We start from the raw sequence: 144,179 nt of genomic DNA on the forward strand, positions 1-144,179 counted from the left end.
AGCGAAAGCAAATCCATTGATGATATGCATGGAATGTCTGGAAAATGACCATTTGAAGTAAGAGTGGAATCACAAGACATATGTTGAAACATCTTTCGATGCAAGTTGGTCCAAAACTCCAGGAATTCCATGTGCTACCGCTTCCCAGTCGAGCAGGATGTCCCATCCCCCGGGTAAATATGCTGCGTTAGAGTAAAGCTAACACCATGCAGATAGGCTTAGCAGGTTATTTCTTTAACTAAATGAAAATGAACACTGGGGAGGCAGGCAGGCTGACAGGCAGGGCGGGAGGAAGGGTGTGTAGGCAGGCAGGCAGGCAGGAAGGGAGACTGGGGAGGTGGGAATGCAGACAGGCAGGGAGGGAGAGAGGGATGCTGGGGAGGCAGGCAAGGAGACAGGAAGGCAGGGAGGAAGGCTCTGGAAGGAGGGTGGGAGGGAAGATGGGGAGGCAGACAAGCAGGCAGGCATGCTAGACGGGCATGCAAGCGGGCATGCAGGAGGGCTGGCGGAGAGGCTGGGGAGGCAGGCAGGCATGTAAGGAGCGAGGCTGGGGAGGCAGGCAAGCACACTTGGAGGGAGGGAGGGAGGGAGGGAGGGAGGGAGGGTGGGAGTGAGGCTTTGGAGGCAGGCAGGCAAGCAGGCAGGAAAGCTGTGTGGGCAGGCAAGCGGGCAGGTGGGAGGGCAGGCAGACTAGATGGAGTGAGGCTGGGGAGGCAGGGAGAGTGGTAGGCTGGAGAGGCAGGCCGACAGGGAGGAAGGCTTGGGAGGCAAAGAGGCAGACAGACAGGCAGGCAGGTAATGAGGAAGGAAGGCGGGGGAGACAGGCAAGCAGGTAGGGAGGGAGGGTGATAGGGAATGAGAGAGGGAGTCTGGGGAGGCAAGCAGGCAGCGAGGGAGGGAGAGAGGGAGAAAGGCTGGGGAGGCAGGCAAGCAGGCAGGCAGACAGTCAGGGAGGGAGGGAGGTAGACTGGGGTTACATGCGGCTGGATGACCAACATGTATCCCGAGCCTCCCTCCGGAGTCTGGGTCTCATGCTGTTCATCCAGGCCGCATGTATCCCCAGCCTCCACCCGGAGCCTACATTTCAATTCTAATCCTATGGCCGTATGTATCCCCAGCCTCCCCCTGGAATCTGGGTTTCCATGTTGCTCATCCAGCTGCATGCATCCCCAGCTCTCCCGGGAGTCTGGGTCACCATTCAAATCTTCTGGCCGTATGTATCCCCAGCCTCCCCCACGAATCTGGGTCTCCATGTTGCTCATCCAGCAGCATGTATGTGCCAGCCTCCCCCAGAGTATGGGTCACGTGCTGCTTGTCTGGCTGCATGTTTCTGCAGCATCCCTCCCTCCCTCCACAGCTTCACTCCCTCCCACCCTGCCTGCCTGCCTTCCTCACTCCCTCCTGAGCATCCCTCCCTCCCTGCTTGCCTGCCTGCCTGCCTCCCCAGCCTCCCTTCCTCTCTCCCTGCCAGCCTCCCTGCCTCCTTCCATCCTCAGCCTCCCTCTCTCCCTGCTTGCCTGCCTCCCCAGCCTTCCTCCCACCATGCCTGCCCCCTCCCTCCCTCCTTGCCTGCCTTCCCAGCCTCCCTCCCTTCTTCCCTCCCTGCCCGCCTGTCTGCCTTCCCATCCTTCCTGCCTGCCTGTAGTCCTGCCTTCCTTCCTCCCCAGCTTCCCTCCCTTCCTGCCTGCCTCCCTGCCTGCCTCCCTCCCTCCCTCCTTGCCTACCTTCCTACCTCCCCAGCCTCTCTCTCTGCCTCTCCAGCCTCCCTCCCTTCCTTCCCTCCTGCCTCTCTATCCCTCCTCCCTCCCTGCCTACCTGCCTGCCTCCCTCTCTCTCTCCCTGCACGCCTGGCCATCTGCCTCCCCAGTCTCCCTCCCTCTCTCCCTCCAAACTTGCCTTCAGACTTTGTTCTCGCCTCCTGTTATAGCCATGTTGCCAGTCCCACTCCTTTTCCCCATCCTTTTCCCTCAATCTGCCCTGACTCCTGTGCCTGTCTATGGTTTAGCCCCAAGTCTCTTCCAGCATAATTAGCCTTTGCTTCATTGCTGTTCTCTCATTAGCCATTCCTTAGTGTTAAGTTTCCTTAGTTGCCTCGTTATCATCCTCACCCTGTTAAGCTGTTTAGTCTTCTGTTTCTTTCCTTCATTCTGTATTGTGTTTCTCTGGTTAGTTCATTTTTTTTTATATTAAACTTGTTATTCATTTGTTCTATCCTGTCCATCACTGTGCCCATCACTGCATCAGTGAACAGACACTGGATACACTGTGATGAAGAGGAGGAAGAAGACTACACTTTAAAACATGAAACATGAAGCTTCAATAAAGCCATTAAACTAAACCATTTGGTGGTACTAATATAATAATAATAATAATAGTAAACTTAAGTTGTATAGGACTTTTCAAAATGACAGAACAAGATAATAATACACAAAATCAAGATAAAAAACAGTACAAACAATGATAACACACGATAATAAAATCATAGGACATAAAATCTGTACAATATAAACAGTGCACAATATAAACAGTGAAATAAAATTGGTAATAAGGATAAAACTAGGCAGATTTACAATATTTAAAAAAATGTGTATGGTCCAACTATTTAGAATGAAACAGCTCAAAAGCATTTATGCATCTGTTTCATCATCATTCCACATCACTGAATAAAATCAAGCAGTCAAAGTTGTTTATGGAAAAGTAATAACATGCTATGGAAGAATCAAGTGATGAGAAATTGATAATGTGTAAACAAAAAATAGGCCTACATAATTTTGTGTTCTATGTTCATAAGTTGAAGTAGAGGAGACTGAAGAATACACATTTTGGCCATTATAGTAAAAACAAGGGAACAGTTAAATAATGAAAAGCACAAAGGTGATTATAAATGGTGTGTTAGCCCTACACATACTCAGCAGCAGTATATGTGAAGCTCGCATCACATTAAATATACCTAAATGTTGTTGTTTTTCTTAACTGACTCCCTTTATGCTTCATCAGTGCTACAACAGTCATGATTTACTAATGACTATAGTTACAGGGGGTGCATATACATGTGTGGTTTCTGCTGTTTGGAAGGAGTTATGATGCAAAAACAAATATGGAGGCTACATTACTGTGTTTGCAATAGCAATAGCACCACGACTTTTAATTTAGCCTTCTTAAATGTGACGGTGATGACAAATTGGTTGTAAGGTGAAAGGACCAGGACACACTGGTCCAATCAAAACCAAAACTGTATCGTAATTGAATCTGAGTCAATATCTAGACCAGGTGGTGGGTAGACTGATAAAAAAAAACAAAAAAAAACATAATATACAAAATAAAAACAAACTTTACATTCACTGTATATCAAAGATAAATAATATTAGATTCTATGTTGTTTACACGTAAATTGTAGTAATGATGTAAAGAGAAGAAATAAAGGGTCAGTATCACTGCCTAGACAGAACACTTATTGCATCTCAGAAAGAAAGGTCAGACTACATCTGTAATCCACCAGAGCCAAACTGTAACGTGGACATTGTCTGGTCCAGCTGTGGCCATGCAGATGATGATCATGACTAAGGTAACTACTGTCATCCACTGCTTGAGGGTCACCTAACTTATTGGCAAGCTACCATCAGACAGTATGCTCGCAAATGTAAATGCAGCAATAAGCACATTACCAACAACCTGTATAACTGATACCAACTAACTGATATGTACCACTGTAGTAATTATGCTCAAGATTCTAGGATACAGAATAGTTCAAGAGGTCAAGAGGCTTTTTATTGTCTTTCCAGCTAGAAACAACCCCAAATGTTACAAGTGTACAGTGAAATTAAATATTGCTCCTCCCGGACTGTGGTGCAACACGAGAAGAATATAAGTGTAAACAATAAATATGAAATACAGGACCAATGTTAACATATAGGTAACACCAACCAGTGCACCATACAATGGCATTTTAAGAGCTACGCTTATAGCAAACAGTGGTCACTGAGGTAACAGCCAGTACACTCATTTCAACAAAAATACAATTTTTGTTGTAAGTCTCTGGGAGTTGAGAAATCTGATGGCATGGGGGAAGAAACTTGCACAATATGGCTGAAAACACACAAATGTTTAAGTACCTCTTCAGAGACTGTAAGATAGAGAAGAGTTTGTGTGAGTGGTGTGTGGGCTCGCCTTTAACACTGGTTGCATTGTGAAAGCAGCGTGTGTTGTAAATATCCATGATGGAGGGGAGCGAGACCCTGAGGACCTTTTCGGCTGGTCTTACTATTCTCCTCAGGGTTTTGCGGTCCGAGTCAGAGCAATTCTCAAACCAGGCAATGAAGCAGCTGCTCAGGATGCTCTCTATTGTAGAACATGGTGAGGATAGTTTTAGGGGGATGAGCTAGAAGTAGGAGTTACTGCTGGGCTTTTGTTGGCTATGGAGGTGGTATTGAGAGTCCAGGTGAGGTTCTCTGCTAGGTGGACACCAAAGAACTTGGTGCTTGTAATGATTTCCACAAAGAAGCCATCGATATTGACTGGAGGATGATCACCACAAACTTTCCTAAAGTCAACCACCATCTCTTTTGTTTTTTCCCATATTCAGAGACAGGTTGTCCATTGCACTTCCACTCTGTATGCTGACTCATCATCACTGAACTTCCGCTACACATGGCGAGCCGTACCAGTGAGAGGGGAGCATTCCGTGACAATAGCATACAGCAGTCACTGAGGTATCAGCCAGTACACTCATTTCAGAACACAGTATTGTTAAACGAAATACAATATTTGTTAAATATATGTGCAGTCTTCAGAAATACACAAAAGAAGCAGTGAAAAATTAATGCCCTTGTTTGTAACCCCCCCCCTTTGTCATTGTTAGTCATCACACCTGCACCTTGTTACAAATGTCGTTTATGTATGTATCTATTTAAACCTCTGTGTTTGAGAGTTAGTTGCCAGTCATTGTTAGAGTCAATATTCATGTGCATGTTCATAGTTCATGGTATTTGATCCTGTCGTTACTTGTGAGTTTATATCACGCTGTCATGTGTGAGTGCCATTAACATATATTGTTAATTTGTGTTTCATCTTATTTGATAAATGTCTGTCTACAGTTGCCTCTGCAGGTGAGATACCAGAGTGTGATGAGATTTGGATCAATGTAACAAGCATGTCACGGTAGACTGGCCATCCAGCAAGAGAGAAATGCCCGCTTACGCTAGGGACCAACCCACTTACCAGCATTGCTCTCAATTGTCACGGAACGCTCGCCTCCCACGAGTCACGTGGTTCGGCCCGCCACGTGCAGTGGGAGGACTGTCTTGTCTGTAACCACACCTGCACACACCTGCACCTCGTTCGTCTTTATGTATATAAACCCGTGTTAAAGTGTGCAGGGTGTTGGTTATTGTCGGCATAATGTCTAAATTAAATGTTTGTCGCAGTCGGAGGAGTCTGTGCGTCCTGCCCCTCACCCTACTTCACTCGGGCCACTGCACGTTACAGAATAACCAACCGCTACAGGACGCACTCTCCCTCGACAAAGAACGGACTTCCTAGCGGGAGGTGCATAAGGCACCCCCTGCACTGCTGCCTGGATCCCAGGATATTGGGGAGAGGACCGCGACCGTTGTCTGCGTCTTCTCCGGAGGCAGAGGGGAACAACCCCAGGAATTTCTTGGGGGGGGCCTGAGGCTGTTGAGCCCGGGCCAAGGAGGACTGAGGGGCACCACAACGACCAGAAAGAGGGCGGTCGCACGGAGCCAGCAGGATCTCCTAAGACCCTTCCCCTCAGCGGACTCGCTGGAAGGGTCTGCCCAAAGCCTCAGAGGCAAACTGCCTCTGGGACGCTCTTAAAGTGGCGGGAAAGAGGAGGACCATTTAGGGAGGTGGCATGTCTGGAACCGGAGCAGATGTGCACCCCCACGTGTCCATTGAGGCCACGGACACGTCAAGGCACCTGCAGGGACGGCGGGCACCACGTCACAGCACCTTGTGTTTGTGTTGGCGCTATTGTGTTTCTGTTTGCACCTTTTGTGTTTACAGGCGCAACGTCTTGTGGAGCATACCGGACTGCCCCAAGAGAGGCAGGGAAGCTGCCTTTCTCCCTCTCGCCGCGAGGTCTCTCTTGTTGGTGGCACCTGGCCCGCCTGGTACTGGGTGGGTGCCAGGCACTGCCGTGCTCTGTTTGTGTGTACGTGTACATGGCACCTGGAGGTTCGCGTTCATTGGACGGACGTGTCGGGAGCTGTGCCCCTTGGGAGGGGGTTCTGTCACGGAACGCTCGCCTCCCGCAAGTCACGTGGTTCGGCCCGCCACGTGCAGTGGGAGGACTGTCTTGTAACTACAACTGCACACACATGCATCTCATTCGTCTTTATGTATATAAACCCGTGTTAAAGTGTGCAGGGTGTTGGTTATTGTCGGCATAATGTCTAAATGTAACGTTTTCTGTTAGATGTGTTATTGTGTCTCGTGCTTGTTTAGCGTTAACCGTTTCATATTTCTTGTCTGTGATAAGTGTGAGTGCCTTTGTGTCTTTAAATGTTAATAAATCTTTGTTCCAGTCGGAGGAGTCTGTGCGTCCTGCCCCTCGCCCTACGGCACTCGGGCCACCGCACATTACATCAATCACGTGAATATTGATTACATTCACCTGTTCCCTCAATTTACATGCTTATTTAACTTGACAGGTACATGAGGACAACGCTGCACATTAGCGGTCCACAGACCTGATGCTCTTTGAACGTTGCTACATTGTCTTTGTGCCAGAAATTGCATTCTGTGTTTTCATCAGTGCTCCTTTTCAGTTATTCTCAATAGACAATAAAGAGCACTTCCCTGCAATCCTGCCTTTCGCTTCCTCTGTTCCGCCTATGTCACGGAATGTGCAGTCCGCCTGGAAGCGAGGCGAGTAGCGCTGACTGGGTGCACCTGCTGGTGCTACAGATGGCGGCACTGGACCAGCAAAGGCAGGAAATTGGAGAGATCTGCTCTATAGTTCAGAATCTTGGGGTCTGTGTGGAGCATCTGACCTTGAATCGCGAGAGCCAAAACCCGTCTCCGGTTTTCTCGTCAGTTCCGGAAGGGGTAAGGGGTTTAATAGCTACCCCGGAGATATATGGACGAGATCTGGAGGGCTGTGAAGGGTTTGTAACCCAAGGTGAACTTTTTTTTTGGTTACAACCCCATTTGCCCAGCCATGCCAAGGTTTCTTTTGTGATCTCTAGGCTTACCGGGAAAGCCCGTACTTGGGGGACCGCGTTGGTTACTAACACATCCCCGCTTATGAATGATTATAGTGCTTTCATCCGAGAGTTGAAAGCTGTGTTGTCTCACCCCCATCAAGGGAGACTATGCAGACAAGCCTTGCTAGGCCTGAGACAGGGAGCCAGATCAGAGATTGATTACGCCATGGAATTCCGAACCCTTGTGGCAAGATCGAAATGGAACGAACCGGCTTTGTTGGATGTCTTCCTATGCAGCCAGAGGGCAGAGCTGCCGGCAGAGATAGTCTGTAAACAGGAGATGGCTACACTAAATGATGCAGTGCATTTGGCAATCATGTATTATCACCTGCTGCAGGAAAGACGTCATCACCTGGAGCGGAGGATACCCCGCCGAGAGGACAGGCAGAAACACCAGAGGAACCCATGCAAGTGGGCATGGCCGGGATCCGTCGTAACCCAAGAGAGAGGAGGAAAAATGACTGTCCGGTGAGTTACTCCCCAGCCAGGTCCATGTGTATAATCCCAGTTAGAGTGTTTCACCAGGGCCATATCCAACCAGCCACAGTGCTTGTGGACTCAGGAGCAGCAGGAAACGTGATGGACTGGGTGTTTGCAAGAAAACTGGGGATAAGAGCGTTTTCTTTGCCTGCCCCTTTAAGAGTCCAAGCGCTGGATGGAGGACCAGTGGGATCGGGTTACATAACTCATGTTATGTAAAAACAACAGAGGAACACATTGAGCATATAGCTTTTTATCTTATTTCTTCCCTTTCCCATCCACTCACGTTAGGTCTATCCTGGCTAACAGTGCATAACCCCCACATAAGATGAGAGCCATATCATCAAGTGGGTGGCTTCCTGCGAAGGAAAATGCCTTTGTCCCTGGGCAGTGCCTCTCCGGTTGTGATGGAAAATATTATTCGATCATGTATTATCATGTGATTCATATATAATCATGTTAATCCTTTCATTATATAATCCTATATGAATAGTTTAGTCTGCACACTCTGTCTCTGTATATTGTGTGAACAAAACGACTGTTGGAATGTTGCTTCGTGACCTGTGTGTGTCCTAAAAGAGGAATTAGGCTTATCTTGCAAACAGTCTGTCCTGGTGAGTGTTCTGATACTGCAGGAATGTTCATCGCGATAAGGAGCAGGAATGGGTAAACAGGATGACAGAGCACCCCCTCCCTGGGGGAGAAGTTTAGATATACGGAGCAGAGTCGGTCTACCCCTTTAGAGCTTTTGCTGTAGGCATTATCTCTCATGTAGCTACATCTTTTCTTTAATAAATTACTCTTTTAATCACGTCTGACTTGCTGTTTATTCAGATTTCCACCACACCGGTCAATGACCATCGAGAGCCCGAAGCAGACAAAAAGCTCATGGTTCCCTGGGAGTATAGTGACCTGGTGCTGGCATTTAGCCCTTAGAAGGCCTCTCAGCTCCCTCCTCACCGTGAATGGGACTGTCCCATCACGCCAAAGGAGGGAGCATTTCCTCCTATGTGTAGGATCTACCCTCTGGAAGAGGAATGGACAATGGGGCAATATATAAAGGAGGCTTTACAGCAAGGCTACATTCGTCGCTCCACCTCTCCGGCTTTGGCCAGTGTCTTCTTTGTGAAGAAGGATGGGGGACTAAGACCCTGTGTGGACTACCGGATCTTAAATGAATTGTTAATATCATACACTTACCCTCTACCCTTAGTACCCACCACACTAGAACAGTTAAGGGGAGCCTGTTACTTCATGAAATTAGATCTATGCAGTGCCTATAACTTAATAAGGATTAGGGAGGGTGACGAGTGGAAGACCTTTAGCACAACTTCAGGGCAGTACCTAGTTCTGCCATACAGAAGTCGTTCAAGGCATTCAAAACTGTTTTCTCGACTGCTCCAGTTTTGCAGTAAACTGAACATCATGGTCAACCTAATGTCCCCACCCCCAGGCAAATGGGCAAGTAGAGACAGTGAATCAAGAACTGGGTAAGTTCTTGCGCTTGTATAGCCAGCAACATCCAGAGACCTGGAGTACATGTCTCCCCTGGGCTGAGTAAGCTCAAAACTCAGTGCGTCATGCGGGCACGGGAATGACACCATTTTAATTTGTTTTAGGATATCAGCCACCGCTTTATCCCTGGAATCCACCCACGTCCAACCAACCGGCTGTGGAAGAATGGTGTCGGTGCAGTGAGCAGGTTTGGGAGGAAGCACATCAAAAACTGCGTAAAGCAATTGCCAGTTACAAGAGAAAGGCGGATAAGAGATGTGGAGAGACCCCTCAATATGAGCCGGGAGAAAAGGTGTGGGTCTCCACGAAAGACAGCCATGCAGGTACCACAGGGAAGCTTAGAGCAAAGTATGATGGCCCATACACCATAAAGGAGCGGGTGAATGATATTACTTACCGAATAGGTTTGCCTGGAAACTGGGTCCCCTCGCAGAGGAGGGTCCCCTCACGGAGGAGGGTCACGTCTCAGGTGCTCCGCCTCCACCCCTGGACATTGGTGGGGGGCCAGCTTACAGGGTGAGGGCCCTGCTCGATTCGAGAAGGAGAGGGACACGACTACAGTACCTAGTTGACTTGGAAGGGTATGGCCCAGAGGAATGGAGCTGGATACTGACCTCCCAGGTATTGGACCCCAGCCTCACCGCCTCCTTCCACAGGAAGCACCTGTTGAAGCGTGCTCTGTGACGGGCAGGGCGGTCTCGCACCAGGAGGCTGGCGGGGTCTTCAGAGGGGGGTTCTGTCATGGTAGACCATCCATCCAGTAAGCGAGAAATGCCCGCTCATGCTAGGGACCAACCCACTTACCAGCCTCGCTCTTAATCACGTGAATATTGATTGCATTCACCTGTTCCGTTAATTCACATACTTATTTAACCCCACAGGTAAACAACGCTGCACATTAACGGTCCACAGACCTGATGCTCTTTGAACATCACTATTATGTCTTCGTGCCAGAAATTGCATTATGTGGGTTTTTTTTGTTTGTTTCGTCAGTGCTCATTTTCAGTTATTCTCAATGGACAATAAAGAGCACTTCCCTGCAACCCCGCCTCTCGCTTGCTCTGTACCGCCTATGTCACACCGCAAGTCATCTGTTAAAGAAATATGTTCAGTTGTTTGTAAAAAGTTTTATATAATAACAATACTATTTATTATTTATTTAAGAACTACATGTCCACAGTCCTCCTTCCCAAATCATCTGTGTGAACACTGATGTACAGTATATATTTCTCAGTTCCTGAACACTGAACATCTGGTACTGGTACTGGTAGGGGCACCGACACCTGGGTCATACCACAGCTGTCTGCACATCACCTCTTCATGTCCTAGTGATCGTCACACACTGTTCCCTGCTGGTCATTATGGTAGATCTCCACTCCATCAGAGCAGGCATTACAGGCCATTACGGTAGATCTCCACTATACCAGAACAGACATTACTGCCCCTGATGAGTCACATGATAAGGCCACCTATCAAGAAAGAAATATAATGCACAGCTTTATTGGCTATAAGCTTCTAATAAATGCCCACCTATTTCTGTAGAAATAAGCAAAGTGTTTTCTGTGTGTACTAAACATTTCTGCAAAGGAAGAATAAACGTGCGTGTTGGTATATAGATAGAAGATACTACAGCCTTTCATTGGCATATGATTTCTTATTAAATCCATATGTTGCATTATTTACTGTTGTTTATTATAAGTATTATTGTATGTTTCAGTTACTCGTGTTCAGAGACACAGTGCTCCACATATGGACTGGGGCAGAGAATTAAATTTTCTTCTATCAAAAAGATTGAAGATAAGATTATGCAAATAGAAATGTTAGCAATTTACAGTAATTAGTCTTAGCTTTGCAAATAAATAAGCTATATCAAAAGCATACACACTTAATAAAAACATACACACTAGCACACACAAACACACAGACAAATCTATATGTTAATTTCAAATAAATATATTTTAATACACTGACATTATTTTTGTTTCCCATGCGCTTTTGTCTTTTGTCTTATCACTCAATTATTGATTTATTATTACCACGATCCTTAATATTATTTTTATTTTTGTTGTTCTAATAATAATAAATATTATTATTATTATTATTATTCTGACTGGTGTCTGTATGTCCCTCTGAGGGATGGCCCCTATTGACTCTATACAGTCGCTATACATTCACTGACAATTTTATTAGGAACACTTCACTAGTACCAGGTTGGACGCACTTTTTCCTTCAGAACCGATTTAATTCTTCATGGCATAGATTCAACAAGGTCCTGGAAACATTCCTCAGATATTTTGGTTCCAAGAAGACAGGCAGCAAAAAAAACGAGTAGTATAATTAATGGAGAGAGGAACAAATGAAAGGTGTGTTAAATGAGTACAAGGAGATTATGGAGGCAGGACAGAAACATATACTTCACTTTTTGCAAGGGCATGGAATGTACCAAAGTCTGCTTCAGATAGGCTCTGAATTTGACTCTGGTAGAAAACTCTATCTGCCAGAGGAAGATGACAAGGAGTGCAATAACTGAGAGAGCCCTGCCACTTCTAAACATTGAACCATGAGGTCTGGCTGAACAGTTGCCAGTTGTAATCAATTCCTGCATGGATATAGGCCTAGATATGGGTGCAGAAGTACAAGTTAACACCATAGATATGTAAGATGTTGACATGATCCATGAGATGGAAGATGCATATCTAAGCAGTCACAAGGAGGAAAATGAGCAGCCTTTAATGTCTGAGGTAGGTAACTTTGGGTCATTTCATGCCAAATCTCCTAAGGAGAAAAGATTCTGTTAGTGAGGTCATGGAAGATCCCCTAAGCCTTTTTTTTTTTTTTTGCAAAGATACTAATTGCAACTAAAAAGTCACAATTAGTATTTGTTTTCCTTACCAGGTCCACAAAGTTAGTGATGTTCAGGAACCTTGTTCCTATTTCAAAACAAGCGAAAGGGATCAGCATACGGGATAAACACTCCACCGACTACCTCACAAATACAGAGCATATCAACCATATTAGTACAAAGAAACCTCAAAAGGCAAAGACCTGAAAATTAAACAAAGAAAAGCAGTTATCAGCTTTTCTTTGACAGGTGAAAGCAATGAAGGGCAGAAAAATGAAACATGGAACAAAACCAGGAACTGAACAAAAACAGTGGAAAACATGGCAGATTGCTAAACGAACCATGATGCAATGGGAGGGGAATCGTGACACATGTATTTGAAATAGAAATAGAAAGTGACTATGTCCACATACTCATCGATATTATGGAATGCGTTTTTCTGTCTCTGAGTCTATCAGTTGCTTCAGAAGGGCATTGTTTGACCATGTGAACTCTTGGCTTGTTAGACTTCAGTTTCTGTGCCAACTGTTGAACAGCTGCCACAGAGACTTGAGGTGGAGTATAACCAGCATTTAAAACAACATAAAATCTCTAAACAGTAATAGTTTTCAGCTCTGGAAAACACAATCTGGAATGAGTTTTCAAGTCAATACACTTTCTTTCCTTTACATAAAACTACAGCCCACCACTTCCTTGTCGGTTTGAATCTAAAGCACAGCTCAGCTCAGTGTGGAGCAAAGCCTTCCTGATCAAAGGCAGAGTTGGGGATATCAGCATTGGCCCAGGTGTGAATGAAGCACAATGTAGAGCAAGCTGCAAAATCCCAGCAGCTTTGCAGGTATGTATGACCAACCGTTTCAATCACAGATTAATGAACAATGCAGAGAGTAATACTGGGCAAAGAAGAGTATCCTTTATTCAAGATCAACAAGTCATACATCAAGATGATACATCAAACCACTGCATATGACACAAGTATGTGTTCCATACAGTTCTTTATATCATCACCATAGAAATTAAGTCTAGATTTCCTTTGGATGTGCACAGAGAGATTAAATCACCAGATATTTAGAACCTTGGACAGCTACATCTCCCTGCCTCCACTGGACTCCACCTTTTTCAGCACTCTGGACAGTTATGTAAGAGTGAAATATGATTTTCTTTTATACTTTCATGGCATAAAGATTATATTCTAAATACCTAGTTCTTTGGTAGACTCACTGATGATGTTATGCAACATTCTGATCAAACAATCTGATTGGTTGATAAGTGTTCTACTTATGCTGTTATATTACAAATATCATCACACTTATGATTTGGTAGCAGACACCTGCCTCAGTATCACATCACCAAAAAACGTTATGCCTTTTGCTCAGATGAATATTTTCAGTGATCTTGATTCACACATGAGAGAGAGTATTGTTTTGTCTCCTCACTCTCAGGTGTAAGTGAGATGCACACGGGGATTATACAGCTTGTACATTTTTCCTGTTCCACTGATAGTAGGAAACATATAGAGTTTGTTTTCCTTGTTATGATGTTTTCAGGTGTTTTCACTCTCTGCTCTTACCTGAGAAGTGACAGTGAGAAACTGCAGCATCTTTTCCTACAGAGATTACTCTCTTTCCAAGTTACAGTAATGACCTTACTAGTTAATCACATTGATGTCTCATATTGTACATTAATACTGCACCCACAAATGTAATCCTTGATAAACTGTATGTTAACATAGCCAACACAAAGTAATTAAATGCAGTTTATTCCACTGTATTCACATTTTTCAGTAAACAGTATTTCAAGCCTGATGCAAATTTCTGCTATGCTTCCTTTGTTGTGGAAGCACACTTGCTTCCTGCCTCTGGTTGGAAGTTGTCCCTTTTCTGCTAATCTATGGGCAGCTGCTTCATTATAAACTCTGGTCTCATGTAGCCAGATACTGAGCATGTAATGAGTGAGGGCACTTGCTAACATATCAATAGATCAACAGTAAAAGTGGCCTAAGATCAATGGATCGTCGCTGCTGGTTCCTGGGACATGCATTTTTGACGGTTTTCATTAATTTGTCCACTAGATGGGGATGTATTACTGTAGATGTTTTTATAGGGCCAGAGCGTCTAAATTGAGTACAAGGGAGTGATTTATAAAAATCAGCTACTACATGTGTATATTCACAGATAATCTTTAAAAGGGTTAAACATGAGTTTATTTTTTTGTCTGAAGCCAGTATTTTAAAGTTTAGTGGGAGGGTTTTGTTGTGTGAAATAATCAGTAATAAAGACAATAAATACCATGTGTTTTGTTCCTGCGCATGGTAACAGATTTGTAGATTACTTGTGAGTTTTGTAGACTGTGCTGGATCTTAGACAGTGTCTGTATTTTATTATTCCAATTTAATATCATGTGTTATCATATTTATTTCATGTGAAAATCTATTGTACTGAAAGTTGGATAGATTGTTGAATATATTTATTAAATATTATCTCACTGTAGTAAAAAGAAAATCCTCTATATATCTTCATGCATTGTTTTACATTTACTCTGATTCAATTTTGTATGATGATCATTTTATGAGATTTGATTTAACATTTTAGAATAACTAATGTAGTTTTTAATTTTCACATTTCACTCTTTTGCCTGTGTTTTCTTAGAGTTTGTGAGACTTGAGGGTGGAGCTCTGGGAGAGTGGATGTGAAATCCCATCAGTCCTGGACCACAGTTTGTGAGACTTTGACTGGCAAGATGCAGAGGTAGTCTGTAGAGAACCTGACTGTGGGACTCAAATAACTCTACAGGAGGCACTCTTTGGAGAATGGAAACACCAATTTTGGAGCAAAGATTTCCAGTGTAATAGCACAGAGACCCTTCTCCTTAGCTGTAGTTTTTCAGCCAGATAGGAACACACCTGCACTCATGGCAGTGCTGTGGGACGCACCTGTTCAAGTAAAAATTACAGTTAAGATTCTGTGGGAGAGAAAGAAGATATTTTACAAGGTACTCATACACTATGAGATGATTTAATGAGCTTTTCTCTTGTAAATAACATTGTTTCATCAGGAAATAATTATCTGAGATTGGTTGATGAGAGCAGTCAGTGTGTTGGGCCACAGCATCACAGTCACCTGCTCCACTCTGCCACAGTACCCAGGAGGATCCTTCCAGTCACACTCCCCTGGACCAATCAGAGCTATACCCAGACAGCTGTCAATCACTCAGTCTCCTTCCTCTTTCCTGATGCAGATGATTATCACCAGGGGAAATACAGCTGTGTCTGTGAGAACCACATTAGCTTTACGGGATCACACAAACATATGAAGGTTCTGCTCACTTGTCAAAAGATTTTGTGCCACCATTGCATGATGGTATGCAAAACACCAGGGAGATAGCTCTGGTCATGTACCGGAACATATGGCTTGAGTTGTCCGTCATCCAGGTATCTTTCACGTACTGGAAAATTTATTTTCATCACATATTGTATAGAAGATAAGGAGTTAATGGACCTCATGCAGACTGATGATAATGAGGTAATGGCTTATTCTATATTCAATTTAGGTTCTTTTTATTTTTTGTAATTTTCTAAAGTTAAGAGTTACTGCTGAGTGTATTTTTATATATTTTCTGTCTCTGAGTATATTTGCCCTTCTTTCACCTCCCTGCTCTCATGATATTTGTTTCCAAATTTGCAGCTGGCCTCCAGTGCAGATTAACATGAGCATTTAGACTATTGGCTGTTACTGTTGACTCCATTTTGATTGTTTACATCTGGATAAGTGAAGCACTACATGATGCATTGTTCTTTTGCCCATGCAGGTCAATGTAGGTGCCTAATCTGTTCAGACTAATGTCAGTTATAGGTCACATTAAAAAGATATTGTGAGCAACCTAACAAAAATTGTAACTGATCAGAAAATCAGATTTGGGCCATTTGAGGTCTAAGATACCATAGAAATATAATGCTATGGCATTATATATTACATCACAGATTCTTTGCTGGATTCATCATTTAATTAACAGAATACCCTAATATTCCTCGTATCTCTCATATTGATTCTCTGTGTGTGTATGTGTGATTCAGATTCTCCATTGCCTACAGGCATCTAGAATTGTACTTGTGCTGTTTCTGATGGTGTAAATGTGCTCCTTCATCTGCCTGATCTCCAGAATGTACAGACATTTCTTCACAGGAAACTCATCAGGTGAACGACTACATTACCCACAAGGAACGGCAGCGACTAATATTATGGTTTGTTTGTTTTTTTTTCTTTCTTTTTTTCTGAAACACACAATAATGCCCTGGTGATTAATCTTCTGAAAAGTTCAGATGAGGATACATTTTCAATAGCAGTTCATCACTATTGTGCTGTGTTAAATCAGCTGTGTTAGAAAAATAGAAATACTAACTTGTGCAGTGCTGCTATACTTCAGTACAGGAACAGACAAACCCTAATTAAGAAAGTTCTTATCATTACTATGTTACTATGGTGCCTACAGGCCAGACTGGGGCAGCAGTAGCAATGCAGGGTGAGAGCGCATGAATTCCGATCAAGTCGTTCAGGCTGTGTTTGAAATAGCTTACTACACACTACTCGCATTCTTATAGGGTCCCAAATCAGTATGGCATTTACATTATACACCCAAAATGAATTTTTGCAGTAAGTGAAAGATACCCAGATGATGGACAATTTAACCCATATATTCCAGTACATGACCAGAGCTATCTTCCTGGAGTCATTGTAGCTCAGTGCTGTAAAGCAGCAGTATGGAGAAGAAAGTATTGAATTCCCAATTGTGGATTGACATTTCTTTATTTCTTAATTGGCTGCTTTACGTAGGGAAAAAAAAATGATTTGGACATTTTCACTCTATATGTCCAGCAAATATTCAGTATATATGGTTAATTCCAGCAGCTGTGAAGGTGAGACTGGATCAGAGTTTGGGCTGGGCTGCATAAGGTTAAAGGCTTAAGATGACTTTCCCTCTTCATAAACTGTGGACTACTGTATGAGGGGAGGTGTTTACCCATCACCTTGTTTGTGTTGTTTTGTGCTAGACTGTTGCAATGAAGAATAAAGACCCCTCAAACACACATGCCTCTCGCTCCCTCCTTGCTAATGTTACACTTTTACAGCACCATCACTCACCATTCTTCTCTGCAACACCATGGTGACACTCTGTATTATACTATACACTTTATATTAATAACTACACTGCCTGGCCCAAAAAAAAGGTTACACACACTAATATTTCGCTGGACCACCTTTAGCGTTGATTACGGCATGCATTCACTGTGGCGTCGTTTCCACAAGCTTCTGCAATGTCACAACATTTATTTCTGGCCAGAGTTGCATAAATCTTTCCCCACGATCTTGTATTGATGATGGGAGATTTGGACCACTGCGCAAAGTCTTCTCCAGCACATCGCAAAGATTCTCAATGGGGTTCAGGTCTGGACTCTGTGGTGGCCAATCCATGTGTGAAAATGTCGTCTCATGCTCCCTGAACCACTCTTTCACAATTTGAGCCTGATGAATCCTGGCATTGTCATCTTGAAATATGCCCGTGTCATCAGGGAAGAAAAAATCCATTGGTGGAATAACCTGGCTGTTCAGTACATTCAGGTAGTCAGCTGACCTCATTCTTTGGGCACATAATGTTGCTGAACCTAGACCTGACCAACTGCAGCAACCCCAGATCATAACATTGCCCCCACAGGCTTGTATGGTGGGCACTGCATGATGGGTGCATCACTTTGGCCGCATCTCTTCTTACCCTGATGCGCCCATCACTCTGGAACAGGGTAAATCTGGACTCATCAGACCACATGACCCTCTTCCATTGTTTCAGAGTCCAATCTTTATGCTCCCTAGCAAATTGAAGCCGTTTTTGCCGGTTAGCCTCACTGACAAGTGACTTTCTTAAGGCTACACAGCTGTTTAGTCCCAATCCCTTGACTTCCCTTCACATTGTGCGTGTGGAAATGCTCTTACTTTCACTATTAAACATATCCCTGAGTTCTACTGTTGTTTTCCTATGATTTGATTACACTACATGTTTAATTGATCGCTGAGCACGATCATTGAAGATATTTTTCTGACCACAAACATTCAAAGATGATGTTTCCCCACTGTCCTTCCACTTTTTAATAATGTGTTGGACAGTTCTTAACCCAATTTTAGTAGTTTCAGCAATCTCCTTAGATGTTTTCTCTGCTTGATGCATGCCAATAATTTGACCCTTCTGAAACAGATTAACATCTTTTCCACAACCACAGGATGTGTCTTGTTTAACAAATGAGAAGCTAATCACTCCATCAGTTAGGGTTAAATAACTTGTCGCCAGTTGAAATATAATCACCCATACAGTAATTATCCAATAGGAGGCTCTTACCTATTTGCTTAGTTAAATCCAGGTAGTGACTTTTTTTTTTTGGCCAGGCAGTGTATATTTATAATTTTATTTAGCAGTTGTAAAGATTCAGTTTAAGACAGCCCTTTACAAGGTACTAGAACTTGAAGAAAAAATACATTAAAATAATGAAAGATGACACATATAACATACTTTTATCAGGTTAAAATTATCAGCATAAAAAGAAACCCAGCACCCCATGAAGGTCAGCATCATAAGTTATATCAATAAAAGACTGATGATCAATTGCTTTTATAACTTAAAGCAGAAAAATGCTGATACAAACAAACTCACTGAAGGAAAAATTGGTGAAAGATACAACACAGTAATAAATGTGATCAAGACAAAAGCAGACAAAAACTAGAGATTAAATTTTGAAATCTCATATTTTGTGGAGTTTTTTCCTAAATTGACCTGTGAGTCCTGCTGGCTGTGCACTCATGCCATCTCTGTGTATAACATGCAGGCCACAAGATGTCTCTTTACTCACAAAGCCTACAAAGCTACCATGTGACTATCATACCAGAATCCCTTTCATGTTGACTAGGTCAGGGTTGTGCACTGCAGTCCTGGAGTGCCACAGTTTTAAATCTGGTCAGTTTTAGCACTTGTGAGTCACCTTATGAAGAACATGACAGATTTGCTAATAAACTGAAAGTGACATGCAATGGCAGAGAAAACATAAAATACCATAGTGCTGTACCCCTTCAGGAAAAGATTTGAACTAATGTCTGTTCTGTTGTTGTTTATTAATTATGCTGGTGGGTGTGTGTGGGTGTGGGGGTTTGGGGGGGGGGGTGGCAGGGTTAGGAGGAAGAAAAATAAAGCAACAGAGAGACCTTTCAATTCACAAAACCGAATGTATGTGTCTTATAACCTACATACCCCCAACATACTGTGGGTTTTGGCTTTTGTTTGCATTTGTTTCAATACGATTGTTAACTGTGTCAGCAGAGTAAAACAATGATAAATACAAGACCCTGCAGAGAACCCCGTCTCCCCGTCCCCCCAAGTAGAGTTCCCATAGCAACCGTGTCATGTGCCTTTTGTTTTGGGTTTTGTCTGCTCCATACACACCTGTTAATTCTAAAAATAAAAAAGGAACAAAGACCAGCAATTATAAGAACTGAATCAGAGGAATTTGCTGGCTAGTTGTCAAAGGTCTTTGAGACAGTGATAGGAGATGATATCTTCAAGTGCACATACTTGTTAAAGATGACAGAGACATAGGGAAACAGCAAAGTGTAAAACTCACAAATTAATATACAAAGTCTCAGGAATATTTAGATAGAAATTACATTTTTACATGAGAACACATTCAGGTCTCAGTAACTACAGAGACTTCAAAGAAAGCAGATTTAGAGATATATTTCAGAAAGCAGTGCATATTTCGTGTAAGGGCTTTCTAATGTCAACTTCCTGTCCTGAGAGCAGTGCATATATTTTACAATACCACACACATAGAGTCACTCTGGGAGCTGCAGACAGCAGTAGATACCAAACAGAATTGGATCAAGCTAAGCCTTTCTCACTGTTCCATTTAATTATTCCAGCACTGTCAACTGATTTAGAGAAGAATAACAAAGTCTATGTAAACTCTGCTGGAACCAGAATGTAAACTCTGTGTAAACTCTGGTCAGATCAACTGATTGAAGTGACAGTAATATGAATTCATTCATATGAATTTTGCACACATACTTTAAGTATAAAGACCAAATTTTGTGTACAGACAAAGAGTTCAAACTAATAACCAACCAGAAACCTTCTTTTATTTGAATACAATGAAATAAACATTGTTAGATGATGACCTAGGTGTCCATGTTGGTGATGTACAAGTTTATGTATTCAGGGCATTGCCATATACATAAGGTGACCACTACAACAGTGAAAAGCAAAGCAAAGCAAAGATTATTTATGTAGTGCTTTTTACAACAGCTGTTGTCACCAAACAGCTTTACATATGTCTGGGTCCAAGCCCCAGTAGTGCATGCCAAAGATGACAGTGGTGAGGAAAAACTCCCTGGGGCTGAGAGGAAGAAGCTTTCAAGAGGAACCAAAACTCAAAGAGGGGGGTTGAGACTGGTTCAGAGACAGGTGGCAGGGAGACTCAGCTACAGCCGGATAACAGAAGGGTAGAGAGGTTCAATCTCAGTTGGATTCCAAGATTGAAAAAGGATATTCCATACTTTGATGGATATATGCGAGATGTACATTATATATCTGGTTATTACTGTACCTCAGAAGTCATGAACAAAGGAAACAAGGAGTGAAAGGGGAAAGCTGTCATTCTAAAATTAAAAATATATGCAGAAGACTATACATCAGAAGAGCTTAGTAGATTGCAATGGCTCTGATAAACTTTATTTAAGCTGGAAGGTAAGATAAAAACACTATTGATCCTGAAGGAAATAGCAGTGTTTCTTGTTTGGGGGTAGTATATGTATAATGGTACGCTCCCCTCTTACCACATGGTATGCCTGGCCTGGCTCCCAGATGGTGTAATGAACTTCCACTTGCTGCCTGGACAACAGAGTCCCTTGCAGTCTTCAAACGCAGACTGAAGACTTATCTATTTGTGGAATACTTAAATGACCACTAACCCTGCTCCTATATTGACTAACTAAACTACTTATTGTACTAAACTATTGTAGGGTATTGTTTATTACACTGATGTTGTCTAACAACCTCTAGTACTTATTGTTTATTGCACTTATCATTGTCTAAAATAGACCTTATGTATTTTGTCTGAAACAGATTAACATCTTTTCCACAACCACAGGATGTGTCTTTCAACATGGTTGTTTAACAAATGAGAAGCTATTAACTGCATCAGTTAGGGTTAAATAACTTGTTGCCCCCTGAAACATAATCACCCATGCAGTAATTATCCAATGGGAGGCTCTTACCTATTTGCTTAGTTAAATCCAGGTGGTGACCTTTTTTTTGGCCAGGCAGTGTATTTTTAAACAGAAAGTACAGGTAGATACTTCCAGCCTATTGGAACACCAATTATGCTCAAATAACTTGTGAAAAATCTTCCAGCAAGATAATGATAATCACATTGACACCTGATGACTGTATATGTACACATACATGATAATGATAATCACACTGACACACCTATTGCCTATATATGTACACATACAGGAAGAGCAGCACAGAGCCTCACCCCCAACATAACTGTGTTGAATTACTTGGATAGAAAAAACAAAACAAAAGAAGAAGCTTGGTGTCATGGTGACTTTTTAAATAAACGCTTATTTTGCATATAAACAGCTTTAGACAATTTTCTTGGATAATTAAGCCCTTTGCAAACTAGCGTAATGTCCTGCAAATGTTCACTCACCCAGGTCAGAAAACTTTCTTTGGAGTCTGTCTCTCTCTACAGTCAGGTTGCTGTAGCTGGTCTCTCTCTGTCAACTTGACCCACACCACTGTGATGGCAGCCAGCAAGAGAACACACGCAGTGCCAGACACACTGCAGCCAGTCTGGAGCAACTGCTTCCTGCAGTGTTGATTCCTGAAACTACAAGATAAGTCATAATTTTAAGAATTAAAAAAAGCAGTGCTTCATATGCTAAACTGAGAGGACCAGTGAAGGCATCACGTGGAATTCAGACCACAAACATTGTGTATATGTGTGGGATCTGTGGAACCTAATATAACACTATACTTGTTCAAATGTTAACAAAAATATGTTAATACAAAGTTTGAGCTTATGATGTAGTAAAATATATTTGATATAAGCTTTCTGTGTAAGATTGAAAAGCTTTTTAGATTGGGATTCAGGAGAGAGTTATAGAGATGGACACACACAATCTAAACTACTCTCCAAAGATATAAATATAAAATAGAGAGAGAAAACATGATTATACTGACCTGTTTTGTACTGTAGTTCAGTATTCTATATGTAGTTCTGTATACTGCAGCAGAAGTGACATCTCCAGTTTGTTCTCTTGTATACTGTAGTTTGTGTTCTATATGTAGTTCTGTATACTGCAGCAGAAGTGACATCTCCAGTTTGTTCTTTTGTATACTGTAGTTCTGTATACTATATGTAGTTCTGTATACTCTAGCAGAAGTGACATCTCCAGTTTGTTCTCTTGTATACTGTAGTTTGTGTTCTATATGTAGTTCTGTATACTGCAGAAGAAGTGACATCTCCAGTTTGTTCTTTTGTATACTGTGGTTCTGTATACTATATGTAGTTCTGTATACTCTAGCAGAAGTGACATCTCCAGTTTGTTCTCTTGTATATTGTAGTTTGTGTTCTATATGTAGTTCTGTATACTGCAGCAGAAGTGACACCTCCAGTTTGTTCTTTTGTATACTGTAGTTCTGTATGCTCTAGCAGAAGTGACATCTCCAGTTTGATCTCTTGTATACTGTAGTTTGTGTTCTATATGTAGTTCTGTATACTTGTAGCAGCAGTGACACCTCCAGTTTGTTCTCTTGTATACTGTAGTTCTGTACACCATATATAGTTCTGTATACCTGTAGCAGCAGTTGACCAGGATAAAGTGAACAGGCACTGGCAGAGACTCTGCCAGGCTGCAAAAACATCCTGATACCCACCAGTGAGCTGCAGAAAACATCCTGATACCTTTTGGGGCTAATTTAATTGTGTCTTTTTGGCGCATAACATTACTAGTTGCCATCTGTTTTTTTCCTGCAGTACAAGGTTGAAAAAATGATTTCTTTCCATGCGATAAGGCATAGCCAACAGTACATGTTGAACAGATCTGTCCATCTGCTGTATGTCATACAGTCTCTGGTGATTCCACTCTACTCGTCCTGTTTTCACTACATACATACTTTTGTGAAGAGGTTTGCAGTCCCACGCAAGCATCAGATTTTGTTGAAATCTGGGCATTCTTCTCTTCCATGCTGATTCTTCCATGCTGATGTGCATTGCTGCAGTATTTACAAAACTCAGTTATCATTCGTAGACATACTTTGTCTATTTAAATCCTTAACTGGTCTCACTGTTCATAAAGTAGCCTATTCGGACCATGTGCATAGTTATATATCTTATTTCATCTGTGATCAGTGGTCCCCAAACACTCTTTTCCACTATTAATAAACTCCTTCAGCCTCCATCTTCTCCATCTGGAACTGTTGAACAACGTGAAGGTTTTTTTAGATTCTTTAAAGAAAAGATAACCAAAATTAACCAGTATTTTCCCTCTGCTCTCCGTACATCCGATTACAGGGACACCCTTCTCACCCCTGCTGCTGAACAATGTTCTGCCTTCTCTCTCTCAACCTTCTCTAATTTCTGAGCTCATGTGTTCTGAATGGGAGTGTGTTCTTGTTTTGCCATGGTATCAGATCAGGTATTGAGAGTAGCGGAATTTCAGTGGTAATTCTAGTACAGTGAATTACCATACACATACACATTAAATGGTTTCTTGCTAGGGTGAAAATGTGCATTGCACACCCTGTAGCTCTGATGGAGGTGATGAAAGGATATCCCCATCAAAGATGCATTTCTGAGACTCTGCACCCACCTGGCATTGTATTCATTAATTCATTCATTCATTCATTTACTCATATTTTCATTCCTCTTGTACGTTACATGAAATTTCAGTAGGCTTATTAAAATTCACAAGAACTGCTGAATGGGAGAAAAAAACTAAAGATAAATTAATTCTAAAATAGTGGAAAGTTTTTAAAGACTTTTAAAAAGAATTTGGAGTCATCCTTTAATATTCAAATAGGCATTGCAGGTATAAAAGAGAGTACATAGTTAAACCAATATAGAGGTCAGTTTTAGGTGGAAATAATTACATGATTAAATTGATTGTTATTCTAACAGTTTCTGTTAGATTAGATACTAGGTTGCTAACTTGCCTTTATAAATCTAACTTGGAACTGTGAAGTTCAAGGATCTCATTAGATTTATCTCTACGGGTCAGTGTTACAGGTAAGAATAAAGTGAACTGCGTTCATCTATAATATATGGATTCCAAACAGGAAAATGTGCAGTTAAGTAAAGACGTTACTCCAAGTTCTGTAGTAGGCCTTGTATTTTTAATATTAACAGTGTTGACTACCGATCTTGAATGCATACGTTTTGATGAACTTGAGTACTGTGGTGGAAAAATGAGAGCACATCAAACACAGACAGCCTTATGCATTGAGTAGTAAAAAGTTTGAGTTCTGTCCCCTGTATAACAGAGAAAGAGAACTGACTCGCAGTACAAGTCCCCCTCCCCTTATACACAGAGAAGAAAAGAAAAAAGAAAAAAGAAAAAACAGCTCCTACAAGGTATCTGAACTTTATGTTTTGGTTAGCCTGAGTGCAGGTGGCGTCTTCTATCTCTACGGTTAGAACAGTCTTCTTCTGTCTCTGGGTAGAACAGCACGTGAGCCGCTGATGTCCTTGCCTCTCACGCCTATCTACGGACTGTTATGCTGCGACTATAGAAGCACAAAGCAAAGTAAAGCGAAGCAAAGTAAATTTCCACAACATTTCCCCCTTTGTTTCTATATCACACACCATCACACATTTCTTCAGAGAAGAGCACTACGATGTCCTGGAGCGAGCCACCAACACCGCCCGTCTCGGGGGGCGGAACGTCCTCACAGACGTGGGGTCGGTCAGCGGCAAGATCGCTGAGAGCTGGCATGGTGAACACACTAGAGAGACGTCTAACACACAATGACAAAAAAGGAGGTAAACACAGAAGAAGAATGGGTAGCAGAATGGGCAATGCTACAGCCGCTAGGTTCGCTGCTCAACTGCCCAACCAGGCCGTCAGCCAGTCCCAGAATCCAACTGGAACTGCAGGCGGTGGAGTGAAGGCAGATCGCATATGATTCATATAATCAGTAATATTAGCGCCAAGATCTGGAATATAAAAACAGTAGGAAGTGTTGATCATTTTGCATACTCCACCTTCCTTCATGGTTAAGAGATCTAATACCATTCTATGTTGTAGCACTGCTGCCCTTATTGCTTGTTGTTCTAGCTTTAAGTCACCTATAGCTGCTAAGGTGTCATTAACTACTTGCAGTAACTGATAAGCTAAGCCACTGATCTTTTGCAGGGCTGCTACTGTGCCACCACCCAGGAAAAGGGACCAGCCAATGGTTTCACCCGGAGTGGTCCATGGGTCCCTCAGGAGTCTACCACAATAGTCTGTGCTGGTTATGTCTCTCCTCACCCTGTGCTGCTTGGCATGGGGAAGTGTATACACCTGCGTCCTTGGGCGCACTACAGCTGGATAACAACAACCAGTCCAATTATGTGCTAATTCACCGTACGCTACCAAACCACAGACCCACATCACATTCCGATATCCCTGCGGGGTTGTCATGGAGCAGTTCCACAGGGAGCTGCCGTTGGAGTTACTGCAAGTGCCATTGCTGTGCACCTGCACATAGTAGATGCACCTAGACCAACCTACAGTTACCTGCTGCTTCATCTGACATGCACATATCCTACCCTTTCCAGCTGCCACATGCAGCATCATTTTTGGTGGTGCAGGGTCAGTGGGGCTGGAACAGTGTGAGGTCTGGTTAATCACCTGGCACATAGAGAGTGTCATGTTCACTGCTCCTACGTCTGCCTTTTTCAAAGGAATTACAGTCCATGGGACGCTGGTGTTCTGGCACACCAGACAATTTTGGGTATGTACTATGGCTGACATATATGCTGTATTATGTTGGCATTTCGCTGCTAAGCATTCTGCCTCAGTGGTTATGGGGCCCTGGAACGGTAACAATGCTCCCAACAAGTCGTGAGACTCATCGTCCATATCAACATGCAGTCTACGTGTTAGCTGAATGTGATCTACTCTACGTGGCAGTGCTACGAGTGTCAGTGGCGCACAAATGTCAGCACCCACCCTTTCTATACAGCACAGATAGCTACCGTTGGGGTTAGTCATATTCCAGTTTCCTTGTAACGTTATCGGAATGGCATTGCCATCCCCGGGCGCATTGGCAATGGTTAGATTGGCTGATTGCTTAACTTCACTATTAGTTCTGATGTCCCATACATATTTTCTATTTGCAGAATAATCATAAGAATCTGATGGAACCCTGATAACGTGACACTGCTTTGTCATGTCCTCTCTCAGGTGACCTGTAATTGTCTGCTGCACTGGCTTATTGAAGGCTTGGTACCAAGGAATTCATTCCTTGTTAGTGGTACTAAAATAGCCGTTGCTTAGCCTGGTCCAATAACCGGAGGACGAGGTGTCCCAGGTTATACGTTCGGATGTACTCAAGTGAATACTATGCCAGACCCCAAGTATCACAAGCACTGACACACCCATCTTATAGGTTTCTTGACGGTTCCGAGTGTCGAAAGGGAAGGCCTTGCCTTCAACACCCTTCTCAACACAGTTCCGACCTAGTCTGTTGGGGTGCTGCTGCTTGGAGTTGGGGCTGGTGTCTGAGCCTTCTTACAGTGTGTGTGGTGTACCCAGGTTCCTCGTCCTTCTATTTTGACAGTAGTGTGGGTTGTTAGCAGGACTTGGTGTGGTCCTGTCCACCGTGCTTGGTTACACCGCTTTCGTCTGAGATTTTTCACCAATACCCAGTCGCCTGGAGCGATGTCATGCAGGTGCTTGTCTGCGGGGCTCGGCAAGACAGCTTGCACCTGTTTGCATACAATGGACAGGGCAATGACATACAGTACTGTACCATGGAATCATTTAGGAGTACGCTATCTGTCAGCGGAGGCCCTACACCCGTGTTGGGTGGTCTGCCGAAAACCGTCTCAAAGGCACTGAGCATCGTGCGCTTTTGGGGTCTGGTCCGCATCTGCCACAGGACCAATGGTAAACACTGGACCCAGTTAAGTCCTGTCTGTTGACATATTTTTGCTAATCCCGCTTTCAGAGTACCATTAGCCTGCTCCACCGCCCCTTCGCTAGCTGGGTGGTAACTGCAATGTTTCTTCATGTCAATACATAGATGTTTGGTTAGTTCTATAAGGCCTTGATGTGCAAACAGTGTGCCGTTGTCACTTGAGATGCGCTTTGGTAGGCCCCACCTAGGAATGATTTCTCTTAGGAACATCTTAGCTACCGTTTGTGCGTCTTGCTTGGTCGTGGGAAACGCTTCTACCCACTTGCTGAACATACACACACACACCAGCATGTACTTATCCTCTGCCTGGGTTAATTCAACAAAGTCAACCATTTAATGTCAAAATGGTTCGGTTGCTGGCGGGTGTCCCGCCACTGGGGTCTGCGTGGTGGTTCCCTTGGGGGAGTGCTGCACACAAACAAGACAGCTGGAACAAAAATTTTGGGGTAAGTGTTGTGATTCCTGGTGCAGACCAATACTTTGATTTGCTGTCTACGATTCCCCCTTTGCTCAGTTTTGTCTGCAGCTAGTTTGCATGCTTCCGTTAGTGCTACTGGTAACACTTCTGTTTTGGGTATTTCATGATCTGTTACTACAGTGTACGCTGCCCTATTGACCCCGGTGTTGTCCCTGCTTGCTGACCCATCCACATAGAGGCATAGGTCTGGGTTACTTATGGCTTCTTCAAAAAGATCAACCCGCGCTGTACATACCTCAGCTAAGACTGCTGTGCAGTCATGTGGGTCTCCATCCTCCTCCGTAGGAAGGAGTGTAGCTGGGTTCAGTGTTGTACACCTTTTAACAGTTATGTTAGGCATGTGTAAGAGGGTGGTGTGGTATCGCAGCCATCGCTGGGCTGATAAGTTTGATACTCTCTGGTCCTGCAGTATTCGGTGTACTGCATGTGGGACTAAAAAAGTAAGAGGGGAGTATGCCACTATATCTCTTGAGGCTAGTATGGCCTTTTTGGCAGCTGCTATTGCTCTGAGGCAAGCTGGTAGCCCTTGTGCCAACTGCACCGCATTCCCAGCTTTGGTGGGAATGATGGCTCGTAGTGGTTCCACCAGTTCTGCATAGGACGGAATAAACATGCGAAAGTAGGAACACATGCCTAAAAAAGATAACACCTGTTTCTTTGTGGTCGGTTTAGGTAGCGAAATTATAGCTTGTGCTCGGTTGTGAGACAGCCTGTGTGTATTCCCCTTAATGATATGCCCAAGAAAGTTACTTCCTCTTTACAACTCTGTAATTTTGCTCTACTAGCTTTATGCCCTTCTGCAGTTAAATGTTTCAACAGGCATAAGGTGGCTTGCTTGCACAACTCCACTGTTGGCGCCGCTAATAATAAATCATCCACGTATTGCAGCAGAGTTGTGCATGCAGGAAGGGTAAGACCTTCTAAGCTTTGTCTTAATGCTGCATTATAAATGGTTGGCGATTCACAATAGCCCTGACAGAGGCGCGTAAACGTGTAGGGTTTTCCTTCAAAGGAAAAAGCAAACCAATACTGGCTATGTGGATGTACTGATACACCAATGAAAGCATTCGCCAGGTCCACAATGGTGAACCATCGAGTGTCATGTGGTATTTGTGACAATATGGTGTGCGGATTTGGCACTTCAGGTGCCCTTGCTTGTACTGCTGCATTTACTGCTTGTAAGCCTTGTACAAATCTCCACTCATCATGCCCTGGTTTCTTCACAGAAAAATAGGGACAGGCAAGGATGGGCATGGTATTATTACACCGGCGTCTCGAAAGGATTGGAATACTGGTCTAATACCTTCTATGGCCTCCCTTTTTCAACGGGTATTGGGGTTGTTTCGGTCTGTATGCGCCCTTTGGCGTAATCTGCACTGGCTCACAACTTTTGATTAATCCCACATCCTTTTTCCCTTTAGCCCATAAAATATCGGGTACCTCGCTCAAATAATTATCATGCTCGGATTCCGATGCTATAAAGTTAGTCAAGGGTGCACTCTGATGAGGTGAGGTAAGCTCTACAGTTCTGTTAGCCGTAATTACATACGGCAGAGTCATTCGGAATGCATCTACTCCTGCATTATAGTAAATAGTGGGTTGTTCAGTGGGTTCCCATCTGTGGAGATGACTCAGTCGTCTTATCCACAGTCCCACCTCCCGCCATTGTCTAAAAGGATTATTTCTGCCTAGTGAGACATGGGGGAAGGAGTATTCAACATCATACCACCGTTTCTGTTCATCAGACAGTTCAATTTACACAGCTACAAAATCATCATCCCAACACAAATATTTAGTTCTAATGGTCTCTAGGTTTTCATGACGGAAAAAAGCTTCTGCGTACTGCTTATCTGGACCATCGGAAACATAGGCAGTCACAAGCAAACATTCTGCATCCATATAAGTAAATTTACCCTTAGTTGCCCTTCTGGCGGTTTCGACCATGTGTTCGGTTATTTTCCCTGACCCCCCTTGCAACCCCCACTCGTAGATATATCCCAGCTCCCCTTCTCCCAGCTGCACCATCTGTGCACTGGCTTCACCTTCCGTGAAGGTAACACTGAGTCCCTTTGGGGAGCTTACTAAAGTACAACTCAATTTGCACATCAAATCTCGAGCCAGCAGGTTGATTGGGCACACAGAGGAAATAAGGAATCCATGTCGAAACTCTCATTCCCCCACCTGACATTGGAGAGGCATAGACATTCTCTCATGCACCACCGTTCCATTCGCACCCATTATAGCCACCGTTCTATTAGTAATTGGTACATTAATTCCCTTTGCTTGAATTACTGAGTGCGTGGCACTGCTATCTACTAAAAACTTCATTTGTTAAAATTACTTGGGGTAATGCTAGGGGTCCCGTACTTAATAGCTGAGAATACATAGAGTAAAAATCTGGCACTTTCCTTTTGTCTGATGGGGTTGGTGGTCTCTCACAGCCGTCCCGCCTCTCCTCCGCCCATCAGTCCACCTCTTCCAGATCATTTCTCGCGGCTTGGCCATCTGGGTCTGGACAGTCTCTGGAAAAATGTCCTTCTTTTCCACAGTTGTAACATCGATTTCTCTATGACATGTCTCTTCCTCCTGGAGCATCTTGCTCCCTTTCTCGTCCTCTCCCCCTGGGAGCCACTTGGTGCATCATGGTGAACATGGCTTGATCCATGTTGTCTGCTCTGTTCTTTGAATTTGATCTTCATGATGTCTGGCATAGTCTTCAGCCAGTCTGCTGAGTCCGAACGAGGTGTCCATTTCCTGGTTAACCGCTCTGAGGGTGATGCCTTCGTTCTATGGCGTGGGCTTCATCTAAGAGACCAGTGTGTGGTCCTGCTTGAGGCAGTCCATAGGTGAGTGGACGTTCCGCTGCCACTGGATCAGGCACCACGGCTGCTGGTTTCCGTTGCGGTGGAGGGGAGTCGAGATCGGGATCGGCTCTGGAGGACACACACTGAGAAGTGGAATTAGATTCATCCTCCCTCCCAGCCCCCTTAGTTTGTTTGTTTGTTTGTTTTTTCCTGTTATCCACATTTTAAGACTTGCTATACTATTCCCATGGTGTCTATCCCATACCTTACGCTGAGCAGAATCCCATGGTCGTTTTTCCATACGTCTAAGTATATTATTAAGCAGTTTCACACTCAAGCTCCCGTTCCGAGGGAACCCATAACAATCTACCCATATGGGCAACCACTTTACGGCTCTCTCCCCATAGTCCCTTCGCATGTCTTTCTGTAAGGGCTGGTTCCACTCGGACGGGTCATATTGCATTAATTTAATATTTAGGGATCCCATTCTATTACTCTCTCCATGCATGCGCTGCTGTAATTTAGTCCCGTTAACGTATCTTATGCGCCGTTCACTCTTAGACTGATTCTCCTCCCAGGTCCGGACCTATTACGTCTCTTAGACGTCCCTAATCTCACGTCTGAGCAATAAGTGCCTCACTCTCAGCAGGCTACTGTTTCACTTTACTTTGCACCGTTGTAACAAAGCTATTTCAAGTACTTCTGAAATATTCTTATGCTAGAGGAGAACTCCCGAACGGTCGCACAGAGGGAATATAAACGTCTGTGTACTTACACAATCACTGCTCTCTCCCACTCACGGTACTTTTTGAAGATGAGGGAAAACACCTTCACTCTGGCGGTACTTTTCCCCGACTGGGTGTTCCCTCCCAGCTCAGCCTTGCCAAAGAGCGTCTTCAGTGATTTTCCCTCTTCAGCGAGGGAGCTGCTCATCCTGCTGACTACGCCAAATTGTGGTTGGAAAAATGAGAGCACATCAAACACAGACAGCCTTATGCATTGAGTAGTAAAAAGTTTATTGAGTTCCCCTGGGTAACAGAGAAAGAGAACTGCCTCGAGGTACAAGTCCCCCTCCCCTTATACACAGAGACGAAAAGAAAGAAGAAAGAAAAAACAGCTCCTACAAGGTATCTGAACTTTATGTTTTGGTTAGCCTGAGCGCAGGTGGCGTCTTCTATCTCTACGGTTAGAACAGTCTTCTTCTGTCTCTATGGGTATAACCACGTGAGCCGCTGATGTCCTTGCCTCTCACGCCTATCTAGACTTATGCTGTGACTATAGAAACACAAAGTAAAGCGAAGCAAAGTAAATTTCCCCAACAAGTACAATTAAATTTTAACAAAACAGAAACACTGAAATGATTTTTAAGGCCTATTGTTCATGGAATTGAATTTAAGACACCATGGGTAGGAATATTCACCAAAATTGATGCTTTGATGTTTGGATTGGGTAGCTTGTTATCTGGCTAGCTAACAAGTTTAGCCTAGTTTAGCCCAGCTAAGTCTTACAAACCAGCAGAGCCAAGCCATAGAAAACATATTAATTCGAATTTATATAGATATGCCACTAAATTAAATATAGTGTCTTAATTTAATTATTTCAGTAATAACTTTATCTGTAAGGCTTTATCAGTAATTACTGAGGGGAATGCTACCTCCCTGAAATGGGTTTTTGCAGGGTGGGAAGTCTGACTTTGTTTTTGATTAGTCATTAGTCCAATTAAAGCTATCTTAATTTTTTCATGATTTAAGATATCTTAAATATATATTTTTAAATATCGGAAAATAAACTACTACTAGTGCAAATTAAATTGTAGATATCGTGAACGTAAATTATGACTTGTCAAAACTGAATTAAAGATATCTTGGGTTTGATTTAGGATTAGTCTAAAGTTCTTTTTAAGATATCCTCAAAGACGTTATGGACGTCTTCAATGGATTGTTAACTAGACGGCTCTTGTATTTCAGGTATCTCTAACGATCATTCCAACTGTGTTTTTGGATATCTTGAATGATCACTCTGTTTTTTTGCTTTTCATCAAAATCCCCTTTTTGGGTTCTACCCGTTTGCATCTCGCTCTGTATACAGCATGTTACAGATGGTCATCATCTTCTCCTTCATTGCTGGTCGCATGAGGAGGTCCAGGGCTTAGCACAACCTGCTCCTTCTCCAGGAAAGGTGCATGTCAGCAGCAGTGACACCTCCACTTTGTTCTCTGTGTCACTTTGTCTCATTTTTCATCTGACTTGTTCTTTGTCTCTCAGGAACAGACAGTGCTTTTCTTAGATCTTCCCTTGTGAGGTACATGGCTGTTTTCTAATTTTTAAATTTAGACTAATACATTTAATTACTAGATTTTTATTTTTTTAATATTTGAATTTGAACACGAGTTGCCAATCTTGCAACATGGTTCTCTCTTTACCCTGTTTTTTTTAAAAAATCTACATATGTGTGTATCCTGGGGCTGCAGTAGCACACCACACACTGACCATGAGAGAGTGTACCTTTGCATATTGTTTGTGGTGTCTATATTTGACAGCCCCCAAATAGAACACATCATAGTTATTTAAAAAAGCGTGAAAATGACCCATCAGAGACAACTAGACAGCCTCAAAATACAATGGATCTGGAGAAAAGGTTTCTGTTTATTGTTCAGCACTTTTGCAAACAGACTGGTATTTTTGGAGAAAAACTACTTATTTGTCATATTTCTTAATATATTATTTTCCTGGCTTTGTTATTAAGACTTAGCTGAATGTTTTGTAGTTTTAATTGACCATATCATTCAGTTCAATAATGGAGAAAGAAAAGTAACCAGAATGACATCTAGTATTAATATTTGCAGGAAGCTATCACTATGATTGCATGCTTCTATTCTTCTTTTATCAAGAAGCAAAGGAGGAAGTATTGGAAAATAACCAAAACTTTATTAAAGAAAAATCATTGCTCTTTCATGAACCACATTGCATATCAGATATAATGCAGTACTACAGATACATAATGACATGTTGCAACAATGAGATAAAAACATCCTTCCTGATGGTAGCATTTTGTAGTATTAAGACCCAACTTGCTTCCTACTATACAGTATATGAGAAGACCAAAGTGCAATGAATTCTAACCTAGTAAAGCTCATTAAATTCCTTCTAGCTCATTAAATTCCTTGTAAAACTATTAGGCATTACTGCCTTTTAAACTACTGTGTTCAGTTTTACTTGTTACAAGTCACTGTAAAGTTTCTAGCTAAAGACCATACATAAAATTGGCCTAATGACTTTGTGTGTCCTACTCAGTCCTTGGAAGTATTATTCAGTCCTTGTGCTATCTCAGTCCTTGTAGTATTCTGTCATGCAAGCAGCAGCACTGGTGGTAGCATTACTATCTGTGTGCTCACCCTGGCCAAGGATATCCCAAGGATATTCCTGATGGAAGAGTGAATGTAGCAATTGGGGATTCAGATTATTCTGCTGGGAGTTATGATAACCTTGCACTTCCTTTTTGTCTCTCTCACTGGAAGGTGGACCACTCGGTTTCCTCTTCTGTTTAAAATGTGCAGATCTGCTGTTATTCTTGTCCGACACAAGAGGGTGCCATCTGAACAGGAACCTTGGAAAACATCAAGAAAGTGCCACCTTACCCGGCTGGACGTTAAATGAATGGTGAATGGTAATGGACAATGAACATGCACATAGTGACAAAAACGGTGACCAGCATGTTCTAGTGCAGACCAAAGCTAAGAACACCAACACAGTCAAGCAGCAGAAAATCAAACACGGCAACATGAGATTAATCCTCTAAACTAAACTTTCTTAAACACAGATCAGTGATACAGGCATGCAATTACATACACATAGTAAGCACAAATTTAGATGTAGCTTCCTCAAAAACAAGATGTAACATTAGTTAAATAATTGCTGTATTTAAGCACGCCTACAAAGTGTGCCCTAAGTACTATGTTAACATCAGCTAGAACAACACCGACTATATATCTCAACTTTATTTGTCTTAGTGGTAATCTATTATTACATGCAATTGTAGCAGCTATTATCTTAATAAGATAGTTTGGCTATATCACAGTTTACCAGACAAATAACTGAGTCAACATTATTAAAAGGGTTTATACCATTGTAGGAGGAGTAGGGGATGGAGGTAGTTTGAGCAAGTATGTGTGTGGAACAAAATCAATCTTCTGATGATGGAGTAGGTCTCCATGGAGCACTCAGACATCTTCAGTGTAATAAGGCCTAGCTACTCTCCCGGTAGCCCATCTGGCCCACTTTGTTCCACTCTTGAGCAGGTCAGTCCTACTACAGTCGTAGGTCTAAGAGGTACTTCAGAGGGCAGTTCCGATGGTCGAAGGGGAACAAGTTAATATCAGTGCATCAGCCCTCGTGTATGACATGGGGATTTTAAAACATCTTGCCCATTAAGGAACAAGTAGGCTTTGATCATATGTTACTGCAGAGACTGATCTTTACTGAAAAGGTGTTGTCATGCTGGATTCGAACTGTTGTTCACTTCTGTTACATCATTACCAGGTGATGTAATATATCTATGAGAATGTATCATGTTAAATATGTGCTTCATATAACAACTGAAAAAATTCAAGGACAGCTGGTTCAGTTCTATACAACAAATGAGTCGTCACTACCTCCATATCGTCCTGGTGCCTTCCTACCACCAAGAACACGAACTTCACAAACTATAGCGCGTGTTCAGATCTGCAGAAAAGACTGTAGTGTGTGTCTCTGTACTGTATTACTGTGATTTCCAGACCATGACAGTTCAGTAACTCACAAACGTGTCAGTAGAATGTTCATTTATCCCTTCAAACATTCAAAGACATTTATTTCATAGCAGTATGTGAGTTTTCCATTGGAATAATCAATAGGGTAGAGGAGAATCTACAGTAATGTCCAGGATCCAGTGTGACTTATTATCATTTCATTCCTTTCGGCATGGTAAAAGGAGAAAGTAGCTGCATGAAGAACAGCTATGCAGTTACTTTGAATATGAGTCATACTGTGTAACAGAGCATCAACGTCATGGTTTCAAATGGGGAAACACTTACTTCACCCACATGTTTGTAGTCATGACTCCAATCTTATGCTCCTGGCAGAAAGCATAAAGGAACAAGCCACTAGCTAATGTTTATGGTAACATTCAATAGGAAAATAATTAAATTGAGATATCTACATCACACTGGACCAGTGTGGTTAATACACCGATGGCCAATAAAATATTAAATAGCAGTGACAGTGGCAAAGAAAAGCCTTCATTGATGTAGCTCTCTGTTCCTCATGAGAATGTGTGGGTTTGTTGGTTGTCACCACATCGATGAGCTGGCCAATAGACAGGCTATAGTGCCCTGCGTCACTTACGAGGGAATGGTACAAGGTCAATTTATTATAGCCAGTAAAGAGAGTCCTCTGGAGCTTATATTCAATCTGTATAGGTGTTCTCTAAAAACAAAAGAGAGAGGGTGGGAGGGAGGGAGAGATGATAAAGCACAAGAGAAAAGGGCCTGATGGGATGACTCAAGCCTTCTATTCCTGCAGCGTGAGAGAGCTGGACTGCCGTACTGCTCAGGGGCACCAGTGGGCTCCTGTTGCTTTGTTCTTCCTCTGAGGTTTCACCATCGTTTCCCTTCTAAGAACAGTTGGTTCTTCTCAACTTGCTGAAAATTTTCATTAATCATTAAGAAGTTTAATTTGCACAAGCACTCTTTTGTCCTCTTCACCCCACCCCCCACCCCACCGTCATTATAAGTGCACGCACAGACACAAGCACACATATGGTCACATATGGCCATTAGAGAACTGCCCTAGAGAAGATGGTCTGACTTTTAACACTAAATGAAAATGCTCAGACTCCATGCAATTCATAAAGGAGTGTCCAACTCTTCCAGCAATGAATTCACGTAGTATCTGGTTCCAGATACTCCATGGAGAAGTATCTGGTTCTAGTCAAATTACAGAGGACAACCTCCAGCCACTGATAGCCTTTTGCCAGTTTCATTAACAATAGCAATTATTATTTAACTTTATGTAATTAAACTAGCACTGGAGTATTTTTACATTATATTTCATTATATGTTTTAGTGTTGCTAAGTATGGCTCCAAGCCTTCATGGGCCTGTCCTCTGTAACCTTTACACGCATTAGACCTTGATTTTACACCTTACACATTTACAGTGCTTTTCTGGCCCTCATAACATTTTTGTAATCTATTGCGGTCCACACAATAGATGCATTTGCCAGCAAATAGATATGACCAATTTAGCTCTGAGGTTTCTAGCTGTTTTCAGGGGCATGCAGTGGTCTACATTTTCACTGTACTCCAAGTCTCTCCATCACCTATTGCCTAGCCATTTGGTTAGTCAAGTGTTAGGCATTGAACATGAGATTAGAACTAGAAAACGTAACTGTGTCAGAGTTTTTAAGGACAGGATCAGGAGTCTTTGATGGTTGATGTGTAGATTCCATCATTTACTTTATTTAGCTTATAGAATATGCAATAGAAAACATTCACTATTCACTATACATTCACATAATGTGCATTAGCATTATGTTTAGCTTATCTGGTTTATTCCTCAATTGTAATGGTATTACTGCTTAGAATAAATAGGATATACATACATAAGCAATTTGCTCTCCAAGTCCATAGCCTTGGCGTTTTGCATTGATCTGGTCTTTATAAGTTAAAACTATTTAAGTTGTGAGCAATGTTTTACATGAAGCATTTGTCCTTATCTATACTTTCACAGAATCTTTCATTTGAAAAATAGTCATATAATTCCTAACCTACACAGATACAAAATCAACTGTGCGAATCCAAGATGCAGTGACACAGTTACACACTGTTAACTATAGGGTACTATATGTCATATAAAGAAACATCTAGATCACTAGATGGAATTATGATAGTTAACACGTTGAGGATGAACCTCTAAAGTGAAAGGACAAGGAGAAAAGGGCAGAGATTTAAAAAAATTAAGTGTCACGTGTCAGTATGTGTTTGTGGGTTTCTGAAAAGGATGTTACCTGTGGAACTCACACTGCAGCTGAGCATTAACTGAAACATCCATCAAATCCATTTCAGTTGCTCTCTGTGGACTGTGTGTCAAGGACATATCAATTTGTATGCTCCTTCTGCGCTTTTCGCACTAACAGAAAGCTGTGAGAAGTGTGTGCTATGATGATCACTAGCATGTTTCTACATCTACTGATAGACAGGAGTGCTTTCGAGGAAATCTGAAGTGGCTAATGTTATTACACTTGGTGATAAACCATCACTCGGTCTCTGCTTCCTTATCTACCTTAGCGTGATATGCAGAAGATGCCAACATTACAATAACACGAAGCAGCAATCAATCAGTCTAATAATACAAAGTTTATTATACAGTTTCCATGTGTCCATGGATTTCAGTAACTACACAAGAGATATGCTACATGATAATCAAAAGCTATATTTATGGCATTCAGCGGTTTAAAACATGCTGGCAAGTATTAGTGCCTTTTTTGTGGAAAACAATCATGGATCTGACAGGCGACCATCAGCACAAAGTAAACATTGCCATGATGTCTTTGAAATGGTTACATTAAACTTACAGACTTTGTGGAGGACAATGACTTCTTTTTTCTTTCCCTGTTAAAAGCTGGGATATTGTAAAATATTTTTAAAAATGTAAACACAAATCATGTAATCTCCACTTGAGACATTGGTAAAAAATAAAAACATAAGGCTTGAAGGATATATGACATATGTAAAGTATTGCTCTAGCTTGGTATGTGTCTTCTGACAGACTTGCTCCATCTTTGTATCTGACTCCTGTCTTTGTTCTGGATTTGGCAGAGATGTCCACCCATGTTCTGGAGTGCAGTGATGGTATAATCGTTCTGTTCATCACACAGCACCACTCTGCACCAGCCTTTAGCTCTTAACAAGCAATTACACAATGGCTGGCCCAATGTTTATCATGTGATGATGCAAATATGTAACAGTTTATGGATGTTTTACCAAACCTACAGCAAATCCAAATGCTTTACATTCGCTGTAAGTGTAGGTCACACCTTACATAACCAAACTGCAGTGCATCTGGGACAGTAATCGTGGGCTGTGTATGCCTGCCAGTCCAAGAGTGGAAAAAAAGCCTATTTATAAATGTAAGAGTGGCTTCTTCTCAAAGGAAAACAAGGTACTCCATGTGTGTGTCTATGTATGTGTGCGTACAGTTGTTCTCATAAGTTTACATACCCTGGCTGAATTTGTGATTTTTAAATATTTTTTCAGAGAATAATAATGATAATACAACAACTTTTCTTTTATTCACGTTTAGTGGTTGAGTCAAGCCATTTATTATCAAACAATTGTTTTTGCCCTTTTTAAATCATAATGACAACAGAAACTACCCAAATGACCCTGATCAAAAGTTTACATACCCTAGTCCTTAATACCGTGTATTGCTTCCTTTAACATCAATGACAGCTCGAAGTCTTTTGTTGTAGTTGTGAATGAGGCAGTTTATTTTCCCAGATTGTAAAGCCGCCCATTTTTCTTTGCAAAATGCCTCAAGTTTCTGTAAATTCTTTGGCTGTCTTGCATGAACTACATGTTTAAGATCTCCCCAAAGTGGCTCAATGATATTGAGGTCAGGAGACTGAGATGGCCACTCCAGAACCTTCACTTTTTTTCTGCTGTAGCCAATGACAAGTTGACTTGGCCTTGCGTTTTGGATCATTGTCATGTTGGAACATCCAAGTGTGCCCCATGTGCAGCTTCCAGGCTGATGAGTGCAAATTTTCCCCCAGTATTTTCTGATAAAATGCTGCATTCATCCTGCCATCAATTTTAACCAAGTTCCCTGTGCCTGTGTAGCTCACACATCCCCAAAACATCAGCGATCCACCTCTGTGTTTTACAGTAGGGATGGTGTACTTTTCATCATAGGCCTTGTTGACTTCTCTCCAAATGTAGCGTTTATGGTTGTGGCCAAAAAGTTCAATTTTGGTCTCATCACTCCAAATAACTTTGTTCCAGAAATCTTGAGGCTTGTCTCTGTGCTGTCTGGCATATTGTGAGCAGGCTGCTTTGTGGCATTGGCGTAGTAAGGGCTTTCTTCTGGCGACTCGGCCATGCACCCCATTTTTCTTCAAGTGCCTCCTTATTGTGCATCTTGAAACAGCCACAACACTTTTTATCAGAGAGTCCTGTATGACAGCTGACGTTATTTGTGGGTTTTTCTTTGCATCCTGAACAATTTTCCTGGCAGTTGTAGCTGACATTTTTGTTGGTCTACCTGACCTTGGCTTGGTTTCAGCAGAATCCCTCATTTTCCATTGGAGTTTGAACACTGCTGATCGGCATTCTCAATTCCTTGGATATCTTTTTATATCCTTTTCCTGTTTTATAAAGTTCAACTATCTTCTCGTGCAGTTCCTTTGATAACTATTTTGCTTTCCCCATGTCTCATGCAGGGGTCTGTCTTTATACACACACACCTATTGACAAGCAAACAGATCACAGGTGAGGGTGGTTACCTTTAGTAGCCATTTAAACCTGTGTGTCCACTTGTGTGCATGTTAACATGCACTTACAGGGTATATAAACTTTGATCAGGGTCATTTGAGTAGTTTCTGTTGTCATTATGATTTTAAAAAGGGCAAAAACAATTGTTTGATAATAAATGGCTTGACCCAACCACTAAACATGAATAAGAAAAGTTGTTGTATTATTATTCTTCTCTGAAAAAATAGCAAAAAAATCACAAATTTGGCAAGGTTATGTAAACTTATGAGCACAACTCTGTGTGTGTGTGTGTGTGTGTGTATGTGTGTGTGTGTGTGTGTGTGCGTGTGCGTGTGTGAGAGACAGCATTCAATAATACATTCACAAGCACATAGTGGTTTTAAAAACAGATTTGCAGCAAGAGGACACGTAACATAGAACATGGACCAAACTTTGCATCTGCGTTAACACCCAAAGCAATTTAGCAAAATACAGTATATTCTTTGGAAAAAAATCAATGTATTTTTTTTCTTTTCTCAACTCAAAGCAAGGCAGCTGTGATGATATGCGGTAAAAACACAAGTCATTAACTATGACAGACAGTTCAAAGATGTATAACACATCAAGACACCTTTTGGACTTGTGTCTATGTGTTCAAAAGCCTTTTGAGCTTTCTACATGATTTTACATAACTCCTGTCACTCTTGCTAAAAAGAGAAAAGGAGAAATGTATCTGGCATTTCCTACATGCCTGTTTAGCTTAAAGCCTACATGCTCAGCTTTTAGCCACATTTTCTGTTAGACGCATCAAAGCTCAAATCTGAAAAATTGCATGATTTGTTTAGTATGCCTCATTCCAATTTAAATGATCACTTTACCACTGCTCCACATTTAGGCAATCTTCACATCTCCAAAAGGGTTGCACACCCTCTACCTGTGGAAATGGTATGGGGTTAGCAGAACAGCAATAAAGGGCGATGTCTGTACTACTGTATGAACATAGGCCAGATGGAAGACAAAACGGTGCAAACTAAACTTGTCCTCTTTGGAGATGCACTTTGCGGAAGGTGCACTTGAGAAATGTAACATAGTACAGCATTGAGTAATGCAGAACTGATAAACTGATTCCCTCCCAATTCTTACATATGATTTGCACATGCACAGGCTTACAATAAGCCAAGTGCACTCTACAAATGGCATAGCTTGAATCCCAGTGGAATGATATGCGCTTCACTGCTGGACCATCCTGAGACTACAAATGGCCGCGTTCCTATTGGCGAAGCATTTCTGAGTGGCGGAGCTCAGCTCTATTCATTCTCCACACTTCCTCCTTTCTTAACAATGCTAGTAGTGTGTTTGAGTAACACAGAAAAGATTCAATGGTAGTTGCATAAAATGGGAATAAAAGAGTAAAAAACAATCCAGTGCACATTGTCAACTGCGCAACTGGCATTCCCTTGTTGCAACTACAACCATCTTCAGAAGTGTGCAATATCAGCCCATGTATAGGAGTTCGTTTTTGTACCCTCTGGAAATATCCTGCTATGTCTGAGCAATAAAAGACTACAGTTTCAAATGGTGCTAAAATGTGTTGCATTAGTATATTAGAATGTGTTTTTAGTCCTAGGAGAAAGCAATGACTATAGTACACAGCTTATAATACACATCCATGAACTGAAAAAAATAACTGTTCACTTGGAAAGCTGCAAAAAAGTTTGGCTTTAAAATGAATTAGGCAATTAATAAATAGAAAATTAAATAAATATTTTTACCTTACATCAGTTTGTCATAGTGACAGAACTCTATGGTTGCCCATTGGAATTACAATAATAGCCCCTCACAGGATGTAACTTTGCAGCATACATTTTGATTTGTTAAAGGAGCATCATTATTTATGGTTATAGTTTATACATGATATTTAGAGATTTTCTTTAAAGTTCTCGTTATAAAAAAAGTCTGCATAAAATAGCAAGCCTTTTTACTTCCTTGAGGCCACATGTTCGATGTATAAGAATATTTCTTTACATCCATTTTAAATGTTCTTGTTTCATGCAAATTAATAAAACAAGAGATAACTTAAAAAAAATGTTAAAACTTGAGATATTGTGATATTGTACCTTTTGTATATAATTAAAATGAAACTCGTACATACTTACTAGAGGAGTACAATGTGATATTGTTCCTAAAGAGAATATTAAAGTGACATAATGGAAGATATCTGCTGCTGGAATATTTTTGTGTTATGCAGTACATTTGTGAGCTAATGCAGACAACATGGAACAATTCTTGTCTCGGAGTGACCAGATCATTTGTTGGTGAGTGGCAAACACTGGCAGAATGAGTAAACATATGAGAGTGAATGTATGTACTAAGAATAGTTTGTGCTAAAAGTTAGATTTAAGCATACATTTAGATGCCAAAAAGAACATTTCAGGTATCACCTTTTTAGGTAATTCTGAAGTACCAGAAAGTCGCACATTTAGTCAGTTGGCTTTACTACCAAGATCCTGGTCTGTTATCAAAGCTGCATATTGAGAAAGAGCACTGGTTTTAAACATATACAAATACAGCTTCTTGCCCAAAATGATCATGGTTTGACTTCGGAGGCTGCCGTTAGCAGCAGTAAATCCCATTTTGTAAGATCAGTTCAAGCCTTACTTAGGGCCGGGCCAAGGCCTGTCCCCATAAGCCCCTTCTCCGGTGGTGGAATGTGGCGATGGGGCACCCAGGTCCGAGTCCGTGTCAGATTCAGCCTCAGCGATGTAGGGCCTGACCTTGGGGCAGTGCGTCACCCCGCTGTAGTAGGCGCTGTTGAGGAAGTCCAGGTTGTCCTTGGACTGGGAGATGCTGAAGCCACTGAAGGAGCGCTCCAGCTCTTCGTGATCCACTGATGGGATCGATATAGAGGTGTCGCTATCAGCACCGGCCTGGTGCTGGGATAGGGTGCCGGGCTTGGCCTCGTCCAACCCACTCCCACAAGAATGGTGCTGCCCAGCGCCTCGTGCGCCACCATTATGACTACCAGAGGAGCGCTCATGGGCAGGAGGAGGTGGGATACGCACCAGGGAAGGATCACCATTGGGGGAAGTGCACTGAGGGGGCTCAGGTAGAGGGTGTGGGTGACAGGAAGTGGAGGGAGGGCAGTGGCTCTGGTGTACATAAGCAGAGGGAGGGGCGTCAAAGTTCTTCTGGCCGGCGGAGCTGTTGGAATGGATTATTTTGGTAATACAGCCAGACTTCTCCATGTGCTCAACGGGGCTGTGGTATGGTGGAGCTGGGTCAGGCTCCTTGGAACCAAAGTACGCATCTGTTTCAGACTGTGGGATACCCATTCGCTGGATATAGATGTTAACCAGGAAATCCAGTTTCCTTTCCATTGACATCACCTATGGAAGAGTTTGGAAAACATGTAGCCTTGAACTCAAGCTTCCTATTTACATTTATACACTCTCATCCAGAGAGACTTAGAGAAGTGAACCTCTAAGTATTGTCAGTATGTACCCTCCTTGTGAATTGACAACATAAAATCATTCATACATAAAATATAGGCTTTAGCTAGAAACTGACAAGCTTAAAAAATTAATAAGCAATAAATCCCCTTTATGGGGTACACTTCAGTTCAGACAACTAAACTTGCAAATTACCTTTTCAGAGCAGATCTTGGAAAAGGGATGAGCATTTCTGAGAGAACAGGAGCTGCCATATTTTTACATTTTTACATTTGCATACATACAAGTTGACACTTATGGTAGCAGAGATAAGTTATGGAGTCCTTAAAAGTCTTGCCAAGATATTAATGTTTAATGACCTGTTTCTCTACTTTCACAAGTCTTCCCATCATGCTGGGGTCCTCTACAATCTCTGCTTCTGTAGAACTTTTGGGACGGTCCTTGTCTGTGATTGGAGCACCTCTGCCAACAATCTGATCCACTCTACCAATAAAAGCAAAGAGAAACAATATCTAGAACATAGCATATATTCAAAAATAAATTGATAACTATTAGAATAAGCTGCATAAGCTGTATATGTCCATGTATAAAGAATTAAATGTTGTGAAAAAGGCTGAGGGCAGAAACCACATCCAGTCTAAAACCTAGGTCTTGCAGGCAGTGAAGGCCTGCTCTGACCTCCAGAGCAAAGAGCCAGCACTCTGCTATAGCAGCCAGATCACACTTTTATCTTTCTGAGTGATGGTCTACATCACACTGCTCTCCTTTGGGGAGCAAATCCCTGTACTTCATGCCTTCCTTGTGTACCTCACACATTTTCCATTCATCCAGCATTCCACTCATGCTCCTCACTAGGGAGTTCACGCAGGGCTTCATGCCCCACCCCCCCACATTAGGGAGCGTCCTTTAAATAGAGTCACCTTGCGATACCATCCCACTTCTGACAACTGAAAGCTGATCAACAACACGCCAATCTCAAACCAGAGTTACTAGCCGGTAGACATGTCCTTTGACTACCAGAATAGAAAGGCCATAAGAGGATGGCCTGAAGCCCAGTGAGAGTCCTTGGTGAGGGGCATGGGTGTAAATCTGGATGAAGGTGTGGATGTGTGAGGTACTCATCAAATGACTGAGGTGCAGGGGGGCATGCCCCAAAGAAGGAGGTAGTGTGTCGGAGACCATCACTCAGGAAGCTAAAATGTGTGCTTTGGCAGCCATGCCTGTGAGTTGGCTCTTTGGTCTGGTGCCTCGAAGACCCAGATTTGAGACCAGGTTGTGATTGCTGCCCTCCGCCTTTGTCACTAATGTTTTAAATGTGCTAAAGTTAAATGTGTTAAGGATACATACAGTAACATACAGAAAAGCAGAACAGGAGGAGAAACAGGAGACACCGCACCCCCACACTACTCTCTGCCAAGTGCAGAACATTATGAATGTGAAGGAGCACATGCAGAACAGTGGAATATGATATGAACAGGTGTGTCCAGATATCGTGACACAGAGAAATGAACAAAAAAGAGCCTGGCCCACCAGAAGAATGTGCGTTTTATAATATGTACTGCTATTTAGCATTTGAACAATGTGTCAGCAAAGTTTCCAAGTGCTACTCTACCCAATGTGAGTACTATTCATGAAAATGACATGAATTACACAACACAAAGTCATATGGTATAATGTATGCCAACATATCTTTTTGACACATTATCCAAATATTTTAATACTATGTTGCACATTTTAAATGGCTTTGCCCAGAACATTTGTTGCAATATGTTAAAAAGATTTCCTTCAATTAAATTAAACCAGCAGTTTTTCTTGAGCTAACCAAGAGACAAATAAACAGCTTAATAGATCAATAAAATGAGCTTACCTACATATGCCTGATACTTACCTACATATACCTGATACTTACCTACATATGCCTGATACTAAGATGGTCTTGCATTATGTGGCATACCCATAATATGTCATGCCAACATGCAAAAGCAAAGAAAGCACTGTTGAAATTTCAACATTATTTGGTCATGGGAACCTTGGCTGCATTTCGCTTGGTTTGGATTATTCATTTCATACAGCAATGCAAGCAAACCAGCTCAACCTGTTTTTGTCCAGCTACAGCAGGGTTTTGTTTTTTTTACCTGTACGGTGCCTGGTTATTTCAGATAACCCCTACTCTGTGTGGCATCCATGACCTGCATGTGCATATAAAATAAGTCTCCTAAATAGGGTTTATTAGCAACTTTTAACATGATCTCAGCGCAAATGCCCTAAGCAAGGAGTAACAGTTGTTCAGGTCCACTGCCAAAGAGATGACCACAATACTGCTTAAAAAGCAAGGCTGGTAACATCACTAAAGAACTGTTCTATTTCTGGTACACTTCTATGAAAGGATGTTTAATGCATTGCCTGTGGTAGTTGAGCAGCTTGAGAGTTAACATTCTCCCAGTCATGTAGTCTGAATCAAAAACAGGTTGTTTTAATTTCTGCTCAGCACACCCAGAAAGAAATTAGAATAGCGCTCTAATGCGAGCAAGAGGTGCGGTTTAGGGCATCCTAACCTAGGTGAGAACTGGGGCGAATCTTTGGCTCCCTTGGTTGAATACCTCTTATGGCGGGGAGTGGAGGGGCCCGGAGGACCCAATATCATATCTATCCTGGCAAAGTAAATAGAGGAGAGGACAGCACAGTGCAGAATGACAGGACACGCACAAGGCCAAACCATGGTCACATCAGACCAGGGAGGAGGGAAGGAAATACATACCAACACTCCAAGAGAACACAGACAAAGCCAAAGAAGTGAAAATATATTCTGGACATACTTTATGGATGTGACTATGTGATCTTGCAATGACACCATAGCATGATTTTGGACAAAGCATGTACACTAAAAGTATGCCTTGACATCATAAGTATGCTCCAAAAGAATGAATATATTTATGAAGCACATATACTGAACTACGTTATTACATCACAACATTGAATGTATATGTGTAGTCTTTATAAAATCTGATAAATGAATAACATAATAAATTATTTTGTGATGCCCTTCTATGGTGGGTGAGTGTTTGAGCACACAAAACATCACAAAATGATTGCTACACATAATGATTGATTGTAAACGAACACTATGTAAACGGGAAAATGGTCATTGACCTAATTGACTGCATGTTGTACACAGGTGAAATAAATGTGATGTCACATTACTCTGAAAAACATGATCAGACCAGAAGAGACTCAAGAAAGCAAGGGGAACACACAAAAACATTTCTAGTGTTATACAACAGTAATAAGTAAAAGCCAAGGATCCAAACAGCCCTAATTGTATGAGTATGTGCATGTGTGTGCATTGTTAGAAAACAGAAGACAAGAACACAAGAGAATCACAAGAAAGGACCAAACATGGAAGAGAGAGAAGAATTCTCCCCCTGTGGACAATGACATATTTTGTGTGTGGTCTTGCCTGGACTGCAGATTTTTAATCCTGGCCAACATGTCAAGGTGTCCAGCTGAATACTGCTCAATAACATCCATGACATCGTAAGGCCGCAGACTTTCCTTAAATTTTCGCTTTGACACCATAAACCTCATAATGCTGCAGAGACAAAATATTGCCACACATTACATAATCACATTCCAAAACACACCCATTGTCAATACAGCAGCATTTGGTTTGTTTGTTGACAGGTGGATTAAATATTATTTAAAAGTGCAAACTGAAATCTTTTTTTTTTTTTAGTTTGATCATTTCACTGTGATCACCCATTCTCCCATTGTTGATAGAGGATACTGCTTAGGTCTACATTTCATTGGTGCCAGGTTAATATGCCTGGGTGGGAAACCCTGAATCTTCTAGTTCCATCATGTGTTGGGTCCTGCCACTCTAACAGAACTGCCTTGACATAGTTTCTAAAATAGAAGATATGTACCTGCAGGTTGCCAGGATGCCATAGTTTATTTTATTATTGTATAGAAGAGAGCTGGAACTGAGGTATACATGGTAATTTTAAAATGAAAAAAAAAGAAAAGGAATGGAATGGAAACAGGTATAATCAGAGATGGCACGATACCACGTTTTCCTGCTACTGATCTGATACCGATATCTTGCCTTTGAATGTCACCTGATACTGATCCGATTTTCATTAAAAATCACTGTGGAGCTGTAGTTTAGTTGCTTGAGGGAATCATTTTGTGTGAGATGCATTATGTATGCTATTTTACAGATGTCAGCATGAATAATATAGATAGAAATACTTCATAATAACCTAACCTAAAATACTCCATAATAACGGTTCTTGTGAATTTCAGCAGTAAATCACTGTTAAACACTAAATGCACACCAGGCACTAAGTGAACAGACAGAGACAGACTACCAGTACTGTGAGTCTCTCTTCACTCGAGCTCTGTTTAAACCAACAGAAACTTAATTTCATAATGTTTACAAAAGGATAATTGTTTCTAGCCAAAAAAACCCAAAACAAAAACAAAACTAACTGCCATAGATTTTTTTTAAAGTTTCTTATTCAAAATATCAAGTCTACCTTAAAACTTAACAGGCTAATGAAACGTTTTTGTTTTGTTTTGTTTTTTCATGCGGTTTGAATACACTAAAGCCATTGAGTGATTAACTTTGTAAATTTCAAGAAGGCGAGTATTTTATTACTTTGGTTATTATTTCTCCTCTCTGGCTCTGTCAGGTTTCTGCTGAAACATCATGGTTTGTTTTTTTAAAGAACAGAATAATAAACAAATCAAAGTTGTTCATGGATATGGCTGTGAACAATGCTAAAATGCTATTTTGTCTCATTTAAATGCTCTTAGTAGAACGTAGGTAGCCTGTTCCCCAGACTGGGTTATGATGGCAATGGAAATCACATGTGTATGAGTGCATATATATTTGTATTTAAACATAATAGTTTTCAGTCGAGCTGTGCTATTTTCAGGCTGGATTTGTCATGATATCAGATCAGTTTCCTTAAAAATTTCTTCATATATCTGGATAGCTGACATTTATATTGACATTGGCCTGATTTTGATACGTGATATTGGATCGGTGCCATCTCTATGTACAATACATACCTTCGTAACATATTCAACAAGTTGTTACATACACTGCCTGGCCTAAAAGGTCACACACACTAATATTTTGTTGGACCCCCTTTAGCTTTGATTATGGCATGCATTCACTGTGGCATTGTTTCCACAAGCTTCTGCAATGTCACAACATTTATTTCTGTCCAGAGTTGCATTAATTTTTTTCCTCAAGATCTTGTATTGATGATGGGAGATTTGGACCACTGTGCAAAGTGTTCTCCTGCACATCCCAAAGATTCTCAATGGGGTTCAGGTCTGGACTCTGTGGTGGCCAATCCATGTCGTCTCATGCTCCCTGAACCACTCTCACAATTTGAGCCCAATGAATACTGGAATTGTCATTTTGAAATATGCCCGTGCCATCAGGGAAGAAAAAATCCATTGATGGAATAACCTGGTCATTCAGTATATTCAGGTAGTCAGCTGACCTCATTCTTTGGGCACATAACGTTGCTGAACCTAGACCTGACCAACTGCAGCAACCCCAGATCATAACATTGCCCCCACAGGCTTGTATGGTAGGCACTAGGCATGATGGGTGCATCACTTCAGCCGCCTCTCTTTTTACCCTGATGCGTCAGTCACTCTGGAACAGGGTAAAGCTAGATTCATCAGACCACATGACCCTCTTCCATTGTTTCAGAGTCCAATCTTTATGCTCCCTAGCAAATTGAAGCCGTTTTTGCTGGTTTGCCTCACTGACAAGTGGTTTTCTTAAGACTACACAGCTGTTTAGTCCCAATCCCTTGAGTTCTCTTTGCATTGTGCATGTGGAAATGCTCTTACATTCACTATTAAACATATCCCTGAGTTCTACTGTTTTTCTACAATTTAATTACACTACATACTTAAGTGATCACCAATCACGATCATTCAAGATTTTTTTCTGACCACATTCCTTCCTCGAAGATGATGTTTCCCCACTGTCCTTCCACTTTTTAATAATGCGTTGGACAGTTCCTAACCTGATTTTAGTAGTTTCAGCAATCTCCTTAGATGTTTACTCTGGGAAGGTTTTACCTATTTGCTTAGTTAAATCCAAGTGGTGACCTTTTTTTTTGGCCAGGCAGTGTATATATGTTCTACATTTCTATAACTTAATTTTAACTGGATTTTGGTTAGGGTTAGGGTAAGGGTTAGGACTAGGCTTTGGGTTGAATTTAAACTTGTAGTTTAGGATTAGGTTTAGGTTTGAGTTGAGGTTAAGGTTAGTTGGGTTGATTTGAGATCTGATCAGTTGTCTGACCCTTGAACTCTTCCACTTGTAAGTAAACCTGACTGCGATTGCATCCAAATCCTCTTATGATTCAATCATGACAAAGTTACAGATACTCTGTTGAGGACCACTCAAAAAGTGTTACAAAAAAAGTGTTTTTTATTAATTGAATTCAGAGTATCAAATGTATATGTGATTAGATTAAAATGTGTATGTTCACTTTTAAGTTTGTAAGAATGTCAGTTTTGTGATCATCTCCTCATTGCTTACCACACAGCCCTGATGGTAACTTTGATTCCTGGTGTTAAATCCTGTGGGACAAACTCACAATGGCAGCTCTTATTGTCATCGACATTGTCTTCTCCGGGAAGGCTGGCCTCTACAACACACAACATGAACACAAGAGGACTCCAGCATTAGTCATAACAACAACCCATTAACCTCCTTTCTGTTAAACTGTTTCTCTCTGGGATGGAACCAAGCAGAGGCCAGCCACAGCCATTAACTTGCATAGCTCAGTAAGACAGTGTACAAAGGAGTATCAGTTAGGTCAGGGTTAACGAGCAGCTCATTACCATGGTGATTTCATAGCCACCTGATGCAGAAGGAGGGGGTGGGGACAGGCAGGACTGAGACTTTCGGTTTACATAAGATGACCGTGGCCCATAAAGAACAGGAGGCAGTCTTGGGCCAGCACAATATGCAAGATGAAACTGTTGCACCTGGCTGTGCAGTCATCAATCAAGGCAAATAAGCAATTACAGCTGCACTTTAACACTCTGCCTTCACCAGTTTGAATCACAGCCACTCAGCAAGGAGTAGAGTAGAATGCTCTGAGTAGAATTCGTTGATATACACATTTGCAGAGTACCTGTGAGTCAAAAGCTATCATTTCTTTAAATGGTAGCCAATATGAGGGGAATTGAAAGGCACTGAAGTGAATGAAGAACGCTAATGCTCTTAAAAGCAGCTAAAAGGCAAAAAGCCTCCAATAAAACATCATCAACAGTTGGCTTTGTCATCTTAAGTGTTCAATGCATAGTTAACAACTGCTGATCTTACATTATGCTTAATGACCCATCCAGTTCAATTTTGAGCCTTTGTGGTTATTAATGTGTTAATTCATAACTCAATCCTTTTCACCTCCTGCTGATGATCATGTTGTGTAGTAAGTCTGGTATTTGTAAATGTTCCCATTCGCCTTTACAGATCATCTGGCATGAGAAAAGCAAAAACAGTACTATTCGTGCTACCTATTGCAGCTAGGTTACAGACCTGAACAAAACCTGTACAACTCCAGCTCCCAGTGAATAATGAAGGCCTAAAATAGCTTTTGGAGAGCTACAGAGTTGTTACAGGGCTCTGTCAGCTTTCTGGAAGGCCCCATCAGGTGATAACTCAGGAAACTAACCAGCTTTCACATGCATGTAAGAGCAGGGCTGGCAGCTGGCTGAGGCTGTTAGTTCAAATCATGGTATGATGGGTCCTGCCAGGTGCTTGTGAAATGTTTCTAGAAGGCACGCATGCACTCTTGACGGCTGTACTGGCTCTAGGGCTGGTCAAAGGGCTTGCTACAGTGGCCACAACCCCTAGTAGACATGTGATTTTTGTCTTACTGATCAACCTTTCAATTGCTGCAAAGGTTTGGAGAAGAAAGATGACAAAGGTGGTTAAAAGGTGACTGTCAAGAAATTATAACCATGAAAAACAGGGCTATTTCTAATATCTTCAGTAACTGAAATCATATTAAATGAAAATGAATAATAAAAAGATTAAATTAAAGATTTGTACAGAGGACTGGTATAAAGGTCAGAACTGGGGTTATGAGTTTTCAATTCAATTTAAATTCAATCTAAATGCCAGAGACAGTAGATAAAGAAAGGAACCAAAAATCTAACTGACACAGTTAGTCCTTTGGTGGTCAATCAAGCCTACTCTTACAATTAAAGAGGACAATTTTTTCTTCAAAAATTACAAATAATTGAAATCAAGTTTTAGCATTAGTAGCATTTTATGTTCAAATGCCTAAATATAGGATAGATCTCATTATTTTATGCTGAATCAATGTTGTACTGCTAGAGAAACATAACTCAAAAGTAATAATGATGAACTGTACAAAACAATAGTTTAATTCTTAACCACAATATTATGGAATTCAAATGAAAGCATAGATTGATTTTTAAAATTTTCTTAAAATATTTTATGTTCAAGATCACAGGACTATATTTAGCTGATGTCTGTTGATTTTTGTCCATTTTTTAAAACAAAAATATTTATAATGTTCAATCATTTAAAGCTTCACTGCTTTAAATGATCATTTTCATTTTCAATAGTATCAATAATCTGTGATCTTGAGTGCAAATTTCAAACAAAACAAAACCACAATTACAGAGAAACTCAATATTTTCCAACATTGTTTAATCCTACTATGACATGCTAAATCTAGCGATATAAAGAGGATATATATATATAAAAAAAAACATCTAATAGATTCTCTCAGGAAAAAAAAAAAAAGATGTTTTCTAGAACCCTTTATAGGTTCTTCCATGAGGACAAAGGGTTCCAGAAAACAATGTCAGAAAAATATCAGAAACATAAGCAATAAATATGAGAAATGAATGCTGATGAGTCACACTAGTTCAATGTTTAAAGTTTGTATAATACTCTTCCTGTTATGAATTTGTGATAATATAATATAGATGAAATGGTACATTTCCTGTGAAACTTTAAGGTGTTTAAAATTAACAAAATCATAAGGTAATTATAAAGGTAATTATAAATGGAAATCCAAATATTCAAAATATACATTAACTAATTATTTCTTTGATCTAAGAGTCCAAAGTGCAAAAACAATTTGACATTTCATACAAGTAAACCATTAAAAGCTCTGTCATTATAGCTCATGTACAGTACAGTATCAAAATGAGAATTTGGAACCTTGAATATAATTAACACAACATAAGAGCAAAAATTTGAATTTCTAACTGCAATTTGTTTCAAACTTTCTTTTCTCTAATTATTGGAAAACAAGACTCAATGAAATCTCATTGCAAAGTTCTTCTTAGCTAGATAACACACAAGCTAGCAAGAATTTTGAATTAGTTTCTTAGTAAAGTCCAGAAGTATGATAATCTCAATATCATTATATTGGGAATGTAGTACTATACAAGATTTAAAGGATTTAACTATACATCTGTTGTAATGTGCAGTCCTTAATCACATAAAACAACAAGCTAATCCATATTCAGTTGTAAGCAGGTAAAATGTAAAGATAAGAGCAGATAAAATCACAGGATCCTGTTATGCATCCATAATCCAAAAGAAAAGTGACATTCATAACAAACAATGGGGGGGAGGGGGGGAAATCAGAAGACAAAAGTATAATACCATATCTGCAGATAGGAAGTTATGTTGTATCTAAAGCTAGTTTGATGGGGTGTTATTTTAAGAGGTAGGAGTTGTATTGGCTCCACAGCCATCTGGTTTGCCTGACCTGGGGAGCTCTTCTGCCTCATTTCCTCCGCCTGCATCTCAATCAGCACTTTAGCATCAGCATCAAACAAAGAAATGGAAAGGACAGCATCAGGATCCAGATTCGTTTCAAAATATGGGGAAAAAATCATAAACACTCAAACACCATCACATGGTTTACAAGAAGGTGGCACTTTACACAATGTGCTATTCTAACAGCCCCCCATATTATGCATCATTACAAATAAGCAATAATATAAAACTAATTTAAAGGATACTTAACACTTGAACAGGTCAGACTTTAGTGAGTTTAATATATCCTATGCATATCTGTGACCATTTTAATTAAAAAGTATTGAAAAAATGTTTTAGGGCTTTCAGAAGTTGCACTTTGTCGAAAGTATTACCAGAACACAAGCTTTATAGGTCATTTCTCAAGACTGAATTTGACACACAAACTCTGGGCATTTAAAATGGTCATGATTGCTGCATTATATACTGTACATTTCATAGTTTCATGTGATGACAATCACTATAATAAGTTAATTTAACTTTGGGGTTCCAGAGTTTCTGTGCTTCCAATCAGTCATGATATACATCCACCAATATACTGGCAGGAAAAAAAGCAGCATTCAACACAGTATGGCAAAACCATTAGAATAATTACAAAGAAAGCAGCCAGAATATAAAATATATCTGACACAGTACAAGTAGTAATTACTTGGCAACAACAACATGCAACAGCTCACAGAAAAAGAACAAGAATCCTGATGTTTGAATCTTGTAAATTTAGCCTGGAGATAGTCAATTTAGCCAAATTCCAATTAACTTACTTTCCCAGAGGTTTGAATCCTCAGAGGTTTCTCAGATTCTATTAGTATGATGAGTTTACTTGATTTTCAATATATTTAGAAATACATCAAAGATTATCAGACAGAGGACAACTAGGACCATAATCATGACTTCACAAGCACTCACTCAAACCACACACATTATTATATCCTAAAAACACATATCTGTTGCCAAACAAGTTAGAATTATTCAGACAAATTTTCCAATATCTACAAATTCAAATATACACAGCAAAGAACAATACCTATAATGACATTTAAGGACACAACATTTATATTTTAGGCTCCCTCACCTTCTGAATTCTGCCGAGAAGCTGCCCCTTTGAAGCGGAAAGCTTGTCTAGCACGGCTGCGGTCCCCAAAGCTAAGGCTCTTGGGTACTTTGGAGGGACTGTCCTCAATGCTGTTGTCTGCACTGGGAGAGCGTCGCAGGGGCTGCTGGCTCTGGGGTGAGCTCTTCCCTTTGCTTGCAGAGTTTCTTGGGCTGGAGAACACTCGTTCCTTCAGACTTACCTTCTGACTGCGAGGGAGAAAGTTTTTGAAAAGCTCAGTGGCTGAGCATGCAAGTTAGGAGCTTTACAACGGTAACGAGAAAATACAGCACAAATGATCACTTGTACAGCATCTTGTAGCCTAAAGTGCCATAATATCTGTGTGTAGAACTTGGATTTGAGTCATAATCTTCATGATTTGCAACTTGACTCAAACTTGGTTCAGCCTTATACTCTGACTCAAATATGACTAATCAGCAGTCTCAAAATGCATTAATTGATCAATTATTTATATATTTATTTTATTGAAATGTGTGGAAAAAATGTGTTTATTGAAATGTGTGGAAAATATTTACAATTTATATTAGTAACTTAAATTATATGTATCTTGCCATTTAACACAGTCTTCACAGCTTTGACCATATTTTAGGGACATTTCTGAATAATACTAGTCTCTATGTCAGTAAGCTCTGTATGTCAAAGTGGAGTACTGGAGTTCAGCTTGGTAAACAGTCTTGAGACATACACTGAATGGCCACTTTATTAAAGTGTTGGACCCTATTTGGCCTTCAAAACCATAGCAACTTGTTGTGGTATAGAATCCAGTAAGTGTTGAAATCATTGTGTAGGAATCTTGTGTAGGAAACCCATGCAGACAGGACAGATTCTTGAAGTTGCCATAAATTAGATGGCGGTACTGACATTCTCTGAATAGCCTGTTCCATCTCACCCCAGAGATGTGCTAAAGAATTAAGATCTACTGACTGAACGCCAAGGAAGCAAGGGTAAACAGCTGCCACGAAGGGATGAACTTTGTTGACCACAATGCTTAGGTAAACCCTACTGTCCAAATGTCCATCCACAGGTTCAAAGGACTCAAGAGTTTGTCAAGAAAACATTACCAACAGCATTACTTCACCTTCACCAGCCTGAACTGTTGGAAGGGTTTATTGATTCATGCTGCTTGTGCTAATTACTAACCGCCCATAATAATAGTGCAACAGAAATATGGATTCATCTCACCAGGTGGTTTTCCAATTTTTTTTACTCTCTTGATCACTGCATTCTTGCCTTACACTTTGCCCTAGAGAGCACTGGCACTCAAAGTGGTTGTCTGCTGTTATAGTCCATCCGTGCTAAGGAACATTGAGTTGTCCAACTGAACACATTAGTTGGAGCAGCATTGTATTCAGCTGCAATTTGCTTGACTTTGTACTGCCCGTTTGTCAGAATGATTCTTATTATCCTCCTATGACATACAATGAGTTACTTATGTTAACTGGATCCACTTACACTGGATGTTTTGTCTTGATTACACCGTTCTTTGTATACTCTCAACACTGTTGAATGAGAAAACCCCATATGTTTGGAAATGTTTTAAATACTGGCCCTGACTAATTTAAACACTGATGATCATGCCTCATTCGAAGTTGCTCAGATTGCTCGATGTTCCCATTCTAATGTGGATTCATACAGAAACCGATCCATGGAAAATGTGATTTTATTCTGCACGCTGGGGTCACGTGTCTCATATCCAAAGGGCGGGTATCTCGAATAAAGTGGATATTCAGTTTATATAACAGACTCAGACAAAGGTAAAGAGGACTAGACTCAACATGGACTCAGCGCTGGTGACTCAAACACATACTCAATCTTGAACACTGGGGACTCACAGTCGAATGCTGGTAGTCTCAATCATGTCTCATTCTGTAAATATACCCAGCAATGTTCTTCCAAACTAGAGGCTTCAAAGAATGACATTTACTGGAGATTTTAAGCCCATACAATAAAACCCATAATATCAGACACATCAAAAACCAAGGAGACCAGTAGCTCAATAAAAAGCCATTATTAGTGCAGTAAAGGCTACTCCCATCTCAGAGGTCATTCTATAAATTCTCACCTCCAAACACCCACCTTCTCAGAGCCCAGGGCATTACAAATGTATGATTTACTTAAAAGTATCTTAGAGGGTTCAGAGTCATCTGACACCATCACATGCACATGATCATAGGAAGCACCACAGCACATCCTTCTGCACAAGGACACGGTTAAAAGCAGCACATATGCTCATAGGAAATGCATCCACAGTCCATCATGGATCATTACACTGTAACTGGCCAGGTCAAATCTCTGTACACATCAAAAGGTCCCTGAGGTCAGTGATAAAGTTTAGGTCTATTATCACTATGAATTAGGAGGAGCTTCAGTGACATATGCAGTAAAGGTGAGCGTGAACATGTCTTTTGGTTGTGAATAGAGATGCAAATTGATCAATTAACAAATGGTAAATGCTAAAAATATACTGACCTTGGGGAGGGCTCTGGTTGAGCTTCCTTCCTGTGGGAGAATGATTTTGAATAAAGAGGGTAAGCAAAATGAATATTGTACTGCAGTTATGCAGGAAGTAGAAACAGTGGCAATTTTCTGAATAAAAACTCATGATATTGAAATGATGAGTATCTACTGTCTATTATTATACCTAAAGGAGAGACCAGATTTGCTCTTCAGATTTCTCAACAGATCAAGTTGGTTAAGTGGAGGAATAAGTCTGCAAAACACAATCAAATGTTTTAGTTGCAAAGGCAATTTGTGTTGCCTTCCAAGGAAAAAAATAATGCAAAAAATGGTACTGATAAAAGTATCAATGAACAATACATCATATTCCGCTTTTCTCAAGTCTAGAGTTAATGGTGAGAGAGAGGGACACAACACAACCACCAAAAAGCAATGAACAATCCAACAAAAAAAGCACATACAAGCACTTTGTCACCATTTTCCAATGAACTTTTAGCTGCATGCCAGAACCCACTGTGTTATACCAGTAGGCAGTGAAACAATAACACCACTTTGCCTCAAGGTATGAACCTGCAAGAAGGAAGGGAATCAACCTGAGGTGTAAAAGGCTCATGCCGAAGAGTGAAATGGAGGTGTTACAGTGTGTGTGTGTGTGTGTATCACAGGAAGCTGGTGCTCTTGCATAGCTGGAGTTATGAGTTAATGTCAGAAAAATGCAGGGCTGCAGTCTGCTCTATGGAAGTGAAAGGGCTTTGGCTGCAGCGCTGTGGAAGCAAGAAAGGTCATATTTCAATTCGACCCTCCTCAGAGAAGATGAAAGTGCGAGAGGGATGGAGAGAGAGAGAGATGGAGAAAGATGGAGAGAGAGGTGCTTCTGCAGCATCACACATTCAATATAATTTGCAGCAAGTCATGTACACAGGACAATAAGCTACTAAAATATAAAAGGCCCAAGATAGATGTATTGCTTATATCTGAGTGTGAAAACCATCAGTCACAGCAATCATTTGCTAAGGCAAAAACTGAACCATTTATTTCAAATGTCATTGATAGATATGGGACATAATATGGGAAATAAATCCTCTAGAGCATGGAAAAGTAACTATAGAGAAGAGCCACAGATGTCCCCTTGCCATATTACTCCCGTATGGGAGGAAAATATCTTCAATTGTGCGATTCTGGTCACTGTAACAGAAGCAAGTTTGTAATTGTTGCATAGTAAATTTGTCAGTTCCAAAAAACGGAAAGCAGCCTTCACATCTACTAATGGCATAATTAATAACTTGAGGTACAGTTTCTGTTTCCAGTCTTTTTCTTTGATAATATCAAATTTGTTCTTATTTTAGAATTTTATATACTATAGTTAGACAACAGTTTATTCAGTGGTTTACAAAGCCCAGGGCATTCACAGTTGATCGCTCCTTATTGCAACTGATTTAACTATTTAGCTAGTCTTAGAGCAGGGAAAATCCTAAACTGTACAGTTCTGAAGTACTCCTGGGCATGCTGGTCCACAGAGGCAGGCATGGAGAGAAGTCACCATGTGGTGCATGGTCACATGGTCCAGCAGACAGCTGTCTGACTGATGTCAGCTTTGCTGCTGCCTGAGAAACTCCAATAAATAAGTCACATACCCAGCAAATGGGTAGCCTGGGACTACAACATCAATAACAGCAAACGCCTTCTGTAAATCAAAGAGTTCTGTGCAGGAGTCACTTTCCTAGAAACCTTGTTTTGTGAAGATCAGCATATGATGTGGGATTAAATATAGCTTTGAATAGGCTCTCAAGAAGATATGAGGGTTTTAAGACTTCAAAAATGTTTAAGAAATTGGATCCCTATTCTTCCCATAGCTCTGAGGCATTCCTGAATCTTTGATTCTACACAGTCAGAGCTAGAATGTTCAATGCAGCATCATAAAAATGTATTTGGTGATGATTTAACACCTACCCTCGAACACACGTATAAGCAAAAATGCTCCACTGTGCTGACAGGTTGACCTTCACAACTACACCACAGCACCCCCACCTCACCACTTACCACCACCCCTGGAAAAAGGAGTCAGTGTGCATCAATGCAAGCATTTCATCTGTCTCATCTGACACCCAGGAAAAACACAGATAGGAAAAAAAAAAAAAAAAAACATCAGGAGGAATAAGGGTGTACATGACAAGAAGGCGCAGGAGAAGAGAGTCTGCAACAGAAAGCGACGGCATGTGATCACAGACAGAGTGCAGAGAGGGAGACTGGTACCTGTACATAGGAACTGATACAGTCCTCTCATAGTAGTCCCAGGTAGACTGCAGGTCTGTGCGACTGAGATTGGTGGCATACACCCTCCAGGCTGCCTAAAGGATTGCATCAGATACAAATGCATACTAATCATGTGCACTTTGCTCTTGGAGGTAATTAAGATACAAGCAGGGTGCCTGGAAGATATCATGGTCTCCATCTCTATATTACATACAATTATAGAATTAAGAGCTACAATGACATTTTAAATCATATTACTGGACCTTTCAGACGCAAGCTGCACAGGTCTGCATGGCTGATGACTATCTCCAAAGAGAAACTGTAGAGCACATTACGCTCTTTTTGTTCAGAGCATCTAAAACCAATCCCAAAACACTCAGCCATATTGTAAATTGCAATCTTGCAGCATTGCAGATCGCTTAAGCATATGCTACATTCTCAAGGCTCAATTCATCATGTGCCTGTGGGTCGAACCAAGACTAATGCAGCGGGTTCAGCCAAAGTGCACCAAGAATTCACACATGGGTAACCTTCACCAGGAATTTGTTCGGCAATTACTCAGAGAGCTCCAATTACATTTCCTCTGCTTCTTAATTCACTTTTTCCCCCCAGCTCCTTTATGACTTCATATTATTCATATTAATATCCCCTTGACTGAAAACCCTCCTTTGTGGAGGGGGGCTACAGACTTGGACATGGCGTAATATTGTTTTCTTCCCTCAGAAACCTAAAGTTCAATTTATTTACCTCAGGCGTATTTACACAGATATTTGGTCTAGTATTTACACAGATATTTGGTACAGTAATAAAATTACAAATTGCATCACCAATGAAGTTTAATTAGCACACAAGGGAGAGAATGTTATTCATTGCACCTGTGGTGAGGATCAGGGATGCTGTGCCAAAATGGGCGTCGCTCACCTGAATAAGCCCAGCAGCTGGGTTCCGCCGTTTCTCAAAGTGTTTCTGCCGATGCTGCTCCTGGACCTTCAAAGCGAAGCCGGAGCCTAAGATCCCCTAAAGAGTACATGGTAAAGTTTGCTTAGCAAGGGAGCTAGTTTTGCCCTTTGCAGTTGATGGAGTTGCAAACAGCACTGTAACATGAAATTAGAATTTTATGTTTAGAATGATATGCTATATAGGTAACCACATAGATGATCATTCACCAAATCGATAAGACACAGCAGTAAACTGGTTTCCATATATATTTACACCAGTGTCCATGAGTTAATTTAACACAAGCAACTCTGTGCTGGGCACAAGTGTAAAAACCATGGCAGAAGTGTACGTCCTGATCTAAGATACTTGATGTAATATTCAGGGTAACAATTTTTTGAAAAAAATTAATTAAGCAATTAAGCAAAATTAATTAAGCAATCTCTGTTTCCCTGTCTGTCCCCTACGTGCGCACGCATGTCACATCTGTCTCACTCCCAATCATCTGATTATTGACTGATTGCACCTGTGCCTTGTTTTGCCTCTTTTCTTTCTCACTCTATTTAAAGCCCACAGGTATAGTGTCCAGTGTCGCACTCTGCTCCTCGCTCTCGTGGGCTACGGATGCCTTGGGTGTTACCACTACTCTGCTGCATCACTACACCTAGAGAACTGCTTCCAGAGCTATTGCCTATCTTTGCTTTTATTTCTGCTCAATACAGTGCATTGCTATTTGTATTTCAATGGAAAATAAAGAGACTCTGTTCCTGCACTCATGCCTTGCTCCCTCCCAATGTCACAACTAAATTACTTCTTATCGCAGCAGCATGAACAAGCGGGATCTGAGATGATGGTCTAAGAGTCTTTAATGACAACAGATCCATATCTCATCATAGTGGGAAATCCACATTATGCTCTCAATGGTGTGCGCATACTCAACCGCATTGGCTGCAAATGCCTCCCCTCCTATTAATTTCCTACTTACCAATCATGCATTTCAAGCTTGCCTGATGGAACAAGTGAACTGAACAAGAGCCTTACGTTTAAGCTCCATTTCCTCACCAAGGCTAACTAATAAAGTTGGGCCACTGCTCTTTTTTCTGTGAATCTCTGCAGACTTACAGCAGGCAAGGCGAAGAAGGACACGCCGATGAGGGTGAAGGTTGCTGCAAGGAGCCGCCCGTTCCATGTTATTGGATACTTATCTCCATATCCTATGGTAGTCAGTGTGATCTAAGAGAAAGGTAGAAAGTTTTAAGCCATTACTGGAGTCAGTCCCTATGGTATATCAATTGAGTGATGTTTTTACATTCTGTCAAAGCGGCAACTATATTTTTGCATAAAATGAGAAAAGCATCTGAAATAAGTGTCATGGAAAATAAAAGGGACTTGTTTGAGGGTGACAGAAAATGTAATGGCTTACAGTATAAAAAAAAAAGGTAATGGCTTACTCTCATATATAAGTATATATAATATATATATAATATATAAGTATATATATATATATATATATATATATATATATATATAAATATATATATATAAGTATATATAATATATAAGTATATATATATATATATATATATATATATATATAAATATATATATAAGTATATATAATATATAAGTATATATATATATATATATATATATATATATATATATATATATATTTATTTATTTTTTTATTTTTTTTTTAATTCCCCCCCCCCCCCCCCCCCCCCTTTCTCCTTAGCATTGCGTTTTGGACTCAAATTGATGTTATTCTTGGGATCCATTGAAGTCACCCCTCCAGCTTAGGTCACAGCCCCAAATTCTCAATAGGACTCCACTACTTGGGACTACTGCATCTAATACACATCTTGCCCTCTATCACATTGTTGGGTTGCTTCACCATTACTTGTTTATCTGGATCCCTGGAGGTCATTGTTTGGATGTATTCCTGGCTGTTTCATGTCTCATCCTTCACTGGTGGGGCCTGGTAAGTGTCAGGATCACATGATGTGAGGCATGTTGTTCACCACTCTCTGTGGTTCCTCCCATTTGGACCCATATTCCTTGCATATGTTTCTATATCTGATTCCTGCTGCTTGCTTGCATCTTACATCATGCAGCTAGGTGGTAGATTGTCAGTTGTAGAATCCTATTGTCATAGTTATTGTGAAGGAGACCCTATGTTTGTTCCAAAATTGGAAATGCTTTGTCGATCCCAAAGTCTGCTATTATTCATTTTCTTCTTGTTAGACTCAAAAAATGTAATTTAACCTTTTGTGACTGTTTAAAGGGTTTCCCACAAAATAGAATTTGAAACCTCTCAATTATCAAATAATTCTAGCCTAGTAGTAGAAATCAGCTCTAGCAGTCATATATTCATTGAATGGTGAATTAGTAAAAAAGGTTGAAAAGCCAGTAATAATTCTGTTTATATAAGGTGGAGAGTGACTAGACACTGATCATATATTAGAACACTGTGACGTTTAGTGTTCTTAGGCACCACTTCAGAGCTAACTAAAGAGTAGTCAATCCTTGTGTAAGATTTATGGACATAAGAGTAAAAAGAAAATAAATTATTTAACACATTCAACAATGCCAGAGTGGGTGGCTTTCTTTGATTCTATCCATACATGGATCCAAATAGCTATCATGGAATTTCCATCGCTGTTCCATAACTTCACCTGTGTAATCTGGGAAGATATACATATCCCTTTATATCCCTTTTAGTCCAAGTTGCAACCCCCCCCCAGCCAAGTATTAGATTTTTTCTCGAGAGGAAACGTACTCAGGCGCTGATCGTACAGAGCTTGCTCCCTCAAGTAGTTTCGTCTGGAGAACAGGATAAGCCCCTAAAATTTTGCATTGCCTAGTAGAATCAGGGCAGCAATGAATTTAGTTGATCTCCATTTTTTTCTCTCCTTCTGGAATGCCAACTATTTTGATATTATCCCTCTAAGTCGTCAAGTTTTCACTTTTATTCATCTTTTGTGTGTTGGCTAGGGCTGCAGTAAGAGAGCTAATCCAAGCCTCGTGATCTTGCATCTGTGCCTCCCCAGCCGGCGTTCTCTCTATGAGCATCTGAGACTGCTGTAGCATTTTATTTATGGTTCACAAAATCTTGTGGAAATCCTCTCCCACGTCAATGGCACAGATCTGTCACCTGGATCCTGGCTAGGATCTTGGCCAAATGCATATTCACTGGCTGAAGCTGGCTGATGAGATCCTATCAGTTGTTTCAGAGTTTTTGGCAGCATTTCAATACCACAAGGTCGCAATCTAGAGCTGGTGGTTGTCAAACTAAACAAACATGTCAAATTCAATGAGAGATGATTTAAGTGCAGAGGAAGTCAGGAAAAATACAACTGCTTCATATATTGCTCTCAAGCTACATATACCCCCCCCCCCAAACTCTTGAATTAGAATATTAGTCCCTGGACAAAAACTGAAATTTGAGAAGTCATCAACCACTGATGAATATATTTCTATATGGCTTGTAAATACAGTACAAGGAGAACCATCTTCTGCCCCCCAATAATTACAGAGCCATTAAAAGTAAATATTATATGTAATATGTACTCTTGTGAGAATGTAAAGTGTATTCTGGTTCTTATTTATATGAGTTGTGGGGCTGACTGAATTATCATGGTTCTTCATACTGAGTTATGACACTTACCAGGCCCCACCACAGCGCATCAGCATAGGTCGCAAACATCTCGTTATCCTCCTTCTCAGCCAGATACACAAGGAAAGAAGCCAAGATCAGACACAGGAAGCCAATGTACCAAGCTGTGATCAGCTCCTGCCAGGGGCAAACACACAAACACAAAATTGAACTAAGAATCAAAAAAGAGTAAACAACATTTAAACCAACACAAATACAGTGAAATATAGATGCAGGTGGGCATTTGCGATATTTATTAAACAGTATACTTTGAAAAAGTCCTTTATTGTAATTAATAATCCAACCAGCTCAACCCACAAACCTATCAATTATGCATCATTCATTAAAAATTCACGTTAATTTACTTTTTATGAAATCGACAAGAGAGCGACGATACACGAAAGTAATAGCACTAATCCCAATTTATGAACACAAACCCTTTTAGTCATGAATTAGTGCTTCATTGTACAACAAAGTGCTTATTTTAGTACAGTGTGCTTCAGTGTATAATGTTAATGCACTATACCAAATTCAGGTTCATTTGAGTGATTCCTGGTGTAGTTCTGTAAACTAATTCCCAACAAAATGTTTCAGAAAGGGAACCTGCGGTGATAACAATGGCAACAAAAAAGAATATCTGGAGGAAAACAACATGAGTACAACCACCCACTCAAACAGGGCTGTAGCCTCTGGATAGTACATAGCCAGATTCCAGTTTGAAATTACAGTTTCCAGCTAATAGGGAGAATGAAGTCTATTGACAGCTAATTGCTTTAAGGATACATCTTTTAAAAGTCCTGCTCAGTAATTGGTCATAGACCTCTACACTGGGAGGTGAATAATCTCTTTAGACTCTATAACCAGGACATATGTAGTGAGTTATCCATCTGCATGGTAAACTGATTGTGCTCACTCATACGGGAAGGCCTTAGGCCTGAGAAAAGTGAAAAGACAGACCCCATTTATATTACAGGAGGCATATACTGCCTTGTGTCTTCAAGATTGATTGTACTTCTATGTCAGGCAGAGAGACCTTCTAGACTGTCAACTTATTATTAGTAAGTTGGGAGAAAAGAGGAAGCAAAAAATGTCAAAAAAAAAATGTTCTTGACAGGTAATCAATATTGTAGCACTGTCCACTACACTACATTAGTGCAATAACTAAAAGGTATCAAAATATGTCTTCTAATGACAGTGACACTGATCCGCAAGCTCCTTGCTTTAATGAGAGTCATTTAAATCGAGTACATTTGGTATAAAGACTAATTAGAACATCCACAGAGGAAGAGCAAAGCAGGGCACAGCAGAATGCTGACAAACTCTGTTAACAAACCCAACGAAGAAAAATGACTTCAGAGATCTGCTTTGTCAGCGAGGGCTTTTTTCCTTTTTCAGTACAGCACAGGTAGCTTTCCCATGAGAAGTGGGACATCAGGGTAGCACACCAGTCTAGCACACAGACAGAACAGGGACCCGCAAACTCCTTTTGCGTTCAAACTTGGACAGAAGTTTGACTTTGGACGAGTCCTTGCTCAGTGTCGCAGTGACCCGTGCACCTGCGAAGACAGGGACTATGACCCCATCTGGTTAGGAGGCAGTGGTGCCGCGACCCCATACTGTCATTCCAGCAGCTACTGAATAATATGCCTTGAGCTTGATAACTAAATAATAACTAAGGTTTAAGTAGATGCTTGTGGCTGGGCTATGGACCACTGATGTGGATGATAATGTGTTGAGTTGGCATAATGCACAGCTGGTGCAGATGAGGGTGACAGCATCTCTTCAGGAGGTTTCGTAGGTGGGTCCTGGCTTTGCGTCAGACTGAAATGCTGGGTCGCTGGGGCAGCCAGAGCAGGCAGACAGCTTGGTGCATCATGCCAAGGCATTATCAAAAGCGCAGTAACTGTACTTCATTAACTGGGATCAGGTGAAGGACTTTTCTATAGGCCAGATCCTACTGACTGAGATCAAGGACTCTCCCTGCACTCCGATGGCTACTGGCTTTAAATAAGCATGTAAAATGCTGAGGAGCCAAAGGCAAGTTAAAAATAGAGGCCACTAAATATAGGGTGTTTACTGTAGGTACACCAAGGCATGGTGGGAGAGCAGATGTGCACCATGGCTAACATTTGTTACTCTTTGGGCCAAAGTGAGCACTTCAGTGACAGAGGCCTGGGAAGCAGCTGTAGAGTGGGAATCTGCTATAGTGAGACTTTGATTGTAGCATACATCAGGAAAGATGGAAAGCCTAGTACATGACCTAGATGGGGAATATTTTAAAGCTGTTTATTATTGAATAAGGGTTTTGTGCTTAGCGATTATAAATATCATTTAGGAATGTACTTAACCACTTAATATTAATATTATATCTACTAGTGGATCTCTGTTAATACCAGTACCACAAAAGTCACATATGATATAAAGTTACTACTACTGACTCTTCTACACACCCAGCCTAACCTTGAGTAATATACTAAACCCTTGCATGTCCTTTCTACCAGATCTGTCACTAGCTGTTCTGGAATAACAGGCCGTGGTGCGCCAAGTCGAGTTGAACGCCAACCATTCATTGCCTCTGTTTTTTTTCAGTCACACACCAAATCCATTATATAAGTATTTCTCTTTAGAGTGAAACAACTTCACAGCTCTGCACAGCATTTAAGAGATTTGCTTGGCTGAGTGCAAGCCAGCAAAATAGCTCAGTGAGACAGGCTAATCTAGCAGGGCCCACTTTATCACTGTAAGAGATGAGACAAAGCTTGATGAATGAAATTCAGTGTGATGTCTCGTGTGAGAACAGCCTCTTTAATTTGTGTGCATTATATATGTTTTAACCAGCTTCAAAGTTTTAATAATTCAGCTGATGAAGCCTGGAATCTTGGAGAAATTTTGCAAACAAATTTTATGACAACAGGATGTTGCAAGGAGGCTTAACCAATAAGGGCAAGCAGCTGCTCTCTACCAATAACCAACACAGACTCTGGTTGCTATGGTGACAGTGCCAGTTGGCAGGCTGCAGTTGAGTCACAACAGATCTTCAGTGATGTCAGGTACCTTGCTGTGAGCGTAGACAACTGATCCCAGGAGCTTCCAAGTTCCTCCACGGCGGTCCATGCGGATCATCCGTAGGATCTGGAGGAAGCGGAGGCTCCTGATGGCCGAAGTGGCAAAGACATTCCCCTGCGTGCCGGCCGCCAGCACCGAGATGGAAGCTATTAGCACCATGATGTCTGTGGCACATGGAAAACCAGAAGTGATTAAACAGACACTTGGGAACTCTGGGTGTGAGCTGCTCTGAAAATAGTGATAGCCATTTTTGGTTCTGGACAGCCTGCCTAGGTACCTTGGTACCTAAGTGCTGGGTCAAAGGGATGAGTAATAATGGCAGGAAACAGATGCAGACTTTCCAGTTCGAGACTGTGTGTTCTTTCAATATTTATCATTTTGATTGGAGGAAGGCAATTCAAACATTCACATTAAGCAAAATATTTAAAAATAATTAACAAAAATCTTGTAAATTCACTATTTGTAAACTGGACAAGAAAATGTTCATCTCTAAATGAGATTTTCTTTGCTCACCTATGACACAAAAAGGTTTGCGAGCAAATTTTAGCCTGCCTCTCCATCCTCTGTATCGACAGCAGCATCCTGCTGACCAGATTCTTACAATGTATTCCACTCCAAACACCACAATTGTCACTATTTCCTACACACACACACAAAACATAACAGCATTGCATAACAGATTACTTGACACATATTACTTGTATATATTCAACCTACAGCATGAAATAAGCGAGATGATCCTATGATCATTTGCAAATTTGATGTATAATGTGTAAGCTTGAGGTATTAAATAATGACATACCAATATATACAAAGCATCCTCAGAGCTCTTTTCATATTCCTTGATGGTCGAGAAGACAGAGAGGACCAAACATGAGAACACCAGCAAGAATCTGAAAGAGAATAACCCATTCTTATTTACACATTCACACAGTTACATTTTACACACATTTCTGTTTACAACACATTCGCAGTTTCTCATAACATTATATTTGTTAACATTTTTTTTTTTTTTTATTATTTAAATGATTCGCTGTATCCTTGCCAGCACTGCATGATTTCCCGACCAAATCGGTTCAATTCAGCAGAAAGTGCTGAGCTGGCAGGCGCGGTGACACAAGACCCCAGTGCAGGGTCTGGAGCTGCCACTAGCACACCATGGCTCCCTCTTCCCTTTCATCTGTATGGGAGGCCAAGAAACACAACACTGCATATTGACCCAAATGCCATAATTCCCAAGATACAGGGTAGTACAGTGCAGCATATTGAAACCAAATAGACATCAACAGGCCTAGATACAGAGATCAAATTTTGCCTGGGAGGCAGAAACCAGGGCAGATTGAAAGTGTCTCAGCTGCAGGGGAACAAGCAGAGCTGTATACCGTACCGTTCTGGGATTACTTAATGTGAGATGCAGTTATTTCTTCAACCTTGCAGCACTAAAGTAATTAAACAACAGCAGTCATTGTTCCATAATCTGCAGTTTTTGGCAATAGAAAAGGGGATAAATATATCATATCAGTACTTTTCTTCTCTATTTGCAAAGCTAATGTACACTTTAAGGTCCACTGTATCTGCAAGCAGGGAATTTTGTCAATTAGACACGACTGTATTCAAGCTAAACATTTTGTGAGTATGAATATTTCCACCAGTTGGATCCATTCCTGTCTGGTCAATGTGTGACATCTGTGATATGAGTAGTGGAAAAAATATTTTGGGTTGGACAGAATGGTTAATTCAAAGGGAAAACCCTAGGCTTATTATTTTGAGAACCATAACATCATCTATGTTGAATAATGCATAACAGTGACTTTTGAACTCTTGTATTATTTCCAACTAGTTCTAGTTCTAATAAAAAGGCCCAAAATGACAACTGTAGTGAAGCAAGACTTAAAGGGCACAGTATCAGTAACAAAAGACTCCAAATCCTTTCATAGGGCCTGGAGTAAATATTTGACTATGGGGAGATATTTTGTTTTCTGATCAGAATACAGTATTTTTAGTGACAGAGTATCTCAAATGTTAATGTATTTAATATAGTTTAATTAGCAGAAGACTGGATGAAAAGAAAGCACCAACACTCGCTTCCTGCTGTTTGTCCAGGGTCAAGTAGTTATGTATAAGATTAGATTAAGTGCACTGAATTCCGGGGCAAGACTAAGCTGCATGCCTTTTGTAATTTTTCTTCATGGGCAGCGAATCAACAGTCAGATCCCATTCCAATAATGAGGGCCATTTTTTTTTTTTTACTATGGGGGCTAGATCTGATTTATAACTCTTCCATACCTGAACTATTTATTGGGAGCAGACAGACTCAATCTTCAAAAACTGGAGGCTTATGACTGATGCTTCCATTACAGTTAAATTATAGGTCCTAAGATGCAAGGGAGGGGTTAAGGAGGATGTTTTTACACTGCTGTGCTGCTATCTGAAAGAGCAGAGATGCATCTTCAGTGGCCCTGCGCATGGGTCAGTACTCTAGGAATATGGGAGAGGAGGATCAGCCACTCTGATAACTGCTGCTGAAACCACCTGGCTGCCATACTGGCATGTACAAAGATAAGCATTAACTATGGTTAGTCATGAAAGCCTCTTTTCCATTGACAGGATGTTGCAACATTATCTTAGGTAAACTTTTTTATTTGTCTAGTAAGTGAAAAAACAAACAAACAATGTTAACCGTTAAAGACAACAATAACTGGCTTATATTGAATATTATATTCCCAATGCTCAACTGAATTCAGTGGGAATGTATCTGGTGATAGTGGATACAACTGACATTTTATCACAGCTTGAAACCTCAACTTCCTTAAGAAGAATTACCATACCACAGCCACACTGTATAGTATTGATCATGGACATAACTTTGAATGAGGTGTTGCATTCAATTCAGCTGCCCCTCGAATTCACTTTTTTTTTTTTTTTTTTAAACAAAACATCATGTCCTCGGGCACGCATGTTCACTGAAAAGAAGTCAGTGCTGGGACTGAAAGGAAGAGGTTTTATGGCTGTATTTGTCAAGCCTATCGGCATTGAACAATAGAAGTATCAGCACTATGATTTTAAAATATATCTGTAGTACAGTTGTTTTCTATTAATGTTGATTATACACAATGGCAATTTCATAAAGCTAAAAAAGTTTTTTTTTTAGCTTTATGAAATTGCAATTGTGTATATACACACACAATAATTATAATTTTATATATATAGAGACACACACACACACACACACACACACACGTGTGAAAAAGTGTTTGCCCCCTTCCTGCTATCTTATTTTTTTTGCATGTTTCGCACACTTAAATGTTTCAGATCATCAAACAAATTTAAATATTAGACAAAGATAACACAGATAAACACAAAATGCAGCTTTTAAATTAAGGTTTTTATTATTAAGGGGGGAAAATCCAAACCTACATGGCCCTGTTTGAAAAGTGATTACCCCCTAAACCTAATAACTTGTTGGGCCATCCTTAGCAGCAACAACTGCAATCGAGCATTTGCGATAACTGGCAGTGAGTCTTTTAAAGCGCTGTGGAGGAATTTTGGCCCACTCATCTTTGCAGAATTGTTGTAATTTGGCCACATTGGAGAATTTTCGAGCATGAACCTTTTTAAGGTCATGCCACATCTCAATCAGATTCAGGTCAGGACTTTGACTAGGTCACTCCAAAGTCTTCATTTTGTTTTTCTTAAGCCATTCAGAGGTGGACTTACTGGTGTGTTTTGGATCATTGTCCTGCTGCAGAACCGAAGTGCGCTTCAGATTGAGGTCACGAACAGATGGCCGGTCATTCTCCTTCAGGATTTTTTGGTAGACAGCAGGTTCATGGTTCCATTTACCACAGCAAGTCTTCCAAGTCCTGAAGCAGCAAAACAGCCCCAGACAATCACACTACCACCACCTTATTTTACTGTTGGTATGATGTTCCTTTCCAGAAATATTGTTACACTTTTATGCAAGATGTAATGGGACATACACCTTCTAAAAAGTTCAACATTTGTCTCGACAGTCCACAGAGTATTTTCTAAAAAGTCTTGGGGATCATCAAGATGTTTTCTGGCAAAACCGGGACAAGCCTTTATGTTCTTTTTGCTCAGCAGTGGTTTTTGTCTTGGAACTCTGCCATACAGGCCATTTTTGCCCAGTCTTTCTTATGGTGGAGTTATGGACACTGACCTTAACTGAGGCAAGGGAGGCCTGCAGTTTATTGGATGTTGTTGTGGGGTCTTTTGTGACCTCTTGGATGAATTGTCACTGCGCTCTTGGGGTAATTTTGGTCAGCCGGCCACTCCTGGGAAGGTTCACCACTGTTCCATGTTTTCACCATTTGTGGATAATGGCTCTCACTGTGGTTCGCTCGAGTCCCAAAGCTTTAGAAATAGCTTTATAACCTTTTCCAGACTGATAGAGCTCACTTACTTTCTATCTCATTTCTTCCTTAATTTCTTTGGATCGCAGCATGCTGTCTAGCTTTTGAGGATCTTTTGGTCTACTTCACTTTGTCAGGCAGGTCCTATTTAAGTGATTTCTTCATTGAGAACAGGTGTTGCAGTAATCAGGCCTGGGTGTGGCTAGAGAAATTGAACTCAGCTTTCCAAAGATGTGATAAACCACAGTTAATTTATGTTTTAACAGGGGGCAATCACTTTTTCAAAAAGGGCCTTGTAGGTTTGGATTTGTTTTCCCCTTAGTAATAAAAACCTTCATTTAAAAACTGCATTTTGTGTTTACTTGTGTTATCTTTGTCTAATATTTAAATGTGTTTGATGTTCTGAAACATTTAAGTGTGACAAACATGCAAAAAATAAGATATCAAGAAGGCGAATGCTTTTTTACACACACACACACACACACACACACACACACACACACACACACACGTGTGCGTATTTTGTTTACTGTTAGAACTATGTTATAAACTGTTATAGTTATGTTAGTGGCATGGAATTAATCACCAATGTACTTAACAGTTATTGATTCTAAAACGTTTAATTCTCAAAAGTAATACTTTATGTGCATTCTGGAATAGGGAGACTCAATCCAGTTCGTAATGAAAAAAACAGACCCATATATAGCCTTACTGGTTGAAAAGCTTGGGGTGAATTATGACCTCACAATTCAATGAGTTATGGAAACACGCTAAACACCTTGGACTATGACCTACAATGGATAAACCTTTCATAAAGCTTTCAAGTATAAAGCATCAAGGCTTGATTAAAACTGAACAAGAACCACTAATCTGTTAGTCTCCAAATGAGTGACAACCCTTATCAAAAATGTGTTGCTTTCAATGCACACAGATGATCTTTCAGTTTTTGATGATCAATTGACTTTACACTTACATGCAAGTGTGGATTTAGTTTTCTTTATATGTCATTTTGTAAATGTTTATCAGCAACTTTTATCATCATGTATATCATTTAAGAAATGCCACTTATGCCTCTGAACCTGCATCAATCTATAAGTGTAATCCCTTTAAATAAAAGCACTGTCCTTAGAGGAGATAGTGATTACACCAGTAACCATCATTTTCAGAGACATTCTGTAATACTATACATTTTTCCTCACAGAGGGACGTTGTCTCTGGTGGTGGTGTGAGTTCATGATATTGATTGGCCATCGATTACCACTGCAAGAGCATCACAAGCATCTGCTGGGAGAGAGGCAGCTTGACTTATCGTGTCATTGGCTGAAGCCCAACAAATTGTATCAGAACTAATAATATACGTCTCTTTCATTAGGCTCGGAACATGAGGTGGCCACAGCCGGTCAGCTGGTTTTCCACAAGTTCTTCTCTCTGTCTTCGTCTGTCTTTACTGCATTCTCTCCATGTACTGGCCTCAGCCTCCGACTAATGCGGCCAGACAGCCTGGAGGAAACACTGCCCACTCAGCTGATGCTGAGAGGGAGAGCAGAGTGAGTGAGGGCGCAGAGGGAGGAGAAATGAAAACCGGAGTAGAGAGACTAGAGGCAGAAGAAGGTGGACAGTTAGGGGTTGTGAGAGGGCCAAAGGAGGAGAAGGCCAAGGAGAGTGAAATGGAGAGAACAGAGAAATGGCAGAGAGAGAGAGAGGGAGAGAGAGAGAGAAAGAGAGAGAGAGAGCGCGCGCAACAGAATAATTTTGACAATTTAATAATTTTTCAGATACAGATAAAAATCTGTTATCTATATACTCTATCCCATTGTAAATCTGCGCCAAACTGAATAACAATTTTACTTGCTTTCTGGCCACATGAAGTGGTTTTTGGAATTTTCTGCAGAAGCTTGTTAGGCTGTTTATAGGAATTGGCATAATTATTTTTATTTCTCTAATATGGATCCGGAGTTAATAGTTTGCTATATGTTGGAAAATTTATATTCTCCGAGATGGTTACCTGATTCTGATAATTCTGCACCGTCATGTAGCTAATTCTGTCTTGTACATGTTTGTCACCATAATGACTAGGAATAATTTGGAGTGTATTGAAAGGATGGAGCATCTCATTTTCAAGTCCAACAACAATCCAAGGAGGACCAACTAAAAACCATTAAACAACATTATAACATATACAACAAATGCAGAGTTAACTGAAGGGTAATGTGGACAACCATCTTTTTATATAATAAAATCAATGTGGGCTTAAAGGAAAGATCAGGGTCATTTAAAACTCCATGATAGATGAACAAATCAGAGTGCCGCTTCAAAATTAATATGCTTATTAATGAAATTCAATGTTATGAAACTAATTTAAGTTCAGATCAGACTGTAAATAATTCTGGATTTGTAAAATATCAGTTAGACATAATGTAAAATAAGTGTCATCAGCATGAGGGGTTTTTGTCCAGCAAAATGTTATCCTTTTTTACGATTTTCTTTTTTTTAATGCAATATAAAATATCTTACATCTCCTGTACCTCTCATGTATAAATGCACCCACTTTAAATGTCCCATTCTTTCCATGTTTTGGTCATTTTTCATGAAGAGTCACATATCATGTGGTGTAACTACCAAACCATTAGTGTAATTCTAGTAACTTAATTAAGTAATTTAAATGACTTTAAATCCTTTTGGATTTTAATTTTGCTATTTTTGGGTCATTTCAAGTGTTTTACATTACTGACCAAGGCTGTAAGCCTTGCTTTAATAATTATTTTATAAAATACTAACAAAAGTGATTCAAAGTCATTCATTTCATAAGTAATATTCTGACGCAACCATCAAGAAAATAATATTTTGAGACTTATATTTAAAAGAATTCAATGATAGGAAGTAACATCACAGAGCAACATGCCAAACACTCTGGGAAAGATCTAGAAGGATTGTAAGACCATCAAATATGGAACATTTTCACCTTTTCAGTACCGCTATGCAGTTGCCACATACGGCTGCCATGTGGTATGACCTCAAGAAAACAATGAGCATTAAATTCTAGATGTAAATCTTTATCTTTGTTTTAATTTGTATTAAGAATTTCTTGAGATGATGTCCTGATTTTTAGGTGGCCAGTTCTGTGCTTTTAAAATTTGGCTGAACTCAAAAATGTGTGCCGCAGCCAAAAATCACAATGACCTGACAGATACATCAGGTGACCACATTGTATGATAGATACAAACAGATCACCCATAACATTAAAACCATTGATAGGTGATAAAAATGATTATATTTAAGTGGTGGGATATATTAGGTAGCAAATGAACAGTCCAGTTCTTGAAACAAAGACTCTGACAAAGGGCAAATTGTGATAGCTAGACAACTGTGCCAGATTATCTCCAGGTTTCCAGGCCATTCTTGTCGGGTGTTCCCAGTATGCAGTGAGAAAACTGTGACACACATGCCAAAAGTCGTCAACCTTCCAAAGGGATAACTGGTGACAGTATCATGGGCACCCAAGACTCATTGATGCGCATGAGGTGCGAAGGCTAACCTGTCTGGTTGATCCCACAGAAGAGCTACTGTAGCACAAACTGCTAAAAAAGGTGATGTTGTTTGTGATAGAAATCTATCAGTACACACAGTACAATGTGTTCAGACAGAGTGCCCATAATGACCCTGTCCACTGCTGAACATGCCTACAATGGGCATGTGAGCATCAGAACTGGACAATCATGAAGGTAATCTGGACTGAGGAATAATGTTTTCTTTTATATTATGTGGTTGGCTGGTGTATGTTTGTCACTTACCTAGGGAAGAGATGGCACCCGGATACACGATAGAAAGAAGGCAAGCTTGTAGAGGCAGTATAATGCTCTGTGCAATGTTCTGCTAGGAAACCTTAAGTCCTAGCCAATAACTGATGTTATTTTGACACACATCATCCACCTAAACATTGTTGCAGACCAAGTACACCCCTTCATGACAAAGTTATTCCCCAAGTTCAGTGGCCTCTTTCAAAAGGATAACGTGCCCCGACACTGCAAAAATTGTTCAGGAATAGTTTGAGGAACATGACAGACTTCAAGGTGTTGACTTGTCTTACAAAATCCCCAAATCTCAACCCAATCAAGAATCTATGGGATGTGCTTAAAAACAAGTCTGATCTATGAGATGCTAAAACCTTTCCAGGTTCTGTTAGGTTCTGTCTTCGCAACCTGCACAAATCACTTACAAGGAGGAATCATGCTTCTGCAAGTGCTCAGAAATGATATGACTATCTTGTTACAAGCCAGTGACAATACTTATAAAGGAGACACAGGACCATGCTAAGAATTTTCCAAGTGTTCCTGATCAAGGGAGCAGTCCTGTCTTGAAGACCAAGTGGAAAGTTTGATTGTCACCTTTGATGAGCTTCTATACATAGGCCAGGTTCTTAAGGTTGTGGGAGAAGTCCAGGTTAGCCGCATGAAGTCTGGTGAAAAGAAATTCATTTGGCTACACACTCCAGATGTCATTTGCTACTTTCTTAAAGATATTCAAGCAGTCATCTCAGAACCTGAACCAGCAACCTCATGCTTCTCATAAGAATCCTCATACTATCTGGTTTGTTTGTTTTTATTATTGTGTTAATCTTTTTAAAATAGATGTTTAACCATATGCATTATTCTTAACACAGTTCTGAATCACAACTAATTTATACCCCAAATTTTGTTTAGAACAAAATATGGGTCTAAACCCGGCTTGGAATGGAGCTAAAATATTGAGCAGATTGATTTATTGATAATTTTAAAAAGTTTCTCAAAGTACAATATGGTACAACTAACTTAAACTGGTCGATAATTATTTACATCAGATGGGTTTTTATCAAAAGGTGGAGACTCTGGAACCTTTCCATATGGGAGCAACTGAACATGGAGATAAGAGTAGTGCGTTCAGCAGAGCGCATCACTCACACGGAACTTCCTGACCTGCAGACCATCTACTACAAGCGGTGCCAGACCAAGGCCAGGAGGATTGTGAAGGACCCCACCCATCCCAACAATAGACTCTTCTCTCTGTTGAGGTCAGGGAGGCGCTTCCACTCCCTGAAGACCAAGACAGAGAGGCTGAAGAGGAGCTTCTTCCCACAGGCCATTCGGGCCCTGAATCAGGGAAACTGATAAACTGTGGGGACCACCACCACCATGTAACATGACTGTATATCTGTACATCTGTATATATAGATTTATACTCAATTACCCTGTTACACAACAACTGTAGATATGTTATTATACAAAATGGATCTGTACATTCTGTAGATTGTGTACATATATACCCAACCATATGCATTGTACATTGTGTATATAATCATAATATTCATATATTGTACATACATTGTTAATATATTTTGTATATACATAGAATATATATATTTATCTGCATATATATATTTTTCTCTATGCACCCCTGTTTCTCTTCCTCAGTTTGGACAGAGCACTCTCCACCATTTCACTGCGAGTTATACTGTGTATGACTATGTATGTGACGAATAAACCGAACTTGAACTTGAATAGAAAACTATGCAGTCCACCTTCATGCAATACTGTACCTTTCAGATAATCAGTTCTGAAGAAAAGGTTCATCCTTTAATTTGATAAATTTAGCTCTGAAGAATCCTCACCAGTCCCATTCTTCTCCACTCTGACACACTGTCTAGGTTTTAAAGGGAGCACAAGCATTCAGTGACTCATTAAGTTACACCATCACCTGACTTTGTTAACTCTACTTTCAAATGAGTGTGTTCACAGCATGTTTAAGTGTGTGTGTGTGCGCACATGTGTACATTTATGTGTAGGAATGTGCAGTGGACTCTGTCTTGGGATTCTGTGGACTTATTTAAATTTAATGAGCTTCTGCAGTAGTATTTGATGAGTGCTTGCTAATTTCACTGAGCTATCAGATGTCTGCTAGCATGAACAGGCAGGGATCAAAATGTCGCATCGCCCTCTTTCCATCCAACTTTCCATATTCTCTCTCTCCCTATTTTTCTCTCACTCACACACCCATGCACGCATCTACTAACACACACACACACTTATCCAATTTGGCTACATTTGCACAGCAGGTAAAGGTAGCCCATATCCGACCTGTTTTCTTCATATTTGACACAGATATGCACTGAAATAAACAGTGAATCTGACATTTTTGGTTCTGATTTGGGATACTTAGGTTATGTGCACACAGCAAGTAAAAGTAGCCCAAATCCAATTTCCTGACCAAATTTGATAATTGTTAGACTGTTCACATCTTTTTAATGTGACATTAGTACTAGTACCATGCTTCAGTTGGCACATTCACCAGAGGTGAGCGTTTAGCTTAATAAAAGCGGTAGAGTCAGCATTTCTGCAGCTTTTTGCACTTATAATGAGCAAAAGTAGAAAGGAAAATGTCCAGAAACTGTGTGCAAGTTAAACAAAACAAAACGTTCTCTACAGTGAGGTAGCTTCCAGAGATCCATAATTAAAATCTTGACCCTCTTTTGCTTTCTCGCCCTCATTATAATTTGTTGCCAAATTCGCAGCTGGCCTCATTAAGATGAGTATTAGACTGGTGGCTGATATGGTTGGCTGATGTTACAAGATGGATGTCATGTGAAGCACTGATCAATTGTGCATGTGAGTCAGTTCAGGTGTATGAGCTGTTCTGACTAATGTTGGATATAGGCAAATTCAAAAAGATATTGCGACTGAGCAAACAAAAAAAAAAAAATCAGCTTTGGGCAGTAAAATGGATTTGGCCACTTCTTTACAACCCTTGTTACTGTGGGATTGTTTTGTGATTTGTTTTTGTGTTTCAGATCCTATGGCTCCTCCCACCTGGTTGCTCCTCCCACAGTCCTGTTCGTGTGCTCCAGATGCAGCCTATTTCTCATTAGCCATTGTTCCCCTGCCTAATTGGCTGCCTCAGCCTGGTTCCACAGACATAAAACCTTCTTGGGTACCTAGACAATAATCTACTCTCTCGTTATGATTTTGACTGTTCGTTTGTTGGTTTCTGAGTCTGTGTTGTAACAGTGCTTTGACCTGCTTGTTGTTAACCACTCTGCCTTGCTTGCCCTATTTGGATTATTCTGCTGGTGTATGTAATTTCTGTACACGTTTTGTAGATTGTAGGTTTTCTCCTGTTTAATTGGTTATGGAAGAGGTGTGTATATATATATATATATATATATATATATATATATAAATTTTTTTTTTTTTTTTTTTTTTTTTTTATTTTTTTTTTTTTTTAATGGTAGTGAAGGTAGTTTTCCTTTTTGTTGTAGCTCTGGGTTTTTGTTTGCATTTGACCTGTTCAACTCCTAAAGCTCACTACTGCTACTCCAGGTCTATAAAAAACCCTCAATTTTCCCAATGTACCTGAAGCAGTCTCATAATCTCACTGCTGTTATGTCCTGAGCCTAGAGCATTTCATAACTTTTGCCTGCAGTCTGACTATAGCCTTGGTGATAAGTGGTGGATTTAAAGCCCAGAGGTTTATCTAAGCTTCTCCACACCTGATTCTACTAACTATATATAATTAGAAACTTACAAAGAATCAGCTGACAGCAGTAGATGTTCAGTGCATGATGGCAAAGCTCAGAGACATTTCCCAAAGGAGAAAGATGGACAGCACGTATAACCCATTTTGAAAATTGCTGTTTATCTAGCAAGACCTATTTTGACAAGTCTTTGATAAATGATTGTGAAGTAGGGGGAACGTGGGCCATATAAGTCTCTAAAAGTCGTTAAGGAAGCTTTTAGGCAGGAACAGAAGGGCGGGCTCAAAAGGGTGCTCCCTCTCCCCACAGATGGTATGGAGCCCGAGCGATGGCTACAGCTGCTCAATACACCTCTCCTCATAGCTCATTCTAAGTCCCCACCAAGGCCTAAAATGTTTCCTCAAAGGCCTTAAAGTTTTTTTAAATAGAGGCATAGCTACGTTATGGCCAAAATGCTGCAGAGCAGTTACAACTGATTAACAATGCAACAACTGGCACCTTTTGGCATCAGGATGTGGTACACTGATAACAATTAGGCTAACACATTTGCTTAGCTCCATTCCATGGACGGCCTGATGAGCTACAGCATTTGGATGAGGAAACTGGCTTTGTACATTCATCTTATTTTCTATTTATTATATACTATTCAGTTCCATTAAATGCCATTACACAAATACAGTGAATATTATATTCTACATCATTAGTCTGTGGGACAACCATCACAATTAATATGGACCATTTAATGTTAAACACATTAAAGATGCAGAACAAGGTTTAATATGTGTTTAACATAAGTAATTTATTTAAAACATTTCTCTGTTTAATCAGGCAACAAGGTATGTTGTGGAAGAGTGCTCATTAATGAGTGCCAGCATCAGGCTTATTGGATGAATATGCATTAGGCCTATACTGTATGAAGGACTAAAGAGTCAAAAGCAAACTGTGGAAAGACCTGTTTTTACTTTATGCAGTTGCTAGCCAAACTGATTCCTGTATTTAATTCTTGGACCACCAGAGAACAAAAGTGTTTTACCCCTGAGGTCACAGGGCTTGTGAGAGACTCTCACCATTGATCCTCTTCACCCTACCACCCCCTACTCTGCTGACACGGTCTGGTGAAGAGCCAGGGCTCTAAAACCCCACAACAAACATACCTCCACCTCCAGTACACATCAAACAGCTTTTGGTTCACACCCTATACTTGACAACTCTCTTGCATTACTCTTTTTTTTTTTTTTTTATATGAATTTCTAGTATTTCTTGGGTTTATGTATAGATTTTATATAGCACACGTTTTACTGAAGACCAGTCGGAAATGCAAACTACAAATATCACTGTATAGTGCAATTTTTGGTTCCCTGTACATATGTCAATTAAGTCTTGATCTTAAGAGTACTTTTTGATGCTGGAGAGAAAGATTTGGTGTAAACATGTCTCTCACGACTGTGCATGCAGTGCATGTGTATGTGTCCAGTTGTGTCCTCTGCTTGACACTGAAGGGTGACTACATAGCTGCACATTTATTATAAAGCCAGTGACGGGAGTACCATCAATTTTCTATAAGGAGAGAAGAGCTACAATCTCACTCTACTTGCATCATATAAAGCAATTTTTTCATGCCATCAAAGAAGGTGTAGCTTAACATTTATGTTTGAATTCTATTGGTTACGGAATGGAATATGGTGATTATTTAATTCAGGGTAACAATGAGTCTGCAGAGCTTTCCCTCAGGGAAGAGGAATGATCTAAGCATGGACAACCTGCCCTCTATGAGCAAGCAATGACATCATAGGTACACACAGCCCACCTTATCACACTGCGTTAGAGTTTCAGCTTCCTGCAGCACACGCACACGCACACACACACACACACACACACAAAGGTGGATATAAGGATGAGGAGCGTTTAATCCAAAACCAGAGTAGCAGACCAACAGATAAAAGTTACACACGCAGTGTTCCAGGCACAGTAAACAACGTCAAATCGTCTGGGGTTAAGCTGGCCATCATGTTACACACATCAAGTGAAGAAGAAACGCAATAGGGAAGGCAAACAAGGCTCAGGATTGCACAGGAGATCTGCAAGATCTTGCACAATGAGAAAGCAGTAGTATGCAGACAAAGCTTACTGAGCCTTGAAGCAGAACCAGGTATGAGTGATAATTGCAAGGCTGGTAATGCCTCAAACTGAGGCATCTGGTGCAGAGGGCATGCAAAACACATGTGCATCTTCTCTCGGTTTAATCTGGTTTGTTTACTGTTGAGCGAAGGGTTCAAAACCTATACACCTTTCAGCACATCTTCCATATGCAAAGACAGGCAGGTTCGTGAAGAATGAGCAGCGTAACACTGTGAAATGTGTCTGAATCATCATCATCATCATCATCATCATCATCATCAGCATCATCAGGCATTACTGCGCACACAGTCATCCAGTCCTCAGCTCACTGTAGGTAATATGCAAAACTCAGAGAAAGTGGACACTGACAGATAAGTTGCTTGAAATGAAAGATGTCTCACTTATCCTGCTCTCTCCAGAGTAAGAGGCAGCGTGGGTCGAATGCTCGGACTTTTCTTTTTTTAAGAACAAAAGTGCCTCCCTCTGCAATGCTGTTTTTCTCTCTCATATATATATATATATATATATATATATATATATATATATATATATATATATATATATATATATATATATATACACACACACATACACACGCACGCACACACCGTGGCAGAGTGCATGCCTGGTGTCAGAATGAATAAAGTAAAAGATAGAGGAGTCCACAGAGGATTATGCTTGGCCTAGCTGTCAAAAATGTGCTTTGTGTCACTGCTCTAGATAGGCAGAGTGAGAGGGAGGGAGGGAGAGAGGGAAAAAGTTGGAGAGAGAATTAAACTGTCAGCTCCTGAGAAAGGCTGGTGTTTTTCAAATGCTTGATCCTTACACAAACACTATACAATTTGACTGTCAGCAATTAGTCGCTTTTGTGGTTGCAATGTTTACTCAATCCTCAGTACACACACACACACACAAATATAAATAAATAAATAACAATAATTGTTGCAGCCAGTAGTTGCCTGAGCAAGATTTGTTTCGGCAATCAATTATGTCAGCACACCCTTGTAACACTAAAAAGTAGTAAGAGAGGTGTTCTATAAAATAGTGCACCCAATGCCAACCAATCACTGAGGAAACGAGATCAGCACAACCCTGCCTACACAATCAAAGCTGCATTATTCCCTACTGGCTTGAAACATTGTGCCTGTATGCATAATATAACAAATCTATTATTATCCACAACCAATATAATTAAGCAACATATTTAGAGACACCTTTTTCCTAGGTTCAGATCCCTGTTACTGATTAAGGCTTTAAATCTCAGTGATTTATAGCTTCAAATGTATAGACTAAATGGAACATATTTTGAAAAAAAAAAAAAAGTTTTTTTTCCCAGTGCTTTTGGACATACATTTGGGTATAAGGACTGCCTACCAACCCACAAACTGTAAATATGTCAACTGCTTGGGTGTGGGCTGCTTGGGTGAGAAACATGGGATTCAGCAAGCCGTTCAGAATTGACTATCCTTCCAACATCAGGTGTAGACTCCTTGGAACTGTATCGTCCTCCATCTGAGTACTTGAGAACTACCTTTGCGAAGGTTACCCCGCAAGTACCCGCACCCATTAGCTAAGAGCTAGCACGCAAACCGTTCCGTTGTTGGCTGTAATGACTAACACGATTCATTGTTTTTTGATAGCAAAGTCTCAGCTATACTTAGCAAAAACCTGTAAGTTTGTGCTAACCACTGTGTCTCAATTTTCTGGCCAACCTAGATGACTACAATACAGGACTGGGGATGAAACCTTTACTAAGAGTGATCAGGAGCTACCAACTGTCCGTGGTCAAACTGCAGACGAGGGAAATGCAAGTATTTAAATATAATTGTATATGTTTCTTTTGCTGTTTAATTTGACTAATCAGCTAATGTAGCAAGCGAATATATTGGATGCAATTTTGTAGGACGTTTTTGGCGTTACTTGTTGCATGACCACGTTAAGTATAACTTTAACGTTATTATTTCATTACCTGGTTGAATAAGTGCTGGCTGTTGAAAAAACATTGTTACCTTTTACTCACAGTGTTTGAGTGAGTTTTAGTGGTGTGGCATAATGGCGTTTCATTACTTGCATATATTTAAATGACAGAAACCTAGCTTTTGATAAGATAAACACACTACTATCTATATACACAGCCAGCACGATGACCTTAGCCAAACATACAAAAACAAATGTCCAAGTGAAAAAGTTAGCTAGTTAATAACTAACCATTCATAAACCGTTGTATTCTTGATTCTTATTTAGAATGGCTGAGGTGAGCAGTGGCTCTTTATTGTTTTAAAGCAAATACTGACCAAATACAACTTGAGCAATTGAGGTTTAAGGGCCTTACTCAGGGGCCCACCAGTAGCAACTTGGTGGTGGTGGGGCTTGAACTGGCAACCTTCCAATTACTAGACAAGTAGATTAACCACTGAGCTACCACTGGTATAATTGATTTATTTAGTGCATATTAAGACAAATTTGCTCAAACCTTAAAGACTTCTGACTGAACCACTAATTTAGATTAATAATGTTTTGAGTATATGACATTCACACATGTGCATCATGTCCAAAGCTCAAAATATGCAGTGACTATAAACATTACATACATACACATTAAATTATTAAATATTAATATAAAAATGTATAAATGTTTATATTTCAGTGTTACCTATTATATGTAATGGAAACTTTTTTTCTGCTTTCCAGAGAGGGAGGCAGGACCTGAAGGGACCCTACACATTAGCCAACACTATGACATATATTATTGACCATGATATATAATTTGTGCAACAAGACAAGGTGACAAAGAGTATAAGCCATCATGTGTATGAGTATTGTTATGGTGTGTGAGTAAGTGAGTGAGTGAGTGAGTGAGTGAGTGAGATAGAAACATCAGGATATACATACATACATACCTTAAGGATATATATTACTTATAAAAACACATGGTATTTTCTTAGTATGCCCCCCCCCAATCACCATCTGTTTTTCAGTCACATTTATGATTATACATTGGCACAAACATGGGCTTGTGCACATGCGCGCGTGCACACACACAAACACACACACACACACACACACACACAAACACACAAACGTGCCTGCACACATAGTGACTTGACTGAAATGATCAATGTTTTAATGCGATCTGAGTCATATACTGCCAACCATTCACAGCTGTGATGGCCATTATAAGAAGCTGAGCCAGAGAGAAGCATGGTCTGTTAAATACCAACACATGCTCTCTCTCTCTCTCTCTCTCATCTTCCCCCCCACCCCAACTTTCAGGCAAGGCATCAAAGTGATTCTTAATTTCGCAAGCAGAAAGCTGTTTGGCGTGGTACAGTTCGTCAGCTCTCTAGTCGCTAAAATGAATGATCTGCATCAGTGTTCTGTCCAAAGGAACAGGGAGCAGTAGAAGAGCAGAGACAAGCAGCACCCTCGGCCCAGGCAGCTAGCAAGCCCTTACCAAAGTGCAACTCATTTTTGTGACTGTATCCTAAAGTGGACTACATATGCTTAAATTAAAGAGGACATGGGGGTGACAGCCATACAGCCATTAATCCATAGAGCTATATGTCATCCCATTTCTGGATTTTTAATTGCACTATTATCAGATATATTTGTGCTCAAAGCTATTCTTGACTTGATTGGTGTTGGGGTGACAGGGGGACCATGATTTGCCAGCATTTCCGTATGTGTTGCAGCTTCAGATGCAGTTATAGCTTTATCTGCCTCATTACACATTTAGCTCAGAGCCCACAGGCAGAGTAATGATGACGTTAGCCACTGTGATTAGCTCCCGGTGACCACACAGCAACTCATAGAAAAGACAGATGAAACTCAGAAAGACTTGGCCACCAAGGGGTGTGTGTGTGTGTGTGTGTGTGTGTGTGTGTGTGTGTGCGCGCGCGCACATGAAACAATGTTACAGAGGCTCTGCTCCAGGTTTGACTACGGTTCGTCCACCACGACATCAACAACTGATCTTTCCCCCCATGCGCACCTCGATGATGGACCCATTGAGACTTGTATATATATTCAATGCTTGTTTGCTAGTTGTCAGCACATTTTTGCCAATTGTGTGTGTGTTTTGAAGCGAATATTCCTGTCTTCTTGTTGTCCAGTTTTGACCCTGTGACCCTGCTATTACCCTGTCTGCCTCCTCCTTTGATCCTGCTGCCTGTATTGAACGCCACCTCGTCAATTAGCCCTAATAAACTCACTCAACACATTCGTCATGCTGCCTTGCTGCCTATGTTTTCCACCCTCTAATTTTGCCCAGGACAAAAGACAGCCAGCATAGTACAATATGCCTGGTGATAAGGACAGTGGACAAGAAGCAACCATCATAAAAAGGGGCCGAACCCATGGTGGCAGTAGAAAGGCCAGACACACAGGAAAAAAAAATACTCGCAGTCCTGCAACTTAAGTCACTCCCACATATATGCTAAACCATCCACATCACCAGCTGCTAAGGAAAACTTCACCACCACAGAAGGACCAAATTTCAAATGATTCCACTGCATGAGCAAACTCAAAATTCATGCTCAACACTGGCAGCAAGAGTAACTGTACATCAAGAAAGCCAAGATCTGCATTTTCAGCTGTCCTGAAATAAAGCTCAGTGCACAGAAATGGCTCTCGGAGGAATCCTGCAAGAATGGCAACGTCAGCCAGGTGGCCAGAGAGACCAATTTTCCACAGGTGGAATGGCAGGTCTCAAATTAATGACATGAGCTACATAAAGAGAGACTAATGTAGTGCAATCTACACAATGCCAGGAATTTCTGTGCTGAGCTTTGAAGTTAGTGCTGTTCAAACTTGCATTTAAAATATACAGTCCAGTTTGCATTCAGCTGAGATGAACCGTATGTGATTCAGGCATGGTTTCATAAGATAAAAGTAATTTTAGAAGAACTAGTCACACGAGTCTTCATCAGTCTAATGGTCCATGGAACCCTCACTATAACTAGCTCTCACTTTAACATGGCTCTCAAACATCTCTGGGTTAGCGTGCCAGCCTGTTAGCTTAGCCTTGGCACAGTACAGTACAACAAGCAGATTCTGCAGGGCAGATGGCCCCTTTCAGGTCTCTAGAGGCCTGTTATGCTTATTTTTTTCATATACTATGCTGGTGCCTGGTTTCCACCTGACGTTAGACAGACACACACACACACACACACACACACACACACACACACACACACACACACACACACACACACACACACACACACACACACACACACACACACACACACACACACACACAGAGTGCCACTGGCAGGATTATATTTCATAGTATGCACAAGAACCATGCCACCCCCCAATGATCAGCAATTTCACAATTTCATTTTCAAGTAGAATGTTAACAAAAATGAATAAAACCATAAAACAATGCGCGTGGTGTACACGTGGTGTATAGAAGATTACGGCTGCTGGCACCAGTGCGCACAGAAAATGGTTCACACCTAAGGTTTCAGGAGGGGAGCCAGAATGGAGCCTAATGATGAAAAGCATTAATCACAGGAAGTGCTGATGCAGGTACCAAGTTTCACCTGCAAGGCCACAGAATACCGAAGACACACACATGTACACACACTTTACAACATTGTCATAAATTGGAGGGATTTTCCCAGACCTACATTGTGCACACAAACTAGGTAAATAAAGTGTTAACCCTGACAACAGTCACACACAAACACACCTGCTTGCTGTCAGCATTTATTTTGCAGGTAGTTTTTTAAAAGGCCTAGGCTGGTGTGTCCTTATTTGGCATCTATTAGAACACTAGTTGACCTCAGCACATATTGTACAGCTAGCTAAAGCTCAGTGACATCGCCCGTAGTCATGAACGCGGCTTGATTCCCCTCTCCAGTTCAATTCATCCTGACTCGAGCTTGTTTCATGCGGCCGTTTTCTAAAAACATGCTCATTGGAACATTTTTGTACTGAAACATAAGTCAAAGATTCATCAAATTTCACACATGATGAAAATGCGCTTCGGTGTGATCTTTGTGCTGACGTAACACAATTCAACTCGTAATCAGAGAACAGCATTTATGCATATAGAGATGAAAAGACGGAAAAGCACCGTCCCATCTACTACTGAAAACACAACTAAAACGAAATACAGTCGCTATATAATCACCATTATCTTTGGGTAATTTATCATCTTTGTGTTTATCCGCGAAACAAGGCAACGGAAGCATTTGGCGCGTTTTTTTCCTGAGGCGCAGCACCCGTGAACTGGCGCCGGAACTGTTCGAATGTGTGTGGTGCTGAAATCGGTCGCCTGTGAGCGCTTACTCTCGCTCGTGTCAAATCGACTGAGATTAGACGTGGTTTGATGGGGTGCTGCACCGTGACTACGGCCGTGTTATCGCTCCACTTCAACACATGGGGCACTACGGCATGTTTTGCACCTGGTGCTGCTATCACTGGCGCCACCATGCATGCTGTAAACATTTTGAAACGACATGAAACGTTTCTCATCCATCAATCCGATAAAAAGATTGCGCAGGCAGAAAAAAAGTGAATTTATTGCAGAGCTATTCTTTTCACCATTTACGCATAGTTTAGCCTAGGTCAAACATGCTTTTGTGCAGCAAGCACTATGGTCCACTGCTAGAATAAAGGTATCGGTTTTAAGATATAGTGTCTAATTCAGTATTTGGCTTTTTACATTATTGCACTAAGATGTCATGACAAACTGAAGAGACTGAACCAACAGTAGCGCTAAAACATAAAAGCAAGAAAATACTTGGCGAGTCACGTGGGCTAACGGGAATATTAAAAAATCAACACAGAGGTTCACAGATTACAAACGTGTGGAAAACGTTTGTAAATCAATTTAATCCAATCCGTGAGCACTAAAAATAATAATAATGCTTCTTAGTCTCGGCCTCAACACATTTCACTGTTAACTGGGAAGTCTAGATGCAAGAAGTGAACAATATGACAACGCGTAACAGTGTTACTGTTCACCAAACCATCATACCAACGACTGAGGGTTAATAAAACACCTCTGCTTCCGAGCCTTAGCCGTGAACAGTATCCCTGATATGAGCTACTTACACATAAGCGTGGTAGATGAACGCCCATCCTCGCGGTCTTTCCAACACGTTGTAGAGGAAATTCTGTAGCCGTCGGTAAAATGCATTGCGTTTTGGAGGCTTCTTCCCCGAGATGCTGGAGCGTTGTTTGCTCAAGATGCTGCCTCGCTTTGTTGCCTCGTTGCCTGCTATGAGAAGAGCACCGTCTCTGTTCGAGTCCGCCGCGCCTCCCTCTAGACCCACAAAGCCGACTTTGAGCTTCTTCTCGGCTTGCGGTCCGGGATAGACCCCGCCGTTGCGGGATTTCTGCACCATGCTCGCCGTGCTGTCATGGAGAGCTGCGGATGCTCGTGGGGGTTTTCCGCCCTCTGCCAGGTAGGAGCATCGCTCGAGCCGCGCTGGGCAGGGCGTGAGAGGTGCGCGCGGAGCTCGGGTGTGCGCTACGTCTGCAAGAGGGAAGGAAAAGCCAATAGCGATGCAAAGAAAAAAGAATCTGCAATCTCTAACCACCACCACCCCCACACCCCCCCCAACTACACCAGTACCTTCCGGCCACCTGACAACAGTGCTCAATAATTCAGAAGCTGAAGGGGGGTGGGGGGGTGGGAAGGTTGGAGAGATGTAAAAATGGACACTCCACTGAAGCTTATGCAGTGGATCGCATATCAACATGACACGACAGTAGAAAGCAAATGCTTACCATCGCAATCTGGACACCACAAAAAGAGGATTGCCAGGCATCAGTGTCCCTTGTTACTGAAAGCTGTACCAGACCCAGCTAATCTGATCACGATCAAACACTGATGATTTCAGGAGACAACCCTACCTGCCAAAGACTGTCACCGAGGAACATGACGATGAGAATCAACATTTAAATATCTAATACTTTAATAATAATCCAGTTCCAAATCAATATGATTTTGTAATCCCATCTAATATACAGTAACCAACAGTTGTTGCTCACATTATGAATTTGGGGCAAGTTTGCACTGAAATGGTCAGCTTTCTCACTGAAACAGCAGCATGTGTGTCAACATCCTACTGCCCTACCCTCACCCAAACAATGGCCTTTTAGCTATTCTCTCATGTTCTCTTCCAAAGAATCTCACATCTCACTCTTACAGCATACTCTTACACATTATATGGTCACTACCATCATCCTTTAGCAACCCCATATCTTTCAATTAACTACATTCTGAAAGTTACACAGAATCCCAGATGTTGTGGAAACACCCCTTCACACCAAGCCTCTCAATTTTTGAAGTTACTGTTCCTTTGTTCCTCTTTACACCTGTTCTTGTTTAAATAGCCTTTGCCTTGTCTCAGAGTCTCAAATCTCAGCACGCCCCAACACACAGATATATGCACACACACAGCAAACTTTTAATCACCTTGTTCTTTCTTTTTGTTAAATTATCAACTGAAAACTCTCGCTCAGTATTTAGTCTTTTTTAATATCTCTTGCTTCTGCAATAACAAAAAAGGTTATGATTGGTTTGCATTTAGTATCTTATATTGCTTCCGAGTCAGCTGTAATGAACTTTCCTCATGAATGTTCCAGGGAACATGCAAACAAAACTTTTCGTATATTAACTCACATTCTTGTCCGTCCCTGTCCCGCGTCACTGAGTTAATTCCTTCCACTGCACAATACTATTTTTACTATTCTAGAAACATATTGCATTAACAAACAAATGCAATTTAGGGGGTCTCATGAAGTAGCAATGGCAAACGTGGCATTCAGGCTTCACAGTGGCGGGTAAAAGGTGACGCGGCGTATCTGACATCTATTGGAGCATGTCGAAAAGGGGAAGCCCACAGACTGACTGCAGTGTGTGTAACCAACCAGAACTCTCACTCTACATTTCCGACTGGAAACAAGCAAGGCCTTTTTGCACAAATACCCAGAGCAGGCTGAAGGCAGCAGGCTGCATCCTCAATCTATCTAGGACAGACGAGGAGACACGTGCAGCGGTCGGTTCAGTGCAGATGTGCACAACAAAGGGCCACGTGGTGGAGGGAACAGCAGCTCCCCGCAGGCTGGGCTGGGAGGCTCAGGATCTTCTGAGTGTACACCGCCATAACGGACTGCAGTTGTAGCAGTGATAAATAATGCATGTCTAGACATGGCTTTCACAGAGAAGCACAGAAATGCAAGACCGAATGGAGGATAGCTTTCGTCTGGCCGGGCAAGCGTTTCCATGACAACAGCCCAGTGAACAATAAACCAGTTTTCTGTGCGCGCCTCCTCTCAAGATTCTTAATGCAGAGACTGGCAAGGCTGATTCTCTTAAGAAAATAATGATGAAGATGAAGTGATTGAAAAAAAAAATAGGGCACTCATTTAATATAAACATGCTTTGGTATGGAGCAGTCATATGCAAGTTGATGATAATGAGTTAGTAAATCTTCAGAAATATTTCATTTTTCTTTCAACTTTCAAGTTTTTGGTTTTTTTTTACTTGGGGGGAAAAAAAAAAAATTATTCCATGACCTGGCGAGCCACCACACGGCACTTTTAAATAAACAAACAAAAGCCTGCATTTAGGGACAGAGAAGGACCTCCACTAGTGCCTCAGGAGAACGAGGGTACTCTACTGATTTCCCCATTGTGTATTTTTCCTGGTAGGCAAAATAAAGGAAACCATAACCTGGACGATGACTCCATGTAATGTCATGTGGTCTGGTCATGTACGACTCGCTGAGCTAAAAGAAGCCCTGGCTTCACTTACTCGTTTCACAGATTAATTTGATATCTCAGACGGCGTGTTCCGACTGCTCCACATTCAGCACAAAAGCAGGTTAGGACTGGTTACCATGACAACTTGGCTTGCTTCATCTTCCACTCGAGCTCCAGGTAGAGTCTCTCCCGTTCTCATCAGCTTATGAAAACCTGGAGGGGTGACAGCAGCATCGCCCCACATTTCAAAAGACAATGCGTGGCTCACAGCGGCTGTTCCGAGACAGAGCGCAGGACACCTACAGGAAGCAGGGTGGCTAAGAGCAGACAATAGAACACAAAGGAAACTCATTTCTCATGCTGTTATTTGTGAAACACCAGCAGCACTGTCACGAGTTTCAAAAAGGAAATCAGACATTAAAAGTGAAACCTAACTCTTCTTTCATTTACCTTCAGATAAAGAGGAAAGGCATGTGGGAAGCCAGTGACAGATGGCAGAAGAGGCAGTTCTCCAGTATGCATCTGTATCCATGATGATCTTTTTAGAAAATATCATGGCAGACAGAGGAACATTTTAGATGGATCAAGAGAAAGGGGGAACAACAGGCTCGGACCTAGCAAATGACTTTGCTTTGTATTGACTGTGGGTGTGGGTTTTTTTCATGGGTTTGTCCACGAGATATGTTCAATTATTCTGGACACTTGTTTGCTTACTGAAGGTCAAACAATGTCAGTTCAAGGTGATCTAGAACACAGAGTTTGGGGGGGGGGGGGGGGGGGGGGAGAGAGAGATTTATCTGGGGAAGAAATGTGTCACTTTACCAAAGTTCAAATCCCACTATGATGGTCACTATGAGTTCATGGATGATGAGGTATGATGTAACAACCATGGTTATTATGCAAAATCCTCCAGATTATGCATTTAAGGAATATTCCTGTGATTTTCAATGTAATCTTTAGCTACCCCTTCTGTAGTACATAAGAGATCACACACACACACACACACACACACACACACACACACACTATATACACACACAATATTTTCACTCTAAAAGTGAAATATGCACAGTATGCTGAGATATGAGTTACTGCATATTACCATAACAAACATAGCAAAGCTTTCTTACTCAATTGAACATTAAAGAGGAACATTTACACTGTTCTAAGTTCATGATAAAAAAAGGTACAGAGCAAACTTTTTGTCCTTGTTCAGTCTTATTTTGTCATCCCCGCCCTGAATAGGTTCTTTTCATCCAGTGATGATGGATGGAGGCAAGAACTGAGGAAAAGGGAATTAAGATTAAAAGCAGCAAACCATTAAAGAACCAGGACGAGTGCTGAAAGGTGGAAAGCTGCAAGCCTGAAAGGCAGGAATGTGGAAAAGTGCAGCAGAAGGCAGTGGAGAGCCTCCCAGCAGGGGAAGGCCAGCATGGCAGAGGGCCAGCCTGCCCACAGACAAGTGCAGCCTGCCAAGGACTAAAGGCCAGCAGCTCCCCATGAACCCACCCTGGTGCTCTTCTGCTACTTCCGCAATGACCTCCTTGTCAGAGCTCACCCCTGACTTGGAGCCTCAGCCAGCCGCAGAGGTCAATCCGGACGGTGAGAGGATTGGGTGTGGCTTTTAAGAGATGGAACTCATGCATGCATGACTGTCATGCTCCAGTGAAGGAGTGTTCTTTGTGCAGAGCACCAGTTAGCAATCTGCATCTCCTAAGATTTGTGTGCGTGTGTGTGTGTGTGCGTGTGTGTGCGTACCCCGAAGAGCAGATGGTATTCAAAATGCGGGATTGAATTTGGTTCGTCTCTGGTCTCAGGGTGAAGAGGGATTCTGCTGCTGTGTAACAGAGTGGAGTTTGGAAGACTATCGATCTGAGATTTTTTATATATATATATATATATGAATATGAATGAGAGAGAGAGAAATTCAAAATTGTAGTGAAGTGCACAAGGTTTCAGAGAAATGGGACTTTTCAGACAGAGGTCCTTCATGAACTGTGCAAGCAGAGTGCTTATGAAGGACCGCTGTACAAATGTTCGGTTTCTCTGGAAACTGTGTAATTTAACTGCAATTTTGAATCTCTCTTCATCTCTTACTACAGTACACTGCAGTTACTCAATTGGAATCTTTATATATATATATATATATATATATATATATATATATATATATATATATATAATATATATATATATATATAAAAAAAATAAGAGAGAGTATTTGATGCACTAGTATTGATGCACTATATGGCCAAAAGTATGTGGACATATCTCCTAATTACTGCATTCAGATATTTCAAGCACAACTATTGCTAACAGGTTATACAATTAAGCACACAGCAGTGCAATCTCCATAGACAAAGACTGGCAATAGAATGCATCATGCTGAAGAGCTCAGTGTCTTTAAACACGGCCCTCCCACAGGCTGCCGCCTTTGCCACAAGCCAGCTAATGAAGTTCCTGCCCGCCCTGCTAGATGTGCCTGGTCAATAGTAAGTGCTATTATTGTGAAATGGAAGTGTCTAGGAGCAACATCTCCATCACAAAGTGCTAGACCACGCCAACTCACAGAGCGGGGCCACCAAATACTGCAGCAAGCAGTGCGTAAAATCACTTTATAGTGTTTCATCACTCCCTACAGAGTTCCAAACTCCCTCTGGAAACAACCTCAGAATAAGAACTGTGTCTGCTACTTCATGAACTGGTTTTGCCAGTTGCACACAAGCCAAAGATCACTATGTGCAATGCCTTGCTTTGGCTGGAGTGGTGTAAACTTTCAGCACCGAACTTTGGAGGAAAGGAAATATGCTCTCTGCAGTACTGATTCACACTTCAGTATCAGGCAGTCTGATGTCAAGCTGGGCTTGACAGACACCAGGAAAACACTACCTTACTGAACACCACAGCACCAACTGGAAAGTTGGTGGACTCGGAATAAGGGAGTGGGCTAGGCCCTTAAATTTAATGCCACAGAATACAAAGACATTTTAGTCAAATTATACGTTTCTTCCGTTAGGGAAAGCCCTATCCTATATGACGACAACACCCCTGAGGTCCATAAAGACATAGTTTGATGAGGAACTCCAGTGGCCTGCACCAAGCTGGACATCAACCACATTGAACACCACTGGGAAAAATAGATAAGTCAGGCTTTTTCTCACACAGTATCAGTGACTGACCTCACAAATACTCTATTAAACAACAACTTCCTTACACAGTTCAAAATCCCATGGAAAGCCTTCCCAGAAAAGTGGAGGCTGTTACAGTTCTAAGTGGGGGCGGCGGTGGTGGTTGACATTACATATTTATATGGCCTATTATACTGTCACATACTTTTGGCCAAATAGTGTAGTTATATAAAAAATTCAATATGAATCAGCATTTGAGTAAATGGTTTGAAAGAAAGTCTTTTTAAATATCACATGCACACAGCTTAATATCTCAGTAGAACAGGTGAAAAAAGATGAATTCCTAGGGAATAATGACCAAGATACGATGCATGTATGAAATCAAGAAACCTGTAAAAAGCTGTCTTGCTAACGGACTCAGGGCCCAGTGGAAATCTAAGAAACCCGTAAATCTCAGTGATCGACTCTTGCCACTAATCAAATCTTTCTACCAACAGGACGATCTTCAAGAGTGTAAATCTTTCTGATGGTATAGCAGCATTCTCTCCCTCTCTCGCACACCCACCCCACAAAAAGGCAATGCGAACCAGCACCACCAATGTATGGTAAGAAGTTAATTAAAATCTTTATTTCGTTACGTGTTACATCAATACCCATTGTGTTTCTTTAGGACACATATATGATAGGCATAAATACAAACGCATGTCTTTTCATATTTTTGTGCCTTTTCTAATAGAATAAGATGAGTGAGCGAAACTTTCACACCCTCATATTTACATGTTAAGTCCAACTTTATACAAAGTCGATGCCTTCAATATTTACAGAAAAAGGGAAAAAAAGATCTCTAACCAACCAAAGAAAGGTGGTGAGAGAAGCAGTTCATTACACTTGCTCTTACAATAAAACTGGGAAGATTCATCAACTCATCAGCTAGAAATTCTGTATTTTTTCAATGCACACAATAATCATCATGGTGTGCAAGCTCCGAATATTTGTTAATTGTTCGTCATATCTGAATTACAGCTACCGTAAAATCTTGAGGGGTGTTATTAGAACATGAGCCTTGTCCTTTACTGACTAAAGGCATTTCCTTGTTTATAAGCGGAGGGGAAGGAGAGGAACTAAAAGAGTAATATAAGCTGAATGAGCATCATGGACCAGGTACAGTAACGCATTATAACAGTCATTTCATTCAACTACTCTCTACAGTGACCTGTGTTTGAAAAGCTATATGTCAAAACACGAAGGAGACAAATATCTCTCAGTAGAAGCGAGAGACAATTTCTGTGGATCAAATGTTTTATCAAAAACAAACAAACAAAAAGGATGAAAAATAAATGTCTAAAAAGACCAGTGTTTCTGACATCCAGCAGAAATTGCAAAGAAAAGAAAAAACAAGTGGCACCTACACTAACAAGGCAACTTATAAAACAAAGAAAAGAGAGATAGCCCTTATGACTTGAGTTGAAATTGGATCTGGATGGATCCCAGTTTAATCACAGTTGAGATTGGGTGGAGGAAATGGTGACCTGGAGGAAAAAAAAGCAGAAATAAAGCAACCAAAACACTAGACAAGGGCGTCCCACCACTCGAGCTCTAAGAGGGGAACAGTAACTATCAAATGTATGCAGGCAATGGAGTGTTCAGTAGTTTGGCAATGACTTTAAGTATTGACCACTTTGGAAAGTCTTTAAAGTCACATGACCGTAACATAAATACGTGTAATGAAAAAGAGGGGGGGGGGGGGAGAGACAAACATTCTTTCATCGTGGAGTCCCGAGATTATGAAGGACTTCTGTGAAGTCAGAGTCTGTGGATAATGATATTCAGTATTCGGACAGATACACAGAGAGAGGGCGGAACATGACGCTGAGGTCAGCTCGTTGGAGTGCACTAAATTACGTGACCGTGTCGATGCATATGAAGAATGGGAAAACCACCTGAGTTTGAAAATAAAATGCATCAACACAGACTGGCACTGGTGTGTGCGCGTGTGTCGGAAGGAGAACAGCCAAAGACAACCCGTCGATATACCCCACTGCTGACGCTAAGCTTAGTGTTGATCACAAACAGAGGTTTTAGAGTACATGGTCATGTCTTTCATCGATGCTTCCTCCTTTCCAGTCTCAGAGAACATAACAAAAATAAAAGAAAAATACCATATGAACTAGAGTACAGAACTAGCAGAAAAGCATCCATTCCAGAGTGAATGTTTTGGACCAGCTAGTAAACAGCACATGGGCAATGAAGTAGCTTTGACAGCCAAGAGGCTGGGGCCATTTGGCAAAAGGCTATTTGGGCCTTGCTCAAAGAAACAAGCAAAACAAAACAATAAAAAACCTAGCAACTCTCCACGTGGAAGAAGCCCCATTGTGTGTGTGCATGCCGCGTTTAAGGGTAGAGGCTAGACTCTCCGACCTCCTGGTAACAGCGATGTGTAGAACTCCGGCTCCCAGTGCTTGTTGCGGTAGCGGTTAACGATGTCGACTATCTTCTGTTTCCGTCGCACGCTGGGGGGGGCTGTAAGAGTCGCTTCCAGGCGCTTCCTCCTGCACGCATTATCACCGTCTGCCTCACCGGCAGCTGGAAACAGCGACAGACAGAACGGGTGAACCCGAACACACTCCACGCGATCGAGGCACACGCGAACGAAGCTGTAGGAGCTCGGCATGACCAGAGGGAGTCGCGAAGCCCTGAGCGGAACCAGCGCCGAGGCAGTACAAGTGAGGCTGGCGGCACCTACCCAGAGCCCTCCTGCTGACCACCATGTTGTCCACCAGGGGGATGACCATGCTGAACTTGCCCATGGCTCATGGAGCTTGATGCGGAACAGGCCTGTCTTCAGCGGGTGGATGAAGATGACCAGCACGGTCCTTCTCCGGGGAGCTGGGCCTGACGCAGGCACCAACACATTTACACTGTAAATTCTAGAAACGCATCCCGTCTGGACACACAGCAAACTCACTGAATAAAGTTTTGCTTGTGGAAATATGCATTGTAAGGTGTCCTGGGTGTAGTGGGGTGTCTGACCTGGAAGCACTACTGTTGACCGCACTCTCCACACCCGTGCTGGTTCTCAGTTCAATAAGCTCAGACACAGTGAAATTCTCTACACACACACACACACACACACACACACACACACACACACACACACACACACACACACACACACCACGAAACACCATTATAGCTGAGCAATCACTCCCCTAGGTAGGAATTTGCTAAATATGCAAAAAAAACTACATAAACTAAAAATATTTAGTCCTGTATATGCTGTTTTAATTACAGCAATAACTAATAATAATTACTAAAAGGATTTGTTTTTTTCTTGTAAGAATGGCAGGCAACTCATAATTCTTATTTGCAACTATAATCTGCAGGATGCAAGTGAATGCAGAAGTGTTTAGTTTAGCCTTCACTGCCATGTTGACAGGATTAATATCATTCATTTCAGTGAGACCACCTGTGAAGATGACGATTGTTCTCATTAAATCTCCTATCGATATGTATAGCAGTATGTTAATTTTACAGCATGGCTGTGTGCACTCCTACATTAAACTGTCTCTTACTTATTACAATATATATCAATAAAAAGTGTCAAAGTTAGTGCAAATGTCTCATATCAGTGCCCAGCAGACATTCTATACATACTTATGAATATCTTTCTTGAACATCAAATAAGTTCAGAGCGCTGGCTTTGCTCTGTCACTCCCCACCCCCACACACCCACCCACACACACACAAAATTGCATAAAATGTTTTTACCAATGTCATCGTATCGCTCCACCCAGACCACCAGCACTTTAGTCTCGGGGCCGAGTGGAGGTACACTCCTGCCTGCCATCTTCTTACTCTTCGCTGTGGGAGACTGTCATGAAGAGAACAGCCATTACACAACACAAGCAGGGCAAAGCAGCAGGGGGGCTGCTCATCGGAGACCGGGAGGAGCCTCGGGCACTTGTAGTCTTGCCGAAATTGTAAACACGCAGTTTTTATTTCTTTGTTATTGCACAGATCAAGGGCACACTTGTAAAGTGAGAATCTTCTCACCACACAAAGATCTGTGCTACAGGAAAAGTTATCAGCAGCCTCTCTGTTACACTGCAGGACATGCTGCCAAATTCTACGTCCATTTAACTGGATGTCCAGTGGTGTGAGAGTGAGAGTGTGTGTGTGTGTGTGTGTTTACCCGCTGAGAGGGCCCCATGTTGTCTGAGTGGTTGGGGAAGAGCTCCAGTGTGAGGTTGGGCTGTTTCAGTAGGCTGGGCAGCAGCTCCATCTGGGAATCAGAGTACACTGTGGGGAAACTGTTCTCAGATGACTCCGCTACACACCACACACACACACACAACACACAGACACAGACACCAACTTTCATGAGATACAATGGTCGAACAGTTTGCATCCCAGCCTTCTCTCGAGTTCTAGTAAGCGATAAGTAGAGAATAAAGCGGAAGCGATCTGAAGAGCAGTGAAGTGCAGGCGCTCACCAGACAAGTCGCTGAGCGACGGCACCACAAAGGCGATCTCGGTGAGCGCGTCGGCGTAGTACAGAACCTTCCTCTCTCCGTTAAACATGCCCCCTCCCGTGTCTGCCACAGCTGCACACTCATCTATCAGGGCAGCAAGACAAAAAAAGGGAAAAGCAACGTTCTCATCTGGACATGTGTGAAGTGAAAATGGGAGTAGGGATTTGACCGGATTCAGGCCGGCTTTGCTTAAACCCAGTGTCGTTTCAACTGGAACGCCTGGTGGCTCAGAAAAGGATAGCTGGCCTCCAGGGAAAGTTGCACATTTGACTGCACTGCACGATGTGATGTGGAACTCGAGCGCGTGTGTACCTGGTGTGTGAGTGCCATTGGAGGTGTTGATAGTCCAGCTGGTGTAGACGCTCCCGGTCCAGCCCGGGTGCTGGCCTACATCCACTGGCCAGCCCAGAGACAACAGCAGCTCCAGAAGTGTGGCTGTACATTCACCGCAGACTCCACGTTCCTCAAGATCTATGCACAAAGTTTTGTATTACTGCCTTTGTGGGGTATTTTAATCGAGCTGGCTATACCCAAACGTAGCCCTAACCTTAAGCAATCTAGCTTTATCATGGGTTAATTTGGTCCCCGCAAAGTGCTAAATACATGTTCTCTCTCCTTCTCTCTCTCTCTCTCACACACACACACACACACACACACACACACACACGTGCCTATATCTGGTCGTAGTGTGCGACAGGCACTGCCTGTGCTGCTACCTCTTGGCTGCTCTTCTGCCCAGCCCTCATGTAGAAGATGAAAACTGTATCACAGGGTCGGCATGGCAACAAGTCTAGGTAGCCGATGTCATCATAGAAACCTGGCACAGTCGAGTCCAGAGCGATGAGGTGAGGAGGCAAACGGCTATTACCTGGCTCCTAAGAGATGCCACACCACACACACACACACACACACACACACACACACACACGTGCACACACAGTGAACATCTTGGCCTTGCAAACCACCTCTACGACCTCTTCTGGTTTGAATGGGCCCATAGCTGTACCGCGTTTCTATTACAGCACCCGGCAACTCAGTTGGTCTGAACAAACGTTCAGAGACATAGAGCTAAGGTGACGGACAAAACACTGGAAAGGTTAAAAATAGATGTATGTGAAACAAAGGGCCAAATAGACATGAGAGTGTAGTGTAGTGTCTAAACAAACTGCAAGAAAGATATAAACAGGGACATACAGCATTAAAGATGCTGCTAATAAAAAAAATATCAAAAATGAACCCAGCAGGGAGGGAGATGAAGTTTGGAGCTTTCTGTTACCTTGAGGGCCTCTAGCGACAGGAAGCCGAAGTGTGAGAGGAAGAGGCGTGCAGTTTGAAACTCGTGCGCGGGGGGAGGGGGCTTGCAGTCAGTGAGCGGGTCAGGGAAGGGCTTGTTCCTCCACAGCTCCTCCGAGTAGTGCTCCAGGGCTGTCTCGTACTCGATCTGCTTCACCATCACACCACGCAGCTTGTCGTGCTGCAGCTCCAGCTGACACACACACACACAGGTTTAGCTATGCACAAGCTCTCCTGAATGACTTCATACTCCATTGCTGATAAGTGGTTTATGAGGCAGTGAATACAGCCTCTAACATTCTCCGTCTTTCTGCACCATGTGCTTAAATGGGTTCATAACGGTGCTTTCTGCTGAGTTTCTAAGAAAGTATGTGCTGAGTGTTATCTCTCTGTCTCTCTCACTTTCTCTCTCTCTCACACATACACACACACACACAGCCCCACTGGAATAAGACCCAAATAGTTGTGATGACAATTCTTAGTAACATCATATACTGAAACACGCAGCCAGGCTTGTGCCAAAAACCTCTTACTTATTACCCCATAATAATTCAAATGTACTGTGCTTAATTGAACTCTGTTCCCCCTTCTATTTCAATTAAAAAGGAACAGCTTCTAGTCTTCAATAGCATCACGATAATGGCAAAACAAGTAATTGCATAGGGTGCCAACAACCAGTAGAACATCTAGCTGGCGCGGCGCCCCGGCAGAGATGGCCATACGGCAAAGAGAATGTAACACGCAGTGCGAACAATTTGTATCCGAGGGAAGGTAAACGGGCGGACGCTGACCCATGTCCCCACACGTGCGGGGTCAAGCTCACGACAGCGTCGAACGCTTTGAGGCTGCAGGACGCAGCATGCAGGACTCCCGTCAGTCAAAGGGAGACCCTGCCCCATTCTAACCCTAATCAACGATGACAAACCTTTACATAGAGCATAATCGAACGGCACAGAGCTGCAGTTTGAGTGCGGGTGATGTCCTTTCTTACCTCTTTATCTACTATATCGTGGAGGTCTGGAATGCTTAGGTCAGCTTTCACAAATGGAATCTTGTCCACCTCCTCCGGGAACGGCCTGTGCTTGACGTTAAACCGGATCCCGACATCGTTCTTGGGAGCCGGCCGTTTCTCAGGAACAAAGACCTGCTGTAGGAGGGAGACGTTCAGCGCGGTCGTGTTCGCGTTGCACGCCCCAGCAATCCTTAGCGCTGCACATCTGCCATCAGCGTGCCAACAGGCATGCCCACGTCTCCGCAACGATACTGGACAGCGCGCGCGCGTGGGTGGGACAGGTCGCGGATGGACGAGGGACAATGTGCAGCAGAGGTGGCTGGACAGCTTGGCGGACATTCATGACTGAGGGGAGAGGGTAAGAAACAGGGCCCGGATGACCAACCACCTGATCGGACGGTTGGGGGCGACAGCCCGTCCCACAGCCATACACAGTCTGGGTGAGCTATCCTTCAGTTCTTCCTGGCCTGTGGTCATCTGGGTGTATTTGGCAGGCAGCTTTCAACCCAGCAGCAGCATTAACACTCTAGCAGCACTGCTGTGTCAGATGCCCTCCTACCAGTGCCACTCCACTACTAAGGTGTCAACAGTTGATAATGGTGCACCGCCCAATATGGTCAGATCTGGTCATAAACGTGGAGTAGAGGCTGACGAAGAGCATGGCACCAGCTGGGCTACGGTCTGTGAAATGGGTGCACCATATATTAAAGTGGCCTCTGCTTAGAAAAACAATGTCACATATGAAAACCAAAACATAGATTTGGTCCATTTCCGCTTTTAGTACAGCCTATGGAAATATGAAACATTGTTCTACGATTTAAAGTATTATTAGACAATACATGAGCAAATGAATGAATTGTTTGTTTGGCAGGACCTTGTGGGCCCATGGCATGCTGAATGGTTTTTGATGCAACTCCCATGCTGGGATTGGTTGGTGGTGGGGAGTGAAGGGCATCTTACCTTCTGATTCGCTCGGGCTCCTCGAGGCTGGTGGAAGAGCTGCATGGTCCAGGCATGGCGAGCACACATGCCACGGATCAGCACGGTAATGGATGGAGATGGGTCTGCCAACACACATACACACACACAAACAAACAAACAAACAAACAAACAACAGGGAGCATGTCCTCTTTAGGAAGCCATCTTCGTTACCGACTGCATATATGCCATTTCATTATTTTAGCCCAACAAGGTCACTTTATTTTAAACACTCAAGTCACACACATTCCAGCAACATAAAGCCAATCCTAGGAAGTGTGACAGGCTTCACTCACTCTGCTCGTTACCCAGGGGCTGCTCCAGCATGGCCAGGATGACAGAGTTGTCAAGGACGTAGTATCTGAAGTTACTGTGAGAGGTGGATGTGAGTCTGGAGTATTTAATCAGGGTGTCCTCGTTCAGCAGACTGCAGGTGGAGGCGGGGCCACTTGGTGATGGGAACGCCCCCAGCACCTGCATTATACTGCAGCGGCAGACCCGGGCCAGGAATAGACAACACGGCCAACTAAGAATGCATTCAAACTACACTAATCCCCTAGATTAATAATCAGTTCATTAATACTCAGGCATATGGATCCCCACATATTATTTTTATTGGAATGGATATGGGGGTTGAAAGTATAATGGGTAACGTGTTTAATCTTCACAGCTTTATCACATTAGAGGGGTATCGAACTCACCATGACAGCGTGGCTTCTGCAGCATCTTTGACCCTCATGGAGGCAGGGTTATGCTCTTTGTCACCTTTATACCTCACTTCCTGTTCACCCGTCTTTGATTTGCTGCCCGATATACCCAGCTCGACAATCTCCAACACCTCTATGAGGCAGTCCTGCACCCCCCCCCCCCACACAAAAGCACACGACACTCAACACCTGCGTCCCATATTTCCCACATGCAAGAACATCTCACAGCATCACACACGGCACACGGAGGACTGGGATGAGCACCAACGCGGACTCCTCTTCCCATGCTGCCGCCACAGGTGGGTGCTTTCTAAATAAATCACGCCTCAGTGGTCCGTACCTTCTCGTTCAGCATGTCGGGGTGCTCCGTGAGCCACACGCACAGGCACTGGAAGGCGGCTACGATCATGGAGTGCAGGTCTCGGGAGTGCAGAGGGGCTGGCCGGCTGCACTGGTACACGATGTAACTGCACACCGAGCTGACAGCCCGCTTACGGTCCGAAGATTCCACAATCGCCTTCACCTGACAAGAGGCCAAAACCACAACGATCGGACCGATCAGGGTCACCACATCTCGTTCCTCATGCTTCCATGCCGCCGCGTACGGCGACCCGTGAAACCCGCTACAGATCGCAAAGCACCTGCCAACGCCCAGTCACGTCACATCCCATCCCATAGTCCCTATAGAAGTCTCAATTAAAAATATCCCACATTCCACAGCTAATCAAGTACAGCGATTGAACCTACTTCTCAAACCCTTCCTCCTCCTGATCTGACTGAGCTTTGGCACGCTTACACTCCAGACGGCTCGCTCAGGTTCTCCTGTGTGGCGGTCTGCTACCAGCTCCTTCACGCCTCTGGCTGCCACCGTTTAGAATTCCATCCAACGGTATGTACGTGACAGGCCCTACGTGCCGTGTCTCAAGGCTGAGCAGTCAACTCACCTCTGCTCTTAACACCATCACCTCTCTTGTGTAAGAGCAAAGCGCTCGATTTATTGCTGCAATATCTCTTTCCACTGTTACGCCGAGGACATCCGGCTCTACTTCGCTCCGAAGCCTAATGATCAGTGCTCACTGAAGCGCCTCGGTGAGAGCCTCGAGGATATAAAAACCTGGATGGATAATACTTTTTTCTAATTAAATTCAAATTGTTTATCGGAAACCCTTGTAGTACTACCAGGTTTTACCTACTGACAGCAACGTGTGGTTATGTTAAATCACATATTACAGTCAAGAATGACTTTTAATCGACTCAATTACTAAAGTCAGGTGTTTTTATTCATGCATGAATCTCACGGATTACTGCAGTTTGTTGTTTGTTAGGTCTAAAGTTTTTCTTAGTCTGTTTACAGTTAGTACAGCATGCAGGCGGTACACAGCTCAGGAACACCAAGAAGATGCATCGCATCAGCTCAGCTTTAGTCTCTCTTGAATTACATCCTGTAACGGCAGGATGTTCTTTCATTGGTTTTTAATGCTTTTAATATGCAAGCCCCTTCCTATACCTCTGACTTGAGTCACCCCTGACATGCAGACGCTGCTCCCGGGATGTGAAACAGCCTAACGTTGAACATTAGGTATGTAATATCCAAGTATGATGTCATATATGTAGGTTTTTGTCAGCTATGCTTGACTACTGACTATGTACAATGCTTTGGTCTACTGTTCTTCAGGTGTGCTTTCTAAATCAAAGTTTACTTACTTGACTTTCTTCTCCACATTTAATTTCTGTGTGTTCACGGGCATGATTATAAACTGATACAAATTTCAGGACTGATTACTTTCTGCTGGGCAGCGGGCAGCACGTACCTTGGCCAGGCCAGCAAGGAGCTCGAGGGCGGCCAGCGAGATGCTCATGTCGGGCCTCCACTGCGAGTTGAGCCGCTGGGTGACCAGGTGGATGCTACGAATCAGCAGGCCGGCCGCTGTGTCTGTGTGGAGAGCTGGGATATGACACACAGCACGGCGCGGAGCGCAGGTTAGTCGCACACACGCGCACACGGGCACGCCGAAGCCTAGCACGGACGCGCGGCCAGGAGCCACACAGCGGCCAGCGCGTGCACGCACGCTCGCACTCATGCCCATCCACGGCCGGGGACGCGGGACCGGCTAAACACGCCCATGATTACACTGAATTTCACAAAACTCCATTGACTGCATTGACAGGAAGCATTCATGCTTCTAAGAACACAACAGAAAGTGCATACAGTTTTGCGCAGATCTGCATCAGTTCTATATAAATGTTGGCTCTTGGGCTAAAACACATGCTTTGTAGTTTCTAAAAACAGACATCCAAACAATCACCAACAAATAATCTGTTGTCAAGATGCAAAAGTTAAAAAGCCATCATGCCATAGCAAAGCATGCTTAACGTTTGCAATATTCACATCGCAGACGCTTAGCAGAGGGAAATGCAACGCACAACACCAGCTGCGCAAGTGGCGAGTGGCTCTGTAGGTTTACCGTAGTCACGCAGCAGGGCCTGGGCGGGTCTCTCACTGTCGGGGGTGGTGGCCTCGGAGCTGCCGGCGCTGGCATTGCTAATACCGCTGTTATTGCGACTGTGGCTCTTAGCCAGAGGATGCCCTCCATCCACGCTTCCCTACACATGGTGAGCAGCAGCGCTTCAGTTATAAAGCACCCTGTTCCAAACATACACCTCACTGGGTTCAGCCAATCAGCCATCCTGACGTCTGTGTACAAGGCCACCGTGTCCATAAAATTACAGTATGCAAACATTTCATTGGCAAGGGCGGTGTTAAAAATATCATGTTGCAGTGTAAGATGATGACAGTAAACACTAACAGACTCTGACTCACTCTCTTCCATGGAGAAATAATTCGCAAATCAGCTTACCACCTCGGCTTGGGCGCCTATAGACTCCAGGAGAGCAGAATCCTGTACTATATTCAGCATTGCCGCTGGGAATAGAACGCATATGTACAATAAACCTTCTTATTTCAACTGTGACAGGGGAGACGTGTCAGACAGATTAGAGAGGGGCAAAATGTGTTCTAATAACTGCAAAATATATGGTGCTGCCAAATACACTGAAGCCAAACTCAGTAAACATAAATATTGACGAAACAATCAATCATACCTAGTATCATCTGGGTATTGACCGGGTCCGTTTCGGTTTGCAGAGCGCCAATCAAAATATTCACCAGTCGCAGCTTCAGTGAGAGGAAGGTCACTGCTTTGTCATGAAGAGAGTTGTCATCATTGCTAAATTTACCCTCCAGGAGAACCTGAATCCGGGACACGAATGAGATTAGACAACAACTTAGTTGCTTGCCATTTTTTGGTCGGCATGTTCGTACGAGTGGAAGAGGTTGCAGCAGCAGTTAAACCAAGTCACAGGATTCACCTCAGATTTGATGGTGCCAAAATGGTGTGGGAGAGGCAGCATAGACAGCAGTATGTTGATAGAAGCTCTTCTTAATTCAGTGGGGTTTACATACGACTTAAATTTGGTCAATTCACTGTAAGAAGAGGGAGAAGCATAGTTCAGAACTACCTTCACAGCTGCGCGTTTCTAGAGTAAATAAACAACAACCTCTCCGAGGGTCGACACATTCCAAAAAAATATTTGGAAAAAGCAACTGAAGTCTGGCCTGAGCCCTAGTGGGTGCTAAAGACATGGTTCCAAAGTATGAAAAATAAGAGCGATCCAAAATGTTCTATGGATGTAGGAGATATCTCAAGACAGCTCCTTACCGATCAGGAAGAATAATTTCCAGTGCAGATATAAAGTACGGAACCACGACGTTGATCCCTTTCAGATCAGAGCAGAACAGGGCTGAGGAGTTGAGGATAATGCTGGCCAGAACTGGCCTGCAGATGTAGTCGGAGATCTGGAGGCCCTGGATTAGGACCATGTAGAACCTGACAGGTTGAAGAACAGGTGGCATGGGGTGGGTGGCACAAAAACAACAAACAACAAAAATAGAGCAGACATCTCCACAGTTCAGAAAGAAAACTTAATTTGAAAACTTTTCAGTATGGTATTAGTTTGCCTCTTGAATGTGATTATATAGTCAGCGGAGGCTGATCAGACTCTATTAGCACCCACATACATTCATCATAAGAGAAAGAAAAACAACCGAATGAACACCTGATCTCCATTCTAGCAATCACAGCATAACACAAAATTTTGAAAAAAAATAGAAAAATTAATTACTATACAAGCTTTACTAAACTTGCCAGGTTTTAAGTGTGGCCTAGTTTAACAGCATGGCCTGGCATGAATATAAAAAGAAAAAACAAAAAAACAAAAAAACAAAAAAAAAAAACTGTTAAATGCAAAAATAGTGAGCTATATCTATAACCTAGCTGTAGACCAGTTTCTTTCAGTAAAGCCCTTGATTACTGTACCTGGACAAGTAAACCGGTAGAATTTCCTCCCCGGTTTTCTTGCTGCAGAAGATTCTACACAGTGTTCCACAAGCCTCTGCTCGACCAGACTCGTAATTGTCAGGAAACTCGTTGGCGTCAAACATGGGGTTTGACACCATAGTGTCAGTAGACATCTGAGAGCCTTTCCTCCTCAGTTCAACTCCAGCCTGAGTTGCAAGGGCTGAGAGGGAGAAAAAGACAGAGAAAAGGGGAGACAGAGAAGGACAGGAAGAGACGCAAAATCTAAGTGACTGCATCGCATGGCTACTAAAAGGATCTTAACAGGGATTACAGACAAAGAGATCCACAGACCAAAAATGTCTTTGGAGATCCTGTTTAAACTAAAATAGTCAAATTTTAATGCACTTTAAAATGTATTATTTAAATAATTTATTTTACCAATAAAAGCACGATCATTAATGTAGCTGTTTTTTTTTTTATTATACAATTGGCTTTTGGTTAGAGTTACAGGATCAACATGATTTTTCAAAAGACGTACTCGAAGACATTAACTTTTAATAAGACTGTACTTGAAGACGACATCAAGAGCTAGTTTACTAGCACTTTAATGAAATCAGCGTGCTTTAATTAAACCTATGTAATCTTAAAATAAAAGTGAAAGAGTACACAAAATCCTTGAACAATAACGGTTCTTGATCAAGCAAACAATCAGTCAGGGGAGAAGGGGGAAAAAAACCAAGAAAAAGATTAGCTCTCCTGGTCGGCCTCCCTGTTAGCAAACACAGTACTTTAACAAGAGGTTTGTAAGACAAATGTTGAAAAAGTGCAAACTACTGTGGGTCAGCATCACTAAATAACACATTAGAAGGCACAATGTGGCTGAAACATACTGAACACACATCCACAACATGCAGAAATATTCATACAAAACTTAAAACAAATCAATATAACAAATAAATCATAAGTACAAATAAAAACAACCAAATGATAACCAAAAAAAGCTACATAATCAAAACACCAGGCGAAACTGAGGACAACGTTGGTTGTTGTGTTTCTTTGGAGAAGATCGGTTAGTAGAGGTCCTTTAGGTGGATGATATGGGAAGGAACTGGTCGCATGATGGCATGTTAAGTTGCATCCAAAAAAAAATCAATTGCAGCAAACATTCTCAGCCCTTTGCTGGTGACTTTACCGACAACTGTTTCAATGAGGATTTAAGAATATTTGTTGCATTTGAGCCAATGACATTTGGGCAGCAGTCAATATACTCCCCGGACCCCTAATACCAGAACCAAGCAGTGTATGGCCAGATATCTTGCCCCAAGAAAACAATACTGCGACAACAAAAAGTGACAGTGTCAAAGCAAAAAAGGAATTAAACGAAAATTAAACAAATAATTGCAACTGGTAAAGCTTGTGTTCCTACTTACAAGATTTATAAGAAAGAAGAATTTGGAAAAAAGTTGCTGCAAGATAGAGATAAAATGGAAACAAATCAAATAACAGCAGTAGCAGAGATCCAGAAACTATGAAGAATGTCAATGGTCTGTTGTTTTATGACTTTATATACTTAAAGATTGTTTTACAGCTAGGAGGGAATCAAAGAGAGTGGCTATAACAAGACACTGAGCTTCAAATATTCACCATGCATGAAGAGAAATGGAACAGGAAAAAAAAGCAAACATAAGACGGACAATTAGCCTACCTAACACGTCCCACAATCCAACCTCATCCCAGACTCATCACAATACTGCTTTAACGAAGATGGCTTCACATATATTTAAGGAATCGGTTAAATTTCCTTGATTAATAAGTTAAATTCATTTGCCATTCCTTATTACTATCCGAATTACTATGCATCATCATGCCGTTCCTTAATACACCTTGATTAATAAGAACATCTCAAGGCAAGGTTAGATATGATCTGCAATCTTTGGCAAAACTACTACTATTAATCACCATCACCACCAGTAGTAATATTATTATTATTATTATTATTATACTATTAACGGCATACAAATGAAAACGTAAATAAAATGGAGACTGATGTTGAATGGAGATTGATAAGAGAAAGTACCTTCAAAAAATCCTGAATAAATGAATGAAACTTAAAGGAACAATCACATTTACATACACATTTGTCCTACTTTTCTACACAGCAGATTCTAGTGCATTCTCTAAATGTTTTGTCTTTCAGCTTTTTTTTTTCTTTCTTTTTTTTTTTTAACTAGCATTGCAAGTAATGGAAGCGTGCCAACACCAAGGAGCATAAGGATAAATGCATGCCCAAAACTTCAAACTTGTTTGAAAAGACATTATGCTAAGAACAATAATTTTCCATAAATGTAAGTAGCAATTTCAAGTTTAAAATGATCATCTCTATTACTTTAAACTTACTATACAATTCCAGCTTAAATTGGAAGCCACCCACAAGCAATTGAGAGATACCAAAAAAAGTAGTTCTAGGTGTCTAAGATAGACGTTACCCCATAACATCAAAGCTTTCAGATATGCAGTGCAACTGTGCTCAGTTTTATAGATAACAGTGTCCTTACTGGGCCCTAAATGTCACTAGAAAGTCTGTATTATATGATTTGAAGATAAAGTTTGACGCATCTGAAGATATGAAGATTTGGGCATCTATTTAACACAATGCTTCTCTATATCAATAAATTCCATTACTTTTAAGCAATGCTGTCCAGTAAAAAATGAAACAAAATTTAGAAAATGAACTTGTATTGGAGGATCGACTGTACCACGGCATTGATTTTGCTCGACCTGCTTTACAGATACTTTATGCAAAAATTATGTTAGGATTAACTTTATGCTGCTTTGATAAAAACGGTATCACTTTACCATTTAGGTTTGTCCCTGTGACAGGTGTCCAGCATTTGAAAGCAGCATTAAACAATGATCAAAAAATGGCTTTTCATGGAGTACTACATTTAACTTTTACTACTGATTTAGATGTTTACCTCTTCATTAATCTCAAAATGATTTTACATTTGCCTTTAAATAAACATAAAAGGTCTGATGGCAAATGAGAATCTAAGTAAATGTCTAGAGCAGTACCCCACTGAATAAATACTAGTCCATAAAAAAAATTTCCCCAATACCTGACTTTTGCCCATATACGACGATTTAAGGAATCCCTTCCTGGTTACTTATGGATAGAGAGATTTGGTGTTCTAAGAGCTAATTGTTTGTACATAGAGAAATTACAGCATATTACTGCAGAATTATCAGAGGGTACTGTGAGCTGTTGAATGCCATCATTGCTTCACAAGATTAGCGGTACCCTCATATTACATTTGAGAAGATGCAATCTTGCAGGTAGGAATAGCCTATTTTTGTAATAAGAAAAAGGAGAATGGAAATAAAACGGTAACAGGAAAAGAAATGAGATAAATGGAAAAAAGAAACAAAACCAAATGTCTGCAAGAAGTAATTACATGGATTCGGAGGCCCATACCAGTAAACTTCTTACCAGTCATACTGCTTTCCCTGCTGAGGCCAGAGTGGAGTTTGCAATGGACAAGTGCGGCATCAAACAGCCACTGGCCAAACAGGTTTAGCACACTGTTGACCTTTGGCCTGGTGGGAGCAGGCAGGGGTCGTGGCTCTGAGCTTGTCTGGTTTGGACTGGAGAGGGGAGAGGTGGAGGAAGGCTGATGCGAAACTTTAGACTGCCCAGTCTGGAAAGTAAAAACAAACACACAAATATAACAACAACACACTCGCACACACAGACCTGCTTTCCTACAACAAAGTACAGAAATCACTATAAATGCACTCTTTCATATTGCCTGAGGATTTTACACTTCACTATTGCTCAAACATGCTGGGTTAGGGTTTTGATAAACTGTTAAAACAGATCCATACTTTTCTTGTTAGGTCATACCGTTGTTGCTTTACTGGCAGTCTTGGTAACTGCTGTGGGTCTGTGTCTGCGAGGGGGCGTGGTGTTGGTGGTTGTTGGGGGTGGTGGCATGCTAAGTCTATTAACTGGAGTGGGTGGGGCACTGTCTGACCGAGGTCTGGATATACCTGGGCAATTAAAAAGTTGGGAGATAGAGGGACGGACACACACACACACACACACACACACACACACACACACACACACACACACACAGAGAGAAGAAGAAGAAAAAATCCAAATCAAGGCCAAAACAAGATCTAGAATCTTCACATTATGGCTCCAGCCACAATGTGTCAGCACTATTCACAAGGAGATAAACCATTCACCACACTGGCTATTTCTGATCAGGCCTGGACACAGGCAGCACCTGTCCAAATCCCCAACGCGTGTAACCTTCAAACGTACGCATCATATGAGCATGGCAAATGTCTGCCATCTGATGAGAACTAAAAAAAAAAATCTATTTGTTTTTAAAAATACAACCACTGCAATGAAGGTGTAAGATGTGCATCATTTACATGTGACTCAACATTTGCTTTTTGATCTCAACTGATTCAAATTTTTAAAAAAGGAAATCAATCCATTTGGCATGTCACACTTTTTTACCTGTTTAAAAGCCAGGTAGTACATAAAACAATTACATACAAAACACATTTTGTGTGTTTCTAATAAGTAATATCGTTGATGGTCAATGGTAAGTACTGATTGGGTGAGTAAAGCAATCTGATATTGATTATGCATTATTCAAACTTTAGGCACCGGAAGAAATCCGAAAAGGATGGTCAAGAAAAGCAAATGACCGAAGCGTAAATAAAACAGAAAGCTGCCCACACACTTTCAACAAGAACACATTGGTGTAACGCTGGAGTGCGTTCTTTCCCTCCAAAGACATTTCTGCATTGTAGATTGATTTTGTTTCCCCTGGATGCCAAAGATGTTCCATCATCTAACCATAAAAAGGTCTTCCTTAAAAAGAACCGTGCATCCACTCGTGTCAACCCTTTATTGCCCAAGAGATCAGATGTTTTCCATATAACAAGTCATATGTTTCGTAACACATCCGTGATCCGTTTGTTTTTTTGTTTTGTTTTTTTAAACACACTTGTGCATGCACCACTTTTAACCACCCAATCATACTCCAACCCAAGCACAAACCTAGATAAGCAAACGCTCTCATATGATTGTTCAGGAGCGTGCTCAAAAAAAATACCATAAGTTGGTAGCCTGTCTCGAAAATTGCTCCTAGATACAGCAACACCTAGGGACAAACAGGGTTAAAATGCAAAAATATCAAAACATGTCACACAGAGATCATCCTCAGAAACATCTGATGCAGAGATGTCAAAACTACAGATCAGAGATTGGAAACCAGTTTATTTTTAGTCCCCAGATTCTTCTAAACGTAATTTTTTCAGTTGTTGTTTCTGGGATGTTTCTAATGATGTGCTTCACTATGACCTCTGAGACTACAGTGATGCAAAGTTAGATGATCTGACTGGTGCACCAGAATTACCTCAGAGGAAGAACATATAATACATCCCAAACGACACACTACACTCAAAAAAATATAAAATCAGGTCTGACGTGGCTAACCAGGCACTATTTGATTAGGTCGATCAGGCTTAGTAATACCTAGAGAGGGAAGTCTCTCTCGAATATATCTCCTAGACACTGTCGTTCCTGAGAAAGAAGAAAAACAACAGTTCCACTGATGCAAGCTTAACACCACCCCACACAAGACTGGGGACAGACCAAGTCCTTAGCCATTTGTAATGACATTACCGATTAGTCACAAAAGCAGAGCAAATACGCTTGTGAGTGCAAAGAGCAGAAAGCACACACAAAAAAAAAAAAAAAAAAAAAAAAAAAAAAAAAAAAAAGAGGAGGCGAAAAGCAGTTTCGAACATCCATGATGTTAGCCACCTGGAATGTGCATGCCATCTGATAACAGGCTGTGCAGCAAGCTTTAGAACCGCACGCTAAGCACAGGGCCATGTCTGGGAACAGAATAAGTGACTCTGGTATGAATGCAGCCACACAGTGTCCCATGTGAAGCGGTGCTGTTACTGGCTACTTGCTCAGAGGTTAGTAAGACCAGCTACTGCTAGCAAAAAAAATAAATAAAAAAATCAAGCAATGACTTTTGAGTGATTGATGTCAAATATTTCATCTGCAGAATAAGAGGGACATATTACTGAACCCCAACTGGCCAGATTTGGATCATAGGACAGATGAAAAGGTGCACTTTTTCTGAGTACCATGAGAGGGCAGAGTTTCGTGACTCTTGTTTTTCTTAAAAACTGCCACACCTAGAGGAGGAAACAAAATCATACTGTGGTACAGATCATAGCTATGCAGGTCAACATTGTTACATAAACATACATGCCCCATAAACAAACAACAGTGATCTGTATAAGGTTTTATAACAGAGCACTCAGAATGCTCTAGCCAGCGATTTAAACACAGTCAGTGTAATACTTGTGGCTTTCTGGGTGTGACTCCATAACAGCCCTTACATGAATTGCCCAAAGAAATATAACAAATACCCTCTGCTAAAGGGGAAAAAAATGGGGGGGAAAAAAAACTTAATGACATGCCTCATATAACCAAATCCTCTATCTGCTTTTTTTAATGACATAAAATGAAAAATCTCAATGATTTAGTTGTGGTGCAGGTCAGAAACACAGCAGGAAAAGGGACTGTGCGCAAACACAAGCTTAGCCGGCCGTACCTAGAAACGCGTCCACCAGGCAGCTGATGCCCCTCATGGCCCTGAAGAAGATCTGGGGCAGCTGTTTGAGGCATGGGTGCTGGATGACCTCCTGAGGTACGCTGCTCACCCCCAGCAGCTGCTCCTGGAACTTGGGAGTCGAGCTCACGATCACAGGGTTACTCAGGTCTACGGGGTTACTGAGAGAGGGTGGCAAAACACAGAACCCAGCCATGAGCCACGCTCAGGCAAAGCCGGAGCACGGTCACACACTCGGTCTCTAAACCGAGAGAGGGTGATGGTTATGAAAGAATGAGGGTTAGGAACCATGCCCAGTGCCACTGACCAAACTAATTAGGCTCAAGCTGTGCTGGGGAATCTGCATAAAAGCAGGTGTTAAACGAACAGCTGGAAACATGAGGCATGGCGGCCTACCTGAGCATGTGCAGGAAGCGATACCAGGTCTGTGCCACACAGTCGCTGTCCATCTCTGCGGGTATGAGACTGGCATCTTCTTCTGGCACTTTGAAAGGAGGGAAGGATGGCCCATACGTGAACCGCAGCAGCCTGAAGCGAAAACAAGCACACGGTTTACAATAAATATCCGTTCACACACACACACAAAACACACGTTATTTAGTCAGAGGCTAAATAGCAATATCTCATCACTCAGTGCAATGTGTAAAATATTAGAAATATAATAATGTACTGTTAGGTGAGCTGGTAGCCAGGAAAAGTCTAGCTATGCAAGTGCAAGTGTTGTGATATTCGACTACAGTAGTACTATTTGAATCCAGAGGGAGCGGAGCACACAAATGCACCTGGAGGTAAGAGCGGCGATAACTTTGCTCCACTGCTCCACCACTGGAGGGTGGTGTCTCCAGTTGGCCAGCATCTCCCTGGCCGTCTTCCAGTATGGCGGGGTGGGAAAGCAACGTGTGCAGGCCAAAAACCAGACCTCAAACAGCACGCTGATTAGCTTCTCGGCTAGCTTCTCAGCTATCCCACCTAGAGAGGACCAAAATAGCAGGTTTTTCACGAGGTTTAAAATAGTACATAGCATTCTTTACAATTATCTATGTCTACAACATGCTTTATGGTGCTTTATCTGTATCTAGAACTCCCCCCCCCCCCCCCCCCCCAAGTTATCTAAAATCTACAACCGTTCCTTTCGGACCAAAATAAGCGCTGGGTGCCCAAGGACGTCTGACTGTCAAAACATAGCGGAGCAGACACTGTGCAGGGCGGTTTGGGGGGAAAGAAAACGCTTTAGGCCCAAACATGGTGGGCGGAGCAACACCACATTACCATGGCTACTGACCTCCCACAGTAGGCGGGGCGAGCAGCGTGTCATTGATGCGGAGCAGGAAGAGAAGCAGCACTTCCCAAGTCTCTCTGGCCATGGAGGAGGAGTCACGGGCCAGTTTCTGCACAGCAGACAACACCTGCTGACACAGCCTGAAGTGCATGGGGCTGAAGTGCTCAGGTCTGAGAGAAAAACGGCAGGGGTGGAGGGGATTTAGGATCAGAGGCAGACACCGCGGTTTATATTAGCCTAGAGTAGGGAAGAGCTTTACACACGTGTATTACACATGTTCACAAAGACAGTGATTCTCATGAATTAAGTCCAAGGCTGTATGTTAAATCAACTATGTCAAAGTCAAACAATTACATTTTAGAATTTTTTTTGTTTGTTTGTTTGTTTTCTCCTTCAATGTATTTTGAATTATGATCAAATTGTACAGCAATGCATTTTATTAATGTTTCATAAATATATGCATCTTGTACTATAACAGCAGCCAAACTCAAAATTGAACAAATTCAACAGGAAGTACTGTCATAATACTAAGACATTAAAATAACTTTGCAGGAGTATTTAACCAAAAGTAAGTACACTGGAATTTTCTATTGAAATTACTAATAATTTATTCACTATAAAGCTGAAATCTACCTTTTCTGTCAGACCACTGCAAATATCAAGGCTGGAATATCTTCCGTTATCCAAAATACAGATTGAGAAATGCAAAGAAATATGTTGTGCCAACATTATCACAATATCATAAGAAATGAAAATTCTCCTCTGCATGGTTTAGTTTAGGTATAAACTAATCAGACCAACCATAAGGTATGCAGGCTGGTCTTAACTCTACACCTATTTGAGTTCCTCTGTCATTACATCCTTATTACAACATCCACATTCTGTAACCTGAGCCAAATTCCAACTCTTTTAGTAAAGACTACAAGGCAGAGAGATCCTGCAGAGAACACCTCACTGTGGAGCACATCTGTCACCGATTCCATCACTGTGATCATTAATGCAATACGCTGATTCCTCATACATATACTTTTGAATTGCAACAAGCTTAATATTATGGTTAATTATGTAACAATACTATGTGTTTTTGAGAGTTGTGAAACTTGGGAAACACCAGTGAATGTCTGAAGTGTTCAGGTTTTAAAGAAATGTATGAATTTCTATACATGTACACAAGCATGATGACAATTCTCACTAGCTTAACAACTGCGATCAGACCATTTAACACTTTCTGGTGCAGGTATAGTTAAAAATGAGCTTTTTTTAATATTTGACCACTTCTGCACAAATAAAAAGCTTTAGAACTTAATTTTTCATTCTCTAGATTTACTGAAGGGTATTCAAAAAGTGAAGAATCTTAATTATATATCTTAACTGTATAGCCTTTATGCATCCTCCTAAGTCTTTATCTTAAATCCCATTCATTTCTTTATAGGCTTCTGTCAGCAACCTGTAATAGGTTCACTGCAGATAATATTCGGTCCCTGCCAAGATTAAAAGTGAGATCTTTTATCATTCTCTCACTCTCACCTCGGTAGGAAGAGGTTGTGAAGGTGTCTGAGGATAGTTTGCACATAAAGGTTAGGCTCCTTAATGATGGGCTGGGGTATGGAGTCTCGGGATGATACCAGTGCCATAATCCAGTCTGTATAGACATCCACACACAGCTTTACCGTATCTCCATCCAGAGGAAGAGTCAGACCGTAACACAGCACCTCCATAGTCCACTTCACCTAAGGTCGACAACGGAGGAAACAAAGATGTACGCAAATTACACATTAAACTGTTAATTGCTAACATTCATTCAAAAGATTAGAGAAACGCTGTTGCTCAAAAGGACCTGACAGCTTCTGGTCAAGCTTACAACCAGTGTTTATCAAAAGATGGCGTAGTTGCTTTCTGTTTACAAACAGTGCAATCTTCATGCTGTCATATAGGCACAACTAATAACAACATTACAGTCCCATTTTGCTGCAAAGCCTTTAAATGAAGCAGTATGACAACAGCTGGCTACAAGAGGTACTCTGCTTAGTGAAGCGTACCAATGCTCTGAACTACAGTGAACAAGTCTGCAGCTTGACACTTAGCAGGAAGCTTTGGTCTGGTCACAAACACAATATAAAAAAAAATCTAATATAAACAAAATCTCAATTAACCATCTAGACATTTATGAAGCATAATAAGTAAGATTTGCCACTTATGTATAACATAGCACTATCACTTCTTGATGGAATGAGATGTAAAGAGAGCCAAAATGACAGGATTTCAACAATCTCTTTATCCAAAACACAATGCCGATCAGGATATTTTTCTTAGAACCAAATTAAATTGGAACTGATCAAAGTAAATCTCCTCCAGCTGCATGTGGCAATAAAATGGGCCCATCGTACAAAATGAATGCTCATAGTCAATTTCCTGACTACGAACGGCCACCGTGCTGGGACTACTGACAGGAGGAGGATGCAGGCGACCCACCAAGACTGTTGGGCGTTAGTGCAACTCAAAGTGTTAAAGACTTCTTAAAAACAAGGCTGTGCTATTTGCATTATGAATACAAATCTTTAAAGGTATTCAGATAATTTTACTTATGAAACACGCTAATCTGGTGGCCTATTTAAAGTCTATATAAACCTAAAATAATGGAATTCAGGGTAAGGAAAACTCCTTAAGGAAGGGTGTCTGTTCTCTTTGGACTTTCTCTTTACCTAAGAAAGAATGAAAACACACTAGCTAACACACATAGCTACCTAACTAGTTACAAAAGAATCTAGTTATCAAGTCATTTATTCATGGTTCACAACAGAAAATCTTTCAAATATCTCGGCCACTGTTTTTAATTGCTTGACACAGCAAAAGAATAGAACCTTCAAATGCCTGTCCTAAAGCCAGTGACTACAAAGCACACGCTCAGAAGTACATTCCTTGGCATAGACTTGCATTGCTGCATACTAATCCAAACAGCATGATCTGTTCTTAGTGGGCATGTGGGCCTGTGTGGCAGCTTGGCGGCGAGCAGAGTCAAGTGAAAAAAAGAAAAAAAAAAGATCCAGAAAGTGAGGCAGGAGGGAATTCACAGGATATCCTCCTACTGTTATCAGGCTGAACAGAAGTCCACAGGAACCACAGCTCCAGTGTAACTCAGAGGCAAAGTCTGTGCTGAACAATATGAAGTGGAACACACACACACACACACACACACACACACAGTAGAAGGACTAACAAAGACCCAGACAAACAACAACAAAACTAGCAGACATAGAGAGTTCCATGCTCTCACATTAACACGAACATGTCTTGTTAACACACCACAGGAACAACAAGACAGAAATTCCTGTGCAACCCAAAAATATTTCCAAGGCAAATTATGCAAATGCGGCACATGGCCCCGGACATTGTGACAGCAGAGAAAATTACCTCAACAAGATGTAGAAAGGCCCTGCCTTATAGTGATGGTGACTACACAACAGCATGCCCTTCTCTTGCTACAAACGTAACCCTGTTTGTTTACCGTTTTATTCTTTTGACTCAAATGTTTAAAAGTTAAAAGTAAGAAGGAAAGCGAAGGTTAAGTCAGGGCTAATGTACACACATTCAGAAAGGAAGAAAAGCTACAAGGTTAAGCACAACAGAAAGGAGAAGCAATGAAATAATAACAATGACAAAAACTATATTAGCAGTAGTATCTACAATAAAGGTTGAAACTATGGAAAAAATATAAAACTGACCAACTGAATTTCACTATTAACATACTTAAATATGCATTCTCACTTTCCAGATTTGTTTTACTTTTTCCAGATTTGTTTTACTTGCTAAAATGTCACTTTCAACAACAGAAACCAACCTACGTGTAATATTCAGTGTGTTTTAATGGTTGTTGGTATCGAAAAAAAAAAAAAAAACCCTTAATCCTGCCGATTTTCATTTAAGTAGTAGTAAACACATATTTCAATTGTATACCAATAATGTTAATATTTATTCCCCCCTTTCATTTCTCTTTGCTTTTAAACTGTCAACAGAACAGTAACTGGATTTTCATGTCATTACAGGACTGCTCCTGCGATCCAAGGCAAAGTTTGGTCAAACTATTTAACTTTCCAACCCTCACAGAAACAGGAAGCACTGAGGGACCTTGTCAGTTGCTCTTGGTATAACTATGATAATGATACATAATTTATATTATTTTTGTTTGTTTGTTTCATAATGCATGGATCTGCAGGGGTCAACTCAGCTGCATCAATTCAATACAGTGTACACTTTAATTTAAATGAGAGGGGTTATATAATCTGTACAATATATAATTAAAAAAACATTTACACAGAGAATTCAATGAAGGGATAATTTTGTCCCACAGAGACCATGTTGGAGAAATTTTACATACAGTAATTCTGGGCTAATCCTTAGCTAAATAATCCTCTGGTTTTGCTGGCAAATCTCATATTTTTGCATTTTTAGGATAAATTTGTTTTGGCTAAAATGCACAAAATGTATTTTGATTAGCAAAGTTTTTTTTTTTTTTTGGGGGGGGGGGGGGGGGTTCAAAAACCCCAGTGTTGTCATATGATGTGAAGATGATGTTTCCTGATGGTATGAAAGCAGGATAAATACTGATCATAGAGTTATATGTTTAAAATATCACTCATATACAGTTCAACAACTTCAGTTAATGTTCACCTCAAAGATAAGAAAATGGGATCTGAGTGTTGTTTATCATAGCATGGTTGCTGTAGCTAAGGGTTCTCTGAATATTTCTGAACTGCTATTATCCTGCAGTTTTACACTCAGAAGTCTCAGCAAGAATACATCCAGAAAGCATCAGTTCTTCAGGTGAAAATATTGCTCCTTTGGCTCTTCTGGTAGATCAGGTAGAGCAAGGTGTTATCTCCACCAGGGTTATATGTTAATAAATATATTTATGTCACTCTAGATGAGAGTGTCTGTATACTGCAATACGCAGAGGTCAGTGTCAGAATCAGGCATAACCAGTATGAATCCATGTACACAACCTTCCTTGTGGCAATAGCTTAAGCTGATTGTTGTGGCGTAATGGTGTGGCACACATTAAGCCAGTTTTCTTTGCATGCATTAAGCCAAATACCAACTGAGTATCAGCCACAGTCTATCCAAATACGTTTGTCGACAATGTGCATCCCTTTATGGCCACAATTTTCCCATAATATTTATGCAAACTTCCAGTGTAATGCTGGAAGTTAATGTCACAAAGCAGAACTTCTCAACCTGGTTCCATGATCATGACAATGAGTTGAGTGCATTTCTGTGGCATTAGCAGTCACTAAATCTGAATATGGTGAGATGGAAGACTAGCACTATGGTAAGCAAACAAACATTCAACAATTATGTGATGCAATCACATCAAAATGGACCACAACCTCAAACTAATGTTTCCAATGCTTTATGGAACCTATATCATAAAGAATTAATGTTCTGGGAGCAAATAGTTCTACCCAGCATTAGTATGATGTTCCTAATAAAGTAGGCTATGCACTTTCCTAATGGAGTGCGTGCGCACACGCATGCACATAGACAAACAATACTTCGGTCAATATCTCTGACTTCACAATTTCCAATTATGCCTGCATATTTTCTTGTTCTTCTTTTTGAACACATGTTAAGAACCTCCTTACCTCTTTATCAGTCTTGAGGAGACACTCAGAGACAGGAGCACCAAGGCTGGCCCCTAGGGGGCGAACCACTGCATTGGCCACATCACGGCCCACAGTGGACGGGTAGGAGTGCAGGACGCTCAAGTGACCCTGATCACTCTGGACCACCAGGTGCAAAGACCGCCACTCAGAGTACATGGCTGAGGCTTCTACTGGATCCAGCTGAGTGCTGAAGATACAAAAAGAAAACCACAAGACATGGAGGAGGGCACCTCATGAGAGTTAAAAAAAAAAAAATTGTTAGATGGAGATTCTAGATAGGGGTAGCTGCAATAGAGCAGTTTCTAACTAGAAATCACAGTTAACCATTACTGATCAATTAACAGGGTTTTGTGCTCATATCACATTGCAACTGCCAGTTTGATCAACTATATTCACTCAGATTATCCACAATTATAAGTTTTGCTCATTTTACAACACAGCCTTCCAAATGATGTAGGCTGCAGTCAGTTTGCTCTGTTCACTTGTAGGGGAGAAATAAATGTTCCTTCTCTGCTGTTCACCTGAACAATCTCTGCTGTTTACGTTTGAACTGAAGAATTATTTATGCCAGTAAGGATTTCCTGTCACAACACTACATAATCTTCATAGCAATTTGGTGCCACAATTTCAAGTGCCACAAAATCATTTCTATTTAGTAGGAGGAACAGCTACAAATGAACAGTAGAGTATTCAGTGAGTCTGACTGAAACTTGCAATTGTGCTTCTAAATGTCAGACTGGATTCAATGTGATCAAAAGCGTGAAAATGATCAATGTATGTGTGACAACGGCTGCACGTGAAATGGCATACTTTCATTTTATGCAAGTGGTACAAAGAATAGTTAGGGTGTCCAGATACGTAATTTCATCAGACAGAATTCAGTGACAACTCAGATGAACTAGTGCATCATGTAAAAAGCATGTGACCACAGCATGCTATCTTGCCCCACCAGTCAACTAGAGCTGAAGAGCTAACAAAAACCAACAAATAGCTACAACAACCAGAAAAATAAGTGCCTTTTTGTCCACTACACCAAACAAGAATAGCTTTTCTGTGAGCTAGCAAACCATTTTAACTATTGTTAGCAGCATTAACAAAATGAGAATCTGAATTCATCTCATCAATGCTGCCGATAATTTTAACGGCAGACAATGAAATCCTATGATTCTATTGATCCATTATACATCTATCGATTATACTGTTAACTTGCTGAGGGTTTTTTGTTTGCTTGTTTTTTTTTTGTTTTGTTTTGTTTTTCATTTTCTTTCATCATTTTGTGGTTAAATATGGCAATAATGATTTTACTAGGGTCAAAGCAAGGAAAATGTACTGAATAAACTAGAAGCTAGAACTTTTGGAATATTTACACCTGCTATTCATTATGGCCCAGAACTAGCCTGCAACTCCACATTGACTGCTAAATCAGCTTACTAGATTGTATTTTAATGACACTGTAACAAAATTGCACTGTAATTGGCAAACATATTTATAACATATTTCCTCCAATCAAACCCACAATTCCTCAGACGTAATACACTTGAACCCACTCAACACAATTAAAATGCATCCAAAAAAGATTGTTAACTAAACTTGCTAACACTAACTTCTGTCAAGATCAGACCCATGTATATAATGGAGGATGTATTCATCAAAAAAGATAAACTGACATTTTGACATTAACCAGGTTACGTGCAGCCCAAGCTCATCCTAAATTGATGTGTGTTAAGTAGAACAATAATGTTAAACCCGTGACAGTTCTGAATGGACTTTCCCAAACCATTGTCACCATGCTTAACTGTGACCTCAGCCTCTTCGTCATCACAATGTTTAAACACAATTCATCAGACTAAACAAAGACTCACCGACCTCCTTCTCTTGCGCACACACACACACAATTGCCAGCATTGTCTCTTGCTTTACCTTCTGTACTCTTTCAGAATAACGCATCGTGTATACTTGCTGTCTGAGTCCTAGTTATAAAATAGAGCTCTCTTTATAAAATAGTTGTATTTTGCATGGTACTTGACTAATCAAACTGTCTTACTTGCTTAAACATTACTGAGGCGGTAGAACTTCCGTAGCAACAGCCAGCCAAACATCTCCTTAGCTCCTGAGCTATTAGATGGAGCTAACTAGCTAGCTAGCAAGCAAATCGAATAGAACTGTGATGCTTTAGCTAGAAAGGAAGCTAGCTAATGATGACAATTCCCCACCTGCATAGTGTCTTAAGCCACTGACACTGAACACCCAAATCTTAATGCCACTGACAAACCACGCATTTTCTACGAAATCAACAGCTCTACTTGCAGATGGACTTGTTAGCTATTTCTAACCGAGAACTCATGTCAAGACAGCTGGCTAACTAACGACTCAAGCGTGGTTTCTGAAATTCATCTAGCTAGCTAACTAACTAGCTATAGCTAAACAAACAGTAGCCTCAACTAGCAAGCTAGATAGCTAACAACTATAATGCAATTAGACAGCAATGATCAGGACTTCAGGATTAAATCCTCAAAATAAAACTCAGCGATCTAAACTTGCCTACAAGTGACCCAAATATATTTCTATCTAGCATTACAACTAGCTAATTAGCTAGCTAATGTGTTATATTAAAAGTCGGACTAGCAGCGTTAGGTCAGCTAGCTATACAGCTCGACGCTAGTAGCAACAGTGCTTATCCTTATGAGACTGATCAGAGTCATTTGACAGCTCATGTATCGCACCTGACCAGCTTGGCGTACAGTTTTAAATCAACGTACAGTGTGAATTTTGTAGTTGTCTGTAGAATGTCACACAAGATTCACTGCTAAAAATAACAAAATACGAGTAACTTCATGACAAGGTGAACTCGATTCTCCGATTCTCCAATGTTAGCTAGCTCAGTATTAGCTAACACACTACGTTAGCTAGTTAGCTAACCTAGCCATCTCGTTTGTTGTGTTTTTGTAGGCCGCAATGCGGGATAATCTGGCAGGAAAAACGCACACCCTGCTAGCAAATTAAAGACTAATTACAGTAATTAAATATAATTACCTGATTTAGATGTCATATCAAATATTCTTGTTTTTTAAGAGTTTTGGTTAGACAAACGGGAGAATCTTTGCAGCATCTTTGTCACTAGCTAGATTAGATCCTCCGCTCCACCGTCATCCAGTGGTGGGGTTTGGCTGCAGCGCTGAGCACGGACGCAGGCGAAGACCACCTCAAGGGGGCGCAAGATGGCGCACGGAGATGCGTGAAACATACAACCTGGAGAAATTAATTATCACACAGATTTTTCTCATCCCCGTTTAATACAGGTTGTTCCCGTTTAATACTTGCTTAAAGGCAGCTGGTTAAAACCGCAATGGTTATGAGTTGTTTCTTAATATTGCTAATTTTGCGTTTGACATACGATGCGCTTTATAACAGTGCCACCTGTTGGAAGAAAACATGAAACTGTGTAAAATATCTAAAATGAATGTTTACCAGTGAAGAGAAAGAAAGAAAATGCAAACCAAGGCACGCCTTAAATTAAAATGCCTTTTTTATAGACATGTTCTAATTGGACTGTTTAAAAACGCTCACTGTGTAGCGGCTGCCTTTTTCAGGGGATCTGAGGGTTTACCAATTTTTGTAAACAACTGTAACAATGTTCGCTTGATTTGATAATAAATGTGTTGTCGTTTTTGTGACGAGAACTCATTAATGACTTAATAACCAGATAGACTAACAGGTTTATTTCTGATTAGCCATATGTAATTATCTGACAGAAGTTCTGTGATTACAATGTGCAATTGTTCATGCACATGATGGATGTAAAAATCAAATATAGTGCGAAAGTATTTGACAGAAACCGTGTACTGACATGTTCAAGATTTAAAAAAATATTACCTATATTACCTATCAGATTATATTATATAATCTTTATATCAGAGTGTTTAACAATATGATTTGCGCATAAGAAAGATTAATTGTACTGTTTTGGTTTTGTTGTTGTTGTTTTTTGAGGGAGTCTTCTGCACATTAAATTTAATCAAAATAAATGCATCAATTAGTTTTTAATATTCTATGAAGCACTTCAAAAACCAAGATTAATCTAGACAAAGATTTTTTCTAAAAAAAACGAATCACCTCTGATATGTAATTTAGTCCAAGACTTGTCTTAATCAAAGGCCCAAAAGATTTTATACTATGACATCAATATTGTCGGAGATTGGCAAACGACAGTTCTTGAAGCTGGATACCAGTTTTGGTCAAAAATTAATCTTCATGAGTAGTTTAACCTTACTATATGTTACTATATGTTATTTTTTCTACACCATGATGGGGTTCACTGAGCAGCACTGGAACACATATTCAGACCTACTCACTGCATTAAATGATTTGAAGCAGGTTTGTTTAACTTAAAAAGAATGTTTGTCTCTTTAGGCTAGTTTCCAACTGTTGCCTCACACAGTGAATTCCTTAGGTCCCTTGGGTTTAAATATACGTTGTGTATGGGTGTTTTGATAAACTGGTAAAACTTTGTTTACCTCTTTCATAAGGACACATCTATGTGTCAGAATAAATTATCTGAAGGTGAAGTGCTAGAATCTAGTGAAAGGCAGTACACCATCAGAAAAGTCCACTGACGTTACATTGTTCATAAGATACCATTGCTAACTTTCTTTAGTGGAATTTCAACCCCAAAGTAGGTAAACTGTGAAAATATGTAAATAAGGATAAAGTGCAAAATGCCAAAATATTTTATGTTTACTCTGTCTAAACAGCAGAGGGTTGTTATGGCTCTCCAGGCCATCAGATGGAGCCACATTCACATTCAATATAGGGGCAACAGTGGCACATAATATACAGCTCTGTGCAAATTATATCCTTTATGTTGTTATATAAAATATAGAAATCATACAAAAATGGGATGAAAGTGTAAAGGAAGAATGAAATAAATGTGTGCTGTTGTTCAGATTCCTTATTAAGTTTGATTGCTCAGAGCAGCATATTCTCTCTTTCTTCAAATGAAAGCATTATCCATGAAAAAATACTGGAATTTAGTAAATCTATCTGTCTTTACTGGTATTGAGTGGGCTTTAGGTATGCAGATATAAATGTACTTGTCAGCAGTACAATTATGCTTTCTTCAAATCTTTAGTTTTGAGCAGAAAGCCTTGATTACAATCTGATGATGAGCTTGTTCTTTTGCACAGAAAACTGTCACATGCTCTTCAAATGTTAATATCAGTCATATCTATAGTTTTCATGCCACACGTGTTTGTGTTCTCTGTCATTAAAGACTGAATGAACATTTAATGATTTGATATGTCAGTATGAGGTTTTCTGCAGAGCTGCTCTTAGACTATAACAAAGACACACACACACACAGACCCTCTTTTCACCGACCTACTAAAGAAAAAGGGAGAACAAGCATTTTGGTGTGGAAAGAGGAATCTTATCTCAATGACAATACTGCTCCTGTGCTATTGTACTCTGTATTACTTTGTTGCTGACTGCTTAATAATATAGTGACATTGTTTGACATTGATTATATATTCGAAAGAAAGAGAATGCTAGCTTTTTTATCTGAAAGGAAGGTGTGTGTGTGTGTGTGTGTGTGTATGTACATGTGTGTGCATGTAAACATGGGTGTATGCATGCACGTGCATGCTTTGTGTGTTTTAGCTAGGGTATTCCACCCTGTAATGGTGATCAACCATATGAAGGGTTAAGTTGCTGTCTCCTTAATCAGCACTGATAGACCTCAGAGTGCAACAACAACATGTTGGGTATCGACAATGCCTCGAACACACAAAGACAGAGGACCAATACTTTTAGACCAGCCTAAGCCCAAGACCCGCAACACCCACAGGCTCCTCTACCTCTATGAGAAAACAGTATCCTATATGTGTGCATGTGTATTGCATGCATGTGTGTGTGTGGTGTTTATGTATTGCCAATAACCACCCTGTGGAGTGGTACTTGTCGTTCTCTAATTACCCAAGTTGTCTCAAAGCTGCTGTTGTTGTTTTGAAAGTGCTAAGAGGTTCAAGCATGACTTTTAGTGAAAAGTAAGACAGTGAAAGCTCAGGGGGGTATAAATAATACAATGCTACACTTGCTCAGAGACAGAGTGAAATGAAAACAAACACATTTACAGTAAGGGGGTACTGCAAAGGGCTTTTTTCCATTCCCAGTGGATCAAAAGGATAGTCAGAATGGAGTAGAGCAGACCCGGCATAAGCACAGTCATAACCTAACTGCCGCTCATGATCTTCCCACTTAAAACCACCATCATTAAAAACCTGTGCAATGTCCAGAACACACACCCAACCATACGCATGTAACATATGTGAGAGTGTCGTGTGTGTGTGTGTGTGTGTGTGTGTATATATACATATATACTGTAAATGGAGTAACTGGAGTAACTGCACTGTAAGTGGAGTACTGTAGTAAAAGAGACAGAGTCAAAGTTACAGTGAAGTATATAAGTTTACCACAGATACATGGCATTTCAGGCAGAGGTCCTTCATCAGCTGTGCAACGCATACATACACACAGTCTGTACATAATGGCTGGAATAAACAGAATAAAATGGAATTTGTAAGATGCACATATGACCTTGAATTATGCAACAAAGACTGTCTTTTCCTGAGTGTGGCACAAAGACATACCATCACCCTAAACTGTATATTATGCATGCAATATCTCTAAATGCAATGATTAATTCCATATGGCTATATTTAAACCTCCATTTTAAATATTAGGGATTGATGGGGTGCTCCCAATTCTGTTTATACAGCAAATTTAATTCAGCTGTAAAGCTTTCTGAAAGCTTTCTAATAAACTATAATTCATGGACGTTTCCACTTACACTTTGTTCTTTGTGGTTATCGTCATTTTAAAAGGCTCTTTGTAGAGACGGAGCTGAACATTGGCTTCCTCCACTCCTGTATAAAATACTGCCATACACTGGTTTACCATTCCAATAGTAGTCGAAATAACATGTAGTTCTGCGTAGCTGGTAACATGGGATTAAGTGTAGGGAACCTTTGTAAACAACCTATTTACAGTCCCGATTAATCCTGCGGTTTCATTATTGTTCAAAGCGACATTTTAACGTTAGCATGCGTTGATTTGCTAATAAACTGCGAAACGCCTAGAACAGTCACACGTATACTGGAGAAACAGCGAAGTGCTCGGTAAGGACTTCAGATATCTAAAGCAATGAAAGTGTTGGTGAGAACCGAGAGGCATTCGCCGCGTTTGCGTTTTACTCAGCAGTTACAACACGTGAAGGCCGCTTCTCAACGTCACCCAACTGCTTCATTTGTCTCACACCGCCACACGTTCTCACTCATTCTTTCTCTGACTTGTCATGGGAACCTCCCCATTTCTCACCAGACACCAACTTTTTAATATCTTTGGCGTCTCTTTTGTCTGTTTAACTAGAGCAAGTATTTTCCCCTTCATGTGACCACATTTAAATGTCAAAGCACTCGTGGAAACATGGTCTCTCAGCGTTTCACGATGGACTGTCCTAACGCTCGCGTTTCTCTGTTCTCCATAAATGAAACTTACTTTATCATGGTATCTTTTTTAATTGTCACGGGCATTATGCAATAGCCCAGTAGCCCAGTAGTGTCTTGGTAAAATGTAGAAAAATTATAAAAATAGTCACTAAGAAGTTCGAGCTCAAAAATGTTTCGCGGGAAACACAAAATAGTCTACACTATTTGCGTTAGTGTATATTCCACAGTAGAAGGACATATAATACAGTATATCTCAACTGTAACTATGATGCTTACACACACTCTGGGGGAAAGTGGCAAACTGTAAATATCATTATCATTACAATCACCTAACCCTTCATGCCATGCTTCACATCAGAGTTGATCTCATGCATGCACCGTTGTTTCCTGCTCACAAACGAAGGCAAACACACTAAGTCAGGATCTCTAAAAATATATAGCATGAGAGAAGTGACAAAAATTCTGAGAATAGGCACATCTATCTATCTCTCTCTCTCTCTCTCTCTCTCTCTCTCTCTTCCCTTATTTCAGCCAGCACAAATCAGCAGTACATATAAACAGGGCCTGGTTCCTGAATAATGCATGTGGGGGATCTGCGTACCTTTATGCCACACTCAGGCCTCCCCCCTTCTCCGCAGTGTTGCGGCAAGCTTCTCATTTTCTGTGACAATGAAAGTGAGCCGTGGCCGAGACTGATGAAAAATAACATCACTCTTGATATCTTTGCGCTCCTGCCCCACACCCCCAGCCCTCTCCTCCATGATAAGGAGCGATTGTAGTATTTTAGGAGAAGAGGATTTGCCCATCATATAAATATAGGAGTTTGGTGTGAGGGAACTGCATTCATAGGAAAAATTCAAAATGCATAAGAAGTTTGTCTGCTTTGGGTGTCTGCTTTGTTTTATATATATATATATATATATATATATATATATATATATATATATATATATATATATATATATATATATATATATATATATATATAAACAGTATATTATCTTTTTTTTATATCAAATCCGTGAAAAGGCAAATATGTCATTTATTTATTTGTTCATCTGAGATTTAGTGGCACAATTGCTCCTTATGCATGACAGGGGCAATTATGACAAACTACATAACACTAACAGTCATCATCATACTGGCATATGAAAACTAGCATTGTTAGGAAAGATCACATCACAAAAAAAAGCAATCAATCGTTTCTGCCCCAAAGGAAGTAGCAGTAAGGTTTACTCATAATGTTCATAGCAATCTGAGTTTAAATGCACAGAAACAATGTAAGCTTTCCTGTTTTAATGCCATATTTATTATTATATTATTATTATTGTTAGTTGGTACAATCATAGATGACATCAAAGCAAATAGGCTTTCCAGTGCAATTAATGTTCTTTGGAATCAGGTAACCTTTAGAGAATCATTTCCAGAGTGACTCACCCTTGCCTAATTTTAACAGCCTGCACAACACTTGATTGGCCTTCAAGTAGACAATTAAATAAAACAGAGGAACAAGCTAGAGGTTTTTGACTCCGAGCTTTGTCCTGCTTGGTCTGATAATGTATTCAGCTCAGAAAAAACGTGTGATTCATTTCTCAGTGTATGTTACCTTTACAGCAAGTTGGTGATCATATACCCAGAGCGAGAATGATAGCAGTAGTCTTGTTAACAGGCTCAAACACTTCTCAAAATGTACAAATGAGAACAAAGGAAACAACCAAATTGTGCTGAAAGTCTGTGCTGATGTGTTGTTTTGTCTCGTGGAATTACATGTTGCATAACTGAGTACATATTAGGATTAGTATTTTTGGATGATATGAAGAAACACTGAAAGTGACCTGCAAATAAATGTACTATAGTTGCCTATTTATACATGGATGCAATTAGTAGCACAAAGAACTGTAGTTGTTTCCATGTTATGGTCTAGGCCACAGTGTCTGTATGAGAGGCATGGTAAGAGTGAAACTGGGTGGTTACTCAAAAGTTATGGTGACCTTTAAAAGAGGAATGAAGCATGCTTAAACGTGTCAGGCTCGGTAACATGCACATATTCACCCGGCGTCTTGTCTAGTCCTGTGCTTCACAATCACTCACTGTTGCTGTACTGCGAATCCCACATTCTAGTGGAAAACCCCACAGGCTTTAAGCACCGCTGGACATTTCTATGGTTAAATACTAAAGGATGAAATCAGTCAAATAGCTGCCATGAATTAGCACCTCTCTAGTGAAAAATCTTAGCCATGAAGAGCTTTTTAGCTGAAATTTTAACTAAACTGTCTCATTCCAGTAATGTGCAATGTTTGCTAGTATTGTATTTGAAAAATACTGTAAGCCAATATGTTCTTCTTCATGCATTTGTAATATAAAAGACAATGACCTTTTACTGGCATGGCATTCTGACAAATATTAAGCTTTACCAAGTACTCCTACACATTATGACCTGCTAACTTTAAAGTGATCAGAGTTACTGAAAGGGAAGTAAGAAAATATTCTCAGTCACCAGCTTTCCAGTGTTGGACACAAATATTAAAAGGTTTACGCAATGCTAAGTAGCACCTAACTAAATTGAAACATTTTTAAAGTGGTCACCTTTGGCAGCATTTCTAAAATTTATTGGCATAACAATAAGAGTATCTGAGTAATAGATGAGCTTGTCAAAATATTTTGTGTGGGTACATGTGACCATGTTTTTGGGTTCGTAAGTGCAAAGGTGTGAACTGAACACCGTACAAGCGACCACAGCTTCTTTGTTTGACAAGTATTGCATAAGGTGTGGTTCGCGTATGCTTTCAGTATGAAAGGTATCTTTCCCAGATATCATGCTCTCTTTAGAGCTATTGGTGGATTGGTGTTGATCATTCAGTATTTATATGAACTTATTGCATTAGCTTGACTCTCAAACTTGTTCTGTACTCTAAAGTTAATTTCCTCCAAGAATAAAAAAGACTACATGAAATTCTGTAGATATTGCCCTATACCTTAAAAATGAAAATTAGATACTGCATAGTCTTTGATGTTTTCTCCCCTACATTCTTCTCCTCATTCCTGCTCTCTTTTAAACCTGTGCCTATTTTTTCATGGTTTTCTCTTTGGTTGCTTCCAAATTCCTAACCATCTGTGGGTATGTGATACTTCTCCTCAGCACAATGAGTCTGGGAAGGAAGACAGTGTTCCACATAATCCTCCAATTCATTCAACTCTCACATCATATCATGCAAATGGGGCTGCCGTTTCAGGGCCCACAATCCTGTTCCAACCACATGCCTGAGTCGGGCGCGATACAACAAATTTATTATGCATGCGTTGCGCTAAGCTTATGGTAATAAGGTATTAAATTAGTGCTGGACATTATTGCTCCGCCAGATCGTTTCTGTTGGAGAGATTTTTCATAAAAGTCACTTGGCACTAAAGGAAACAGATTGGGAGCCAGATGAGGTGAAAATTCATATTTACACACCAATATCTGAGCATTCAGCTCACTGTCATCACTTTAATACTACATATTTTTCAAGAGCATATGTCATAGTGACAGTGACCATAATAAAGCTATCTGGACAATGCAGCGACCGCTGCATGTTTGCCCAAGATGAAAGAACACACAAGAAAACACATATAGCCTCCAATTGGTTAGGTGAACCTGGTCATGCTTACACTAGTACTGGCCTAACAATCCCACACTCTTCTTCACTGAAACAATTAGGGGAAAGTCGGTTGAAACCTGAACTTTTATGTTACAAAGATTCAATCAGTGCACAGGCTGAATACCCATTTTCAAATCACTACCCACACATGGAAGCATTCAGAATGATGCCTCATTTATCAGGCTTAGGTTACAAACACATTGCCCTCAAAGGTAAATTCAAGACATCTGTGTTGATGACACTTGAATAGTCTGTCAGAAAGCCAGAGAACTACCAATAAAACGACTTCTTGTCAAGAAGTCATAACAGTTTGAGACAAAGTATGGAACACTTCTGGTGACCAACCCCTTTGGCACTGCTTATAGATGCCATGCGGTTGTGCTTGTTTGATAATGCTGGACTACAAATAACAATGTATCACTGCAGACCGAATGCAGTAAGGCTGATCCATCAATAGCTATTATTTACCACAGATACAATAAGACAATTCTGTATATATAATATGTATGTGAGTGTGTTTGTGTGTGTGTGTTCGTCTGTACACAGTATATATTATGACAACGCTACAATAACAACAGAAGGAAATCCCTTCTTCCGTGCCTTGGGACTCCAGCAGCAGTAAACACTCCTTACAAACCCAGCGTTTCCTGAAGAACAAAAGGCTCACCAAGAAGCTTGCTTTATAATATCTCTCACCAAGAAGCTTGCTTTATAATATCTCTCACCAAGAAGCTTGCTTTATAATATCTCTCTGATAATGTTCTACATGTGGCCGTGAAGGGAAAGCACAGCACTGTAATTCAGAGCAGAGAACTAAGGGGGTGTTTATGGTCATGTGGAGGTGGTGCGACTAAGAAATCTAACTGCTTCATGTCATCTACATAGTTCACCATCACAGGGTGAGCTACAGTGTTACAACAAGGTGGAGTTCATCAGCTCATCTCTGCACCTGACCCCCCTACCCCTCTGGCAAAAAAAAACTGTAATTTTCTTTTAAAATGCTGTTTTCCTTTTCCTTTTTTTGAGATGTGTGCTTCTAGAATGCATTCAGAATTCTGAGTTCAAAATGGTTTTGTATGACCACAAGCATAAAGACAGTTCAATGACACACAGTCCTAAGGTTATTATGTGAATTTTTCTAATTCTTATTGACTGAAAATCTTTAGCATGAGAGGTTATTTACCTCTTGGCTTGATACTTAATATTTTAGCAGTGCTTGTGTATTCACACGTGTTCAAAGGCCTGTGAGGGAGGAGATGAAATTTAGAGATTTAGGGGTTGTTGATCGCGCATTAAGGTGCAGTGAACACTTCCATTGGTCTACAAAGTATACACATAATGCACTTTCAGGAAATAATGATTTTAAGTTCTGCAGTACTTACAATTTTCAAATGAACTACAGAGCAATAAACTAATCTCTGGAATATTCTAAGAGGGTCTTACCATGGGATGGTAATAATACCAGACTTTATTAGCACTTTATTAGTACTATATCAGATAATCTCTATGGAATGTCTTGTTTATCATTAAAACTTGCAGAATAGTGCTTTGCACAAGAGAGCATTAACAGAATAGAACAGTAGGAAAGGCAACTAGATTAACTATATCTGGTTTTGACTAGCCATCCTGAAGCTGTCAAATCAACAAACTTAACTACTGGCCCACTGTCTCTACATAGATGTACATGACATATAAGTCATCTTCATAGCATCCCATCACACTTCTACAGAGTGCAAATAACCCTGCACAAGGGACCATTTAGAAGGCAAAGCAGTCTTACACATTTCAATGGTTGCATTCAGACCTCCACTTATATCAGGCAGAGCCTCTCAAGTGCCTTTTTAAACGCTGGGGATAGGTTATGGAGCAGAAACTGTCTCCTCCACTGGAAAAAAAAAACCTCCACTGCACTGTCCTGAAGTCACCTAGCATTTCACAAAATAATGACCATCGCCATCATACTGCAGCCTCCGCCAGCCCTATCAGAGTGACCTGCTGCGATTACCAATCTACACTAGGACTGTGCCAACAGTTCATTAAAGTAAGTGACCACCATCACTGTAGCAGCACTCTCCAGTCAAGGTGCATAGCCACTGCCCAATCTGACAGCACTGTCCAAAACTCACATGGCCTCGACAGCATTGTTGCACATTACTTGTGTTTAAATGTTATCTGACATTGACAGTCACGCTTAATGGAAGGGAAGAGTTGTGCTATGTCGAAGTCACTGGCTCTTCTGCTGCGTATCAGTAGGCTACTTGCTGGTACACACTGTCGTGGTGCGTATCTAATGGACTTAATCTCTCTAAATAGTGAATCACTTGTTCATTTACATCCTCAATCAACAGCTCACTGTTTATTTACTGATAGAGTTGATAAGTAATAGCGTGAGAAAGAGGAAAAAGAAAGAGTGAGAAAGAGAGAATGCGAATAGGCTATGCATTTCTAATGAAGGCAGTTATGCATATTATTCACACCACACTGGGGACTGACTGAGCACGCCACATCATAATTGTTCTTGTTTCTTTAATTCCGTCATATTTACTCAGCTTAAATCCTCACATTAATAATATTTTCATTACTAACTAATGGCTTGCACCTTGCCAAGAACCGTTTTCTTCCGCCACTAATACAAATTGTCCAATTAATCATGTGAAAGGTAATTAGCATAGCCAAATGAGATGTGAAGGCTCGTCAGTGCTCCGGGGATTTTCCTTTTCTTTTCCCCCATTTCTTGATACAAATAAAAAATTAGTCAAGGGTGGTGGTAGCGGGAAGCCCAGGCATTCACACCATAATACTAATGACTGTGCTGCTTTGTGGCGGAGCGCGTGGGAATGACAGCCATATTCATCCACGCTGCTGGTGCATCAGCTCAGACGAGATGGAGACTCGGTGAGAAATCGACGTGGAAGAATAAGAGTGGAGAGAAATGGGAGACAGGCATCTGGGCTTCACCGATTTGCCTTTTTGATGTTAAACAGTAAAAGTGACTTTAAAAGGATTTCTTTCTGAGGTGGTTACAAACCGTTTGTGGCAGCTCTACTTATTTCCGGCTCTTTTCGGAAATAGCATTTAAGGTGCTGGAATGTCACACCATGTCATTTAAGGTGCTTTTTTGGCAGTGAACTAATAAATCAGCCTGCATGTAGTGTATGTTGCGCCTGGGGCTTTAGTGGAAATGCACAGGAAGGCAGGCCTCTCTCAATGAGGAAGTGATGCAACCGCAACAGCATGTCTGGCACAGGGACAGCGAGGTCAAAGGAAGTGTTCATACCCTCCCCCTATTCTGTACAGGTGGTAAGGGGCTGAAATGTCACTTAGTGAAGAAGTAACTGTCAAAACACTTCAAAGTGTTCTGGTTAACTCTGCGTTATTTTAAGCATCTGCATGCTGCAACTGTACTGTGTGCAAGATTAAGTTGGACAAGCTTGCATCTTTTTATGCATCTGAAAAAGTAGATGAAATATTGTAAGTGGAAAGAACTACACAACAGCAACTGCAGATGATTACTTGGAACAGATTCAAAAGGATGATGTATTCATGTGAATTAGGTACCTCCAGCAATTCTTTTGATACAATCAATCTTTTTCACCCAAAAGCACACATTTACTACATTAGAAATATGCCTGTTTTACTATGGGTGTATGTCTACAGTTCCCAATGATTTCTATGAAATATGTTACTACTTTATGGATTAGGACATTCTTTTTAGAAATATCTTCAAATTACACAAATTCGGGGCCTAATACCTATTAGACAGCTGTGAAAAGTAAATGGCTAAAGAGCTATGGTTAAGATAATGAGCCATGTTATGTTTAAACATTGTTATTTTTATAACCTTGTATATACAATTACCAGAGTAATTACTTAAGAACATTAAACCATTTAAATAGCTGCTTATTTTACACAAAAATGTACCCAACAGAATCTTGTGAGATTCTGAGGAAGCCTTTCATTAAACACTTTGATACAATCACAATATAGAGCTTTCTGGATGGCAATGAAAGTTTGATAGTTAAGTGTTGTGGTGAAACAAGACCAAACTGGGATAGTCAGTCACTTACTCCAGCAACAGCTTTTGGCATTGGAACAAAAATAAAAGAAAAAAACAAACAAATAAAACATAAAATCAAAGAGGCTATGGCAGCCATTGTGGAATAGGCTTTGGGGGCTGTTTTATGTGCTACTACTCCTAGAGCATTTGATAAGGTCATAGACATTATGAGCTCTACTAAGGATCAAGACCTTTTGTCTAAAATCCTGTCTGGATTTGCCTAGAAGCTCAGCCAAAGATGGACCTTCTACCATGAGTACACACACATACACACACACACACACACACACACACACACACACACACACACACACACACAGACACACACGCAAAGATGAACCTTCTACCATGAGTACACACACACACACACACACACACACACAAAATACTCAGTCTCATAAACTTAAATATGGTCTGAATTTAGAGCATTATGTTTACTAGGACTGCAAGTACAACAAAATGCATCTCAGCCTTATTAAAGAAAAAGGAAAGTACTCTAATCCTTGTTATTTTTTATAAAAATGCATGGATTTTTCTCCATGTATGAATATATAATGCAATTAGAAATTAACATGCTTTTATGAGAAAGTAATTAGAATGCATGTTATCAGAAGTGTTTTTTTACATGCCTACACAGATTGATAGATAAATAGACAAAGCTTTTAGTAATCTGTTTGCTTTCTAGAACAAACGTATCAAAAAGACATTTCATGCCATAAGCCTTAAATCATGTAATAACTGGTAACTTTCAGGCTAAACAATGCATTCTGGAGCAATAAGAGTGCATATGGTTGGAGCACTGAGTCTGTGCAATCTCCCAGACTGATCATTTTTAGCACTGCATTCCCCCTACCACTGGAGTCTGGCTTCTGTCCTCCCCACTTACACCGAGCATCATGTCCCCTCCTCATTCACAGTGTGAGCTATAAGCAATGGAGGCAATTTAGCCAGAACCCCCAGGTATTGATCAAGGCCCAGTGAAATAAACAGGCTGCCAGGCCCCTATCACTCAGGGCTGACAGCATATGAGAGGCTAGGCCTGCTCTCAGCAGCCAAGCTATGTCTCACAGAACTGCCTTATCATTAAAGTTCACTGTACATCACGCTCTGCCGCTCCTAGAACAGAGCAGATCCACAGCACATATGGGTGTGCTCAAATGCAGCTCTTAAAATGGCAGTTGGAGATGATGCGGTCCTTTATTTGGTTTAACAGGAGCAGTGCACATTAACTGACACCACTGTAATGTTCAACAATTAGCCAGAAGGCTAATTTACACTCCGTCTCTGGATTTATGGCCTCCTTAAGTAAAGGGAAAAATCTTAAAGCTTCTTAGTAGAACTGGAGGTAAAGAGGCAGAAAGATCTTTTCATTATGTGAAATGTTTGCTTTATATTCTCTATTTTGATATGTTGCCATATGATTCAAGTTTTTCATTTACATTGAGAAGCACCAGAAGACAGCAAAGCATTCTCAAAACACAGATTTCTAAAGCATACAATAAAAAAGACTAATTTTCCCAAATTTAGAAACATAAAGACTGTCAATCCAATTGAAATACGATAAATATTTGATATTAAGTAAATTAGATCTGTAGCTAAAAACATTTTGTAAATGGATTTTTATCTGTAAGTCAATGCCATTAGTGGCCCTGGTTGGCTCTGCTTGGAGGTCAGTAATTAAGTCCAGTCAAGCACAGTTAAATATTTTTGACATTTTTCCTCGTTTCGAATTATCTGTCACGGTGGAAGGGAAAAGTAATCTTGTCACATTGAGTTTATATAAGAATAGCTGAGTGCTGTTTACTCACTAGTCTCTATGTTGCTCTCTCTCTGTCTCTCTCCATCTGTGTCTCTCTTTGTCTTTCTCTCTCTCTTTCTCCATCTGTCTCTCTCTCGCTATCTGTCTTTCTATTTGCCTCTCTCTGTCTTTCTCTATCTGTCTCTGTCTGTCTGTCTCTTTCTCTCTCTATCTCAGTAATGCTTCATGATAAGCGAAAACAATGGAAAGTATGACAAAGTACAGATTCACTCAGATGTGAGCTAATCCTCTGTCACCAGACTGAGGAGTTTTTCCCCCCTGAATTTAAGCAAAACTAATGTAGGCTAGCTTACATTCTGTGTATATACTATTTTCAAACTGACTAGCCAGCTTCTATAAATTTTTTAAAGTTCTAACTTTAGAGGCACATAGGAATACATTTCTTCAAAGATCATGCTATTTTTTAACCTGTTTTTATATGCTCTCAGTTCTATGCTTTAAAATGTACTTAAGTGCAGGCAAAACGGATTGGATGGCAACAAACTGCAGCATTCTTCAATGAGTAACAGCTTCAGCTGTAGGCTATAGCAGTGAGAAAAACAGAAACTTTTAGAATATTATTATTAGCATGAAAATTTCTCATGTGCAAGGGAAAATCTACCCTGTGGGGCTCCACCTAAGGAAACACTATGTTTTAATTTATCTTAAAAGCAATTATTAATTAAAAGACATTATTTATGTTGTTATGGTCTTTCCTCTCTCCGGCTGGCAGAGCTCATTAGCAGGGTGGGGTAGTAACAGAATACACGTAACGGTGTTCTGCAATCATAATCAGGTTTTAAAAATTGGAACTGTAACCCGTTACAGTTACAGAAACAGGCAGTATTTAGATTATTGGTCCATTTAAAAATATATTGATTACTAGCAGGATTACATTACAACTAAACAAGGATCACTTACTCCATTCCCTAACACCTCTTTTAATGGTTCTAATTGAGTGAACAGTTCCCAGAATAGTTGTCACATTGCACCAGCATCAGCACTGAATAGCCTGCATTAATTTACAGGTTTAAAATTTGTAACATACCATGCATTCTTACCCTGGGTGTGATTTGGGACTTCTAATTAATTGGTTTTTTTTTTCTCCTATTGTGGAAAGTTGCTTTAAATCAGTGTGTTCCAACAAAGCTCCAGGCATTTTGTATGAAAAACTTCTTTGCACTGATGCCAAGCCTTTCTATAGCCTACATATCTGGGAGGTTAACACTGGTGGAGCTGACCAATTAGATAGTGGTGTAGGGGTTGTGCATTGTGCAGCAAAGGACCTTCTCAGCAGTGCAGGACTGCTGGGGAAGGCACGTGCTGTTTATGTGGACAATTTTTACACGTCTGCTGAGTTGTTCATGAGTCTGCAGAGAAAAGAAGCTTCTGGAAGCTTCTTGCTAGCCATACTGAATTGCACTGTGGGCAACAGTGCTCTTTGGAAGTTAATGGGTTAAAAGGCAATCCAAAATTAATGGAAAGCAATCAGATTACATTGCTTTAATAAAGTAATCATTTGGATTATATTACAGACACACACACACACACACACGCACACACGCACATGCACACGCACACACACACACACACATATGTGTGCGTGTGTGTGTGTGTGTGTGTGCGTGTGTGCGTGTGCGTGCATGTGTGTGTGTGTGTGTGTGTGTGTGTGTGTGTGTGTGTGTGTGTGTGTGTTTATGGTAATTAGTAAAGTAACCTTCTCAATCTTCCTTAGTAAGCCCTTGGCTACCAGACTTCATACATTACAGATACCAGAGGTGGGTAGTTACATGTGCCGTTACTGTGTTACATTTACTTAAGTATCTTTTTGAACAAATTGTAATTTTAAGAGTTGTTTTAAAATAGGGTACTTTATGCTCTAACTCAAGTACATTTGCAAAGTCAAAAATGTACTTTTACTCTGTGATATTCATCAACATTCCTTGCATTTTAAAATAATTTTTATATTTTGTAGGTTTCACAACAACCTGTCAAGTGTGGGAGGGTTAGTGAAATCCATAAAGATGATCAGTGCGGGCTGCCACTTTGCTTCAGTTAGACAACTGGACAGTAGACTGACAGTAGCGATCAGGCACAGTTTTGGCCTGGGACTGAAATGATTTATGAAATGTAGCTCACAAAATATTCTTAACTTTATGGCTCACATATCTGTGTGAGAAGTTGGGTGCTGTCTGCTAATGTACATTATTAAATTGAAAGTAAAGTGTGGTCCTATGTGATTTTCTAAGAAAAGAAATGGCTAGCTAGCTACATAGCTATAAATTTCAAGCATCAGAAAAACAAATGCAGCAACTGAACTAATGGTTCATAATAATGCATTTTCAAGATTATAGGTTATAAGGTTACAAAAATTAAGGTTTGTTATTGATTTTATATAGTGATATTTTTTCGACCACATACAGGTGCAGTTGTTACCTAGGCAACATACTAAACCTAGTATAGCTAGCCAGACTGTCTGACTGAGCGGTCACCTAATTGCAATGTAAATGTAATGTTAAGTAACATGTCTAGTAAGTGACCTTTGGTAAGAGCTTGGAATTTTCCCAGAAACTATAACTACTAATCATAAAGTGACCAAATCCAGTATGATGTTTGTAAATTATGTTATTGCACAATATTTCGCCGAAAAGCCTCATAGCTTAAGCACACGAACTAAGTAGGACAAAGACCCAGAGCAAAGAAAAACACGTTTATTTTGTATTTTTGCACACTGAATCCAAATATGTTTTCAGACTTTATTTATCCACCATAGTTTTTTTTTTCATTATGTTCCATTATATTTATGTCTACATGTATGCCATTTAGCAGACGTGATCCACCAAAGTGCTTTTAGCTGTCTACTTAGATAAGACAAATAGCTGGTTATACTCACATATTGTTATGTATAATAGGCTAATGGAGAATCAGTACTAAGGAAAGTGGAGCCCCTCTGTGTTGACAGACTATTACTGGACACTGAAGAGAGATGTTCCTGAGGCCAAATGTTGGTGAAATTCATATATCTGTACAAGACTGCATCTTTTAAGTGTATTAACATCCTTTTAATGAATTATTTATATATACTTATTGTAAAATTCACTTAAAGACCATACCATATAATTCAATTATATATTAGAATTTAAAATGTTATAATCTTATTATTTAATTTACAATTTCATGCATCTATAACCCTTTCATAGGGTTATGCTTTATTAGAACACTGAGAATAGGTCATGTGAAATAGGAATGACACAAACATTCAATATCTACATCGATTGTAACTTTTGAACTATGTGTTCTTTCTAGATTTTTGTAACTCACATCATTTGAATGCTACATATGCTCTATTTTTCTATATCTTGAACAAAATTAACAAAATAATCTTTGCATAAGTTTTAAAAATGGATATTTTTTTTTGTTCAATGATTTGTTAAAATTGGATTTAAATAAATATACTGTTTTATTTGACTTTGAATAGATGTTTCTGTTGGCTAACAATGTATCTAAATATTGTCTATACAATATACAATATACACAACAAGCATTTATTATTTGTCACTCAGCACCATAAATGGTTTGATGTTCATAGTTTAGAAACTGTCAAAGGAGATCTAGAAACTTTGCACAAAATTCTCAGTGTACATTAACAACTTGTATTTTTCTGTCTGCGAATATATGTGTCCAATGGGTGGCATATGTCCTGTATGGTTATGTGTGGAATGGTAGTAATGTTGCCTTCCTTTACATAGCTATGTTGATAAACATATCTACCCATCCATCTATCCATATTTGTGCATTTTCCAAATTGTAGCTTCTTGCTTGTCAAGTATTGCCTAAATGGTTGGCATACATTTGTACATTCATTCACATATACATACCTCTCCCAGTAATTTCTTTTGTGAACTCTTTTTGCCCTTCCCATATGCAGTCCCACAGTATAGCTAATCATTTTTAATTCAAAAGCCTCTCCAATAATGTCCTTGGTTTGAGTCAGAAAGAGATCAATAGGAAACATATGCTGAGTTAGTCTGCTATCTGGATACGTTATCAGTGTTATTTCACAGAGCATACTATCTCTCATTCAACTGAGAGAAATGAAAATAAACTGCCTTTTAGAAAAGAGCCTGTCTTAAACTCTATTAAATAAAACCTATTAAATACCCCAAATAAACAGCTAAAATAGCCTATAGGAGGGGTTTTGAGAGAACAGACAGACAAAGAGAAAGAGAGAGCAATCAGCAGTTATAAGAGGAAACGCTGCTCACTGCAAGTCATTTAATTAGAGCGAGAGCTTGTTTCACTTTCACTAATGGAACACAAAAAGATATGTGCATTGCAAACAATAAAAACACAGGATAAAGCTCTCTCTCTCTTTTTCTTTCTTTCCGACTCTCTCTCTCTTCTCTCCCTTCCAAGCAGGCTAAGGTTTCAGCTTAAATAAGTCCTATCATCTCCATGACAACCGTTGTGTGGGTAACATGGAAACATATTAATGTAAAACCATGGCAACGTTTTCCAATTGAATTAAGCAGCACCTGTGCACATTACAGAGGGGGAGATAGGAGAGTAAGAGCACATAGCCAGGCTGCTACAGGCAGCTGTGCCTGCACTCATTTCAATTCCATGTTTATTTTCCACTAAGTCAGACATTTTGTTGTCCGATATGAATGTTCATTGTATAGTTATAATATCAAAGGCTTTTTTTTTTTATATAACACACTGACAAAAGAGTATTTCCCTTTGCAGTAGAAACCATGATTGGTTGTTCTCATGTTGGTGCAAGGTTATGCATCTTTATAACATTATGTGAAGTGAGGTTCGAGTGGGCTGAAATCTGAAGTCAGCCGTAATGGTGATGATTTGGATAATGGTGATGATGTCTAAAGTAAGAAAACAGGAGAAAAAGACAGAAAGAGAGAGAGGGTGGTGGCTGTGGAGGGGTAGAACATGAGAAAGCAGAGAGGGGGAGGGGCTGTTGGGTGAAAGAGAGTGGTTGTCAAGTGTAGAGGAAAGAGGAGAAGAACAAATCAACAGTACATATGCTAAAAAAAGGGATTTCTAGGCTACTGTTTGTCATGATCTTTAATGATATGAGGGATTTGTACATAGGTAAACATGTTAGCAACCAAATGCCAAATGTGGACATGCATATTTTGGGAATTAGTCTAAGTCAAATGCAACCAAATCCTTGAACAACCTTCTTAACTTTTACCTTTTTCTGCATTTCAGGCCATTGGTTAATCTATGTTAGCCAGATGCTGTGCAGAGTTACATCAGAAAAGCACTCATATTGTACTCATACTCATATACACAGAATAAAAGTTTAGATTTTATTTGCTTTTTTATTTGGCTAGGCTGTGGAGAGAGAGAGAGAGAGAGAGAGAGAGAGAGAGAGAGAGAGACAGAGAGAGAGAGAGAGAGAGAGAGAGAGAGAGAACAACAGTTAATATATTTGTGTATATTTCAATGTTCATTATATATATATATATATATATATATATATATATATATATATATATATATATATATATATATATATATATATAAATAATAGCAATAAATAATGTATATGTAATATTAAATTCCAATGAATTATATTATCTATTTATTATTTATTAATATTATTAGGTACTTTCAGTAATGAAATCATTGTAAAGCTCAGATTATAAACAAATAATAATAGAGCCTATATTCAGGTCATATATAAATGCTTTTCTAGTAATGTTAAATTCTTAAAACATTAGACATTTGCATTAGTTTCATGTCCACACACACTTGTTCATTCCTGAATAATTAGGTGAACCTTAATACTAAGTGACTGGAATAGCAGACTTTAGACTGAACGCATAACAGAGAACTGCAGTTATAATTTGTCCTTGTTCTATGTAGAAGGTGCAGATGTAAGGAGGTAGTTGACCAGTAGTGCAAATGAACAGGGTTTCAGCTGGACCTCATTCTAATTTCAAAGGCTAAGGGCTTTCTGTCTGTTATAGCATTGTCCCAGCATGTCCATGCGTAAAAGTACTGTGCCCGGATGGGCTGTAGGTGTGGTGGGGTAATCCTGTGTGAGTTGGATGAAACGCTGGCACTGGCTTGCTTGGCTACCTCAGAACCCGTTCAGCTCACCTTGGCAGGAGCAGCGATCTTGTGCTCCTCAGGCTGCTCTTGGTGACATGTTAGTGACAGTTTTCAATTTAAGACCTTTGAACTCATTTTTGTTTCTTGGTCAGTTCCTTTGCAGAACATCTGTCAAGGTTATTCCCAGTTGCCTCTTAAACTTGAGATGCTACACTGGGCAAAAAAGTGTACAGGAACAATTGACTGTATTCCAATCTAATCACTAAAAAAGATTACAACAAAGGTAAAGGGGCATGTGTACTTTCTATGCATGTTCTGATGTTGAACTCACCCATACCTGAACAAGGAATTTTAGGACAGCTTAAAAATGATGATTAATTGTCATTATGTGTAAAAATCTTTGCGGGGGATTCTCCAGAACTAATTGTTAATTGAGTTACAGGCTCTTCCACATGAGACACCATAAGCTGCAAAAGGATGCAGAGAAAGTTCTACCAGTCAACTTTTTCTTAAATGTTTTCCTCCTCAAGATTTGTCTAATTTCCACCTGTTTTAAAATACACGGACCAAGCTGAAACATAGCAGTCCTATCTCTATGAAACATAAACATTTTTGTGTCTAAAATTCTGATCACACCAATTAGCTTGTAAACTCAGACAAAAAAACCCCACTTCTTCACCTAGGGACTAGAAACACTGGGGAATTCTTTAAACTCTAACCCAGTAGTTGAAACTTGTGGTACCACACATTGCCATCACAACTTATACATAAGTCTCAGCTAAAAGTGTAATGACAATAGTGGGCCATAGAGAGACTTATTTATAAACTTTTTGTTGTTTATTTCATGAAGAGAGCATGCAACATTGTGGTCATGGGTGAGGTGCTTCCTTTCTGCACAACACTGTACACTGTTCATCATA

General features: G+C 40.8%; 2 protein-coding genes and 1 long non-coding RNA gene across 3 annotated transcripts in view; 1 reads left to right on the plus strand and 2 right to left on the minus strand.

Annotated features, from left to right (window-relative positions):
• The window catches only part of LOC113571648, a 6,653-nt gene extending 1,369 nt beyond the window's left edge, over positions 1-5,284 (plus strand). Inside the window, exons 2-3 of the long non-coding RNA XR_003410016.2 lie at positions 4,583-4,709; positions 5,094-5,284. This is a non-coding gene — a long non-coding RNA (uncharacterized LOC113571648). The remainder of the gene's footprint in view (positions 1-4,582; positions 4,710-5,093) is intronic.
• A 35,086-nt stretch (positions 5,285-40,370) lies between these two features.
• Positions 40,371-88,335, minus strand: LOC113571649 (potassium voltage-gated channel subfamily KQT member 2). The gene is made up of 17 exons (XM_035524639.1): positions 87,911-88,335; positions 67,653-67,743; positions 67,364-67,490; positions 66,839-67,014; positions 63,797-63,922; positions 61,252-61,362; positions 60,115-60,210; positions 59,194-59,288; positions 57,125-57,193; positions 56,953-56,982; positions 54,445-54,671; positions 53,323-53,370; positions 51,446-51,463; positions 50,100-50,208; positions 46,983-47,114; positions 43,885-44,008; positions 40,371-43,462 (listed from the first exon to the last, which is right to left on the minus strand). Exons 1-17 carry the CDS (start codon positions 88,201-88,203, stop codon positions 42,731-42,733), a joined length of 2,604 nt encoding a protein of 867 aa, XP_035380532.1. The 5' UTR covers positions 88,204-88,335; the 3' UTR covers positions 40,371-42,730.
• A 5,962-nt stretch (positions 88,336-94,297) lies between these two features.
• Positions 94,298-123,358, minus strand: ralgapb (Ral GTPase activating protein non-catalytic subunit beta). Its single transcript, XM_035524339.1, is given in 35 exon segments — positions 94,298-96,123; positions 96,125-96,268; positions 96,341-96,350; positions 96,436-96,508; positions 96,511-96,565; positions 96,567-96,588; positions 96,727-96,805; positions 97,465-97,567; positions 97,889-98,025; positions 98,190-98,312; positions 98,541-98,654; positions 98,657-98,699; positions 98,945-99,103; positions 99,505-99,714; positions 100,513-100,665; positions 101,494-101,597; positions 101,808-101,995; positions 102,213-102,364; positions 102,559-102,741; positions 104,030-104,163; positions 104,684-104,822; positions 105,077-105,141; positions 105,321-105,468; positions 105,588-105,702; positions 105,938-106,105; positions 106,595-106,796; positions 110,064-110,271; positions 110,478-110,623; positions 113,230-113,408; positions 113,644-113,775; positions 114,030-114,216; positions 114,530-114,696; positions 116,054-116,256; positions 120,166-120,373; positions 123,220-123,358. Coding segments are annotated over 34 exon segments (4,458 nt in total). The 5' UTR covers positions 120,343-120,373; positions 123,220-123,358; the 3' UTR covers positions 94,298-96,087.
• Positions 123,359-144,179: the final 20,821 nt, after the last annotated feature.

Source organism: Electrophorus electricus, chromosome 3, assembly GCF_013358815.1.
Source record: "Electrophorus electricus isolate fEleEle1 chromosome 3, fEleEle1.pri, whole genome shotgun sequence".
Taxonomy (NCBI): domain Eukaryota; kingdom Metazoa; phylum Chordata; class Actinopteri; order Gymnotiformes; family Gymnotidae; genus Electrophorus; species Electrophorus electricus.

Excerpts from the sequence above, each read along its gene's own strand:
- LOC113571649 (XM_035524639.1), bottom strand. The coding sequence starts at position 88,203 with ATGGTGCAGAAATCCCGCAACGGCGGGGTCTATCCCGGACCGCAAGCC. Across the intron at positions 61,363-63,796 it reads ATGCGCTGTGGTGGGGCCTG|ATCACACTGACTACCATAGG; the intron begins GTAAGTGTCATA and ends CCTTTCTCTTAG. Across the intron at positions 60,211-61,251 it reads CCTTCTTCGCCTTGCCTGCT|GGGATCTTAGGCTCCGGCTT; the intron begins GTAAGTCTGCAG and ends TGTACTCTTTAG.